Here is a 112,831-nt window from a genome sequence, read left to right on the forward strand (position 1 = left end):
CGAGAGAGAGAGAGAGAAAGAGACAGAGGGAAATTTATTCTGTAATGTGAAGTCATTGTGATGTGATTGTGATGAGAGCAAACAGAGTTCAGCCCTAAAGCGGCTCAATTATGAACACAGCACCGTTAAAGAAAAACTGGAGAAACACACACACACACACACACACTTCCCTCCCTGACTTTGCCCTTCCTTTCTTTCTGCTCCACTTCCTCGGAGAAGTGAAAGCCAAAGTCGTTGGCTTTCACAACACAAACACACACACACTGCAAAAGCCTGCTAAACATCCATGCATCATAGCAGTGAATGTGGGAAGTTGCCTGTTAGATTTCGGAGTAAAAATATACAACAAAATTCATTTGCAGCCAAATCATTGTCATAATAATTCATTACAACTCATTATTATGTGATGCACTGCAGAGGGTAAAATCTATACATTTTCTTCATACACTGAAATAAATAAATATGTCTTCATAAGGGCTGTGCTATATCATCTGTTTACCCACAAAATCACTAAAATTAGGGTTGGAAATATTAATTCTCAGTCCAAAACTGACTTATTGTCAGGAAAATAACCAGCAATAAGGACGTTAGAAGATATTTTCTGCTTTAAAGTGAGATTAAAATGTAAAGATGTTCGGAAAAGTGAGGTTAAGAGAAGAAGTTATTGATTATGTAAGTGCCAACACAGCACAAAGATGTGCATATATATATATATATTTGTATTGTATTTTATTTCTCCTGTAATCCGGTGCACGGTTTATCAGCTTAAAAACACTCCATCATATGACCGCTTTATCTGCAGTTACATAACTGCTGACACACAGCCAGGAGCCAGTGTGACACATCTGCCAGAAGATGGCAGCCTCGAGTTTAATAAATATATAAACATGCCGTGAAGGAATATGTGTGTGTGTGTTTTATGAGGGGAAGCTGAAAAAAAGATTCCCGGATTAGACCGTAAACAAAGCGCATGAGAGCGTCTGAGGGACAAATGACGGCGTGAAGGTGATGTGGTTCCTGCTGGAGGCAGACAGGACGGAGGAAGACACTTGAGACGCGGTTTGCTTTTGTGGGGCGTTGATGTTCAGACGGGAAACTGACAAGAGACCTGATCCAGCGGTGAGTACACACCTCTCCATCCTCCAACACTGCGCTGTGTTGTTCCGAGTTATTACCGTTATTTACTTACAAATACACGGGATGTTTACACCCTCCTTCCGCAGCGGGATTATAATCCTCTGGAAGGGATTATAAGAGGGGTGTCACGGGCAGATATAGGAAGTACAGATTGTTGATGGAATCAGAGCAGAAAACGCGATAAACTCCATAACCTACTTTAAACACGCGGCCGTCAGGATGCGCTGTTTTCTTAATCCGCTCTTATGTTACTGCGATGCGCAATAAAACACGCAAAACACTTGCGAAAACGTGATAATGACAAGTAAAACAAATATCGTTTACTAAGAGCGAGTGTTTGTGCACGAAGGCGTCGGAAACGTGCACGCGCACGCACGCTCGGCCACCCACTTGTGCGACATTTTTTTTTTAAATAAAGGTTTTATATTTATCACTATAGCAGTATCTGGAAGGGAGACAGCACCGGGTTTTCAGGGTTATATAATGTGTTTCTATAATAGTGCTTGTTTTATTACATTACATTTTAATTTTTTTCTGATTGTATTATATTTATTATTTATAAAAATATTCGCACAGTGCTCAGTTTTTTCAAAGCAGCTTTTTGTTGTAAAACAGTAAATGTTGGTTAATCTGCAAAAGTGTTTAGAATGAGATTATATTATTCAAACTAACTTAATTTATGCAAAGGTCAATTTATTTATAAATATGAAGATAACGCCACCAACTGGATAGATAAGCTCTTGCACACAGAGATCCACTAAAATTTAGGTCCCTTTTCAGGCACAATGTAGTCAAGATGTCATCACATTCTGCTATTGTACTGTTTGCTAAACCCTTTTGGAGTGACATCAACTTTTATTTATTATTTATTCTGAGGTTATTTCCCTCTCTAAACTAAACTAAGCTAAGATATTTCCTGGCTAATGAGGGAGATGTTATTCCATCTTTGCAAATGCACTTTCAAGTATCAGTATGCTAAAGCTTACCACCTCACCTTGTAAGACAGCAGGCTGTAAAAGCTATTCACAGATGCCATTACATGTTTCGCTACACTTCACCCAGATTTTCTTTATGTGGCCTTCCCTGCATCAGTTTCAATTTTATGCTACACACACAGTGAGTCAGTCTGTGCTGCTGGCGTTTGTACTTTGTGTCACATTCCATGTTGCAGGATCCACAGCATTCACATGACTGCTAACATGCTGCGTGAACACAAGCTTCACACGGCGTTCGTGCCCTCAGACCACTCAGGCTGAAAACGTTTTGTTTCATGAGGCGGAAATATATATATATATATATATATATATATATATATATATATATACACACTCAACCAGTGGGAAGATGGAGTCACACTTTTGTAACATATTAGAGGAGTTAATGTGTAAAATAAAATAAAATGATTTAAACAGGAGCACCACAACTGGGACTATCTCTGTAAATGAAAGTTTTTACCTGCATGCATTAGTGAGTTTGACCACTGTTAACTACTGAGTTTACATACTGTATGTGAATAGATTCCTACAACATGAATAGATTACTATAGTAGTACAAAAATGTGGCATATGATAGGTATAACGTTATAAAGCAACATTGCTTAGCTTTGGTTCAGCAGTGGCCTATATAGTCACACAAGGCTGTTATGAGATAACTGCAGTGGTAATTAGAAATAATTACATAATAACACCAAACCATCATTTCAATACAAACCAGCATTTTCTTTTGGCCACAGAAATTGTTGCATGTGCTTCAGCTGAATAAGATTATATATATTAGAGTTTGTACCATTCACCCTGTAGCAAAAAAAAAAAAAAGTTCTTCTCATCAATTTGAAGAACTTATGATCTTTTATTTTGTAAAACTCACCGCTGATTAAAGCCAATCTGAGATTTAGCCTAGTGCTTAGTCAGCTTCTTGTCTTTGTCCATACTGCTGATGCTATGCTAGCCTCAGTGGCTAAACAGTCAGTCAGTGTGGCATCACAAATATGCATACTGTCGCCTTCGACTACAAAAGACTTTTTGTTCAATTTTCTAACGGCATCTACAAATGTCAGAACTGCCCTCTTCTGCGTGTGCTGTGGCACAGAAGTTATGCCCATTCTTCTACTACACATTGAAGAATGAAGATATTTTCAACCCAAGACTCAGTCAGAATGAAGCACTCTGCCATGCTTCAGCTGGCAGTCATAGCCTCAACACTAAGACAGCCTATATAGTCAGTGGTAGACCTGCTATTACACCAGAAAGGCTGCCTTTTTTTGCATCCAACTGTTCCACTGTTTCATCTCTCTGGTTCTGCATGTATCAGACATATGTTATGTTCTTTTTGCACAGGTGAAAGAGAGCCTAAATCCTTCAAAGCCCTGCCTCCACAGACTGTGGTGGACTTTTAAAACCTTTCTGCTGTTGGCCACCCAGGAGAGGTGATGGAGGATTAAATCACATGCTCTGTCAAGACTGATCATTAACCCAACCTGTCCAGGCTGCATTCTCCAGTGCTGGAGGTGCCCTTCAATTTTTTTTTAGTCCAGGGACCTTACAGCTTCACAAACTGTCCCAAGTCATTTGCTTATCTCTCTTAGAAGGAAGCTTTCTGATAAAAGTCAGACGTAATTAATGTTTTTTCAGTAAGGGTTTGGAAAAGAGACCCAGCCACGGCCCACTGGAGGGTCTCAGAGGAGGTTTTGGGGAACTTGGAGGAGACGTTTGCAGCAGTGACAGAGGTGATGGGTAACAAAAGCACCAGCCTGCCTAAAGGTCCTGACAGTGAGAAGGAGCAAGGGGTGTTCATCAACAGTGCCACAGGTAAAAGACTTTTATCTTATTTTTGCACAAAACCACAAAGTGTTAAAGTGCAATCAGAGAATTCTGTGCAGTACAAGCTGAAATAGAGCTTATCAAACAAAATGCCTAACAAACATTAATTTATCCTTTTCACTCAACCGATGACTGACTTTAATGTTGTAGTACAGTGGTGACAGTACAGTAAGGACACACAATCTGCAGAGAACTGCTGATTGAAAGAGCTTATCATCCATCTGTGGACTGTGGTTTTCCCACAGACTGTTACACTGTGCAGGAAAGACACCAGAGCTTAAGATGATCAGGACGATACTAAGCTGTAAGGAAGCCACAGGACAGTACTGTTAGAGATGTTTGCAATGTACGACTACACAATTGGTGTTGATAAGCTGTGTTATATAAGAACACCATACAGCTACACCTAATAGTGACTAATTGTCACAGGCGAGGGGGATTCACAGGCTGTCACTGATGGCAACCTGCTGAGGTTTGTCAGCTGGCTTTAGCGTGCACAGTGTCCTCTGGGGATGACACTCTCTCCCACAAACAGTGACAGACACTCATTTCCTGCAACTCGCAACTAAACTCAAGTCTTATCCCAAGCATAAACCAGGCCTTCAATCAACTCCGGTTTAATCATTAACAGAGGCTGACTCTTCTCAGAACAAGCACACATACACACGCCAAGTGTTGTGGCAATACCTGCTGCAGTACATGTTTTTGTAAGCAGGTTAACTGAACTGTTTATTTCCACAACTTAGAGGAGAACACAGTTCTAAGCTTTCAAGCAACACATACACGCAACTGCCTGTTTCTGGGATGTTTCTAGTATTTGCGAGAACAAAGGAAACTGATGAAAGAGAGTCACAAAATATGATTAATTTCAAACATACATGTTAGTCTTTGCTCAAATATATAGTGTTGGAGTGACACAGCTGTAATATGTGCCAAGTTAAGGGGTCGAGGGTTCCTTCAGCTAGCCACAGCTTGGCTAGTTGTGTTCTAAAAGGTTTTTCTCTTTATTCTGATATTACATGAATGTATAGTAAATCCTTGACACAAGTCAAAATGTAAATATTTTGGATCCTTTATCCTCCATGATAGAAACTAGTCTTTCAAACAGGAGATTATAACATAACATTCTGCTCTCTAATGATTTAATAGTGTACATTCTGTAACACATTTACTCCTGAGAGCACAGCAGCTGTGATGCTCTGATCAGAATTTAAACACCAAGGACGCTACAGATGACTGAAAATGATTCATGAACATTAGGTATATGTCACTCCAGTGTTTGTGTTGTATGTTTCTAGGAAGTGTCTCCAGAGATGGACCACAGAGCCCCAGCCCAGAGCTGCTGGCTTCTCTACAGTCCCTGGAAGAAAACAGCGACTACACACTGCTGCCACACTCCCTGCACCAGGTGTGTGTCTGTTTTTGTGTGTGTAATGAGGTTTTGTTTCTCTCTCTCTATTCCACGGGGAATAATGTCTTTATTTAGTCTGATAGCGAAGTCTTTTGTGTGGGTGTCTTTGCATCAGCATATGTTTGTGTGTTTCTGCGTGCTTGCATTTACACTGAGTGCCTTCTGTGCGCCCTAAATCCCATTTTTCTGTGTTAGAAGAGACAAATATATAACAGAGCCTGTGTCTTGTCTCAGAATAGCCTCAAAATAGCCTCAAAATGTCAGCTGTCTCAAAATGTGTAAAAACCATTTGCAGTATAGAGAACATCATGTTCTGCTGTGCTGGATTTGAACTGCAACTCCAGCCGTCCCCCCTGCCTCGGATCACAATTATACTGTTCAACAGACATGCTAATTAGTAGCGTGATAATTACAGTTTGGGTCAGGGTTTGTATTCAGTTTAAAAGGCTTAGTGGTTTTACCCTAACCATGCAATAATTCATAGCTTGCAATTTCCTACCAACACTTACAATATGATCCATTTGTCTCAGCGCATTGAAGAGCATTTAGTTTACTTTGCAATGCTGCCAACTGCAGCAATCATGGAACAAAGGGAAGCTGTTTTACTTCAAATACTAAGACAGGAAAGGAGAGGCAGTGCAGCGCTGCCAGAGGCGTCCTTTTAAAAAAAGTGGATTTATGATGTAAATCTAGTATAATTACAAGGAGTTTCTGTGGTGACGCTGCATGCATTATAACTGTGCTTGACCCCACTCGTTGGTAGGAACCTGCTCAGTGTCCTATTGTTTCCATATTTGGTCATGCCTGCTAGCACCTGCTATTTCAATACACAGGTGTTTCAGGTCAACGCGTTTTTAGAGAAAAGTAAGGAATTCACTAAAAAGGTCTTTTTGCTTCTCGTTGAATTAGAACTTTCAGTGTTCATATCCTCTGTGTTTCAAAAGGCTACACTGAGTCTACCATAATGCAACATGTTTCAGTAGTGTCTGGTTAAGTGTGGTATGATTGATGGAAGAAACAGAAGTTCATGTGTTGTTTTCATACATCAGCTGACTGAGTTAACGTGCCAGATGTTGCTGAAAAAGATGCAACTGCAAGCAGTGAACTTCAGTGTGTGAAGGGTGGATTTTCTAAATACTAAGCAACAGATTCAGGACATTTGCCTACTCCAGTATTTAATACTTTCCTTAATACATTTGCACACTTATTATGAATATTTCTGTTACTTTTAAGAATATTATTCTTAAAACAAAACGTTTCTCATGCATTAAAAAGCAAGATCGTTTTCCATTTCCCATATTTACTACATTAACTTGTCTGCTGGTGGTGGACATAAGGTTGAAAACATCAAAATGGGGAAAACGGGCCCACAGAGTCATGTTAATCCAGACCATAAGTAGGTTCATGTGACTTTGTGTCTCTGGTTCCTGGTATGACGCCACCATGTGATTCTCATCTTTGAAGGGATTTGGTTAATTTCACACAAAAACATCTACATTTTTTGGAACAGTCTACTTACCGTAGTGCCTTATTTTTATGCATTTATACTGTTTTGATGCTTTAATAGGTTAATAAAAGTGAAATACTGCCATATTACTTGTGATGAGTGAATCAACACATTGCACTTTACACCATGTTTAATCAATTATTCTGGTTTTTTTTTTTAGATTGCAGAGACCTACTTGCTTAAAGAGGACTGTATCCTTGAAGTGCACCATGACCTCATGTGTTTGAATGCATTGTGACATCTGCCCATATCTATGTGATAAGAAAAATATGATGTATGAGTTTATAGTGCAAGAGCTTGCATCTCATTTGGCTACAAAAGAAGTTTACCTCTGGCAAAGGTCATCCAGGATTTATGTATTTATAAGTTGCTGTTTCCAGGGCCTGGGAGGGAAAACACTTGAACATTTCTGAGGATAATCTCATCTAAAAGTGTTAGCTTGTATGATGTAAGATGTTAAAGCTTGGACCAGGTGTCTGCCACTCTGTCACCAACATCTTTGTCTCATTGTTGTTGTTGCCTCTCAGCCACTGGGTGTTCCCTGTGCTTTGGCTCAAAGCCCTAAGGGCTTGTAGTTGTAGTTTCCTCTGGCCTTGTTTGTGCTGTTGCCATGGCAACATCAGTGGACCTGTCTTGTACCAAGAAGCATGGTGTGTTTATGTGTTTATGAGGAGAAAGACACAGAGACAGGGAGAATCCTCTGTGTGTAGGAAAACAAGATTTGTGAGAGGACAGAAAGAGAAAGTCTGTTGTAGCTGGAACTAGAAGGCAACAAAAAGTCACAGAGTCACAGATTAGCCCACAGTTATCAGAATCTACATATTAAAATCCAGCGTTTTTTGTCCAGACCAATTCAGTTTTGCATGTAAAAAATGAATTATAACAAACAAATGTTGGTTGTTATATAGTTTTTGTCTATACTGCCTTTAACATGACATTTTATCTATCCTACTTTTTCTTTTGTTCTTTAAATCCTGTAGGGAAATGTGCAGGAAAGGGAGCTTTATCGGCAGAAATAGACTAACTGAAAGCTTTCTCAGCTTAGATTGAGTAGAGAGACTTCTTTGTTCTTTTACAGTGAAGTCGTGGTCACTGTATGATCCCCTATATGCTTGGAAAGGGAGGGTTGCAGGAGAGGTATTCAGCTGGTTGCAGATTTTGTGACTAGACACTACTACATCCTATAAACTGGTTCTTTAGTCATAGCTGTGTTGATGAACTAAAAGTTAAATCAAATGATTTCTGGATTATTTTTTATTAAAAGCTCCAGCTATCCTGCTGCACAGAGATTTGTAATATTGTATACTCTCTTTAACGGGTGATGCTAACAGACCAGTGGGCCATCCAGTTCCTGCAGCTAGAGAAACTCTATCATGAACGTCTGCTCTTGAACCTCGCCGACTTGCAGGAGCGCTGGGGTACTAAACCTCTTTCTCTCCTATTTCAAATGTATTGTCAACAAGTGATTAAAAGCTCTACACGTTTGATTCTGTGAGTTTGTGCTTTAATTTTCTGTGTGTCTGTGCTCCACATGTGTTCCCAGAGGACCAGTGGAAAGAGAAGAAAGGCACCGAGAGTGGTTTGCCTGAGGAGACAGACAATATCAGCCAGAAATACATGGAGACACTGAGCCGGATCTGCAGAACACACATCAGGTATACAACACAATCTCTTCCCTTACATTTAACACACACACTTTGTAAAATTGCAACTGTTTCTTAAGCCACAGCTGAGGTACCGGAAGCAGAAACTGAAACAACTCTCAGTATCTCGAGCAAATTCCTCTCATGCCATCTGCATTTCCTCCAATTACTGTCATCACTCTCAGACAGAAACCGTTTAATGTAACTTAAATTTTACTTCAAGTGTACTCTGCTGCTTTTTCCTTCTTTTATGAAGGCACACTGGGGTTGCCATCCAGGTCAATGCATTGATAATTCATGAGGCTACACATAGGAATATATATGGAAATCAATACTTCTGACAGGGCAGAAAATAGTCCCGCAGGATAGTAATTTCCGCTAGAGACAGAAAAATACTGCAGGCATGCATGCCAGACACCGTGTCCCTCCTATGATTTGACTCTTGGTATGTTGCCTGCAGTTATCCAGTATGTCTGCATGATGAATGTTAACCTTACCATCAGCTTTGTCTGATCTGCCTCTGCCTCACCATGACCTTCTTTTCCTCTGTCATGTCTTTTCTTTGGGATCTCTCAGACCATCCATCAGTGTGGATCAGGTAAGACACACCATGTATTCCATGTTCATATTTTTTAAACTTTGTCCATGTGATATATTGTTCATTACTTGGCTTCAACAGAACAACTTGAATGCAGTGCTAAAAGACCTTCAGACCAAGAGTGAGACACTACAAGCCTGCCATGACAAAGGTAAACTCAGTAAGTGTCTATAAATAGAACCATACTAAAAGCTCTATAAGGCTGCGTTTAGGCAAAGGCAACCGCTAACTGCATGCTAACCTGTTCACCACCCTGATCTACCTTCCCTGAAACTCTACAGTTAAGGACGCTTTTTATGAAGGTGTAGTGATTTCCTGTCTGCTTCACATTCTGTCATGTCACCCAGCAACCATAACTGCTTGACAAACACTTACATTAAAAATGTTTAACTCCACAGCCAGCGGTAACTGCTACAGCTTGTATCCATCTTTTAGGTTGCCTTAGAAACAGAGAACAAGCCCCTTATCTTAAAATACAGCTTTTAAAGGATGCATCTTCTGAACTGAGCAGCACACAGCCCATGTTTATTTAATATTCATTCCAACTTTCACTAAAACTTCCTCCTTATTCCAGCCAAAAAGCCTGAAACAATCCAGTGGCATGCAGAAGAAGAGCAAAGCATGAAGTCAGAGCTTCCCTCAGCACAGACAGGCCAGGAGGAGGAGGAGGAGGAAAGAGCACAACAAGAGACATATGAAGAAGGACAGGAAGTAGAAGAGGAGGAGGAACAGTGTGAGGAGACACCAGAGGAGGAGGAGGTGAAGGTGGAGTGGCCAACAGGAGTACCTCAGGCCTCAGACAAGGACCTGGCCAAACTGTCCACCAAAGAGGGGGTAAGAATCCACTTTGGTTTGGTAGAGTTTGTAAACTACAGAACCACTTCCATATGCAGTATAGTGATATAAAGTATCTGTTTCTATGCCTGGGTCTCTTCTCATCTTTCCTTCCTGTCTTCTTTCCTTTATCATTTTCCACTCATCTATCATCTTCTGCATGTAAATATCCTCCCTCCTTCCTTCCTTCCTTCCTTCAATCACCTCTGTTTTTACTGTCTACTTACACTACAGCTTACAGTCCATCATCCTGACCAGCTCTTTGTCTTTACTGAGGCACACCCATGAATAATACTTGTAGTTCCTCCATGAGATCATCATCAATTTTTCTAAGTTCAGAAACCTCCACCCACGTTCACAGGGGTGGCCGCACACTCGGGATGTCGCCCCTGCCAAACGTGCTATGATGTCTTTAAACAGTGAGAAAAGTGGGGCTGGTTCCTCCTATAGGTGGAGATGAAATCAGAGCTAGTCCAAACAAGCACTACAGGCTGAAGGCCTTGCATTGATAGGCTCAGGATCATGGCTGTTATGTAATCCAGTGGAGGGTTGACTGGGTGGGACTCCTTTTCTTTGCCAATGCTGTATAACATTTCACAAGGAGGTTACTTACAACACTGTGACTTACACTTTCTCCTAACAACTTTATAACTTTTGAAAAATAAAGAGACTACACAAGCTCACTGCTTACCGGGCGTGACCCGCTGCAGAAAACTGAGCGGCAGCATGAGTTTACAGTCCGTATAATAGATCACTGTCGACAGTGCGAGATGTGAAAAGGCTACGCTTTGTCCTTTCAAAAGCCCCAGAAAGAGTTCTGAGAGCACAACATGGCAATAAAAATATCTGAAAGACATGTTCTTCTCTGAATGAGTCATGTTTTATGATGCTTTGTGGCTGTTTTGGTTGGTTCTGTTGGTTCATTTCAAAGTGGTAGGGTCATGTTCTGTCACAGCCCTGGTTTACATTTAGATTTTTTTAAATGGCAATAGCATAGTAACAAATATATCTTCATGTTGCAGAATAAAAATACAGTAGATTAATGCTATATATACCCAAGATGGTACATATGGTGGGTAATATGTCTTACCAAACACTTACCAAATACAACACGATGATTTTGGTACCAGTGTTTTCATCAGTGAGAGCTCCAACAAGATGCTGTAGTAAACAAAAGGCCTGAGTTCTCATGGTTGTTGTCTCTGTGCCTCCTTCAGAACTCCTCCCCAGATGGTCTGGTCTCCATTCTGAAGAGGAGGAGAGCATCACTTGACGGGCTGCCTCCACCAAGCAATCCTGCTACTAAACAGAACTCCAAGCGTAAAGTTCGCTTCAGCGAGCCAGAGGACGGCATTGAACAGGGTACAGTGTAAAAAGCTGTCAAATGATCTGCCAAAGCATTTTGGCACCATAACCATACCTTCTGTCTGTTTCTGACTTGTAGATGAGGTAGGTGGAGACTCCTGCTTAATCCTGCTGCTGCTGTGTCTGGTTACTGTGGTGATCAGCATAGGAGGGACTGCGCTTTACTGCACCCTGGTGGACACTTACTCCAACATCTGCACCGACTTCACCCACAACGTTGACTTCTATGTCATGACTGTACGGAGGTTCTTTGAAGGGCTCGGAGTCATGGTGCCCCAACAGACATAGACCTTGTCACCTGTAGATTCAGACAAGAGCTGCTTCAGACCTGCAATAGACACAATCTGCAGTTCAGAGACAACATGATGGACATGTAATCATTAAAATAATGCTGTCGTCAGAGCTTCTGCAGAGACTGGACTTGTGTCTGTGAACAGCTTGCATCATATGTCTCACTAAGACTTATGCATAGATTAGATGGACATATAATAAATAAATATAAATGGGTGCTCAAAGCCACACCAAACAGTAAAAAAACACCAAACAGTAAGGAAGTACTACTTTCACTACTGTCTGTGTGGATGTTACCGCACAAGAGTACTCACAATTCTCGGCTACATTTATATTAAAACAGAAGTTGATCTGTTTAGTACAGTTTAAATCACAGTTGTAGCAATTGTAGATAAAGAGATCTTATTTGTTTCAGAAGCGTTTTCTTGTTAAGCAGTTTTAATTTGACAGAGAGGAGCTGACATTAGAATCAACAGGATCATGTGTGTGTGATACTTTTTTAGAACTATCAATGGGCACATTTTTTTTTACATCTTAATTTTAAGAGTGATTCCAAATGCAGACAAGCCTTTAGATTCCTTTTACTGAAAAGGGTTAATATCATAACTGCATGTTTACCTCAGTACAGGTGGTCAGTCTTAACATTCCTCTCATAATTTTATATGACCAATTCAAACAGAAGCATTATGAACTGTATGGACATATATACAAACTTATGTGTAAATTCAGGATTGTGGCTCACAGTATAAAATTATCAAGCCCACCACTTTACAATGTAGTTATCATGGTTATCAGTATGCAATACAGTAATTTAATAGCCAACTCAGGCATTGACCCCGTGTTTATACTTTTGGTGCTCATCCTTACATGTTACACTAAATGTCAGGATATGAGATTCAATCAAATTATTTTAAAAAAAACAAGCATGACATTCAAAAGCAGAGCCTTATAGAACAGTTATGTTACCTTGCTGGTTCAAGTAACACTACAATAAATACTACATCTTTTTGAAAATGAGAAAATAAAATTTGACCAGCACGTTTCTTGATCCTTTTCCTTTTACTAAACGTTTGTCCTCCCTCTCCTTCTAACCTCCAGATGTTTGCAAAGTGACGAATGTTACCTCTATTGTCGATGTGGATATTGTTTACCAACAAGTGTTGCATAATGCAAACCACCTGTTATATGTTTCAATATGACTGTGTCCATGAGGGAATACAAAAACTATTAAATAAGGAACATACAGCATTGTGTTTTCTTTTTTAAGGCTTGCCCTTATGTGAAACAGTGTGGTTAAAAGTATTGGTATATTGGTTTAATGAAATTGAATACTTCAATATATCCTGTCCACAAATGCCCTTAGTGTAATTCTTAACATTCACCACAAGAAGTCACTGTGCACCACAAAATTTAAATGCATTTTATCCATCATGCTGCACCAGTGGTTAGAAGATACTATGTATAAACAGAGATAAACCTTCTGTTTGTAGTGTATGAGTCTGACCCAACCACATTGTCTATCCGTCATATTTCAAATTTAACAGATTATCCTCCAGCCAGCTCCTTTTATACTCATGAAGACCCCAACAAACCTCAAAATGGTTGTTTTCCACCTGCCAAAAATAATTAAGGCCTCTACAGAGTGTCTCAGTGGTTATTTCTGCCTCAAAATCACTTGAAGTCATTTTTGTCAGTGATATTTAACAGATTATCCTCCAACCAGCCCATCTGTACCTGCTGACATACATTTAAAGGGTCAATACACCTCGTAAACTACACTTTCCACCTGCCAAAAAGTCCTCTACAGAGTGCCCGAGTGGTTATTTCTCCAAGTAGTTTTGAGGCAGAAATAAGAGCCCTGGCCCACTGTGGGAGCAACAATCACCTTTTGGCAGATGAAAAATACAAATAACACAATAACCACATGATCAAATCTTATCAATAACAGCCTCTTTTGCAGAAAAATATAAACATCCTCGGAAACCATACAAAAGCCTACGAGCATGACAACCTGCAACCTTTGGACACTAGACAAGTAACTTGTCTGCCGCAGAAGCGGAATGTTGATGGAGCGCAGTACAGACTTAGAAATGGTTGCATTTCCTCGCTCGTTCTGAGCAGCTTCATTAATGTGAGAATCACGTTAGCTTAGCTAGCTAGCATGGCTAGCAAGGACTCAATAAATCACATTATCTATAGCAATGCTGAATCTCCTGTACAAACACGAAAAAAATAAAACTTTGCAAAAGTTGATTTATCAACTAACATCCTACACGTTCTACTCAAGGCTGAAATCACAGCAAAAGCATTATAAAAATAATATTTAACTTACCAAATAGATTCTATTTGAATCCACCAACGGTCTTCAGGACACAGCGTAAGTGTAGAGAAAAGCTGATAAACTTACAAACAACAACAACAACAACAACAACAAAAAACACTGACTTTAACTATTTACTCAAAACGCCGAGCTTTCTTCCAACTTCCTCCAAACAGCCCGTCAATGATTCGAGAACACACCTGTCAATCAATGCAACGACGCCGCCCCTTCATTTACCAACGTTTGAGTCTTAATATCTTTTTATTCATAAAATTATTTTCACCACCAGGACCCCGTTAAGAAAAGAAATATGTTTCCAATGCGATTTTCGAATGGCGTCAATATAAGTCAGCGGCTTTGTTGGAGCCAGTTTTGCGCTTTAATCCACTTCCGCATTAGCTTCTTTTCCAGTGGTTGCATTTTGGCTGCTAATTAATCTGTCAACGGATTAATACAACACTACAAAGTGTTCATTTATCATTATACGTCCGTTACGTCTGTCTCTTAGCCAATCAACGACGAGAGCCGGATCTTACGTTGCCAGGCGGGACCTTAAACTCAACGTAAACAACAATGGCGGCCATAACGCCCACCAGACCGTACCACATCATTATTTTCGGTGCCACAGGCTTCACGGGGCAATTTGTTGTGGAGGAGGTCGCTCGTTGTGCCGCTGAGAGCACCGACAGTTTCTCTCTGAAATGGGCCGTGGCTGGGAGAAGCAGGCAGCGTCTGGAAGAAGTGATGAAACGAGCCGCGGGCAGGCTGTGTATGTGTTTGAGAGGGTGTACTGGAGTTAAACAGAGACAAGAGTGTTTGCTGTCAAATGTCAGGCTGGACTTTACTGCCGCAGGATACACGAGTTACTTAACGGAGGGAGAAGCAGCAGTTCGTGTAGCTGTGGTTTGTGGGTGGTTTTGTGGCAAGAAGTGAACAACATCGAAGATGACCTCTGAATACAAGTTATACTTGCCCACTAGCTATTTTTGGAAGTGGACAGGGCAGATCATTGAGCAGTGTGGGCCACAGTACAGTAGGTCTTAAATACAGAGAAAGGGTCTTATTTATGATGCCGTGTATAAGTGCTAAGGCAATACATAGAATACATTATGTGATATTTTATTGTCATCATCACTCCCTTAAAATCTGTGTAATTCAATTCAATTTAGTTCAATTCAAAACACCATTTGTCCCCAAGGGCATGACAGTAGCTTAAAAGACACAATCAATAGGCACAGTCAGACACAAAGAAGACATTCACTACAAAATTCTCAAATAAAACCATTATTTATAAATACTTTATAAAGTGCTTCAGTTATAATGTGCATTTTGTAAAACCTTCTAAAATTTCTACCTCTAAAAATATATATATATATATATATATATATATATATATATCATAAATATATATCTTAAATTAGCTAATATTGCTTAAGCAGATCACATAACTAATGTGTTCTGTATATAAGACCTGTCCACCTTATAAATTAAGATCATTTTTCATTTTCAGCGATGCCCGAGTTGAGCACAGACATTGAAGTCATTGTTGCTGATGTGTCCATTGAGGAATCACTGGCCATCATGTGCCAACAAGGTGTGGTGATTCTCAATTGTGTGGGTCCAGTAAGTACATTAATCCAGAGTTAGTCAGCAGATGGCAATTAACACAGATGTTTTTGACCAGATTTCTTCTTCTTTCTCTCAGTACAGGTTTCATGGTGAACCTGTTGTCAAAGCTTGCATAGAAAATGGAGCTCACTATGTAGATATCTGCGGGGAGCCTCAGGTAGGAGGACTTTAGTTAGACGTCAGTTTGTGTTAATAAATGTGTACAGCACACTGTGTATTTCCATCTGTAATGCATTACATGCATATAGAATAATAAGCCATGGTTTTTATGTGCACGTTTGTGTGAACAGTTCCTGGAGCGTATGCAGCTGCAGTATCACACCAAGGCTTTGGACAGAGGAGTGTATGTGATTGGGAGCTGTGGATTTGACTCCATCCCAGCAGACCTTGGTATGCTCTACACTCAGAAGCAGTTCAAAGGTGGGGAAACAAAAAAAAAAACACTCAACTCAAAATAACAAAATATGTCATATTTATTTTCATGTGTTTGTCTCTGTGGTTGGACTCAGGCGTTTGAATATATGTGCATCTAATTTCAGGAACTCTGACAGGTGTTGAGAGTTTCCTGAACATAAGCAGCGGGACTGAGGTAGATGTTACATTCACATCTTCACTTATTTATCTAGTAAACACAGTTGAACCATGTTGTTGAATTAGGATTTTGGATTTTACTAGTAAAGTACTAGTAAAATTCCCTCCCCCCAAAAAAACAGACAAATGACAAGTATCAAGCAGAAAAACAGTCTGAATGTGACACTAAACGATTGAATAAAATGCTCCTGGAGAGACAAAATATAATGTCAAGAGACAACCACCTGTGATTGATCCACTTCAATCTGTCAATCAGAAAAAATAAGTTGTTTATTTAAATGTAAAATAAAACCTCTTTTGAGGATATATTGAGGCAATGGGCTCCCCTCAGTAGTACAGTATTGTAACAGTAGCAGTATTGATCATGCTTTCTCCCCTTGCAGGGGTCATGTGGTCATGATGCCACTTGGCAGTCAGCTGTGTACGGCTTTGCAGACAGCGGATCTCTCCGCCAGCTGAGGAAGAAGTTTGGCCATAATCCGCTTCCTGTGGTGGGTGCCAGAATCAGAAAGAGGTGAGACTATTACTGAGCAATTACTGTCTGGCTAAAACACTTAAGTCTGAGTAGTGGCATTTTATGGGAATGTGGAGCTTGGCAGCAGTAAGCCAAGAAAAAAGGTAGGGGATGTTTCCTCAGCTCTCTACAGAGAGGGATTTCCCATTGAAATCAGTATCATTTTTCTTACACTTGGCCTACATTTCATTAGTGTAAAATGAAAAGCTGGAATGCCTCTCGAAATACAGCTGCTTTTCTTTAAGGTGGCGCCATTTGAGCAGTTAAAGAGAAGTTGCCCTTTCACTGAGGGAGATTTTCTATGGCAGATATAGTCTCATTAGTAGAAATATTTTTGTCCAGGTTAGGCGTGTAAAGGTTGCAGGAGGACGACTCATTTGCAATTGTAATGTTTTATCAGGTGAGCAGAAAAGACTACAAAGCTTCATTATCTTTTCATAAGGGAGCTGGCGGGATAAAGTCTGTTTAACGTCTGCTCTGGCTGACTCAGACGTTCGAGTTCTCCTCTGTGATTTCTGGAAAAATTTTCAGCACTGCAGTGAGTGTGTGAGACGACTTTCAACTAGTCAAGTTTACCCTCAGGGCATTGAAACATACCATACAAGTAAGAGACAGGGTCAGCTTTAAGTAACTGTGCAAAAAAAATCCAGCACAGAGGAAGCAACAAAGTTTCTGCAAGATGTCTGCGATTTGCAGACTATTACTGTCTAGCAGAGTGACTTACATTCAGTGTAATGCGATTTTATTGGAACGTGGGGCCTGGCAGGGATGGAGAAAAAAGATTTAGTAGACTATCAATGGATGAAATGAGCTCGAGTACTGCCGTGCTGAGGCTGTAAGTGCTGATAGAGCTGGGGAGTAGAGACTACTTTAAGTAATAAGTGCATATATTTGTGTGTGTTTGTCCAGAGGTTTTGTGTTTTACAGCAAGGAGTTGGAGCAGTATGCCATCCCATTTATGGGCTCTGACCCCTCAGTAGTCAAGAGAACCCAACGCTTCCTTTATGAGGAGGAACAGCAGTCACCAGTAAGATTGTAACTCACAAAAACACAAGAAAAACACGGCGGTAACAGGCTATTACCAACTGGCAAACTTCTCTGTAGATCCATCACTTTAGCGGAATCCTGTCACATCATCACATTGTATTTGCAAGTTTGATGTATTGTTATGAGAAAAAAACATTGATTATAGCTGGTTTAAAGCCTGCGAGGGGTTGTGCAACTTGTGAAAGTAAGTAAGTGATGGAGGGCTTTCTGTAACGATGAATCACTGTGAGGTAATCGAGTTTAAAATTTGCCAGCTAATGTTCGCAAACTGCTGATCCACTGCCACTTTTGCACTTGTGCTGCCGATTAAATTTAATCTAAATTTTACCATTATACTGTAATTACTGTTCCTGTACCCTGAGAGGCTTCATACACAGGCTTCATTTAAGCCCCATAAAGGCCATTTTTTTTAGAACAGGGCTTTACTATGGAAATTGAGCTAAATGAAAATATGTCATGTGAACCAGTTTAGCTGTAATTCTGTGTTACAGTGATTTGTTGACCTGACTGCTGTAGGTCGCATACAAATCCACAAATTAGATCTGCATCCACTTTTGTCCTCATCCTATAAGCTAATTTGAATTTCAGCATGCTTTCCAACCCTGTAGACAGCGTAACTAGACTGTACAGCATTTCTGTGTAATCAGTCATTTGGCTGTAAATAACAGGACATGCTTCAAAATGTCTTTCCGAGTGCGCCTCCAGACCAAAAAAGATTGAGAACCTCTAATATCTCTGTACAATCACTGTCTCTCAGGAAAACCGCTTAGTACGCTGTGTTAAACGACACAGAGGTTCGATATTTAATATTAAGAGCAAATTATCCTCCCCCTCGTTTTGACTGCGTGGCATCTCTGCACGCTGGAAAGCAAAAAGCATTTTCCCAGGCTGTACCTGCTGTAACTAGGTCAGCCATTTCAGCAGCTGTCACTGTTTTGATCACAGCCAGAGACACGGGCCTTAATGAAACTATCTCATTATGTTGTTTAGCCCGCCATCGACTAGCTGAGGGTGAAATATGATGAGTCATCTGTAGTGATTCATCACTTTCTTCCCCACATGCTCATTATTCGCTTTGACATCTCATCCTTTTCTCCGACTCTCTTTTCCCTGATTCAATCTCGATTCTTCTCACCTTTTTCTTTTATCTTTCCATCGCTTCTCTTTCATCGTTCATCCCCTCCTATGTCCCTCCCCCTTTACTCTCAATGCGCCACTCTGCCTTCATCTTTCATTCCCCCCCCTCACTTGCACTTGTTATCTGCATCATCTCATCTTTTTCCCCTCCCTGTCACCTTTAATTTCCTCTTTTTATTATCCACACACTCCCCTGCTTCCTGACTGCGTCCACAGGTCCAGTATAATGCCTATGTCGGGGTCGGTGGCTTGTTCTCAGTAGTGAAGCTCTTCTGTGGCGGCCTGCTCTTCTGGTTCATGGTGAAATTCAGCCTGGGCCGAAAACTTCTCACTACGGTAGCTGCTGTATCTTATTAATCTACCAACAATGATTTGAGACAGCACAAGATTTGAGATTCAGTGCATTTAAAAATGATGGTAAATGTCATAGTTATAAGAAAGTCGGTTTGTGTACACTTACACGCTAAATGGCTTATTATAAGCTACTAATATTATGATTAGTGTGTTATTGTATGTATAACAGGCTTTTTGTTTTTGTCCAAAGTTTCCATCCATCTTCTCCTTTGGATTGTTCACCAAGGCTGGTCCAACCATGAAGCAGGTAACACAAATACACATGTGTATAGTGTTATAGTGTTTTCCTTTTTTAGCACAGAGAGTCTGTGCTAAAAAAGGAGCCTGATCAGTTTCTTCTTGTAGTGGCTGCCCTGCCTATTCTTTATTTAGCATGTGACACACCTTAAATTTAAGCTAAAAAATAAATGAAGTAAGTATAAACATGATATAATATATAAGTATTGGAGACAGGCTGATAAAGACCATGGAAGCAGTTACTCACATCTGTACCATGTTTCACTGTAGCTGCATAGATCAGAGTTTAGAAGTGGACAGACAAGATTTGCCAGAATTGAAATGGTGATGACAGCTGTGAGGATGTTTGTATTTGTTGGAAGACTGATCGACTCTTAATTTCACCCCCTCTGTCCTGATAGATTAGCCGTTATGTAGCTATGTATATGTACGTACTACAAAACATTGGACAATGGCTGTTGTTCATCAAGTCAGTCATGTTTGTATAAAATATTTGTGTCACTTGTCTCTCAACATTCACTCTTCTCTCTTGCTCTCAGATAGAGGACACCGCTTTTACTTTAACATTTCTTGGGGAGGGCTACTCAGAGGGGACAGAACCCTCACAGGGGCCACCCAACACCAAGATCTGTACTCAGGTTGTAGGAGCAGGTGAGTCTGCTGCCGTGTGCTAACAAAACTGACTAAAACAGGAGGAAGCAGTGCCTTTGTTTCCAACGAATGTTTCCTCTTATGACAGAGCCTGGTTATGTGGCCACCGTTACTGCGATGGTACAAGCAGCTGTAACCGTGCTGGACGAACTGCACTCGCTCCCCAGGAGGTTAGTCGAAGACTTTTTTAAAACTTTGCCTCTGTCCCTAACAGGAAGTTTGAGCTGCCCTTCAGTCACATCTAACTGCTCAAGTGTCCACCCATCTTCATCTTCCTGACCCTGTTATGTCTGTTATTGAACAGGGGAGGGGTTTACACTCCAGGAGCTGCTTTCTATAAAACCAGTCTGATCGACCGCCTCCACAACCACAGCATCAAGTTCTCAGTCAGAAGCTACCAGTAACCCATTAACAGAAGCTGCTGTAAAGGTCACAGCAGCATGCTGCACTGTGTTGTGACGGATATCCACCAGAGATGCTGCTCAACCTTTCATCCAGTCAACATGACTGTGAAACCCCTGAACCCTACGTTTGTTGTTTTGTCTGTTTGTTGCTTTAATCACTGATTAACACTCAAGACTCTTAATTTGCATATTTGTTTCCAGTTAAAAATACTATACTATAATAAATAGAAACAATACAACATCAAAGCAGGTTTACAGTCTCAGCTGATAAAGAGAATAATATATTTATTATTAATACCTTGTAATGCCTTTGTGTTCTTGTGTCACACTCTCGAAACAGTATTGTATTGTTCACACTGGCTTACCGTCACGCTGTCATGGCTGGGACACCTGAAGAGAGTAAAACCATTGTTAATGTTGTTAGTATTACCAGTGATTTTCTACAGTGGGGCTAGACTGGAATTGTGTTTTTGTTTTCCCTACAGCCAGCAGACATTTTGAATTGGTGTGCAGTGCACCAGTGAAAAAGCAATATAAGGACCTAGAAACAATCTTATACCAGACTGGAATGAAGTTAATGTAAATGTTTGTATCACCACTGCTTTTAATGGTATAACATAATATAATTCAAGGGTAAGAAAATAATGGACCATCTCTAAATAAACCAGAAAGAAGCCAAACAGTTTAATAATAAACATCATTATGCTTACACATGGAAAAAAAATGCAGTTTTTAGATTATGATCATTTCCTTACACCTAACCCTTTTCTACCACCAGGTGTCAGTGTTTCCTCTGGCTCTCATTCTTAACAAATATTTACATGGCAAAGCCCAACATGACAGCAGAGGTCATTTCATGCCTTTGAGGATGCAGAGCTGGTGCTCTGCCTTTATTAAAAGACTGCGGATGCACAACCAAAATCATGAGAAACGGGGACATGGTCACAAGAAGGTCGTGGTGGTGCTGGGGTAGCGGGCATCTCAGATCTATGAATAGCATATCAAGGTTTAAAAGAGCTGCCGGCTTTATAATACTTGTTCTCCTTATTGGGTCCTCTATCTGTATCTCTCTCGCTCTCTCTGCCTCCCTTCCCCGTCTGTCACCATCACTCCAACAAATACCACAGATGTACTCACACATACAAACACAGAAAGCCGGTTGTAGCTCTGACGGTGTGCAGTAAAAACACAGACTGCTGACAGAAAATGTCAGGTGGCCTTTGTGTTGTAAAGCTCAGTGTGATGAGAAGCTGTTGGAGGAAGGATGGGTGGGTGGGGTGGCATCTTCTGCCCTGCATTAGGATACAAGAATGAGTGGGAGAGAGAGAGAGAGAGACAGAGTGCAGAGACAGGGGAGAGATTGCAGTGGTTTCCCTTTGCGTAACAGCGAGCAGCCCCACCCCTCTCCACTGCCCCTGCATGTCTCCAGTCCGCCATTGTGGCTGTGCAGATATTCATGTCATGTCCCTCACCTCAGCCAGCTCCTCTCCCTTTGAGGCTCTCTCCCCAACTAATGATCTGCCTACACTCTCAAATTTGTTTAACTGGCATGACGGACATTAAATTAAGCTTACTGTACAAGTGCTGTCACTGATTGGCCGTCGCCACAGCTGTCCTATTTAATAGACCATTTTCATAGCACTTATTTATAAAATGATTTAGAAAAAAATGTAACAAATTATCAGCTCAACAAAAAAAATCATGGAGTCTGTGGAAGAACTAAAGGAAGGTTTCTCATTTTTCAGCTGAAAGATTACAGTCATGACAGTCATGAAGGTTCTGCGCTAATAAAAGTTGCACCAGTCTGTCACCACAGCGTTGATAAATAAATCTATGCAAATAAACAGTACTAAAAGAAGCAAAAGCAGCATGTTAGATGAAATAAAGATGTATTTTTGAGGATTTAAGTGAAGAAATACGGAGTAAAAGAACAATATTAACTCGGCAGTGAATTAGAATAAAAAGCTGGCATCAGTTGTACCCAAGGAGGTCTGTTATTTCCTCATGTTACTGACCTGAAGTAAAGTTGTGGAAAGCTACATTTACCAAACTACAGTGCATAAACACTATTTTAAGCTAAAGTCTTATATCATCCAATCACAGTGTCTAATTAGCACAAGCTACATTTTCCTATGTGTTTTATAGCAGTGTGTTTACAATGCTTTATTGTTACTTAAGCCAGTAAGAGAGTACTCTTATTAGTTTGCACAGCAAAAACTGTACTTAAGGTGCTGGTGGTTAAACACAGAGGATCCATCAGTCCATTCCAAGGATTTATTTAAGCAGCAGACATAATCGTGGTTACAAATAAAATTGGTGTTTAAAACCTTCTACGACACTCAATAAATAAATGATATTAAATGTGCATGTCCACTCACATGTTCCTTTGTTCTCTGAGGGTTAAAGGGAGAAAAAGCTTTGCAGGCCAAAGGGGGTGTGATTATAAAAGCTTCTCTGGGCGTGTCCAGAGAGGGCAGAGCAGGTGTTCACAGGTGATCAGTCACTTGTGATTTAATATTGTTGTTACAGATTAAAAATAAATAAATAATCCAGACCTGCTGTTATTAGTGTTGTTTTTATATTATATTGATAGCAAAAAATCAGATCAGATCAGTACTTTTGTTTTGCTGCCTCTATCAGCAGCCGGCTGTTTCACAGTGTTTCACAGTGTTTCCTCTGTGCCTGGTTGTCTGTCTCTTGTTGTTTTCCTGCCTCTCTCCAGTGGGATGTTGTTTGCACATGTTCACATAACACAGCTATGCTGTAGCGTTTCACATTACCCACCTATAAGTCCCTCTGCTCACTCCCACTCGGCTTCTCGCCTTCCGTAAATGCAGACGCAGGCAGATCGTTTTGCTTCCATTCTCTGACCTCTGACCCTCCGCACTGCATAAATCTGACCTCCATACTGGACCTCTTCAGGCTCTAGTGTCCTACCCTATATATGCCATATACTATCTGATGTTTAAAATAAAATTACTCTGCACGAATTTAGTTTCAGTCATTAACAAGTTGAATTTTCACAATCTGTTTCGGATTTGGGCCATTGGACACTCTCAAGGGGGCAATGAAAAGATATATATAAGCTAAGATTTTGTTTAAAGATGCAATTTTTCCTCAGTAATATCAGTGCAGTTAATGTGTGTGAGGTCACATGTGCATATCTGTTCCCCCTCCATTTCTGAGTGCGTGTGTAGCAAAAGGTTGTTTCTCTGCAGGCTTTGTTTGCTGACTCTAACAAAACTGCACCCTCAGACAGAGAGAGAGAGAGAGGCTGCAGACAGCACAGAGAGGAGGCAGGAGAGTTAACAGTAGGGATTTGAGGACAGAGTGGAAAAGACGTGCTGATTTTATACTTTTTTTTTTTTTTTAAACAAAGTGACGGGGCTGGAGATATTGCTGAAGGGAAATAGGGGCTGTGGAAGGAAGTGCAGAATGACAGATGAGACAGTGAGGGATGCTGCTGCAGCTCAGGGGAGCGCCTGCAGACAGATACAGTATGTGCATCCTTAGGTTTTAATGACCTGAAGTCGCCTTCAGGTCGGAACAGCCAGACTGCCAAATGAACACCATAAGAGTCAACCGTCTAACCACATGTGTGTTATATTTTAATTCTGTGACAGAGAATGTTAATATCATTTAACTGGTGAAGACAATACTGGAGCTTCTCTTCTCATCAACAATGCACCAAATATTAAGGGAAAGGCGTCACAAACTCACTCCCATGCTGCGGCCCCTCTCAGACCTATGGACCGTTTTAATGTCTTTGAGCTCATTGTGTTTGTTTTACATCTTTAGTTACTGATCTGGATACATGTAGTGTCTCATCAGTGTAAACGAGCTGCACTTGAGCCGGAAAGCCACAGCAGTTGCTCGTTAAGAGGCCACAATCAAGGGTTAATGTAAGAATCAAACAACTGTTAAAGGGAGATTACAAGATGGCTGTCCCTGTGTACACCCAGTATAATCCCAGTCTACAGCTAGCTATTCCTTTGAGTACTCAGGTGAAGGCTAAAAGCTGGGCTACATATGACACTTCTCTCCTAATTAATGGAGGTTCAGCCTACACTGCTGCTATTAGAACAGACGGATATGTGCCTCCTATTACAGCATAGTTTTGGCAAGAAGTGTCCCGTGCTGACAGTGTATGTCATCATGTTTTTCAGAAGGAGGCTGACACACACAGCCCATGTAACTCCAATCAGCAACATAACCAGTGAGGCCAGGGCAATACAACGTGATGAGGCAGAATGTCGTTGTTGCTCCAGAAGCAGAACAATCCACAGTGTTGCAGTAATATCCTCCTTTGTCCTTCAAGGGCATTTTTGTTATCCTGCTGAATAATAGATGAACCACAGAAACAGAGAGAGAGAGAGTTAGAGAGAGAGAGAGAGAGAGTCCTTTGGCGACTGAGCAGTATTGCAATACTTGCTTTAATACTTGTTTTTCAGAATTTTCTCTGCTGTTCCAAAACTCTTCTGTTTCATATGAAACAAAAGGATTTGGCCTAATGCAGATTTTTCATCCCACAACAACAACTGTGTCCGATATCTTCAGAATCCGGAGAAAATGTGTGATTTGTTGTGGTTTTAATTACTATACCATCATTTATTGGTGTCTTTCATCTAATAAGAGCAGAAATCCATCCATCCATCTTCTGAACCCTGCTTTGTCCTGCAGTGCAGGGTCACGGGAGGGCTGGAGCCTGTCCCAGCTAACTACGGACGCAAGGCAGGGTACAGTCTAGACAGTCCATCACAGGGCAACACACATGGAAAAACAACCATTCACACTCACACACACACATCTACGGGCAATTGACCTAACAAGCACGTCTTTAGAATGTGGGAGGAAGCCAGAGTAGCTGGAGAAAAAACCCACACAGACACAGGGAGGACGTGCAAACTCCACACAGAAAGGCCCCCGTCAGACTCGACTTCGCTGTGAGGCTACAGTTTTAACCACTGCACCGCCATCCTTAGAAGAGATATAATCAGTTAAATGTGTAACTCACACACTCTGTGCCATCTAGAGAAAGGTCGGGATGTTGTTCTCTCTGTAGGCTAAATGTTTGTGATGTCACTAAGTTTTCTTAGTGTTGCAGCCTCCAGCTGTCGGCCTTGTTGGCAGTTCACAGTATGGGCAGTTTATTTCTGCTGTAATATGGAGCATTTTAATACGGAGGTCTATGGGATTGACCCAGATTTGGAGCCAGCCTCTAGTGGCCATTCAAGGAACTGCTTATACTTTACCTTTAACATGTGTACAAGATGTGAAATAAGCAATAAAAACACCTATTTGACATAATATTATCTCAATATAACTATGATATGACATGATATGAAAGCAGCTCTACCTCTCTTATCACACTGTAGGTCACATTCATCCTGAAGAGCAGCCTGCTCCATGAATTAAAGACCATTATCAAAGCCCCGCTCAGCCATTCTTCAGCTTAATATCAGCCTAATTAATCATAATGATTCACCTAAATTTAATTGATCACATGAAATGGGTGATGAGCTGCCACTTTTTACAATATTTGGTTTTAATTAACTTACATTTAAATGTTAATTTGTTTGCATTTCAACACAAAAATAATGAATTAATGAGCAAATCAAATCATGTGCACTAATGACTTATGTTGTGTTCACAAATCTCTCTTAAAGAAAGAGAGACAGGAGATGTTCTACTGGAACTTATTTTACCTTCAGCAGCTCCTTCTTCTCTTCTTCAGCCCCACTGTCTGTCCGTCCTTCTTTGTTTGAGACTCTTGTGGATTTGCAGGCAATTCATTTTAGTTTTTTTTTAAATACCAACAATCTTCTTACAGTATTTATGTTTTCATCAATACACATTAATGCCTCTAAAAGGGAAGAAGTCGATTTCTTATTTACCATCATTATGTGTAGAACTAGATTGGAACTTCTCCTTTTATTTAATCCCAGGGATTAGGCTAACAAGTCAACCAACATGAGATGTATTGAGTCTCCTCCAAAAAACCCAAATGACCAAAAGGCAAAATATGTCTGTTAGCATCGTCACAGGTACTCACAGAAAAGTGTGAATCAGTCATCCCTAACCTGTGACTGCTGCAGATTAAATGTTATATAAATGCTTCAGTCTGTGTGAAAATAAAGAACCAGTTTTTGATAATATTGTGTAATTTTGTCATATTTAATCTTTTACTGTGCTCATTTTTTTCTTACAAACGTATTTTAAGATTGTATTGAAGATCAAATCCTTTCTATCTTGTTCACTGTCAGTGTATTTATCGCGACTTCTAACATTGTAACTGTGGCTTGTTTAGAGAAAACAGGGACATTGGTCGGACTGTCGACACACTAACGCTTACAGTGAGTGGTGTTCTCTGGAAAATGTCACCCTGGACTTTAGAGATAAGAGACACGAAAGCCTCTGAGCAATAAAGACAGACACGGGCGAGACTAGGGTTTATTACTTTTAATCAATTCAGCTAGCTACAAAATGTCCACCACTTCACACACTGACAGGATACAGAGAGGGAGTCTTTAATATTACATGCGTTGAGGACATCAATCTCACAGTTTAACCTATTGTGTCATTCAGGTTTAGGTATTTAATCACCTTACTCTAACTACTCCACATTTTGGCGATTTGGTGTGCATAGCTCTAAAGTACAGAAGCAACAAAAAAACCCTTTGTATGTATTTTTTTGTGTTTCAGAGTATAGTTATCGTTGTTATTCAATATTATTATTATTTTTTTACCAATAACAAACCACACGGGGAGAATAAACTTACAGATACAGTCTTCTTATAAAAGTAAGGTCTCTCAGAAATATGCGTCTTTGCTTTACATTGCAAATGTTTATTTTTATTTTTTTTCAGAGCATCCAAAACCTATGTTACAGTACACAACCAGTCCTCATCTTTCATCACAGAGTCAACATCTTCATCACTGAACTGCATAATCATTTAGAAAACAGGTCTTTTTTTTGTTGTTTTTTGTTTTTGCAATACAACCCCCAAGTCCTCGTAAATGTGTTGTTTTTTTTTCAACTTCGTCTTCCACTTCTTTTTTGATCCCTTTTTGCATTATTGTACAACGAGATGGTCACAGTCGGTAAATATATCGAGACAGAAAGAGTGGCACTATTGCAAACTTGCAGGAGTATGGAACGATCAACTGTGTCCTAATACTGAGCATGCGTTTTTGTCAATTTGCTACTGCCGTGTTATCATTTATTTATTTATTTATTTTTTTATATATATTTTTCAGACAGGTTTTATTTATAAGACTAAAATCTACCATTTGTCATGCAGAGAACGCACAATTCACATCACTTGGAATGCAATGTCTAATACAGCTACAGAGAGAGTCTAGTTGCACATTGTCTAAACAGTAACTCAATATGATTGCAATGAAGGAAAAATGTACCAACAACTGCCTTTTTGATTGTAAGTGCTCTTTGCTATCCCGTTCAAACTGCTGCTTAGTTAAACTTTGCTCATGTTTTTTTTTTGTTTTTTTTTTTTTTTTACATCAGTCGTCTCCCTTTTTCCCGTCGTGGCAACACCAAAATAAGGAGCATGACAGTAGCCTAAATGGAATGACACAGATTTACTAAGACGATACTGAGATACTGAAAAGGAAAAAGAATCAAAACAAACAGCTTGTATAGCATTCCTATTATATACTTGTCATCCAGAGCAGTGTAGTTTTATATATATATATATATATATATATATATTATATATGATATATAGTAATATATGATATATATACATATATATATATATATATATATATATATATATATATTGATAAAGAGAATAAAAACTTCACAGGTGAGCTAGAGAGCCATCAAGTCAGCACTATATACAACCTTTGGAAAGAATGATATACGGAGTATAAGAAATCATCTTTTTACGAGGACAATCATCTTGAAAAAGCTCGACAGACAACACACAGAACAACATTTACAATGGGGAGGGGAGGTGATATGTGCATGTGTGCAAACCTAGAAGGTCAATACCATGATGAAAAGCATGTCAGCGCCTGTTGTTGATGTGGGACGCTGAGACGATCGCGCTGCTCTGGGATCAGGGCGTTTAGCCACTGCCCAGCATCTTTGTGGCGCGCTGGTTGGCCTCATCAATCCTGGTCTTGTTGGAATCAGCCTGGAGAAGGGAAAGAAGAAGAAGAGGTTTTTATTGTACTGGAGGCATCCATCAGTTATAGGATCTGTGGGAGTTTGTGATCTCCTGAATCTCAAGACAAACCAGCTGTCTTGCAAGATAGAGTCAAAGAGCAGCCAAAAGTAAGATATAATGGTATCAGCTGCAGGTCTTCAGGCCCAAAAAAGCATTATTTTAGAGCTTTTACTTTGAAAGTGATATGTATGATGTAAGGACTGGGCTGCTACGCTGTGATATTATATATCATTGGTATGCAAAGGTACAGGATTCCTCAATCTTATGTGCGTAATGTACAACAAATTCATACCTTCTCCATGATCCTGTCGATCTGGCGGTTCTGGGTGTCGATCTCGTTGCCCATATCCAGGGCCATGTGGCGCAGGTTACCGATGATGCCACCCACCTGCTCCAGGTTCTCATCCATCTCATTTTCCCGGGCATCGTCTGTTACCCTAAAAACACAAAAAGGTCACAAGGTGAAGACACTGCAGAGTCTGCATGTACAGCAGGTCACCCGCACGCAGCACAGGTCGCCATCTGTGATGCTCTCTCATCCAGATTTCACCTCTGATCCAACACGGAGCTGAGTGCTCAACTCCGGCCTGACATCTGGTCTCGGCAAGAATGCTTTGCAATGCAGCTCTTAGTACTTTCTTTGTGATTTTTGAATCTTTAATGCAGATTTTACGTGTTTATGTGTTGGTCTGCACAGACTGTGGTTATACCTGATGCAGAAGTATGAATCCAATTCAGCTTATGGAATCAAAACAGCCTAAATCAACTAACATATAGCAAAGAGGCAGAGCGTAGCACACATATATAGCTACATAGGACACAAAGGAACATCCTGTGGTTAATAAACTAGATGTATTGAACCAATTATTAGTGGAAATTTACAAAATAAAAAAAGTTTACATTACAGTTTGGTGCTACTTTTATATCTGCATACATTGTTTGGCATAACAGTTACAAAAATCTAGGTCTGTCTGATGTTCCTATATATTTATGTATGTGTGGCCTCCACTCATTGTACCAACCTTATGGTTATCATATAAACCAGATATGTACCACCATCACAGGGGTGCTTACACACCTTTGTCTTCATCCATGTTGTTTAAGCTTTAGGTGTGGTAGTGAACTGAAGCTCCCCTCCCTCCTACCTGCGGATAAAGCCTCCGCTGATGGCCATCTGTTCGCGCTCGTCCACCACGCGGGCGGGCTGGCTGGCCACCACCCCATCCTGGTTGTTCCCCCAGGCCTTGCTGGCTCCGCTCTTCATCCTGGCAGCAGCCACGGAGGAGGACGGGGAGGAGAGACAGTTACTCAGACAGCTCGGACTGAGGGATTCATCATTTTACCTCAAACAGGCTGGCCTCCCATTAGTCAAGTCTACAAAGAAAGCCTTGGATTTGAGGAACTGCAACAGCATGTGTATATGATCAGCTTACACAAAGGTGTTAATTGGTTTCATGCATCCAGCACATAAATATATGGTGGGGACTAAGACTAAGTCAAGCAAAGCATAGCAGGCATGGACTGGTTGGTAGATTGGGTTTAGTAGGTACAGGCTCATTCTGCTGCAGTGTGTGTGATGTTATATCTTTTAGGTATATAACATACTGTTCAGAATCAGGCAAGTATGCTAAGTCACACTTCATATCATCTAGACATGCACTTTAATAGCTGCAACACTTAAGAGTGACTCAGTAAGAATACCTTGTCTTTTTACTTTGTTTTTTTAAACCAATGTACTTCTGTTGTCAGCCCACCCCACTCCCACAGTTAAGTGTCCCAGTGTGACAGAAAACAGAGAAGAGACAAGCTTTTGGCAGACACACAACATAGAGTGTACAGGACTGTCACATTGTTAGGAGGACGACGACGATTAATGCGGAGAACAAACTGCCAAAAGACAAAAGGAAACAAAACAAAACAAGAAACTAGAGGGAGTCATTAGAGAGTGACACCATGTTTAACTTCTGTAACCCAACCCACCCCCCCCACCCCCCACCCCCCCACTGGCATCATGTTTCACCACTTTCCTCCCATGTTCTGAGTTCTGGGGTTGTCAGGTAGCGGATGAGTGAAGATAAGGATTTTAAACTGATGATCAAGTCTGTGTCTCTGTTGAGAGCAGAAAGCGGACCGACAAATACAGCTGCACAAACATCATACACAGTCGCAGCTCGGCTGCACGGCTCTAAAAAAAAAAAAAGTCACCTCACTCTGCCTGTCAAACCTCACACCATCAGGTGCAGCATCTGTTCTGGCACACAACTGTCACAGACAGGCTGGGGAAGGTAGCAGAGTATTTTTGATTTCTTTAGATATTGTTTTATCTCTATTTACAGAATATGGCACTTTTATATTTACATATCTAAGCATTTCTCTTTCCATGTTATCAGTTGCTGAGTTGTGTTGTTTGTTAACTGTGGAGTGCTGTGTGAGTGTATTCTAGCTGTATCAGTGCTGGTGATGGCTCAGCCTCCCACACTGCTTTTATTAATAGAAATGGACTGAGGCAAAACTTCACTTAGCTCCCTGTCCCTGCTGACACACACACACACACACACACACACAAACACACTACCCCTGTCTGAGTCCTTTCACTTTGTATCTATTGTCTTCCTTCTCATAAAGGATATAATGCACATCTCTAATCAGCTTAGCGTTGATTGAACTGAGATGATCTGATTAGATTTTATGGTAAAACTGAACTTATCCTCTGTAATTCATTCCTTAAGTCACCTGAGCTATCCACCAATCACTGTCACTCAGAGGGCCAAAATAAGAAGGCATTAAGCAGCGAAAAAATCTGGTGTCAGCTTGTTCTGACAGACGACCAGCATGCTGAGGGGATTAAGACGTAGACTGAGCAGCAATGCTGGAAAAAAAATCCACCGCATTTGTCTTTCTAGCATCCTTCTACGTGTGCATCCAGATTGAGTCGACTTCCCAGCAGGCTATCATGGCACTATCAGCTGTAGCTGACCTACATGTGAGCGAGTTCCCCACGGGAGAGGGGGGTTTAGCGAACAGCAATGTTGAACAGCCAGTGAAGGATAAAGGCTAATTTAGCACAGCGCTCTGCAGGAGAGGCGGCACTGCAGAGAAACTGCAGCGGTACCAGATGGGGGGAAAAAAAAAACAAGGCAGGAGCGGAGCCGGATTATTTGCACAGAGCCATGTGAAGTCCAGGGTACCATAAAGTACTGTACATGCACAGAGGCATGATGTACCCATTCTACAACATCAAACATGACTTGATCCCTGAAAGCGTTTCACTGCGCATGTGTCCTAACCCAGTTTTCAGCTCCCAGCAGCCCCCTCCTGTTTCTCTCTCCTTTGCTTTGAAAGTGTCATACTGTCATTTTGTTTCTTTCTGTAGAGCGTTCGCTGCTTTTTCTTCCAGCATTTGACAGTTTTGCAGCCCAGCATAGCTTAACTCTTCACTTTTAACACCATTCTTTCATCTTTTCTCTGTTCTCATGTAGAAAGGACCGCGCTTCTGTTCGCTTGTGTACGCATTGCAGCCAATACATTCACAAAAATGTGACTGTAACTACCTTATTATTATCATATAAAGTATTCTTGCTAGCGCTTTTTAGTGTATTATTCTTGAGGGAAACGTATCTGTTGTAAGCTTTAAACTGCCTTTGTAATTTTCAAATATAAGAGAAATATTGTGTTACTTTTGTGTTTTCTAAAACCTTCCCCATTTAGTTGAGTTGCAAATGTTCACCAGTGTAGGCTAATTGGCACATAAAATAATTTGTTCATCATCACCATCATCATCATCATCATCAAAATCATCACCATCTACATTATTAACATCAGCATCATGATCTTAGCATCATCATGTGTAGCATTGCCATTATGGGTTGCATCGTCATGCATGCATGAGCATTCAGAGGATCATGCTCGCCAGTCATTCCATGTCATTGGCGCTCAGTGGTTTTAAAAAAATGGCGGTGGAAAGGGAGACAGGGTGTTTAGAGGGAAACAAAAAGGTCTTGTTGCCTGCAAAAAGGTGAGGGTCTACTGGATGTTAGAGCGGTGTGGTGGTGGTAGAGGTCATGCAGATGAGGAGAAGTGTCAAACAGTCCTGGACCAGGCTGGCCAAAGGCATTTTGGAACCAAGATCACTAAAGTTACAGCTGGTGTCAAAACATTAAAATGATCTGAGTGCCAAGATGCTTCGGGAGCCCCAGCCCTGCTCTTTTGGTCTGAATGTGTGTTCTTGCTGCTGGGAAGGCCAATAGTTGCTGTGAGATCATTGTAGAAGTCCCCACCCCTCCACCCTGCATCAATACATAAAGAATAATACTCCTCAGGTGGAAGTGATACAAAAGCGGTAGGACTTTTGCAATGGCTTCACCTGCATGTAGATATCATTACAAAGGTGTATGGAGGAGTGGAAGCTTAGAGAATAGGGCACTTGGAGAAGGGCACTTGGTAGAAGGGCGTTAAGAGAGGCACTTATTGATGAACCATGGCCTTGGCTGAGTGGGGGAGAGCTTATAGTATGTGGAGGACTGGACTTTTAGAGGTTTGTGAGAGTTGGGTCTAACAAGTCTTTGCACCGGTGTCTTGACTGAATGAAGAAATACAAAATAATCTGAAAGTGAGACTTTTAATTATACGGTTGTACTTTGATAGCATGTACAACTGGGACTATGGGATGCTTGTTGGTCAGTGTTTGGCCAATCCAGTGGAGAGGATGCCATAAGAACCCAAGGCTGCTGCATGTGCCCGCATGTGTTGTGTCATTTGGCCTTAAAGTTGAACTGAAATTGAGAATCACAGTTGCTAAAAATTGGTAAATCAGGTCATCAGATTACTAATCCATGCAGTTATAACCCAGAATGCTACCATACTAATCCATTTATAGCCCATACAATGTCCCATCCCTCTTCCAAGAATGCTAGCCCTGCTTGCTAACTCAGAATGCTAACCCATGCATGCTACCCTTTAACCATGTCTTTGTTTGCTTCTCCAGCAGCGTTTCCTTTCACTACCGTGTTTGCTAACCTGATTGCTAAATCTGTTCACTGCTACACTGTTTCTACTTAATCATCCAAAATGATTTTCAGATTTCAGTTCGACTTTACTGTGTGTGAACGGGGCAGAGTTTAAAATATGTCATGTCCACTTGTGTCCACCCTGGATGGATGACAGGTTTAAGGCCCAGAGTCAGTGTTTATTTTGAGCTGGAGCAGAGCGGACTATTGGCTGATGGCCATCATGATGTCACTTCTACCTCGGTTACTTTTGTTTTCTTATATATTTTGTCTCATTTTTTTTTTCAATGGCAGGCAGGCAGGCAGGCAAGCAGCACCTACTTGTTACATGGACAGGAGCAAAGACCACAGAATTTCCCTAGATCGTTCAAATTCTTTTCTGCATCCTTCATGTCCTTATTGATTTGGTCCATTCCCTCCTCGATGCGCTCCAGTTGCTCTGATTAAACACAAGTCATTTATCCCCCACAGAACGAAGCACGAGGAGAGAGAGAGAGAGAGAGAGGGAAGAGAGGAGAGGAAGAGAGAGAGGACAAAGGAGAGAAGACAACAACTTCAGACACTCACTATGACGAAAGAAAGTTAAACAAAAAAGTCAAAAAAAAAAAAAGAGGAAAAACTGGACGCCACCACATATGTAAAGAACCTTTGGGGCACATTGTCAGTACCTACTTGTTACATGGACATATGAAAAGCCCACAGCATTTCCCTAAATCTTTTAAATTTTTCTCGGCTTCCTTCATGTCTTGGTTGATATGGTTCATGCCATCTTCAACACGATCGAGTTGCTCTGGTCAGGACAAAGGGATGACAGTAGTGGAATGAATTTCATTGACTGATTGACAGAAATATGAGTTATGATGAGCAGCAACTGAGTCGTCTGTGTGTGTGTGTGTGTGCAGCTGAGTGTCAGGGTGTGAGCATCGATCTGGTGGGGGGAAAAATACAATTATGTGCACTTAAGGAATTTTTGGCTCAAAAAGCCTAAAAGAGTGATGTGACTTCACAGCCTATTCAGTGAGTCGGTTGAAAGCCGAAATCTTCCAACTTTGGTGTTCAAGGAACAACATTTCTGGAAATTTGATTGAATGAACAGTTAAAAAAAAACACACTCTCAGATATGATGCCACAGCTAGCAGCCAGTTAGCTTAGCTTAGTATTAAAAACAAAACAGCTAGCTTGGCTCAGTGGAAAAGGAACGGAACATATACCTTCCAATTTGGCTTAGCTTAACTTTGACAGCTTTATGACACCAACATAAATAAATCCTCTTCTACAGTTCTGCCTGTCAGTTTTACATTTAAAGGTACGATAGGAGATTTCATTCTGATGCACTTTTTGTTAAATTAGTGTAACTTCTCTTTACAATCCGATAGCAACCGATTAGTTCGGCAGGTTCGCATTAAAACAAAGAATATGAATCATCCGTGGAAGCTATAAAATGCTAACTCTCATCCTGCTGTCACTCTCATCCTGCTCTGCGCGCACTAGAGAGGTACGTGCATGATGGCCGAAGTCACAGACCGCAGCTCGTCTTCAGGTAATGTGCGTCCATGTGATTGGGAGTCGTAGATTCGGAGTGAGCTCCGAGAGAAAGGGGCGTGTGTTTACTTTCGAAATCTGGCTGACTCTCACTGAGTTTTCAAAATCTCCTACCCTACATTTAAAAACATAGAAATATGTGTCTTTACTGGGAGGTGGTTGATAGATTTTTTTATGCAATGATTTTCTCAAACTCTTTATTTATTGGCACCTTAAGTAGCCTTTGTTGCATGATATGTGACAAAACACTGTAATAGCCCAATATTAAAACACTATTATTATAACATTAGAGTGGTATTAATCTTCTTATCTAACTTTGGCTGGTCTATTATTAATGCATGTGAAGCTACTCTTCGTTGCTGTGCATTAATGTAAAATATAGTATTAGAATGAATCACATTTTATTTTACATAGGTATGAGAAGCCACAGAAAATGGCTCTCATAGGCTGATCACAGTGCATGGTGGACATATTTTGCTTCCACCATGAACCAAATGCTTCTAAACCCTGCCGGTGTTGCTTGGTCTGGTTTATTGAACATGTTCCGTGTGGCTGGAAGGATTTTTAGGTGGGACTGGATCCTGTTTTTCTGAGCGTCAGAGCCTTTGTCATGCCGATGTGTTGGATGGTGGTGTGGGCCGTTCCGCGGCATTGTTTGTGATTAAGGGAAATACAGTGCAGGCAGAGTGTGAAGCGGTGGTGCACGGTTATATATGGAGTGAATTCAGAAACTAGTTCACTGACTTTTTTTTCTGTATTTGTAAAATCCCTGGTTGCCATGCATTTATGTTAATATATTCAACCAATAAAGGAGCTCATGTCGAGTTAGTGTAATTACGGTGAAGTGGGTTACGGCATGCTTTCTTTATTACAACGATGGTCAGGGAGAAATGTTTACTGGCTGAAAGCTATTTGTTTCTCCAGTATAAAGTACTGTAGAGATATGGGGCCTGCCTGGACAAAAGTCAATAACGAGGGGTCAGAGGTCAGCTCAGGCTTACAGCCATGTGTGTGTCCACCCAGCCGTTTCAATTGGTTTTTGGTGTAGTGATCCTGCAGGTGCAGGAGGACAGTGCTGAGGACACTTGGGATAAAGAGGATAAATGGAAGGTCGGAGGAAGGACAGAGCTTTCATCCCCATGAGTGAGCAGCCATGTCGGTGCAATTAAGGCTCCGGCTCCCCTCTTAAAGAAACGAGGAATTAGTTTAAATGCCTTTAAGCCAGTAGGAGAGCTGAAGGGCTGCGTCCTCCCTGGAGCCATTTGGAGTGGCTTTTACTAGGCACAGTTTATTGTGTTCTCTGTGAGCAAATTTTAGAATCACAATCCGAATCAGAGGTCCTTTAATCATCCCCACAGGGAACATACTGCATCTAACCAGGAATTGTACAAATCAGAATATGGATCAGACAAGTGGTTGAATATTTTGTCATTACCAGCTAAATCGATCGTTTTTCCTTCTCCTGACTGTCAGCAGGGTGGAGGCGCCTGGTCTACTGTTCTCAGACCTATTGAAAACTCCTACAATAAGGGGGCTACACAGTAATAATTTGAGAACCAACCATTAACCAGAACAGTGTAATAGAGTGTGTCCAGGTTTTTCTTCAGTTATAACAGATCTGAGAACAGCCGAGGAGCTGCACTGCCACCAGCTGCCACACCAACAGACTCCATTTCTGACCAATAAATAGAGCTGTTGAGCTGTGAGGTGGTTTTGGCACTGCGGTGGTTGGCATTAAATATTCTTTATAGGATTTGTTCATGTTTTTTTTTTGGCACTTTTGAGATAAAAAGCTGCTAGCAAATTGAAAGCAGTTAAGCAAACGAAAAAGGAAGAGAAAAAAAATGTTAGCTAAAGAAAACACAAAAGTTAACAACAGAAGCTGAAAGAAAGAAAACACCCCCGAAGTTAAACTTGCATCCTTCATGAATAAAAGAATAAAACCATGCATTAAAATCAAGGGCTGAATTAGAACTTATTACTTTAAAGAAATCAGGAAATAAAATGCATTTAAATGAAAACAAGCGACTGCATATGAAACAATTCATTCAATACCAAAACATTAACTTTGCTACATGGCTAATTTATTATAATGTCATAGTACCAACAGTTATTACTTCTATATGTTGTGTCTACAAACATGCCACATCTCCCCTCTTGTGGACTTACCTCCCTGCTCATCCAGCATAACCAAAGTCCTGATGCCAGCATCTTTGCTCTATTCCCCCAAAGACAGCCAGGTGGGAAGGTGGTTTGGGATCAGCGGGGTGGGGGTGGATAAAAGGAAATAGAAGGTCAATAATGAGGCTAGATCTACAGGCTAGAACTAAAAGTGGGCACAATGGAAAACACCTACCCTTGCTACAGTATGTATACAAATTAAAAAAGAAAACAAATACCATGTATTTTATCTGAGCTACCCTCAGAGTAAAGCTCTGAATGAACACAGAGGCTATTTTAATTTATCATCACCATGTCCTGGGATCATTTGTTGATGTTCCTGGTGGAACAAATTAGAATTTTTTTTGTGTTGCTCCCCCATCTTGAGCATGTTTTCTGGGATTGATTAGAAGAGGCAAAGGTCATTTGGTCAATACATATTATGCAGGAAACGTGGAAATAGCTCCCAGGAGAGTAACAATAATAACCCTGACCACAAACAAGAGCGCTCATTAAAATGCGAACACTGCCATTGTATTTCTTAGTGGCCGTTAATGTACAATCCCAACACTTCTGTAGCATATTGGAGGCTGCATTTACATCACGTGCTTCTGTTTCATTCTACCACATTTATCATGTAATTCTTCTAATAGTACTGGAACATCTGTCCAGCTGAGTCTGCAGGAGCATTCATCAGTAAAGCTATTAGGCAGTAATAGGCTTCACAGACTGTGTAGCTGCTAGAAAGAGTTTGAAATGGAACAGGGTAGCTACACCTGCTAGGTCTTACTAAGACGTGGCACCTGGCTCAGCCTGATAGGCATAAATAAGATTATGGTCTGCCACACACACACACACACACACACACACACACACACACACTCCAGGGATGCATATATATATATATAAATATATATATACACACACACTGCCACCACCCCCCTGCCTGCTCAGCAGTTTGGGAGGAAAGCCACATTGAAGGCGAGAAGGGAGCAATAGGAAGCAGGTGTATAAATTATTCTGTAATTCAGTAAGCCTCTGTCGAGTAAAATCCCAAAGTAGATGAAATGTGTCCCGGAGGAAACCCAGGAATAATCAACCATGATCCCATACAGGAGTGAGGACGCTTCAATGCAGCTTCCTTCATAAGTCGCACATAGTGATGAAGCTGGGCTGCAGCACTGCTGAATGTTTCATGTACGCTGTCTTTAGACTGATTTACTATCAAAATAAAATGTTATTTTTAACATTATTGTTAATTGTAGCTGCATGTTAGCTCCGTGTATTAACTCAATGCAGGAAATTAACCCAGGAGGAAGAGCTTACACACAATCACTTCAAAGATGTCTGTCTGGCCCACTTCCTCCATTTTCTCACCCAGTGATAGTTCCAGCAGTGCCTGGCTGTTGCTGCCACGATTTTTTTTTTTTTTGCATTTACTCTGTATCAGCCGCCTTCCTTCACTTTCTGCTTGCACTCCATCTTTCTGACAATCTATTACACTGAAGGAGCTGTAAACTTTCTCCTCCGTCTGCCCCTCCTCTGCAGTACAGTTGAAGGGTGGAGCTGCACTGTGAGACGTGTCGACTGATGATCAATATGACCTTGGGAGCTTCACCCCCCCCCCCAAACCCCACCCAGCTGCTTGTTCACTTCCTCCATACATCACCCCTCCCTTCCCTTTGTGCCCATTTGCTGTCGTGTTCACTCCCAGTTTAAATATTAAATGAGCATATTCACAGTGTTTATATGAAAGTGTATATTTTCTCTCACTGATGTCTCATTTCTCATAATGTGCTATTCACACCGCTGCTGTGTTGACGCATGGCTCAACGCCCGACATCCCTTAATGGATACAGATAAGAAGACTGCAACTGTAGATAACAGTTAAATGTTCAAATGTAATGTTTGACTGACTTCTAATCCTCCAGGTATCAGTGTGTGAAGCTAAATCACAGCTTTTTTAATTTGCTTTCTGTTCCATAAAGGTGCTGCTTCTTCTTCTCTTCGTCAGTAATCTTCCTTTTTAGTGCACACGTGTATAACAAAGAGCTTCTCACTGTCCTCTCTGTACTGGCACACATGCAGCTCTGCTCCTGTGAAACATTCTATTGTCTTTATCTAGGGTGCTTATTGCTACAGTGTTATGTTTATTGCGAGTAGCTCGGCGTCCTCTGTTGGAAAACGTGAACAACAGGGACATTGTGTGAAAAATTGTAAAGATGCGTCAAAAGAAATCCACACATAAGAATATGAACCTGTTCTTGGTGTGAGAGTTTCTTGCCTTCCCAAATTAAATCAATCAGATATAATGATTTTAATCTTCTTTGTCTCTGATTTATTACTATCATAAATGTTACGGGTGTCTCTTACCTCTTCCACCAGCTGCAGCATACGGCGGGTGCTCTCCAGTGACTGTAAAGAAACAAAACAAACACTCAGTTTTCATTTGAGATCAGAGGTCAACCTTTAAACACGTTCTGTCATCATTTGTGGGACTTTTTTTCTTGTTATGCATAAAAAAAATAACAAAAAAGAAAGCAACACACTCTCTACGTCATTCAATGAAGCATAAGTGAGCGTGCATCAACACAAAGTGGAGTCAATTTCTGCACTCAGCAGGACACAGTAGGGATCAATATCTAAATTTTATTGGCATGAGTGACTGTCTGCGCTGCCAGATTATAGGAAGTCGCAGTAACACATTTCTATGGCTTATACACACATATACAGCAGCTCTGCTAATGCATAAAAACAACCACATGATTGCACTCAGAGTAGGCTTTGAACCCTGTGTCCATCCCTTCCACTGACTGTAGGATGTCTATTATTAGCCTGTGTGGTGATACATATGTAACTGCACATTCCACTTCTCTCTCTAAGAAGTCTGAGGTTGCAGGGATGGCGCTCTCTGGTATCTTGTCCTTCTTACATAGACACAGCTTCGGCTCGCTGTGAGCTAATCGTCTGGAGTGGTGGGGGTTGTTGGATTGGGAGGCGGCGGTGGGGGTGGTTTGTTAAGCAACGAATTGTGGCACTGAGCAGCCATTTTTTGATGTAACTAGTCCTCTTTTCCTCCTCCTCTTCATCCCTTTCAACTCATCCGTCTCTGTTTAAATTCTTTCACACGTCTTTTTAACATATTTTCACCTAAAGTCAAACACTCCGACACTTTCCCTGATACTCACATATTTTTGTGTGAAATAACTATTATTATTATTATGAGACGTCTTTGTCTCTGCAGATCTGCCGCCATTTTGTGCATGCCGTATGTTCACATGCGTGTGTGTATTTAATATTCTGCTCAGCTGTGCCACTGTGAGTCATATGTGAAGCTGGAGGGGTGTGGGCTGATCTGCTCTGGGCCATGACGGAGACTTTCTCCCTCTCCCTCCCTCTCCCTGACTGATTGCTGATGAAACACACACACACAGATGAATTCCTCCACATAAACAGAAACACACAGTCAGTTTTGTACAGAACTTGCTCATGAGTTCATTTGGGTCACCGCTGACACACGCTCAGCATGTTATGTAAAATCAGATGCAGCTTTGCTCCTTCATCACCTGCACACACACATATATCCACGCAAACATTTAAAGTCATTTCTCACATACTGATGTCATATGTCTGTGTGTAACTGCGCCTGAATGAACGCTGGCAATCACAAGTCTGATAAGTGTGTGTGTGTGTTGTTCTCACCTCATCGGCCAGCTGGTCAGCGCGCTGCTGCATGTCTGACAGCTCATTGCGCATGTCTGCGTCATCTGCCATGGCTGCTGGATGTGGGGGGTGGAGAAGGTCTCCAACAGGGAAGAGAAGATCCTAGTGGGAATCCGGGGAGGGCTGTAAGATAGGGAAAAACGAAAGCTTTTAGTAACTGTGATATCAGGGAATGAACGAGTATCAGTATTCAAACCCACAGCATGCTGCATGATGCTGCATGAGGTAAATGGAGCAAAAGCAGCAACTAAATTAAAGTATTTATCACATAAACAGCCTTTTATCCTTATAGGTGATCAAAACCCACTACATGTGACAAATTTCATAACATAAGTCATGAAGTATCAGGTTTGGATTTGGTGTCCATACCCAACTCTCTGTTTATTGTTGCAGGTGGATAAAGAGGCTGCAGTTTTGTTTGGACTGACGTTTGCAGAGAAATCTTCAGACAGAGGGGCTTGACTGGGATTTTGGAGGATTAGCCACAGAGACACATAAGCAGCTTCTTAGCCCTGCAGGGATGATGCTTTCCCCCTGGTTTAGATCCTGAAAAGCTAATGAGTTGGACTTCTCCAGATGCATGATTACTAGAACAAGTTGTCATGTTTCAGATGAGTTAGAGATTATCAGTGGATATGTCGACAACACATCATCGCGAAGGAGCATCCATCCATTATTTAAACCCATTTAGGATTGTAATTCCTTCCCACAGTTTCCTGCAGTAGTGCTGCTACAGTGATGGAATGCACTGCCTTTAAATGCACATCCTCTGGGACATAAGAAGTCCACATGTGCAACAGCTTCATCGTGCTTCTAACTGAATTAAATGAAGGGAATACGACATCAGTGCCAGTGCCTCTGAGAATCAACACAAAACAGCAGCTTCAGAAGATGCTGGCTGATTGTTTCAGAGAGAAATGTTAATTCATGTTTAACGAATCTACGCATATGAAATCAATTTGGTATCTATCAGCTCATTTGTTTGGTGTTATGACTCATTCTCAGTGCTTAGCAATTTCCAGCCACAGCAGACACTACAAGGTCAACAACCACAGTGGAGGTCAGGAACTAAGTCAGAGCTGAAATTTTAAGAAATCTTAAAACGCCAAACAATTTCAGGTATTGGCCACTGCTCGGGTAAGGAATGAACATCTGTGAATTGTCAGATGGGTTTGCCCACTTTAAAGTGTCTCAGCCTGGTGACTGAGCGGGAGGTCTGGTTGCTGTTCTGCCTCAGAGGTCCTGCTGTACCCTCTCTGTCTGCTTCACCCACTTATGTGCCCGGATATGTTCATAACAACATCTGCTAGTTACACAGTTGCAACACACATGCAGAATATCTAGACAATATCACAAAGCACGTCCAGGTCTGAATCATTAAAGCGTCTCTAGGTGGAATATAGATCCATAATAAAGGTCTTGTATGTTTGTGTTTATGGCAGCTTTGATTTCTTACCCTCTCTCTCTGTTTCTGTCACTCGCCTGCATTGCTTCACATCAGTGTCAGCCATGTTGGGTTGCATAAACCAAGTGGTCAGTGCAGCGCAGTGCGTGATGTCTGAAACACTCTCCAGGATGACTTGTTGAAGGAATACTGGGCATCATCATTCGGCCTGTCTGGTTATATAACCAAGTTCAGGCGATTAAGTTTTACAGGCCATGCTGACCTTTCACTTAATGTCTCAATTATAAGCTCCCAGTTTTGCATCTTATCTGCTCTCTGCAGCTTCAGACTGGGAAAATGACTTTCTAAAGAATATATGAAGAGAAGACTGAGTTGTCTTAATGAAACATCTCATCAGAGGAGTGACTGATGGGGCGATTTCAGGATACAGCACATTTGCTGCTATTGTGCTACAGACCGTTATCCTTATTGTACAGTGATGGAACAGGTCGAGACAGTCTGACAAAGTGAGCTAAATGTCTTCAGAGATCGACCATTACAGGGATCAAACTGGTGACCTGTGAGCTGCAGAGTCTTTAACCAGAAGTCTGTCATCCATGAAATGCTTCCTCTCAGAGGACAACAACAAATTTGTCTGAAGATTCCCATTGGATTAAATGTTGGCCATCCCATCTGAGACGTACTTAATTTTTAATTACTCACTGGAAGTATTCTGGCTGTCAACAGTTTGGAGAGGATAGTAAACTCATAACTGGAAAAATACTGCTTTTTAAAAGGGGCTTCTTGTGCATAATTATCATAACATAATTACTGGAAAACAATGTTGTTTTGCATTTTTTTGTGATCTAATAGCTCTTTTGCTGCCAATATAAACCCGATGAGTATTCACTTAACTTTCCGCACACTGCAATATTTATCTGTGATTTTTTTTTTACAAATGCATGTAAGGCATTTTGCTTCATGTAATTAACAACAAGCACTTCATTTCCACCAAACATCTGCCACACAGATGGCTCCAAAGAGCCTCTTTCCATTTGGTAACACAGAATCAACAGCCACCACATCAATCTCCTCTGTTGATCTTCAAACAAATGAATCCACTTTTGTGTGTCTGGGTTAACACACACCTACACGTCCTCTGCCCCTGAGTTTCTGTCACCTTTTCATCATGTGAGGTTGACATCTATGCCGGGAAACAGTAAAAAAATGTGACCGTTTGACCTCAAGTAAACAGGATGCATTAAAAAAAGAAACATTCTCGGCTACAAGAAGATCTTATGCTGTCGTGGTATTATATGTAGGTATACACAGTCTTTACTACAGCCACCAAAGACTGTGGCAGAGTGAGAATTGCTGATTAGAAACACAATTTAATTTATGACCTCCACAAAGGTGCTGTAAAACATGATATATGACCTGGATAGCTGTCATCACAGGTTTCCAGGCAATTATTGGAGCTCTGCACATTTATCACTGGGATTTGAAATAATTGGTTGAGCAATAAAAAATGGCTAATTCTTGCGTTCATGTTCTGTACTACACTTTCTGCATCACAAAATAACCTCCATGAATTTTTTAAATAGTACGTTCATACTTCCAGCTCTCTGTCTTCTGCCCATCACTGTGTGTACTACCTTTGAAATGACACCATGGGAACACACACACACACAAGCATTTGAATGGAAGTCTATTTAAAAAAGTGTACTCTCTGTACCCTTTTTTTGCTTCAGTCATCTAATGGAAACAATAGCTCTTTGTTCCATGCACATACAGTTAGATGTGTGTCTCTTTTTGCACTAAGAGTGCGACTGTGTGTATTGGCTGCCATTTTGTTTTCTTTCTTGAGTCTGACTCTGATGTTCTGTCTCAGTCTCTGCGTCACACATTTTCTTCTTAATCTTTTAATGACGGATCTTTATGAGGAGTGTAAGTAATTCACAAAACATTAAATAATTAAGTGTGATTCATCTAGACATGAACTTGATTAACACACTGTTTATGCCACAGTAAGTGGATTCAAAGGTCATCGTCAGGGCCTGGTAGTTAACTAGTCATCCTGGCACAGTCAACAACTTAATTGTGAAGGTTACATCTTTTTTACGCGCTGTTGTTGCTCCTTAAAGAAGATTGTAGGAATAAAAGTATTACAGTGAAGAGGATTGTGTGTCTTTTGAAAACATAGCTTAATTGCTTTTGGCTTCACATGAAAAAGTTCAAGCAAAATTATATCTAATAAAGTAAAAATTCCAGCAGCCCTGGTGGGGCGTAAGGATTCTGTGCCTCACAAAGCCTCTTCTATCTACACTTAATTACAACAAAACTACAGCAAGCCTGAATAACATTAACATGTTAATATTACTCAATAAGACCAAGCGTCATTACAGCAGGAGCTCCGTCTCCACAGAGAGGCTACCATCAAGTGCTGAAGTGACGACTAAGCAGCTTGTGCTAGATTGAATGTCATGAATTATTGACCTTAGAAGTCCAAGACCCCATCACTTATTCATCTGGACCCACTATAACCATCTGCATCCCACAAACACATGGCTAAAGAGGAAGAGGAGGAGGAGGAGGATGATCACAGTGCAGGCCACCTATTTTTAGATGGAAGATAATAGTTAAGAAGTTCCAGGTGAAGTGTGAGGCTGATGGCACTCAGAGAGGATGTGAAAGATTTCTAGTTTCTGTTTCTGGTCTGAGGCTCCATACAGGTTCATCACTCTGGGAGACAAAAAGACATGGAACTTCTCATCATACATTCCAGCAAGCAAGATAATACTTCAAGGAAATACACTAAACACAGCTTTTGTACTCCACCACCTCTATTCTCAGATCTTAACTTGCTAGTTAGCACTGATAACAAATGCCTGTGCCCAAAACAGGAACCCAGAAGCCCACGGCCTGCTATCTGATCCCTGGAAGCTAACATTTGCCTGCTAAACATTTCAAACATGTTAAAGTTAAAATGCTGCTAAGTCAGCTATGGTGATTTTGGACTGAAAACACAAAGATTATGAATGTAAACTTGGGTTAGAAAAAGGGTCATCACTGTTGTCAAAGAGCTTACAGATGAACAATTAGTAAAGAAATTGTTCAGGATGTAGCACACTGGACTTAAACAGCTCACTGAAAAGAATATACCCCCTGCGATTTAAAGTAAGATCACGTTTACACACATGAAAATCCAATCTCCATGCAGACCGCACATCTATCAAGTGAATATATTGATTATTATAGTGAATAAAAAAGTGAAATTTGGTCAAGCAGCACACATTTTTCATAGAAATATGAGGAGGTTTGTATCGCGTGGACAATCAGACATGCTCTATACGACGTCTGTTATCACTATTTAACCACTGGGTGGGTTGGGACCCCACATACCATGTTCAAATCTAAAACATTCAGATATAATCTGTATCATAGTGTGCCAAAAGGCATGTTACATAACACACTGGTAAATTCTACACAAGACATTTTTCTATCCTTGCCCACAGAGGTTTACAAAGCCATGCATGGTAGAGGGTTGGAACAAGGCTGATAAAATTGTATTTAATTATTGCTACATGGTGACATTAGTATATAGTCATGTGAAAAACTGCTGTAGAGTTCCTCTATTATCATGCAGCACTGAAGTGAGGCATCTTATTTATTGTCTCCCGAAGGTGACGTTGCAGCTCCAGAGGCCAGATAGACGCAGTGTGAAGACAAGGGCACCTGGTGATTTAAGACTGACCCCCTCTATCTATCTCCCTATTGGTGCTGAGCTGCTCGGCTCCTTATCAGCCAGCTCCCTGGTCCTCAGAAACAAATGGCAGGCAGACAAGAGGGGACAATAGAAATGGTGCAGATTGAGGTGTTTTTAGCTTCGGTGTAAAGGTGAGGAGAGAGAATGTCTACAGCCTACACCCCACAGCCACATTTATAGCCATGTGAATATTACAGATGATGTTGTCACTGCTTGAGGGCCATAGATATAAGATCTGACAAGCAAAACATGACAGGGATACATGCTCATGGGTTTATGTTGGCAGCAACGCTGAAAAGATGAATCCAGATGTTCTGGCATTTGGTGGTGCAACATATGACCAACCACCCACCAAGCAATTTCTATACAGCCTGTTTTGAATTGGAAGCACAACCTCTATTTGTTTTACGATGCAATAAATGTCAGGGCAGCGTGATGTGAAGGCTCTGTGGGTGAAAAATATAGCAGATGTCTTCTTTTTAATATCTTCATGTTTGATGGAATCCCAGGCAAGGATGTTCAGGCAGGCAGCCGTAGAACACCTTTTTTTTTAAACCAATGCTGCAGCAGACCACCAAACTGCTATAACCCATCCATATGGATACATTTCATTACTCCTTCTGTCATGGCTGCTGGATTATAATAGCACATTTTCATCTCAAAAACTCCCCAAGAGAATTCTGATCAGGAACTGCATGAGGTTTTGTTCACAGTTCAACAAGACATAATCCCAGGTGTAAAATGACTCCCTACTTTCATCATGGTCACAGGCTACAGTAGCCACTCATGTAAAAGGAGGTTGAATATTTTAAAAATCGTGTTGTGTATATGCAATAAAAAGCAAGTCAATCATATTAAATTTACTTTTTTTGTTAAACAAATTGAGGGATTTTAATCCTAATCCTCTGCCAAAACTAAGCAAATTATTCATGTTAAATGGTTGAACTAAGTATCTAAGATGTCAACCAGGAATCTTTATATTACAATATTTTGTATTTATTACAATATATGCAGCTCCAGTGCTTGTCTGCCATAAATATCAGTAATACCGAGACACAATATATTTCAAGGCATTACATTGTCAATAGACATTAATGCCAGGAACACATACTAAGTCAGAACTGGCAGGTTTTAAATTCAGACTGACTCACAGGCTCATAAAAAACTGACTACAAAGTCCAGATGTATGATACATTATACAGCACACCATCATGTCCTATAATACACGCAGAGATGGTGACATCACACAGAATATTTATCTAGAAAAGCCCCATACATACCAGGCGGTTTGATTTTTATTAAAGCAGTGCAGAGGCTAATCTGTACCAACCGGTCAGCTGCACTGCAGCATCATAAATTACACAACCTCGCAAACACACAACACATAAAGTCCTCCGATCCTTCGGTGAACATCGTCTGCAGTCTTGTGTTTGCACAAGCCTGATCTGGTCATATTGTCCCTGCACCTGACCACACAATGCTGTGTAATGTAGAGCGCAGAGGGTGTATTCATGTTGACCCGAGCAGATTAATTGCTGACTTTATGCTTCACTGACACAGGAGTAAGATGTCTATACGTGCTTTTATTTTGAAAGTGAAACCTTAAGTGGTGGATGGTTTGCAATACGATGTTACAATAATACACGGTGCTAATGCTCTGGTGAAAAATAATATGTTCGAAGCTACAGATCAATGTGAAACTTATACACATGCACACATAAAAATATCAGCTTGCCATAGTAAAATCTGAAACCCACACATTACTCCTGATGTATATCTGTTGTCTCCACTACATATATATTTAATGGGAACAATTATCTGTGTAATACACATTTAGCCAATTTTAGTGCATGATTCATCCTGACAGACTCTCACTTTAACAATCACTGTTATTTTCTCTTTTTAAATCCCTCTCATTAATTGAAAGTATAAAACTGTATCCCTGTGAGAGCAGGAGAGAAGCCAGATGGCAAAAAATGATGACAGTGCCTGACAACGCAGTGGATCTGCCGCATAGATAATTGTCTGACAAATGTGGCGTTTAAAGGGTAAAATCTTTTTTTCCAGTTCCAGAAAATCTTCAAAAACGAAGAGATAATATTAACTTTCTGTAGCTGTCATATTTCTCCTGTGGTACAGTGAAAGGTAGGACAAACAAAGCTAAATTTAGTCATGCTTGCTGAACGAAGTAGTGAGAAGTACGTGGCAACCAGTCTCTGTTAATAAGACTCTATGTAACTGAAATAAAAACACATCACACATTATTTTAACAAAAATGTGATTATGTTACAGTTATTGGTTTTTCTGAGAAAAAAAAAAAACATTACTGCAGTCTCTCTCTCTTTATGCATCGCCTCAGCCTCAAGGCCTCGGAGCGGCCATTTTGTTTCTCTGTTTTTGTTTACATGCAGAGTGTCTCAGAGAAAGTGAGACGGTGTCCCGCAGGGCTTACTGGACAGTATGAAAAAAGTGCTGCCCTCAACCTGACTATCACTTAGCTTTTTCACTCTTGTGAAATTTTAAACAACACGGTCAGCTCGACTGACTCTGTCCACAGTAACACAACCAAACTCCCAGTACCTGGGAAGCTATACAATTATATCTAATGCGCCTAATATGTACACAGATTTAGAGTAAGAAATAATTTAGTGCTTTAGTATAGTGTTATAGGAACCACAAAATCATACAGTGTGGGATAAGTGAATGTTAAACAAACAGCTTATTAAAGGTTATTTATTAAGGGTTAAATGTTCTTTGATAATTATGATAAGCCTAGCCTCAACTGAAGTGTTAATTGAACAGAGAAGTCATGCTGAGTTCAATGCTCAGTCCAGGAAGCAAGGACAGTCTGAGACACTTGAGCCGTGTCTCCTGCGGCTGTGGACCGTGAATCCAAATCGTGCATGGGGAAAAACATGCAGCTAATATCCAAACCGCACCGTGACAGCAAGCGCAACAACAGTGGTAGGCTCCCAACACAGAGCACTTTAGATGCTGATGCTATAGGATCTTAAAAAAATGCTCTCAAGTGAAGAACTGCAGTAGCCTAAAAAGATCAATTTGTTCTTTCTCCAGGTCATGTTTCAGAGACATTCGTGACATGCACCTGACCTCGCTCGGTCATCGTTAAGAATAAAATGTGACGTTTACTCTTAAATCAAGTATCTTCAATGTGAAAACAGCAGCACCTGCTTCCTGTTTACAAATCCCACTGAGACTTAATAATGGGACCAAATCTTTCTGTTTAGATACATTAAAGCGTTTATGGAACGTTTTAATATTTGATTGATGACCGCTTAAACCTTTAGGCTGATAGCCTTTATAAAATAGGCTAGATAGAGAAATAAAGACCTGCATCAAAACACGCAATGCGCAGCCACCTGGCTCAGTATTCAGCAGCATCAGTCAGGGCCTGTGGTTCAATTTCATAAATATAGGCAGCCATTAAAGTGGCAACAACGATGGCCAGGGTGTTAAACAATCAGCGGGTGGTGACGGTGTTGTAAGCCACTATCTATCCTGAACCATTCACAGTGTGTGCAGTATAGGCTTGAGATCCCCTCCCACCACCAACATCCCCCCCCCACACCCTGTTTCTGTCTCTCTCCCTCTCTCTGCAGTCCAAACAGTGCAAGCCGCATAACATGATGTGGTATGGCGGTCATGGCAACCAGGGCATCCTCAGGGGCTTTACTACACTGTAGAATATGCTCTGCTGTCGTTATGAACACATACAGTCTCTGTACTATACAATCTGCCTTTTTTTAAAAACACGTATGACAAATGTAAGCCTAATCTCTAAGTGGCTATTGAAAAGATGCCCGGTGATGTGTCAGTTTAATCAACCCTTAAGTGACAGCATGTGTCAGTGACCATCGGCCTGCTGCCTATGCACCATATGGTAGCCTAATGTAAAATAATTCATGGTGCGTCAGACATCAACATCACTCCAGCACTGCCGCATCATCACACTTCAGGATAACCAACAGTCTATAAAGTATCTACTTCTGCATCACCAGGGTCCTTTATTCCTCGTGGTACAAAATAATCCACATATATTTACAATAGAGTTTCAATCTAGATTATGTATTGGACATTGCTGGACTGCATGTTTTTGAAAACAGGTCAGATTTGGCAGCACATTCCCTCCACAGCTTTACATGTAGTGTGCATGTAGCCCCAATGCATCAGCACACAGACGCATGACTCCCAGCTGCTACACACTCAGCGCCTGTGGAGTGCTCAGGTACCGATTTAGCTCGCAGCCATTGTAAGCCGTGCGTGCCTGATTGACAGACAGCGCTCATTGACAGTTTTGTGTGTCGCCACGGAGACGACTGGCTGGGAGAGATGGATGGAGAGTAGGGGGAGAGGAGGATGATGAGGTGGTGGTGGGGGGGTGTCATAGTGCGGGTTTCACCGCGGTCCTCCCCAGCGCTGTTTTCGCCTGAACACCCCCCTCCTCTCCCCTCTCTCGCCCACCTTCACAGCAGCGGGGTATTTTCGTGCTCCCTTCATGCCTTCGTCACGTAAATGTGACACAGATGTGGCTTGTGATGCAAAAAAAAAAACTACTGCGTACAAAGAAAAGGGAGCGTCGCATTCATAGAGCTGGATCATGCCCCCCCCCCTCCTCCTGTTTATGTCGGCTACCCTCCTCCCTCCAACTCCACCATGGCGCAGTTTACTATTACATGACATTCTCTCAGTCACGCTAAATCCACCGCAATCACCCTGGCTCCTCTTTTTTCAGATCGACATGGATTCTGCTTTTTATTCTCATTTGGCTGACATGAGTGCGACAGATCCATGATTCATGTCTCATCATATCGCTGCGACATCAGCAGCCTACCTGCTGCTTCTGAGGAGGAATATATGAGGCTCACTGATTTTGAAGAAACCCCCCCCCCTCTTCAAAATGGCTGGGCAAGACACGCATGGCTAAGACACAACCCCCGCATCCCCCCTTTAACGATGCGGTCTTTAGAGTCCGGATCGACCTGCTGAGGTTTTCTCAGTCTCACCTCCTTGGTGCGTGTTTCTTCTCTGGCGCTGTCCACGGTACTGAACCGCTGAAAACGCCCACATTGAATATGCGCATTTTAGCGCACCGCATCCATCCTCCCCGCTATCCACTGCGCGTTTGAGATTTATCACCCGGGAGGTCACGCATTGCCTTCCTCTCCACGTCCTTTGCTTTCTACAATAAATGCCGCACATTGTCCACTGCATCTACACACAGCCAAGTTCATACAATGGGCTCATTATCAGAAAACATCAAGCGTCCTCAAAATACCAAACATCTGCTGCTTCAATGCGCAAAAAACAAACCAGTTAAAGAAACGGTGAGAAAATTGAGTGTAAAAAGGGTCTCCAGTCTTACCTGTGCCTGTTATCGGTGCCCCGCAGTCAGTATGGTAGGAAATGTCTGCGTATATCAACAGCTAACCAACACCAGCCTCTCTCTCTCTCTCTCTCTCTCTCTTTATGACTGGGATGCTGCAAAGGCACTGCGCGTCGGCTGGTTCCTCCTCACTTCTTCTTCAATGGGGGGAAAGCAGTGCAGCTCTAGTCAAAGATGGCGGACACTTTTGACGTCAGCAGCAGCTTTTAATAGATATCTGTCAGCAAGAGAGAGAGAGAGAGAGAGAGAGAGAGAGAGAGACTTGAAAAAGTCTTTGTTATATTGGCCAGCTGCATGGAGGGCAGCTCAACAACTGAATATTTAACATGAGTTGTGTGTTTCACATCACATCAATCCCTTGTTAGCTACAGATTCAACAGATCAGCTCTCTTTATATATAGGCCTTCTACTTCTTTATCCATACCATCTCCACTGTGAATATTTTTGGAGCCTAGACTATGGCAAACATATACAACCTTACTGCATTCCAGTGCCACATACTTCCACATACTGCCAGTGTTTATATAGTCTGTCCTACTCAGTGTCAGTGCGATATAAATATAAAGCTTCACTATCATTTTAAATTATGGTAATCTGATTTGTCAGATGTTTCCCAGCAGCATGAATACTCATGCTTCACTGGTTGGTCTGTGGTAACCTAACATGAACTATCTGTGGGCAAAGTGGGCCATTGCTCTGGGACTCCAGAGCCAAGAAGCTTTGTTTTATCCCTGACCTGTATAACAATCTAGACCTTTATTACTACAGATGATAATACACACACATTCTTCAGGCTTCTGATTTTACTACAGTAACACATGGATTGATTTTTTATCAGCACCAAAAGATCAATCTGGGCACAATAGTAACCATTGTGTTAATAGTTTACTTGTGTACAATGTGGATAAAATTAAACCGCATGCTCATCTAATGCAGCTGTAGTCCAACCCCCGTGACCTTGAGGACTTTTTGTTGTTTGTTTGTTTGTTGTTGTTGCTGTTGGCACCCAGCTGCATGCAGTAGCTACTTTGCTGTATCATCAACATCACAAAAGGGACATCACAGTGTTACAGGATGTAATTTAACCATTCTATAAGGTTGGTAATATTTGGTTATTATTAGCAAAGCCTATAGATAGGGTTCCTGTTTATTTGTAGTCATATACCAAAGGTAACTTATATTACCACATAAGATTCACAACTGTGGCACCCAGTAGGAACAACATTATCTCAAAATCAAGAGTAACAGACAAGGGTGGGAACTACAGTATAAATGATGACATTCTGACTAATACATCATCAGCTTTGGTCCTCTCAGGAATTATTTTTTGGAATACCTTTAAGGCTTTGCTTATTTAGGGTAAATAAAACATTAAACATCAAACATGAATAAAAACATACTAAGGTCCAGATTAAAACACACATTAAGAATTAATAATTTCCAAAAGCATAGCCTGCATTGCAATGAAAATGTACATTGTGAATAGCTCCAAAAAGGATATTTTACTTAGGTTGGTGTCATATAACCAATTGTCTCACATGTGGCCAAAAAACACGTGTTCCAACACATGTCATTTATCATGTTTTCTCTGTCACTTACACAGAAGAAAAAGACTTCTGACATTGTGTAGAAGCAGGTTGGGGTGCGTGTCAATCACGTGTTTTCCTCCAGCCCCAAGCACATAGAAACAATAAGTAGATAACAATAAGATATGACACTTTCATGTACATAATATATATTCACTCTGTAGTGCTAAACTACACCATTCTGGTTTGTTTCTGATCAATTGAGATTGATGTTTTCCCAGCACCTCCAAACTGAATCGTCTGTGGACTCTGCAGCGTGGGAATGTTGCCCCTTCTCCCTTCCTCCAACCGCTGCTTCTGCTTGGCACTGTAACAAATGTGTCTTCAATTGCTCTGAAGCGAACCTGTCTCCTAAATTAATGATAATGATAACTCCGCATGAAAAATCCATTTGGAGAGGAGAGCCAGAGGAGAAAGAAATGGAGTGTGTGTATGTATGTGTGTGTGTGTGTGTGTGCATAGTGACTACATGAATGTCTGTGGAGAGAAGTGTGGAAGGCGAAGAGAATGAATCCACAGCTTCTCCATTCATTCCCTCTCTTCTAAAACAATATTACAGGAGTATTACAAACCAAATTAGGGATTGATGGAAGTGGAGGATTGTGGCTCTGTTTTTATAGAAGAACTGTGTGAGATCAGGTGCTTCCTAGCTGAGGTCTAGGGAACCCACATGTAGGTTGTAAAATCAATGACATATTTAAAAGTAGGTGCATTAGAGCATGGCTGTGTAGGGGTTAAAAGGATCTATTAGTAGAAATTGAACTGCTGTGTTTGAGGTTGCTTATGATGAGGCCTTCCACAAAGTCTGGCATGTTGCACCGCCATGTTTCTACAATGCATTGTTGCACTGTTTGCAGTATCAATGCTAGTGCTAAGTTTAGCAGATATACTGTTTCCCATGTACCCATCTCCAGCATTTGTGCTATTTAGCACTATATACAGTGACCTCAGCAGGTGATAGTTGCAGTGCTTGGTCATAATTAGTTAATTTTCCTACAATCTGACATTAGACATAATGGAGCACAGCACCTATGACTGTTTTAATGCAGATAAGTGTTTACATGTAGTAGTGGAGGAGTACGCTCATGTCATAGCAGAAGGGAACCACACTGTACGGTCATTTCCTTGAAGAAACCAGTATCAGGAACAGTGTGCATATCTACAAACTATGACTGGATTAATCAAGGCCTATGTTGATCCCACTGCACAGGGCAGGAGATTGGCATTTCTGGGGAAACCTCGTTATCTCAATGAAACATTTATTCGTTTGCTTTTTTGATTTTTCCTGAACCTAGCTTCTACTAAACCCTTATAATATTCTGATAAGAACTCAGCAAGTTTATTCAAATAATCACAGATTCAGACTTTTTATTTAAACTTGGAATTATATTGAATATTTTGTGACTATTATTTTTATTTGGACAGGGTTATCAGCTTTTTCAACCAGGTATTGTCAGCTTATTTCCAGAAACACCCCTCTGGCACTTTTGCTGCTTATTTTACACGTGATGTCTTGACAGTGCAGGAAAAGAATGCACTGTCATTGAGACAATGAAGTGTTTCACACATCGTTTCCTTTAGTGTTATTTGCCGTTTCACTCATTAAAGCTGCTGTTTTTACTTTTTTGCAGAGATTAAAGAGAATGTCTAACTTTTCAGAAGAGCCCTTTGAAGTCAAGAGTGGTATTTGCAGGGATGTGTGTGTGTGTGTGTGTGTGAGGTGTTGGGGGAACTCAGGGGATGGAGAGCTTGGCTTCAGCAGTGCTTCGTCTCACGGTCAAAGAGCAAAACACAGCAGTGAAGGAGAAGATTAGCTGCAGCATTATCAACTCTGTAGCAGACAAGCTTGCACACTCTGATCTCTCTCCTCCTCTCTGACTGATTTCATTCTTAATTAAACTTCACAGGAAAGGTGGGAGCCTAGATGAACTGAGGGAGGAGAAGTGGGTGGGCGGTGGGTTGTGAAAGAGTGACAAGGCGAAAAAAAGACAATAGGCATGAACTAAAAACAGCATAAAGAGGTGTGAAAGATCCCCAAAAGACACGATCGACAGAAGAGACAGAAGTGTGAAAGAGGAGATGAGGAGAGAATGGAACACACTAAGTGAGGAAAAGGGTCTGTGTGCATATACACACATATATATCATGTGTTTGTGTGTGTGAAGAGAAAGAGGGCAGGATGAGAGATGAAGCCAGGCAGAGTTGTTCAGTGTGGGGGAGGGTGCTGCAGTAGCAGCAGCAGGCTTGCTGTGACTCAGCACTAAAATCTGCCTCTCTCTCTCTCTCTCTCTCTCTCAAATATCAGTGCTTAGTCACTGTAGCAAACACACTATTAGTCCTTTTCTTCATCAGTCTTTGGAAAGCGTGTCACGACAGTGCATTTCATGATTTGACTGTGCAAGGTTTAATCTGTGCTTCTATGGGTTCCACCATATAAAGCAGCAGTGAGCCTTTTTTTGGTGGTTTAGGGTATATCCAGGGCCGGCCCAAGGTATATGCGAAATATGCGGTCGCTTAGGGCCCCCAAGAGCACCACCAAATGTCCATGACAAAATATATATATTGTATTTTAAAAAAAAAACATTGATTAATACAAACGGGATGATATTACACATTCAGTAGCGTGTACTACACACAGTGCAGCCTATAGGATGATGAAGCATGGGCTGGTGGTATGAAATTTTGCTTAGGGCCCCATAAAGGCTTGGGCCGGCCCTGGGTATATCTCACAGCTACTTTTCGTTCAAGAGGCTGGCCATCATATCAGCCATGACAGGACATTATTGTATTATCTCTGCTTAAAGAATCTAAACACCCAATGCTTTCAGAAATAGAATTTTTTGCAATAATGTATAGGTCTATCAAGTCTCAGATTGTGAACTCCTGCATAAGCACCTTAGCTCCACCATAGTCAGATTAAATGGGAGAATCAATAATCGCAATAGCCTGACGCGCAGAGGTCAAAGGGTGATGTCACAGAACAGAAGATGTGTCTGTCTTTATCTAATGAATATTCATTGTGCCTAACTGCCAAAACATTCTTTACATGAAATGGACAGGTTGAGTAATTACAGTACTTTCACTGGTATGGAGGGATGACATGGAGGAATGGTCCCTGTGGGTTTCTTTCCATATGAATATAACATTGGCTTTTTATTACTAGGTGTGAGCTGAATGGTATAGAAAGTAGAAGCTGCAGTAAAAATATATAAAGCATTAACATTTTAACTGAATGAGCACTGCTCATCTTAGCATGCTGTTGAGCAGCTCCAGCTCAGCGCCCCCTTCGTTACAGTTCTGTGTTTTAATTTCCACTGCATTCACCTGGGGGCCCGTTGTGTTGTTTAGTCTTTACAGAGGCGCTGAACTGTGAGCAAATGCACATCAACAGAGACGTGCATGAGGAATAGCTTTCAGGCTCCTCCTGCTCGCTTGGGAGAGTGATATTCAATCTGGCAATAGAGGTATTGATAGATCGGGAGTGAGTGGCGACATTGATAAGTGTGGGACTGAAGGTCTTGTATCCGATGGTGAGGATGGTTGTCAGAGAGAGAATCGATCTGCATCGACCCGCTGCTCTACACCTCACTGGCCTCTTTTTTTCTCCTTATTTCTATCCTTGGCTTTTCTATTTTCTTTCTTTTGTTTGCTCCTTTACTTTCCTCTGCTATGTGTTCATCTCCTCTTTGGTTGCATCCCTTCCGTCCAGTCTAATCTGCCATCCCTCAGTCTACAGGCTTTGGTTGGATTGTGTAGAGAGCAGAGCAGAACAAGAGAGAGCAGAAAATAAAACACAGCACATGATGCAACATAAGGTTATGTAAGTTATCGAGTATACCCCGATTTAATACTACGCAATGTCCACACATGCTGGCTAGTGTCCCATAGAGTAACATAAGGTAAGGTAATGTAACATAATGTAACTTAACAACAGAACCGAAAGCAAAGGACGAAAAGCAAACAAAAACAGAAGAGAAGTGGCGGGGGTGCAGTGGCCCAGAATCTAACACCCCCCCTGGCTAGCTCACAGGAAGTGGCACATTACTGCCAACTGAAGTCAAAACGTGGGTACTCTTAGTCTCCCATATGTGCATATGTGCGTATATAAAACATGTAAAGTTCTGTGTGAACGTTTGAACAGCTGATGATAAAATGCCCGGTGAGCAGAGAAATGCAATGAGCTTTATGTCAGGAAAAAGAAAGACAGTATAATATGAGTTTATGGCGAATAGAGACAAATGAAAATGATAAAAAAAGATTCATTCTTACATCTCTCAGCCAGAAGAGCAAGACAATAAATTCTACAATTCTTACTGTCTATTCTCAGTTACTTGGATTAATAATGTTCACAGCACTTAAATGTGCATGACAACAAGCAGTGGAAAGCAAATATAAAGAAGACAAAGGATGCCGCACTGAAAAAGCCAGAAATGAACAAGTATTTACATTCTGCTGTCAAACTAAACCAATGTAAACAAATAGATTTACACTGTCATGTCTGCAGTGTGAATATTCGAATGGTTGTTTTGTTTGTTAGCCGGCAGTCCTGCTTTCATAACCTGAGCTTCAAACACTTAAGGATGGAAGAAAGGACTGAAAGGAACGTATAAACAACTGTAGTATTAGTATTTTTATTTTAGTCCCCAGTTAAGAGCCATAATAGGTTTTGTCTTTACTGTGAAAAGAAAGAATTAAGGGCATTTAGGTGGACATGCTAATTATAGCTCCTTTGCTGACGCACGTCTATTCAAGCAAAACTCAAAAATTACTTAGTCATTGTTCACTAAAAAAAAAAAATATAAATAGATGACCAGTCACTGAGCTTCATGCTGCGTACCACTGACTGTGATTAGGTTCTGTAGTCCTGTGATTCTGCTATTCTGATGTAGGGTTTTCAGGAGCACATTTATAAAGTTGCATGCACCTTTTAGACACTGGGTTTCTAAAGGTAAAATGGAAACTTTAGACATGACACAGCAGGAAAAATCTGCAAATATTTCTGGATCGATCCTTGCATACCACTGCCTTTACTCTCCTCCAGCTCCCCCACCATCTTACCACCCTCGTTCCTCCTGTCTCTTCTCACCATGCAATACCAACCCCACCCCAGCACTCCTCCTCTGTGCCTCTCCGTTCCTCTTCATCATGTAAGGCACCCCCAGGGTACGGATCAACACTCCTTTCCCTGAGCTCCCCTTCCCCTTTAATCTCAGTCTCCTGCCTGATCCTTCTCCTCCTCCTCTCCCCTTCTTGACAACTCCCCTTTCATCCTCCTCCCATCCCTCTGTATCATCAATGCGTCAGGCATTTCCCAGTATTTGTGTGTGTGTAAGGTCAGCAAAGTCAGGGTCCTGCTGTGGCCAATCACATCTTCTGTATTAATGATACCATGTTCACACATGTCTGTTGGTGTTGTGTAATTCCCCCAATGGATCATTCACTAAGCTCTGTCTTTGTGGTAGTGTGTGTGTGTTTGTGTGTATTGAACTAATCATCTGCGATGTGCATGCAAATATTTCACCTCAGCAGATCAAAAACTAGCTCCCAGTGTCTTGCACCTGCCTGTTGCTATGGAAACTGGGTATCCTCTGTGCGTCACCTGTGCCCATGTTTGGTCTGGTTTCCTGCTCCTTTCTATCAGCTTCCCTCTCTCTCTCTCTCTCATCTCGTTTACTCTCTCTCTCTGTCTCTCTGTAGTCCAAACCATGCACACTGAAAGAGAAACACAAACCACAGACCTTAAGTCTCTTAACTAAATGAAATATCATTATTTACACAAGCTGTTCACTAAGCACAGTTCATGCTCTACACACAACCACAAACGCATCACATGAACAGAGAAGGAGGAGAATGCGAATAACAGCCTGCTACTCTAAGATGCTTAGAATGAAGCAAAGCTTTCATCAACAGTTATGTGTGATTTAAAATGTCTTGTTCTGTTTAAATCAGCATTACCCAGGAACAGGCTTTATAAGTGCTCCTATCTTTTGTTAGTATATCAGATGTAATATCCCCTAAGCTACTGTCCTTTGACAAGTGTTTCTCCAACAACATGCTCCTTTGTGTCTTTAAAAAACAGTGTGGTCTCATATTACGGTACTATGGCCGACACTGTAAACAGTATTTAATGTGGATCGTCATATCTGGCTAATTCCCAGCATGCCAGAGTCGGTGCCATTCCACCCATCTACTGCACAAACTGCCTTGCAGACAATCTCTAGAAGTTTTGTGCAATTGTGCTAAGTTACTATTTGGCAAACGCTGATACAGCTAATAAGTAAAAAGTGTAGGTCTTGGCTAGCTGTGTACATAGTCTGTACACTGGGAGACAACCTTTCCCAAGGTTGCCAGAATAGTTTAGGACAGCAAGGCGCCAAGTATCAGAGAGCACTGTCCTGCTTAGAGGAGGAGCAGGATAGGGGCAGAGTCAGGCAAAAGCAGACAGATGAGACTTCAGTTAGAATGACAGTAGGAAAAGAGAAAGAAGGATGAGGTCTATCACATAAGTGGGGCAAGATGAAAAGCCTCTGCTGCAGTGAAACAACCCCAGACCAGCCTGAACCTCCTCCCCTTTCTCCTCTCTCCTCCTCATCGATTCACTGGTGCAGCAGCAGCATAACAAAACTCCTTCAGCTATGCAGTGGCATTGGGGGGGGGGAAACACCTTTTTTTGTCTTTCACTACACTCACATCCCCCTAAACCCAACCCCTGCCCTCCTCTAGCTTTAACCTGTCCTATATAAAAAGCCTCTTTTTACCTGACACCTTACCTCTGTTGTTTGATTAGTTCAAGATCAAACTATTAGCAAGACACCTACACACAAATACAATTTCCACCTGCCACTGTGTCTGGCATAGAACACACAGTGTTCCCCTTTCCTGACCTAACATAACCCCCCTGCAGATCCTGTTTTCCAGTCACCTCACTCTCTCCCCTTTGGTGCTCACTTTGACTCCCCTTCATCCTCCACTGCTGCTATAGAACAAAGCTTCACCTACTTTGCCTTGTTCTCCACCCTGCAGCCTGTTTCTCTTGTACATGATACCATCAGGAACATATGAATATTCAGGAATGTGTGGTGTCGTGTTTTTCTTGGCATCCTTTGCACTTCTGGCTAAACTGAAACTACAGCAGTGGATGCATCATTACCATGCAGAGAGAGAGGGTACAGTAAGTCATATGCAGAGCTTTAAGGGAAATATGCAAATGAGAAACATAATCATAAGTGACAAAGAGTCTTTTGATTCCTCATTAGGCTCCGTGATATTTTTAAAGATCAATGCATTGCAAGGGGAAAGTATTTTTCTCCAAAACAAAGCATCCATAGTTAGATTAATGAAGACTCTCTGGAGTATGATCACTGGTGTTATTCTGTAAGGTGCAAGGTGCAGTCATGTCTTGATGCCTGAGTTGCAAAAGGCTTCAAAAAGTTTCTCTGTCTTCTTGTCACCCTTTTACATAACATGCGCCTGTATTATTTATGCCTACAATTCCTTACATAACATTCATATTTAACGACTACGTTTCCTGGGTGAAGTCTGATTAAAATGTCTCTCTCTCTTGCACTGGAATCCAACCAGTGCTGAGCAATTGGCCACTGAGGAGACCTTAATCAGAAGGGAGTGTATGTGTAGAAATGTGTGTGAGAGAGTGTGATGGAGAGAAAGAGAGAGACTGAGCCCAGCTCTTCTTTCCTTTTCTTGTCTTTTTTTTCCAAAGGACTGAAGGAGACAGTTTGGGGAGGGTGCAGATGACACTGCAGTATAAACCACAGCCAATTCAAAGACATGACAGCAACTTTAAACTATAAGGCATGAATATATATATATATGTTATATTTCAGCACATTACACACACACATTTTATAAAACGATACTTATATAATACTCAAACATATTAGATATATCATAAACACATCTCTGGTCTCTACTGTATGTGCCATCAGCTGGCAGTTGTAAATATAATTTGTTACTGAACAGGGGATAACAATTTCATTTAAATTTAATGATGCATCCCTGAGGTAGTAACGACCTTAAGTAGCACCACGGACTTGTTTTAGGGCGCTGCACCCATGAAATCACATGATTTTCCACAGTGTATGCCATCGAAACAACAAAGTAGTAAAGTGGAAACACAGAAGGAAGTAAAATGCCTCCTGGTCCAATACGTCCAAGAGAGTATACTGACAAATCCAGAGACTCATTCCGACATTGTCGGAAAGTTCTACATTTGTTTGCTGGTCTATAAAAAAAAAACCCTCAACTTTGTGCTTGTCAAAATGAGCAACAAGAGCAAAAGAAACAGGATGTTCCTATCCAAAGTCAAATATTGTATTGATTAACTGTGCTCTTTTCTTCAGTAGATTATATATCATCTTGTGTTTTTTTCCATAAAAGCCATTTCCTACTAGCTGTGCATCAACATCTGATTTGTGTTTGTGATGCTTTATTCCAATGGCACTCGTCTGGCTCTCATGATCATTGCCAGTCAGCCTTCTTTGGACAGATGAAAGCTCTATTCCTACAACAGAAATTTTAAGAGTTTTATGATGCTCTTTCTGGGGTGTGTATCAAAAACATACTAAGGTTTATATGATCCTGGAGGATTCCGTTATTGTCTATAGTAATTGATATAAACTGAAATGTATTTACTGAACCTATTGAAATCCATATTTTTTAAACTGGGGAAGTTGGGTCAGTAAAATGCTGCAGCTGTAATCTATTCTATGAGATATTTATTATATCAACTTTTGGTCTCTTTCCCAGGAATTGGCTCTGTTTATGTGAGCCAAGATCCAGTCTTTGAGTTTACCACCCAGCATTATTGGTCTCACTGTGAAATTCAAATCAATATCCTCATAATAAAAGTTCCAGGCTTGCAGCAAATTGGAATCTATAGCTTAGAAAGCTAAAGAGATCTATGGCACCGGCAGCGCTGCACTAATGAATGATGAATCACAGGCATGCTGAAATATTTAACCCCCTCAGTAAACCTGCACAGATAATAAACATGCAAAGACAAACATGTGCTTACACACAGTACAGTCAGACAAGTGCGAAACATGACTCCCTTCATCAATAATGGATGGTAAACCAGGATGTGCACAATGCTGCCATTGTTTCTCCACACACAGCATTTCTATAGTGCTACTGTGTTTACAGTTATTAGCTTAGCATAAAACTTACTGAGGATCCTTAATCAAAACATGAATCATAAATTTGTTATCTAGCTGTCTGAGGCTTGAGCTTCTGTATTTTTTGGACACGTGTTGTATAGAAGTCGCTATCTCAGTCGTATCTGCAGGCTTGAAAGCACAACAGAAAGTGCATCTGTGTGTTTTCCATTGTATGTATGATGTCCAGAGTCTGTGTGTGTATGCTTCTGTGACTTCAGTATGCAATCATTAGATTATATGCATGTGTGAACACATCTGCGTCTGTCTTCTACTTAAGTAGTGCTATGATAGATAATCATAATACCATATTATAACGTGGTAAACAGCTATAATATATTGTTTGTGTGTGTGTGTGTGTGTGTCCCAGAGGGGTGTTTTAGGAAGTGAAGGGGTTGGAGTGCTGAGTAAGCGGTGCAGGGCCAGAGCTGGGAGACTGCAGTGCCACTGGCTGCAATACACACTGATTTGAGCTCAGACTGATACTCAGCAGAGAGGAGGAAGAGGAGGAGGAGGAGGAAGAGGAGGAAGGAAGAAGAAGAAACAGCTTTTAAACTGTAGAAAATACTCTTGGACTTGTAATACTTATATTCAGTTACTCTCTCTCACACACACACACACTCACCCACACTGTTTTCCTTGTGTGATACGCATCAGAGTCAGTGTGACATGCATAAATATACACTATTCTCAACCTATGTGCATTTAATAACACCCTGTATCCTGAAGAGGCATTCTTACATGTAAAAGCAGTCACACGTTTTAAACAGACACATGCTCAAATACACACAAAATACACCCAAACACACACACCCACAGAACACATACTGCATGACCATATAAGCCCGAGCCCACGCCCTGACAGACACACTGCGTCACGGCCAACAATCAGAGCCAGCAGCCTTGTTTACTCCCTCTAACCTGTGTGCCACTGATTGTGCTAGAAAAGCCCTCATCTTCTCCTCCCACCCACTCCCCCGCTTTCCCTCTCATTCCTCTGCCGTGCTCCCTCCCCATCTTCTGAGTCACCCTCCGCTGCTCTCGCTCTCTATCCTCTCTCCTCATGTCCTTTTCCCTTTCCTCACCATCAGCCCTCTGCTTCTCTCATCTCTCAAGTCTCTTTCAGGGATGTTTTTACCTCCCCATTCAATGTCTCACTTTCTGTTTGTTCTCTGTGTATCCTCCATAGCTGTGCCTTTGTCTGACTCCTCTCTCTTTCCCTCTCTTTCATCCATTGCCTCTTTCTCTGCACATCCTTGTCATCAATAGTATTGTGACTATGTATATTTAAACAATCCCTGCTCTGAATTATGCACCTCAAAGCCGCCTCCCCACCCCCATCCCCTCTATGCCTGTATATTTGATTATATAACTGTGTCCCCATGGACCTTGAAGACACTGCAATCTAATTTTATCTGGTGATGGTGGAGGTGATGAGGGAGAATGCCTCAATGCGACGTTTAGTGCAGAAAATGATGTCTGTTTTGATGATTTCTGATATGCACATTAGGAACTGAAATATAATCCAAACACTGTTCATGTCCAGAATAACGAAGGTAATCAAAAAAAAAAAGGTGGCGGTACATTCTAGAGCATTCATATGGATTTTGTAAACTGTTAATTCAAAGAGATCTGAGAGACTAATGTGAGAACAGTTAACACACATGGCTGCCATTTTGATGTCTTTCTGTGGTAAAAACACAAGAGCACCCTCCAAGTTTTCTGTCCTCCTTGCTTAATAATAACCAAATCCCTGCTTTGCTAATATTGTCAAACAGTGCCACATGCAGGTGAAACTAGTGAACTGCAGCTAGTTAGAGGGCATACATTGCACTGCCAGGCTAGCAGTGTGATGTTACGCAGTCTGTTCCAGCAACATGGAGGACAACCAGCAGTAAAACCAAATACCACAGCATGAAGGAGGCAGGAGGCCAATTACAGGCTAACTACCAGAATGTATAACTAGCCTGAGTATCTGGCTCAGTCATTTTAATGGATAAATGTGTGCACTGAAGAGCTTTGGAAGGAAAGAATGACCTCTGTCCTTTCCTTTCTCTGGGTTTGTCTTGCCACGGCTAAGAGACTCTCCACATCTCTAACTGCAGCTCCAAGACACTGCAGGGTTGAAAATATGTTATCTGCTGTACGATGTACTAAAATGATTTGCCTTTGGAATATGCCCACCTTATGTACTTATTTCATTAGATAAGTTAATGAAGATTCTCAGTCATCCAGGTCATAATACGTAGAGAAGATTGAAGCAAGGCGTCCAGGGGGGAAACATTGTTTATATGTGGTTGCAGACCTCAGTGGGTGGGTCTGGGTAAAACTTACAAACAATATAGCAAGTGCTATTGTTTGTAAGTTTTACCCAGACCCACTAAAGTGCTATTGTTTGTAAGTTTTACCCAGACCCACCCACTGAGGTCTGCAACCAAATATAAACCATGTTTCCCCACCTAACAGTTAGGACTGATGAAGCTGCTTGGATGAGCAGCGAAACGTCTTTAAGAAAACTCTCCAGTCCAGACACCTTGCTTCAGTCTTCTCTATGTTCATTAGGTAAGATACATTCAGAGCACCAGACTAAGAGCAGAAAAAGTAGAGTAGCCATAAATTCTGTATTTATGTAGAAAATATTTATATGCAGTATATGTTTCAGCGTTTTTTTTTCTTTGTTTGACTCATCAAGTATCACAAACTGCCAAGTCCCTGCCATGGATATGAAAAGTGTGTACTGTTTAACTGAATTAATTATTTACATTCATATTGTATTGTATGGCTTTGGATTAATAATAAACTAACTACAGACTACTGTATATGTAATAAGACTAAAAAATGGGTCCGTAGGATATAACTGTTCCAGATATGGTGATGACTCCAAAATGTCTGTGTGTCACTCTCTGCCTAACCTTCTTCCAGTCTAGTCTGTGGTGGTTTTTGTTAGTTCCAATATCTTCTTCTGGAGATCGTAGCTAACAGGCATCAGGAAGTCGTCTAAGTCCACCCCTAGGGATAAGGGTTCCTTCCGTCTCTCGATCTTTGACATAAGCTGGCTGGTGGTGGGTGGATATCCCCAAACCTGAGGCAGAAAGACAAGTCACTTAAACTCCTTGCGACAGCAAAATATTTACAGCTAACAAGTAAGCTGAAGCATTACGTAAAGATTTATTAAACTGTACGTTCTATGCATGCTTTTGGAACATGGTAGTTATGGTGTATTCTCCAGGGCATGGCAAGAATAACAGAGACAAAGCTGAGCAAGTAGCAAGCTGATGCTTCATTGCTGCAGGCGATAGACGATGGTGATGAGACTTACCGTTTTTGGCACAAAGGCGATGCCCACAGTCTTAGTTTTCCCTGCAGTTATCTTGGTGTTTTCCAGGATGACGCTGGTTAAATCTTGAATCCTTCCTGTTGCAGTAGATGTCTCTGCGTGCACTGCACCATCAGAAGCAACAGCCTGGAGTGAACAGCAACATTATTATTGCAAATTATTTCCAGATATTATCCAATACTTTTCTCCAATTATAATTCAAAGAGAGGGTGAGCAAGTGCCAGATTCCAGACAGAAAGGTAGCCAATACTTACTTACTGAATAAAAGTCTAGACTTTCATGTAAAAAATTGAGGTAAAAGTTAAAAAACTGTACATAAAAAAAAGCTATAATTACACAGGTGTGTGGTTGTGACACTGGATGTTACTTTGCCTGTCTGTCGATGTAGCTCCTCCTATGTTTACATCTTCATTGACTTGCCGCTCTTGTGACTGTTTTGCTTGTAGGTGCTACCAGGATGAGCTGCTACTGAAGGTCCTGTGCATCTCAAGTTGTAATGGTGTAGTCCTAGCTTCAACTGCCTTAAATGCTCAGTGCTTGTTTGGGCCATTCCATTTCAGCCTGGGACCTATACACGTTTTTTTTGTTGTTGTTATCAAATGCAGTACATCATTCAAATGTTGGGGTCAATGCATTAGTCTCCATGTTGCACCCTCTAACTTATCTTATGCATGTAATTTCAAATCTTTCCATAATGCAGTCAATTTGTTTGACAATGCAAAGTAAATGACCACAGTGCAGGCTCCTCATTAGAATGAGACACTTGTTTAGCCAAACCAGCTAGCAGATAGGGCACTCTGCCCATGTAACACTGAATAAAGACTGATAGGAAAACAGGAAACCTGTGAAGCCAACATATTTTAATGTTTGTTTAGAGCTGGTGAAAGGTTTTAGTGGAGTTCCTAAGATACCTTCGCCTTGGCAGGTTTAGGCTTTTGAGCTTTGTCCCCTTTTCCCTTTGCCGTGTTCTTAGGTTCGGGCAGAGAATCCATTTTGTCTTGGACCAACTCCATTACTTTATAGTCTGCAAAATCTCTAGCAACATCAAGGCAATTTTGTCCTGCAGTGATAAAAACACAGTCACTCAAGAAATAGCAGAAATAACCGTTGTAAAGTGCATTTGTTGGTAACTTTGGCTCAATGGCTAGTTAGTACCTTTCTTGTTTTCTGCTCTCACACTGGCACCCGCCTTGATGAGGTAATCTACGCAAATGGGTTGAGAGCTCTCAATGGCCCTCATGAGTGGTGTGCCTCCACCGAGTCCCCGGGCATCTATGGCTGCCCCAGCATTTATTAGAAGTTCCATAATTTCCACTTGCCCTGCATAAGCTGCATGGTGGAGAGGCCTCCAGAAAAACTGGTCACAGGAATTCACATCAGCCCTGTCAGAGTGAAAAAGTATCATTTTCAAAATTACAGCATATTTGCATTTAAATTAGAATCAGTATAAAAGTATTTAAGTTAAACTCTGCATTACATGTAATGTATAGTATTCAAATCCACACTTCAAAAAACAACAGAAGCTTTCTCACCCCTTGCTTATGAGATACTGAGCAACCTCATAGTTGCCACTAGAACAGGCCACCATCAGCGGTGTCTTGTAAAACTGATCTTGAACATCCACAGAAACACCCTGATTAAAAGCGAGGTCCAGAGATTCTATATCTCCGCTCTTCACGCAGTAGTTGATGTTGATGTAAACCTTCTCTGGCTTGTTTATGTACCATCCTGAGTCATTCATTATGGGATGGTCTGGTGGGCGATCTCGGTCAAATCGGTTAATGTCCAGGCAATCACTGTAGGTCTCAATCATAAAGTGGGGCGGGCCTCCGTCTGGTCGCCGAGGCATGAGCTCTTGTGTCAGAGTGCAAATGGGCATGGGGAGGACAAATTTTCTCTTCTTACCTCCTTTTTTGCCCTTTGGCCCTTTTTTCTGTTTAGGCATGTAGGAGGAGAGGAGGAACGGCTTTTTGATGTACTTGACACCTTTGATGAAATCATTAATGTTGATACATGGTTGTTTTTGCTTGTCATGTGCTAATATAACACTCTGGAGCTGGTCCGGTTCAACTGGAGCATTTAGCTGCTCTAACACAGAAATAAACATCTCTGCGGTAACGGTGTCTGAATTGTCTCCAAAGGCTTTCCGTAATTCAGTCTCATACTCATAAGACCAGTCGTGGAGGGTCAGCGCCCAGAGGTCTGACATGAGGCCGCCGTCGCCTTTCCCCGGTGGCTTCTCTGCTTTCCGCAGCTCCTTGACTGCTGCTTTGTGTCCAGCGTCTTTGGCAATTTGACGTGGTAGCAAACCATCCTGGTTCTTCAGTTTAGGATTACAACCTGAGCACAGAGCACACTTAATTTCAAAAAATATAAACATATGATAGAATTACCTAATTTAATTTTAGACTGTGTTTGCAGCTGCATGTGCTTGAGTTTTATTTCATTTCCTGACCGAGTGTACGACAACAATGGTATAAGCTTGCAATTTTCAAACACAAAAGGAGCCGTGTTGATCTTATAACAGCAAGCTTAAGGCATAAAAACAGAGCTGTCTGAGTCTCACCAATCAATGAAGCTAAAATTCACTGAAATAACATCAGTATTGTGGTGTGGTATATGTTCTCTCACAGTACCTCTTTGTGCCAGGAACTTGCAGCAGTTAGCATTGCCTGTGGCAGCAGCATAGTGTAAGGTGGTGCAGCTATCAAGGCTAATCACAGCCATGTCTGCAGAGTATGCAGATAGCAGCTGAATTATCTGCACAATTTAAGAAAAACAAAAAAGAACACATTACAGGATTAGAACTTGCATTACAAAGTCGGCTGACAATGAAATTAGCCTAATCAAATTAGTGGTCAAACTATGCTAATATATCTTCCGCTTTCATTACTTCAATTCAAACAAATATCTTAATGTACTGTAAAAGTGAGGTTGTGAGTTTGGGCAGCTACTACACCTCAAAATGGCTGCCCATGGCAGCATAGTGTGCTGCAGTGAGACGCTTTTCGTCCAGAGCATTTGGGTTTCCGCCCTTCCTGAGAATAGCTCTAACAAGCTCTACAGAGCCTGCCTTGGCTGCTTCCATTAACGCTGTAACACATGTAGTCTAAGCAGGGAGAAGAAGAGTGTTCATCACATTATGTTTGTGTACTCACATTTACTTCGTCTCTGTCATGTTATTTTGTCTTTACCTGATTTGTTGCATTAGGGTCCGCCCCACCGTCTAGCAAGATGAGACACAGCGGGGTGCAATCCTCGGCTTTTGCACACAGTAGCTGGAAGACATGAATCCCCTGTGTTGACACGTTGTTGGCATCTGCCTGGTGGTTCAGTGCCACCTGCAGGCAGTTGACATGGCTCTTGGTAGGATACATACAGTAGAACAGCACACCTGAGGCCCGGGATACAAAGATACAAAGAAAAAGGCAATGACTTGAGTGACTGAAGCCAACAGATTACGCCATATAATCAATATAAGTCTGTGGTCTGTGTTTAATCCCTTGTTTCCTGCCTTTCACAGCTGTCGATTGATCAAAAGGCAACAAAATCCTCTAAAGCAGAACTACTTATATGTAAAATATGTATTTTAGACAGATCAAAGTATTTCATGCATAGGAAAAAAACAGGAGATATGATATTCTATACTGAATTTAAACAGGATAAATAAGCTCACTCTGGTTCTAATATTTTACATGTTAAGCCAGGAAATCTGAAGCTGGCTAGAGATGGTTGGCAACCAAGGTCCATTTATGCATACATTTTTGCATACATTTTTATACTTATCCAGGAAATTTTTGCTGCAATTTTTTTCTTAATGTTCTGCTTATACTTCACATCACTCAATAAAACAAGCCAGCATAAACACATTCTGATTTGCATGCTGTCAAAAACGTTTAGAGCCACTTCAGTTGATATAATGAGGAAAGGTCAGATTCAGTGTGAACGCTCAGATTACTCCCCACCTACAAACTTGTGTCACAAACTTGCTCGTATAACCACTGGGCAACCATCTTTGAAATTACAGCAAGCGTACAACCACTGAAACTCAACCTCCTGCCGGACAAGAGCTGGCTGTGAGTACTGAGACTAAGCCGAACAAGTCCTTGGGGAGAGCTTGGTGATATCAGATTACTGAGTGTGTTTCATGAGAGAGGATCACCATTAGGAGTTGATCTGTAATTAGATGTGTCTGTGGGGCCTGACACAAAAAAGGCAGTTGCACATACAACAAGCAGAACAGACCCCATGCTACCTGCTTTCTCTTTTCCTCTCTGGGTCACTCACTGTACAAAAGAGGCCAGTTACAATAACACACAATGCAATTGGGGTAATTATGTCAATTGGAATGAAAGAATCCTGATCAAGACTTTCAGGCTCTCTGATTGGAGTTGTCTGGGATACCGCCTCCTCATCAATTTCTAAACAGAAGTGCCATGCATTTTCATGAGATGAAAGACAAGGCAAGGCATTCAGCTAGTCTAACTTGAGATGGAAAACGCCTCTATTTGGGACATCAACACTCCAAGCTCAAATGAGAATACATTAGTCGGAACGAAGATCTTCCATTACGTCTAGTTCTGTAACCTAAATCCAGATGCTTACCCTGGCCATCAGCATCCTGGAGCCTCAGGTCAGCTTCGTTTTGGGCCAAAAGAGTCATAATGGCATAACTGCCCAGCTCAGCAGCTAACATAACTGGGGTGCGTCCTTTCTTGTCCTGGATGTTGGGATGTGCTCCCAGTGAGAGAAGGAAGCTGACAAGATCTGTGAAGGAACATGGAGAAATGAGACAGGGTTGTTGTGAATTTGTATTCGTTTGTAGGCTACTTGTGTGTATAATCTAGCAGAGCAAGATGGAGGCACATCACCATGATTGTTGGCTGAGACCGCTACATGAAGCACCCCTTTGCCGTCCTGTGGCTCAGTGAAATTGATGAGGTTTTCTACCCCAAGTTTGACCAACTTCTCTATTTGCGCCTTGTCCCTCTGAAGGACCCACTGCAGCAGGCGGTAGATCTGAAGGACCTCCAGGCGGCTTTGTGCCTCTTTAAAGGTCATTTTTTGGTCACAGAACGGCTGATGGGGGGAAAAAAAGAAGAAAACAGTTAGTGTTGCTAACTTAAATGCTGACAGATACCACTTAATGAGTAAGTTAATGAGGAAACCTGATCTGTATGGGTGTGTTGTTGTGTTGTTGATGGAGCCATACTCCAATGACGACACTTGTAAGTATCTAAATTTGACTTCTAGTGGTTTAATTGTGTGCTGTGACTGCACACAATTAGGTTGAAACCCTTTAAACTGCAGCTTCATGTCATAAATAAATCATTTTCAAGAGTATCAACGAACAAAGTGACGTCGGTTACATTATTTGTAGCATTTAGCTAACTTGCTCTTTCAGTGCTACCTCAACTTGTTTACCAATAACAGCAATAAAACATAACAACGTCGTAAAGAAAATTACAAATTAGTACAAATGAATGATAACAAACATTTCATCACGACACCCACCTGCTAAAGGGCTAAAAAAAAAAACTCCGGTGTTCCGGTGTGGTGCGAAAAACTGATTTCCGTCGCGAGAGCGCGCACGGAGCCGAGCGTCTGTAGCTGGCGTGAAGCAAAGAAAGTACTTCTTACTTCAAACCCAATATCAGCACTTTATCTTTGCATAAATGTATCTGGAAATATGTGAAAGACATCCCACAATCTCTCCTAATAATAATAAAATGTTGGCAGGCATCCAATCATGTATTGCGGATTGATAAATAGGCTACGAGAAGTAATTGTTCGCCCGCTGTGTGCGCGTTCCCGCGACAGAGGGATGCATTTTTTATACAGGCACGCAAAACTCGCCATAAAAGTGCAGCTTGCACTTTTGAGATGCTCGGTTAGTTATTATTGTTGTCATGCACAGTTTCAAACCCCGTCATGGCAGTTCGTCAACTTTCTATTAGCACGTTTCCCAGTATTCTCTGTGAACGTTATCAACAGGAGATAACACAAGTATCACCAGACAACATAATCACCAGTTACACCGGAACACCGGGTTTCCTTGTTTAGCATGCGGTCGTTACCGGTCGTGTATAAAACCGTTAACAGTTCTGGCTCATTCGGTGTCCACATTACCTGCAAACACTCGCGGAGAACACAGCCTCGCCTTCACTGTCCCAACCTTCTGGAACAGGCTCTTACTTCAACTTTAAAGCACTACTTTTCACTGACTGTAAAGCCTGGGAGGACAAACAAAGTCAGCTCCATGGCAACAGAATGCTGCGTTCAGGTGCCCGCTGATGAGCTCGGTAAATAACCGCAGCGAAGTAAAATGTAACATTAAAACACACCGTATCCAGTATACTTCAAAAGTAACTGAAAAATAAACCAAACAATACAATGAATTAACTATCAAACAAATAAAAATCACAGTCTACACATCTTGATAATTAGCTCGAACTAATCTGTGCCTACACACTTTCACAGCGTTCAGATAAAATAATTGCCCATTAAATAAAGTATCTTTATTTCCCTACTTGTTAAGCATCTTACGTAGCCATGGTAGTGTTACTGGTTCTGTGCCCTTGACAAACAGTACAAAGATCTGCTTACACAGTATAAATGATTGCGTGAGCTACAGTGGAGGGACAGCTACTGAGAGCTGAGGCGTTTATAATGAAACCTATAATTCACATTGATAAGTAATGAATGGGCAAAGAATGGAAGACAAGTGATACTCCTTAAAGAGGCCCTTAAGCAGTATATCCCTTAAAGTGCCCCTTTGGTTACAATCCTGAACACAAGGTGTCACTGCAGTGCAACATTAGAAATAAGCCTTTCCTCTGTCTCCTTCAAGCTAAAATTAGCCTGTTGAAGTCAAGACAAAGAGATGAAGGGTGTTAAGCAGGAGCCAGAAACAAAAGTCAACCCAGCTGTGTGTATTTGTGAAGGCCAAAAAGCTGCCAGGTTAAATAAGTGGAGTCCAAAGCAGGCTGAACAGTGTGTAAAACTGCCATGCACTGGCTCATTTAATCAAAGAACCAAAAGTAGGACTGTTGACATGAGTTATTTAAAACTGGGTATCTGTATCTGAGGCACACATGTGGCAAAAACATATACAAAAAAACATATACAGTACCTGCCCGGCAATGTGAAAGTGGTAAAAAAAAAATCTTTTAAAGGCACATCTGCTTGAAAATATTTACAATCTGATGAGGTTACACAATACATAGACTTGTATAAAATGACGTTCCCACACGAGAAAAAAATATGCACTGTAAAAAAGTAACGTGAAAAATGGCAAAAAAATTCCACTTTATAATATCTAACTATCATGCTCACTTCCAACTGACGTGTGTGTGTGTGCACAGAAATAAAGATAAATACATAGTTCCATGGTTTGTTATTGTTGCATAAAAATTCCATTGTAAGATGGACTGATAGTAACAAATCCATTACTGCTTGATCCACCACCAAATTTAGATGTCCCATATTAGGACATAGAAAAAAAAAGGCATTCTTCCCCCTGGCCATCCTCCTCCTCCTCCTCCTCCTTTCCTCCCCTTGTGTTTCTGGGCACAGCTAATGTCCTAAAATGGTCTCATTGTTTTGCTCTCTCTGTATGATTTATAAAATCCTGCGGTTTTTCGACTGAACTGTCAGTGACTTCATTTGTGCATTTCCTCCTATAGTGGTTTGGACTGTGTCCCCTCCGCCTACATCACTCTGCCCCCACCCCCCACCTCCAACACAATTGGCATTCAGTGTCGTGTTTCTGGGAATTTTGTTTGTGGTCAGAATGAAACTGTGAGTAATAAGTAAACTCACAGGAGAGTGTGTAATAACATCCAAATATTTGATATACTGTGGGTGGACAACACACAAAAACAATAAACCCACAGACTTTTATTTATCATCATTTTAACCAGAACGTTCATAGTGAAACCTGAAGGCTGTGTCGTTCCAATCAGTAAAGAATTCAAGGTTATCGTCTGCCATGAAAATGTCATGTTTTAAAAGAATCCTGCAGTGGCTCCATTTTGAAGAAACACACATGAACACACATAAAACACAATGACTCTTTCCTTAAAGCTGTGAAACACAAAACAGATTGTTGTGGTTGTATGTTTTTTTACCATTCTTAGCACATAAAGTAAAATATAATGTATCTTTCTCCATGCTTGAATGGATCCAGTCCGGTTCTGTTTAGAGGCTCTGTCTCCAGAGTCCATCAGACAAAAAAAAGCTCCTTGACACAGATTAAGACTAAAGACTAAAGTGTCTCGTACAGCAGCATCCCGCTGAAGATGGTCAAAGGTTCAGAGGAGTAGGCCAGCTTGCCAGTCACAAGGTCGATGCAGACCGTGTCCCCTGCCTCCATGGGCAGGATGATGTTGAAGACAGCCAGAGCTCCAGGAATGTGTTTGGCCTCTGCCATGGGCTTCTCCAGGCCTTCAGGCTGATATCCAGCTGAGTCCACTCGGGCCACACCAGTGTTGGATTTGGACAGCACAGCCTCGATCTTCATGTTTTTGTGGCCTGTCAGGATGCCACTGAAGAAGTACTTCCCTCTCACAGGAGCTGTGAAATAACCTGAAGCAGGAAAGCAAGCAGGGATGAGGATGCTGATGCTAGCATTTACTGTTCAACTGCACAATGAAGGCCAGATTCAAGACATAATTTAATTCATAGCTACAAAACCCACCTGTTTTGGGATTATAAACATTATTTTCATTGACAAGAACATCATTGAACACTATGGTTCCTGAGCTTCTCATCGGGCGCGTGAGTGCAGCAGAGAAAGAAAGGCGTGGCACATGAGCATCGGAGCCTGCAGGACCTGATGACAGCACACAAACAGGGAGCGTAAGTTAGCACGATTTACAGATCAAAGAGCAATGAGTGCTTTCTTCTGCTTTTTAGTAAGATCAACACATACCCTGTTCACCTCTGAGACCTGAAAGGGAGATGAAAGATAAAAACAAGCAGTTAATAATTCAACCACACTGTTTATTTTTGTTCTTATCACACTGTATCTGTGCCAGATGTGAGAAGAGAAAGATTAAATATACAACTTGTAAATTTTCAGGAAGGTTTGTTGTTTTTACCTGGTGGTCCCAGCTTGCCATCTCTGCCTGGAGATCCTGTCCTCCCTAGGGGCCCTACAGGACCAGGGGGCCCATTCTCGCCTCGCTCTCCTTGCAGCCCTGGAGGACCAGGTGGACCTAAAGCACAAGAATGTCAGGTGAGAAAGCACAGCTGGGAAATCCTCTTCATCCCAGGATTGGATCAACTCACTCAACTTCTACCTTAGACTGACTTTTAAGTGAATTCTTTTGGACATGACAGCCTGGATTCTTTCTCTGATCTATTTTCTTCCTCATCCTGAATACCCCTCCCCTTCAACTCCCATGCCCCCCTGCCCTCTGTGACTCACCCCTGAAATCTTGTTTTGTGAAAACATGGAACTGCTTCACCAAGTCCACCACTGACGAGTTCAGTCTGTGTATCTTAGAGTGGACATTCTCCAGCTGGACGTTCTGGATGTTGTCGATAACACCTCCTTGAGACGTCACAGTGACATTGAGCCCATTAACGCAGCTCCACAGCCCAGACACATGTCTGTTCAGACCCTCCTTGATCCTTTCCAGGCTGTCCGAAAAGGAGTCAAAGCGTCCGCATACTCCCTCCAGCTTAGAGAGCCTTCGGTCCAGGCCGTCGCTCGCCCGCCGACAATCTCCCACCTCCGTCACATAGTTGCTCCTTATTATTTCAATGTCTTTGCCCAGATTGTCGAACTGAATCTTCGAATCATCGATGTGCTCCGTCAGCTCTTTCTGCAAGTGGTTCACCTTGAAGTGAACGTAGAAACATGTTAATGTGTGTATTTTGGATGGCGTTCCTTTCACAACGTTCTAATATAAATACACTTTTTTTTCAATTTATTTTCCTACGTTATCTTATACACACAAAAATATGTAAGCATATTATCTGTGTCATGTCTGTCAGGACAACTCAAATATTTGTAATATGCTCAAATATTTTCATAACTACAATAATATTATGTGAATACACCACTGCCAAGATAGCTACTCGGCTTATTTAAGTAGCATAGGGTTGTTTTTACAGTATATAAAGAAATGCAGTGTTTCAACATGTACAACATGCTGTGTAAATCATCAGTTTAATTACCAATCATACAACATAACTCAAGTGAATCCCAGACCTGGGCTCAGGCCATACAATAAAAGTCTCAAAACATTCAGTAACAACAACAAGAGGTGGAAAATCAGGCTCACCCTGAACTTTGGGTGGTTTCCTGAAAATATACTCTCTCCCTCCTAGAAAAGGCTTTAGTTGGATGTATGGATTTCTTCTAATGTTGCCATAAGCTTGACATACTTGTTTCTAGTGAGATATCTGAGCAGCTGTCACCTTTTTCATATTTTGCACAAGTATTATATCGGATACAAAGATAACTTTCCCATTAACAGCCAGCAGAATGCTTTTGTTTTTGCATACAGGCTACAGTAGGATAGCTACACTGGTAACCATAACCATAAGATGTTAGCATCTCCTTTACACAAAGCTGATGAGATTTCCTTTTTAGCTTTCAGAGAGTATGAGTTCTGCAATCTTCACAAATCAGTATAAATTTTAAGATTTTTGAAGCCTAAATATGATCCCAAGAGGAATTTATACGCTATGGTTAAACAAACTAGCACTGTCACATGATTATGACATCACCATCATCATGAATGATACAAATACCTTGAAGTTTGTAGTCATATTTATCACTATTCACTTGATAACAACTGCCTTTTGATGCGTAAAGTAGAAAAGTAAGTTTTTTCATGATGAGGAAACTCATTTCTTTAGCTGCAACCACCCAAAATATCAAAAAAAAATATAGGTCACTTAGATCAGGAAAAGTGATATGTCAACATTTTTAATGTTTTCTAGTAAGCATTTTTGTTACCCCCATTAGCATGTTAGCATGTTGACAGACTAAACAAACATGGTGTGAATGTTAGTTTGTGGACATTACCTCAAAGTATAAAGCCCATGTTTGGTCATCACCTTACCTCAGAGATGAGGTCCTCCCTGGTGTTGGTCAGCTTGTCTCCATGTGACTGCACGGTCCTTCCCAGGCCCTTCAGAGTGTCATTGATGGAGTTAAAAGTAAACATAACCCCTGCCAGCTCTCCTTGGATAGACTTCAAATCCTGTCCTAATTTTCCACTGTGACCGTCTAAACGTCTCTTTATGTCATTAATGTTGGTTCTGCACTGTCCGGTGCATTCCTCCACCTCCTCTCTGAGTCTGCCCACCTCCTCCTGGAGGTTGGAGCAAACCTGAGAGCATACAGATTCCCCGGAGTCGACTTTCCTCCGCAGATCTGTCAGCTCTGTCTGGCACCTGCTGAGGCCGGTCATGGTGGAGTTGGTAAGTAATCGCAGGTCCTGCTCGATGCTGCTGCAAATTGAACAGTCCTCAAAATCCCGGCCCAACGTTTCAACCTCTGTGACAATCCGGTTGAAGTTCTCACCGTTCTCCCCTGTCACAGTTTTTATCTTTTTGACATCATTTGCTAAGTCAATCACCCTGTCAATCAGGGAGTCTCCTGAGACAGACAAATCATTCAGTTTGGTGTTGAACTTCTGGATCTCTTCTTCGTTGCCCAAAACCCTCCACTGTAAGGTTTTCACAGTGTCATCAGTCGACTGGTCCTTTCTGTTTCGCCCGCAGGTCTCGTTGCACATGTTGGTAGTTGATGTTAGCCTCCTGTCAAAGAAAACTGTAGTGTTCTCCAGTTGGCTTAAACGTCGACTATGGTCTGTCACTGTGTCTCCAAGAACAGCCACGTCCATCTCTATTTTCCCGATCCTGTAGGTGTGGTCATCCAGCTGACTGAAGACCGTGTTACGCAGCTGGGTGAAATCTCTCTGGACAGAGTCTTTCAGATTATTTCCAGTGTTTGTACACCTCTGTTCTGTCTTCCTCACTGTGTTGTTCACCCTTTTCTCCACCTCTCTCAGCCTGCTGTTCAACCGGTCCTCTGTTACTTTTCCTTTACCTCCACCTGTCCCAGCAAGTTCCTTATCCAGCCGCCCTTTAATGACGTCGCACTTGTTTGCAGTTGTGGTGACTCGGACCTCAACGCCGGACATCCTCTTTTCCAGCTCAGTGACTGTGTTGCAGCAGGACTGGGAGCGCTCAGTGTCTCTGCGGGTGTTCTCCAAGCTTTGCCTCAAGTGATGGTCCAGGGAGCTGACCACCTTCTCCAGCGCTGTGATTCTCTCCCTGTCCTCCTGCTGCTGGCGCCTCAGGTCCTCCACTCCAGCCTGAAGAAAAAAGAGCATTAATAAAGAATTACGGCTGTAAACTTGTAGATCATCAAGATTAAAGTCATGTGTTTATTAGGTAAAGGCCAGCTGTTGGTGTATCTCTTAAAAAAATCAAAGAAGCACATGGTTTAGGTACTAGCGTGTTATCATAATCCAGCTGCCCTTTAGCGTGAATACTGGTCATGTGGAAGACTTTGTGGTGACCTCCAAGAAAACCACCCACAGATTTTGAAGACCTGACATGTCAGGGAAGGGTAAAATAAAAGTTTATTGTATTTGTCTTGGATGAGACACAATAGCATTGCTACTTTTAAGACCTATTTGCTGAGTGGTGCCAGTAAGGATCCCATTTTGAAGGTATTTACAATACACAGCGTCTCTTCATCAGGTTCAGGCAGCCACCAGCAGAATTAAAAACACAACAAATACCTGTGGGTAACAGGGGGTGGGGTGGTGTTGTGGTGGGTCGGGGAGTGGAGGCTTTTTATGCATCTGAGCCTGGGGGCCCATGATTGCACTTGAACATACGGAAAATAAAAACTTAATTTAAACAAATAAAATCTGTTTTATGTTCAATAATCGAACCATTGAATCCTCCCACACAGCTGGAAAACTTCAGCTGCCTTGTTGCCATTTTCCTTTTTAATCGCTCACTCCCTGCTTGATTATGGACTTTGTTGTCATAACATTTTTTAGTTTTATTATTTCTTTGCAGTGGTTTATGTTGGAGTGCTGCTTTTTGTATTATAGTCTACATGTGGCCATTATTCTTTACTGCTTCAGGCAGCAGAAATCACTTACAGAGCCCCACAGGGAAATATGCACGACAATTTAACAGCTAAACAATCCCGACGTTTTTCGATTCTGCTCAAAAATGACTGTAACAAATCATGAATGTTCTTCCCATCTTAAGCTGATGATTACACACACTGAGAGCTTCACCTGGCAGGCGGAGCAGGACAGAGACACCCTCCTCTCCAGCTCTGTCAGGATCTCCTCCTTCAGCGTGTTCAGCTGGCCCCCCCTGTCTCCTCCACCCTTTGCCACTCCATCCAGTTCATTGCCTCCTCCGTTCACCAAGTGGTTGTTGATGTTAAGCAGGGTCTGATCATGAACCTAAACAACCAAACACTCACATCAATAACTAGGATCTGTGCTGTGTTTACATTTGCAAACATATCAGTAGAGTACCTGTGTCCGGTTGTAGAGGTGGTCCAGCTTGGTCTGGATGCTGTTGATGGTTTCCTTCATGTGTGGCTGGGCTGAATCAGCAGGAATAATTGCTCCACTCAGCCCGGACCTGAACGTTTGTGGAGTCAATAGGAGCATAGCTTTAGTCCAGATTTAGACACTTGTGCTTATGCAACCATTAAAGGACCAGTGTGGATAATATAGCACCATCTAGTGGCGAGGTTGCAGACTTGGTGCCAGTGGCTATTCTATCAAAGTGATGTCATTATCTACCAAAATCATCTTCTATATAACAGCTAAATATTGTTGTTACTTCCCTATTATGCCAGCGTTTGACTTGTGTTTTCCAAGGCTAATGCAGAAAGATGGATCAATGCCCCCTAGAGGAAAAGAAGGGCTCATTCTCAGCTAAAAAACAAATTGCTATACTTTATTCATTAATATGAATAAAGTACATTTCTACTCCCAGCTCCCCCCTCAGACTCTTCCTTTTAATTGGTATATATTTACAATATTATCCTATTAAGCTCTCGTTTACATATACAGAAAGGAAGCCTATTTAATGTCTTCCTTTCTGTATATTTGAATAAACAGGAGTAGCCTCCTCTCAATAAACTGACCTCCTGCAGTAAACAGTATTAAACAGGATATGACATTCAGTCCTGGATGCTTCCTGAATATCCTTAAACAGGATTTCAGTGTGCAGGTGAATGCACTCCACGGAATAAAACAGGCAGTTGATGAATTGAAAACAACGTCTGCTTACACCCTCTGGTTTATGCCATGAATGGTTGTCTGCATGTTGTGGAGGTTTTTGGTCAGATCACGGATGGTCTCCTCCAGCTGTCTGATCTTCTCTGTGTCGCCTGGGTAAAAAGAAAAAAAAACAGATGACTTTCTTTTCTTACAGGGAAAGGTCCAAATTAACTCCAGTATTGTCAGTTATGTTTGACCGATTTAGAAGATTGAACTCAACATACATAATAAAACTTTAAACTTGCATAACGTTAGGTTGAAAAGGTTCAAGACCATATAAGTATTCCCACAGTGGTCATGATCATGCAGTAATTGCTAAATGACCATTAGCAAGTTTTGCTACCGTACCTCCTCCACCTCCTCTCTGTCCGCCGTCTGTGTTGTAGCCTGTCTGCGTGACGTGCTGCCCTCCGTTGACCTGAGTGTCAGGCCCATTATGGCAGTCTTCTCCTGAGTAACCGTGGCAACACTTCCACTCCATTTCCGTCACCATCTTGTAAGCGACCTTATACCTTGGCCTCCTGTATGTCCGGTAGCTGTGAATAAAACAGAAATTTGTCAAACATCACCATCCGTGTGTTCCAATGTGTTGATGCATGGACTTGCCACTTATTTGTTTTACCACATGGTTCTTTGGAAGCCAGTTTCTGCTGTCCACCTTACTTAGGGCAATCTTGTGTTAAATATTAGGTGGCCCCAAAGGCAAATCATTTTAGCCACAAACCCCTTTAAATCTCTCATAAAGGCAGAAAACTCCTAAACTGGGGCCCCTTTAAACAACCCCGTGACATTGTCACTAGAAAGGGCCTCATTTAAGGGGGTGTACATAAACAACCCATGAGCCACCATCTGATATTTATAGCTAGAGGGGCCCACACTGCTATTTCATAATGTGAGTTCTGTGAGTTCATATCAGATGCTATACTGTAATCAGTACACATGTAGGCTTTATACCAGCAGCGTCATTATCTGGATGTTAGCATTTAGCTCAAACTGCTTCGTACAGTGTGTTAGCCGTGTTGATTTTTGTGGTGTTGTGTTGCGTTCCAGACCATGACATCAGATTTTAAATCTGTACTACGATCCAAGTCAGTGACCTTCAATGTTTCCTGTATTCCCCATTGACTACCACAATCTTCATATTGATGTGCATGGGGTCATTAGATGTCAGGAAGCTGTTGCATATCATCTCCTGATAATAGATGGGATCATGAGAGCTATGTAAACTTTAAATGTTATGCCTATCCCATTTTCCAAAGAAATCAGCTGCATTTAACCAGCACTAAATCTCCGATTCCTCTGGACTGTTTTATTTGGAATGATCTGCCCCTGTTTAATCGTTAATGTGTCATTCATATGTGCGACTGAAAAGGCTCCCAGTTACAGTAATAGTGCAATAAATAGACCAGAATTGGCCAAAGGTCTTTATAAACATATAAAGCAGCATCACAGGCATGTTAAAAAAGCCCTGACTGTGAGAGTTCAGCAGGTTTTTCACCTCTATGCCAATCCACAAACATCAGTATTGCAGAGCCTTCTCTGTGCCATAAAAAAGAATTCATCTTCCAGCTTCCTGCACTGTGATCATGAGAAAATAAGCTCCACTCAAAGAAAAAACAGAAGAAGACAAGGGCTTGGAGAAATGGAGGTTAGTGTTAGAGAGTCATAGAAAGTAAGAAAAAGAGATTGTTTTTGTCGGGATAGGAGACTAGATTGTGGTGCCTGGCTTCATTCTTAGCATATCCCAGGTTTATGCTGAGACCCCTGCCAGGCATGGGGATCAAGCAGCCGAACCAGGGTCAAACAACACAGGGAAATCTTCCAAAGAGCAAAAAACATCAGCAGAGTTTGATTAATGCTTGCTTGCAAGAACAGCGTCTGCATTTGGAAAAATAATTTGGTCAATTCCATCTTTAGAAAATTTGCTCCAATATTTGCAACACTAGAAATTCCCAGGTCTACTATACACTAAAAGGGGGCATCATCTAAGACTCTGAGACCAGCACTTTATCACTGAGATTAACCAGTCATCCTGAGCTGTAATCATGTCTTGCTGTGATGTTCTGGCTACAACCAGACACCTTCCTGAGCAGACTGCTGAAACTCAGGAGACAGAAAATGAAAATCGCTGAGTGAAAATTGCAGACAGGAAGAAAGGGAGAGACGACAGATGAGGAGAGGATAAAAAAAAAGACTTCTGTGGATCAGAGGACAGGAAGTTACATCAGTAAGATTGAATACAGATCACAATCCTGGGGCAGAGATGCTAAAATTACAGGAGATGAGAAGAAGAATATACTCACGCCACTCGAGGACACTGGCCCCAGGTACAGCGCTGGTAGTCTGGTTTGATGTATGTCTCCACCCCATCCTCCATCACACAGCTAACAGTGCGTGTCACCACATAAGCACACCAGTTCCTATGAAATCACGCAAACACACACACACAAGCAGGATATGACAAATGGATAACTGTGTGCTGATGTGGAGTCAGGCGTTGACACAAACACAGCAGCCCTCACATGTACAGCCTGGTTCTCTTCTTAGTTTCCACCCAATAAAAAAAAGAGGAAAGAGTTTGAAAAATAATCCTTAAAAAATCTGGTCTCTTGTTCATTGTGAGGCTCCACTGAGTTTGCAGATCAATATCTCAAACCCTGGACTCCATTATTATTCTGTGCAACACTCATGAGAAATCGGTGCAAATGTCAGATCAGTTCAGGATAACACGATTTAACAATGGTTGCCATTGTGTTGCCTCTCTGACCAGTATACACACATATGACACACACAGACACACATTTCCTTGTACTGTTTATACTGTATATATCTTTGTGAACCATTGGTTAGATTTATTCTACGCTCAATGTAATAATAATAACTCGCCTACCTCGTTATACCTAGATATCTTCTCAACACAAGTTCTGAGATGCAGATGAAAGATAGAATTCAGCTGTCATTCGACACAAAATGTGATTTATTTTGCTAAAAGACCCTGCGTGGGTTCAGGGAAAGTTAAATTGATTTCACTGTTTATATTCCTTATTTATAACATAAACGTTGGCTTTTTATTTACTGGAAATAGGCAGTTTCAGTTAGCAGCCCAAAGTGAAAATGACTATATAATACAATAAATTTAGAATGTGTATGAGCACATTTACTTGCTTGCTAATAAAGGCTTCTTTTCTATTGCTTTCACACAGGTCTGTTTTTTGGTGTTATAGTAAGTCACCAACAAACAAGGCAGCATTGATCTTATCTAAAGTTAGGTTTAAGGTATAGTTGTTTGATTCCTACACATACATTTGTTCTAAAATATATCAGATGAGGTGAAGATAGAAGAAGTATTCATACAAAGCAGGGGCAGAAACAGCCAGACTCCCACAGTCTGCAGGCTCCTCAGTTTGTCCTCATGCCTCTGACCTCATGTCTCCTGTAACCCTGAGAGCTCTTGATAACGACTGCAGATAGATTTGAGACACAGATGTCCTTCAGTCACTTTCTATCATCATTTTCATATTACCCAGAATCCCCATCCACTGCTATTACCCTTGTGGTTATTACGGCCAATTAGTGTCAGTCTCAGCCTCGTCTGAGGTAAGCTACGAAGGGTTTACTGATAAAAGTTGGAGCATACAAGGAGTTCCTTTATGCTGGAAAGTCAATCGGCAGCTCTCTGTCCTCATGTCTGTCAAACTGTCTCTTTTTTTCTGTCCCTCTGTCCTCATGTCTGTCACTCCTTCTCTCTCTTCCTACATGTTTCCTCTGTGAAACTCCGTTTTTAATCTTCTCAAGGCATTTTTTCTCACACCTGCTTCTCTCCCTGCCCACCTCCCCCTCTTTATTATCTTCATGTCATCTCCTGTCCTCTGTCCCTTACTCTGATCACACCTCTTCCCTCTATTCAAAGACCACAGTTTTTCCCTTCATTCCAGCGGCTGTCTCACTGACATGAAGACTTTATCATGTTTTCATTCTAACCCCCTACTTATGGCCTGATCTAACTGTGGGAAGAGGAGCGCACACACACACACACACACACACACACACATAGTTTTGGATTTAATGAAATTCAGTTTGAAGATATATTAAAAATATAGCAGTTATTACAGCACGTACATATTACAATGCAACCCTAAAGTCATCAAGAAATGTTCAATTTGTTGTTTTTTGATGTCGCTGCAAGAGAGTTCTTTGACCTTTGACATCAAATTCTAATCAATTCATTCCATTCATTCTACAGCAGAGTAAGACCTACAGTGTATACTTCATTATACTTTATCCCCAAAAAGGAGAGTATAGTTATAATTTTCAGACTATGCGGTGCTTCCGGTGCCAATATAAGATTCATAATCATCCCAGCTTTATGAGAAAAGCACAGAAATATGAAAATCAGGCCTTGAGCAGAAACTTTTCACCATGTCTAGCTTATTTGGTACATTCACAGTATATCATGTTGCTGTCTGCTGATTTGCAGTCAGCTCAGCCTGGAATCAACACCAGACTCAGCATAAGTGAATGTCATTTGGCTGAAATCAGCCAGTGTGCTCATTCTTAGCATTTCCACAGATCTGCAGTTCATCACAGAGATCCATGTTAGTTTGTATTACACTCTGTGGTTTATTATGCTCTGTTTAATGTCTTTATCAGAACTTCATAGCTCTGATTATTCAGAGCAAAACTCTGCCATCGTACATCTGTCATCAAACACAGCTCCTTGTGTGCTTCCAAAGTCTTGTGGTTCATCACAGCAGCTCCTTACTGCTATGTGAGGGTTATCTTATTCTGTGTAATGTGACTCAACATTTACATCAGACCAGCACAGAAGAATTAGGTCTTAACATTTCAGTCTCCCACTAGTTCCGCTGTGTCTGTGTCACAGTGACTCTGATCTATGATCTTGACTCTGTCACAGACCACAGATAAAGCATAACGCTGGCGGCGCTCACACTCTGTCGTCTCTGATGGATAACAGAAGCTGTGTCTCATATAGATAAATAAATCTTACCATCTCTCATGTTTTCACTAGTGAGCAGACACAGATGTGTTCATGTACACACACATTTACATACAGTATATGCACTGTGTGCACTGCCACTGTGTGCACTGCCATCATCACACTTTCCACCCTTCCATCCATCATGGGAGAAGTCACTGCGGGGCAACACTTGACAGAAGTCTTTATATTTGTGGGCGGATGAGAGTCAAACTGAACAAGTGTGTGTTGTGTTTCATGAAAAAAAGAGCATTTGTTTATGTTTGTTCCAGCACACGTTCCCGCAGGCACGTTCTCTGAAGCATGGGTCGACACCTTCAAAACATTTCAGCTCCAAATCCACGGGCCTTTTCTTCTCCCTCCCTCTCTCTCCCTCCCTCTCTCTCCCTTTCTCTCTAATCAGTGTGAAGTTAAGCATTCCAGCAGTAATCCAATGAAGTCCCATTAATCAGAATGGCCGCAGAGAAATCGCTCAGATGAAAGTCCACTAATAAGGCTTGGCAACTTTTCCATAAGAGTAAAATACAATTACAATGCACACACACACACACACTTTTATACAGAGAGACACACAGACATGCATTCATAGGTTCCCACACACAGCCAGACAAGGACATCCACATAGACACGTAGACACATAGCTTCATGAAGTGACTTCAATTAAACTGTACAATCCCAGTTCACCAGTTCACAGCATAACTGGCTGTTTTATGAATGAATGAGAAAGAGAACAAGCATGGCTGTGTGCATGTCGCCTTTCAATGGGGTATTCAGGGGCCAATCTCAGTTTATTCCCCTTATATCAGCACCACAGGAAAACACATTTACAGGATGGATCCTGCACACATTACTGAATGTTTAGAACAACAATATGTTTGTCAGAAAAACGACAAATGCAAAACTATAGTACAATGCATAATTTAGGCCTCAAAACAAAAACTACTAGCACAATGATCAACACAGATTAGTGTGTGTGGCTGCAACACAGCAGGAGAAACAGTTAACCAAAGTGGATCTGGCAAACCAACCATAGTGGAAATGTGGTGGAAGCATGTTTTTAATGCCATGTTGTGGTTTTAACGAGTGGGAGGACTTTTAAGAATGAGGACTAACTAACTGACTCTGTGGTCTAGTTACTGTATATAACATGATGTACTGTACAAGACATGTAGAACATGTCATAGTGTTACATCAGTTTAAAATGATCATATAGTTCCAGGCATACTTAATGTTTATTTTTAAAACGCGGAACAAAAACAACCTCTCATCCAGACAAATATTTTGGCATCATTCCATTCTTCATGTAGGGATGATAACACTGCTGCACCCTGGAATTGTCACAAATAACTAAAATAACTTGAACCTCCTCCAAACGGACTGTGGCGGATTAGGAAAGGATTTTATGCCCTTTCACTTTCTTCTGAAGTAAAATAAATAACATTTCTAAGGGCCTCTTGGGACACTTGGTGAGAACATAGAAAAAATGTTTTCACGGTTTATATATTAGTGTGAATGTACCTTTAATGCTCCACTGTTTTAACTATAGGTAGTTGCTAAGGCTGTGTGTTGTTGATAGAGTTAACTGGGGTGTTTAAAGCTGCCTTTAAGTCTGCAAACAAAACAACAAGTCATGGGCTGTAAAACCAAAACAATGAGCTGAAAGGCGTTAAAATACTCAGTAAAGTTAATTGGAGCCACAAAGAGCCTCAAAGTTAGATTTTAAACTTTCACATTCCACACACAGCTATATTGGCTGGGAACCTACAACAACCTACAAAATAAATTTATATTAAATATATACTAATAAATGTGTGTCCCACTATGGCCAATTATTCTTCGGGGAAACATTCATTTCATTTGTGCTATTTAAATCAGATTTTTTTTGTCTTTTTATTGACGGACATTTCACTTTATTCCTTCCTCTCTACTATTCACTTATACACACTTACATGCTTGTTAATTTAACAAATCTTGTCTGTCTCCAAACAGAAAAACATGCAGCCCATGTCTTTCTTGCTCCTCTGCCAGACACCATGCAGTGAAAACTCCCATTGTGCACATCTTATTTTTATTTGCAGACCTATAACTCAGCATGAGTGGAACTCTTGCACCTGTCTGAACATCCCTTTATTCCCCAATAAGTTTCACCTCGTTATAAAACAGCAGACAGGACACCTCACAGCCAAGCAGGAAGTTGCGGTCGGACAACTCAACCTACACAATACCAGCTTCATTTTTACTCTATACACCATCTCTGCGTGACTCCCGGAGAGAAGAATTGTGGGTAAAAGCTGAAATATTCCCTGACAAAGGTGACATAGAGACTAAGTGGGAGGAAGAAGGAAAAAAGAGAGGGCTGAGGTTAAATACTTTAACAAAGAAATCACTTGGCGACGCCTTTTGTTGAGGGATCTTTCATTCGGCCTTAAGGGAAAGGTTAGACAGCTATCTGAAAGGGTGGATGGAAAAGGGGCGTGTCTTATTGTTTGAACTGTGACCCAGAGGTCAAGAACCCCTGCAACGTCCTTGTAAAGGTATACCCCTGTACACACACCGAAAGCCTGTCACACACGACAACATACACACTCGAGTGCACTCACTCATGGCTGAGTGATCACGCCCCTGACAGACAAACGTACAGAGAGGCAGACACACACATTCCTCCGGGCTCTCTACCCTGTCTTTAAATGCACTTTTACTAACACACATACCATTTTCCCCCTTTGGACTCGATCCAGCATCAAGGGACAGCATGGCTGTGTAAACTTCTCTCTGATTGTTTAGCCTGACGGTCACCAAGATATACGGACAGCGCCCATGATACTGCCATTTGCTTTAGTAATACTGCTCAGATACGTCAGAGTTTGGAGGTCTGCAGGTTTTTTTTTTATGGCTCACTTGAATTTTACCCATTTATGGAGGCGTGTGTGTGATATATAAGTCTGCTCAAAGCCTTAAAAAATCCCAGCTGCTTAAAATAGCACACATTAGCAGCTAGATAAACTTAACTAGCTGCTGTGAAGTACAAATGTCTTGTCGTGTCTTTGACCTAAAAGGGGGGGGGGTTATAGTTTCAACTGTTCAGCTGTGAGGGATGTGATGAGTGCCGGGAAGCGATCCAAGCCACTATAATGTTCTGTACATTTATCTTAACAGAGCCCTCCTAAATGCGATGCATGCTGGAAACTATGGTAATTAGGTAACAATAGCCATGTCTGGAAAGCATCCCTGTTCCCACATTTGCATTACCATATGTAAAGAGACTTTTTTTTAATTGAGCTAATTAAGAGAAAGCAAAAAAAAAAAAAATCGCATGCGGATAAAGTGAACTTGGATGCATTCCAAGGTTTGGTCAAGAAGAGGACAATCCTGTTACAGTCTAATTGCCTGGTGACAGTGGAGTATGTTTTGGCCCAGTGTAACCTATGCAACCAAGGGTTTGCACAATATTTACAGTGCATTGAGGTTACGATGCCAATATGGCACTTTCTGCATCTGTGAGATGGTGCTTTTTATGTAAATTCCACTAATAAAGGCTGAACATGAACCTCTGTGTGGTTTAACAGTGTCCAAGCAACCACTAAGGCCCCGACAGCACATGTGAAGGAAAACTGTGACCAACCTGAAAGAGAGGTGCAATAACATGCGGCTTTATGCTAAACCATCCTTAGAATGCTAACATGCTTGACAGGTTTAATATTTGCCATATTCACCATCTTGGTTCAGCATGTTAGCCTGATCATATTTGCTAACACTAAACACATTAGCTGTTGATATATGATTACAAATTAATACATGGTGGCGGTGCCCTCAATGTTTGTGATGAATTTCACGGCATTCCTCCTGAGACGTTCACAAATCCAGACCACAAATTTTCACCTCCACGGTGGTCCTATAGAGGAATGAAATCCTTCAGTCTGGTTTAACTGGCGGACATTACCATCCACAGAGCCAAAAGCTGGAGCTGACATCAGCCAGCGCTATTACTCCTGGCTCTGTATTAGGATAATTAACACCTTGTAAGATGTTCTTTCAGCCAATAATTTCAAATCAAAGAGTCTAAATCTGGCTATGGGGAACTTAATATCTGTTTTATGTCTTGATGCAGTGGTTAGATATAAACATTTCCCTTTTGATGGATACCAAGCAAATGTCCAGGGATTCATGTTATAATCCTGAGCAACCACAAAAGAGGGCTGCATGCACACAACCTCCCTCTGCTGAACTGGAGCCACTGAGGTCGATTAAGCTGCTCAGAGGCAATTATTAAGAGGACCTAAATTACAGACAGTTGTTGCCTTCCCATGCCCAGACTGCCAAACTCTGCAGCACTCTCAAGACTCATTCCTGTCTGTGAGACGCTGCTACAACATTTTCCAAAATGTATTTCAACAACATGAACATGTAAGAGACACACCCCTTAAATTCAAGATGGCCGCTCTGCACATCAACACTAATTAGAGCTGTAGTACTTGGAATGGGGTCAATTTGTGTGTGAAGACATTCCCAGCTCTGATTTCCAATGTATACAAGTTACATTAGTGCCACTGGTCCTGTGTGTGTGCAGGGAGAGGGACATCCATGACAGTGAAAGGGGAAGGAAGCGAGAAGAGTGCACCCTGGGTAATTTTTCCTTGTGATCTTTAAATGCTGGTGCCAAATAGCATAAGAACAAAGATATCCTTGTCCTATGACGAAGTGAGATTATATCTTTGGGTCAAGCCACAAGAATGAGACAAATACACAAGTAAACAGTGACTCATGCAGGTTTAAAGTGACTGTATGTGTTGCATAAAAGAATGCAGTATTATAACCTGCTGGTGTATGACTTTACCCCAACACCTGGAAGAGTGGGATGTGTTGAGCACCTGACTGCTTTTAAAAGAACTTTAAGTATGATAAATGAAAGAGAGAGAGACAGTGACACCTCTTCTCTATCTGCTCCGTGCTACCCTCCAGTGGTGATCCATAGCTTTGTCCATCAAACTGTCAATGAGCCAAAACAGTTCAGCAGTCCACCTGCGTCTACCCTCAAACACGCCGCTTCTTTCCTCTTCCATCGTCACTATCTGGATGTTGAAGTGCAGCTCTGACTCTCTGGCAGGAGATATGTCAGACAGTTCTGGATCCTCCTGATCCCCCACATAAGACCCCTGCTGGATGTCTTCAGTTCATTCAGCTGCCTTTACCGCTTTTGGAATACTTCACACATCTGTCAAAACAGATCAATTGAGTTCAAACAGATGTCAGAGGGGCAAACCACATCGCCACAGGCCAGTGCATTCTTCTCCCTGATGTGTCACCCTCTGTTTGTGTGTGTGTGTGTGTATGTTCCAAGACAGCAATGCTGAATCCTTCATAGCCTACTAGTTTCAGCAGGGGGAAGGCATTTAAAATCAAAGTCCCCCCTCCCTCCTTCCTCTCGTCGGTCTGCCTCCTCACTTGTTGTGTTGCTCCTCCCTGTCTTTTCTCACTCTTTCATCCTCTCTTGTCATGCCTGCACGCTTGCTCTCACTCCAGATCTTCTGATTTTTTTCTTGTCTTGCCTCGATGATCAAACCCAGTCAGATAATCAATTTTCAACTTTTGACGTCTTATCTCTCACTTCCCCTCATCAATCTCCTGTTTCTTCATCACTTGTCCTGTGTCCCTCTCTCCTCCTGCCTCCTGCAATCTGTGGTTCACAGTAGCCAACACTAACACAGCGGCCATATCTCATCACTCAGGGAGCCGCAGCAGCAGCAGCAGACGGTGCTGTGATGTGGAGAGAAACCTGATAGAAGCATATACCGCAGTAGTTCAACTCACAGAAGCTTGGCCCGCCTCACACACACACACACACACACGCGCTAAGTGCAAACACATGCAGGCAGGCACACAGACCCATACCACATGCGAGAGATATGTCCCTCATTTAGGTTCTGTTGTGGCCCCGTTTATTCGCACACATGTCCATACACCTACACAATCCATCATCCAAATTGCCCAAACTCCCTGTTTTGATACAAGCACACAAACAAATTATACACACACACACACACACACACACACACACACTCTGACGTCTGCCCATTAAGGTGAGGGGGTCATTCACACACGGGCCCCACAGACAGGAGATCAATTACATGCTAATAACACACTATGGAACTGAAAGAGCACAACAAAAACATACACGTATTGGCTCACTGACAGTAATAACAGCTTGATGAAGATTTACAGGTGACTGTTAATCACTATGATCCAAATGATTTTCTTACTGTTCCATAAAATAGGGGAAATGGCAGGAGCTCCAACACTGATCCAAGGTTGGTGGTGTAGGTGTGTGAATGATGGGAAAGATTGTAGCGTTTGGGCATCATTCATAACATAATGTTTACAAATTACACTTTTTTTTCCACTCTTGTGGACTAATAGTGTCTAAAGTTCACCATCTCTGCAACTAGTCACTCCCCACAGAGCCTCTACTCGAGCACAAGGTGCTTTTAGGCAGGGCGATAAATTTCCCTGCAGCACGGCTGACACTGAGGGTGCTTTTAAAGATCCTGGGCCTCCTCAAATTTTTCACTTGGGGCTCTGGAACAGTAAATATCTGTAATACCTATAAGCCCCATCCAGCTCTGGGCCCCTCTGAATCATCCTCCCATTCACTCACCCACTCACCCATCAATCCCTCTTCTGGGCCCCTACTGAGTAAGAGACCTAATCACTAATCAGACATTTCCTGTGAAAGTGAGAATTTAGCCCATGTGTACTTCTAAAAGGGCCACAGTCCCTAATATTGAGCTGGTTTCATGTCCCACCCGGCAATATTATTCAATGAATAAAAGGTTATATTTGATTTAAAATATAAATAATCAAATATTGTGAATTATAAATCCTAGAATCCAGCCTGACAGTTTCAGAAGTTTGTGTCACGACTTTAAGAGACACTCATTTTTACAGAGAAATGCACCAAGCAGGTGAAGCCAGCAATTATTGTATTAAGGTATAAAATCAATACATTCTTTCATAAATAGAGCTGCTATCCCTGATTCCCACTTTTTGTACTCTTTGAATTACATCTCTTCTGTTTTTCATGTTCATAAACAACTGGAACTGGAACGATCCAAATGTTTACGCACCATATTTACGCATGAGTAGTTCCATTAACGTCGAGCTTACCTGTGCCTGCTCGCCGCTCTCTGCCCCGTCTGAATACTGGACTCCGCATATCCAAGACCCGAACAAACTCGCGATAACAAGAAGGCGAGTAGGTAAACAAATAAAGTCTCCATCATTAAGTCCGGCGCGGTTCAAAATGTAATTTAGTTTCTCCAAGTACAGAAGTCCACGCGGTTATCTTCAGTGACGTGGTGTCGGTAAATGACGGCGTAGAGTCATGACTTCACCGAGTGAGAAAGTCCCGTAGAGTCCAGTCAAGTGCATTTCAAAACGCTAAACTGCGATGGAGCTGGAGTCTGCAGCTGAAGAGCGGAGTAACAAGAGGAAAGTTTCCTGTCAGAGCTCCAGGAGCCGTCATGCCAGCGCGCTCTCTCTCTCTCCCTCTCTCTCTCTCTCTCTCTCTCTCTCCCTCCCTCTCCACTAAGTTTTTCCCCTCTGTTCAAATGCTCAATACATTCAACTGAAACCCCTTGATTGGCAGTGAACCTTATTTCCAAACCTGTCTAAGTAATTTTACATCAAAGTAAGAAAAACATTGAACTCCTCATGTGTTAAGTTCACCAGCAGGTGGAGGTTTTTTTTTATATACTAAAGAACACACAGAAGAAGCTTTAAAAAATGAACTATTGTTAGAAATGTTTTGGTTCTGTGGTATGGGAAGATAATCCTTTACTGCTACAGCAAAGCCTTTTACTTAAGAAGAAATTAAAAAATAATATTTGTATTGTCAGAATATTTCCAAGTCTTTATTCCATTAAATCTAAAAACACATTAAGGAGCTCTAATAGAAAATAAATAGCCCGGGCTGCATGTTGGAATTGCCTCTGTTAGCTTAAGCCACTGAATTTTCACATTTCCTTACATTCTCAGGGTTAAATATGATCATCGGGAAACCTTTGCTAGTGAGACACCTGTGGCATGTGATCCTCTTTCTTTATAATCTTAATGTAATCTGCTCCGTTTTGATCAGTGTAACAGATTCCAATCTGAGGACGACATCTAACAGCACAACACACACACAGACCAGCACGTAGTAGCAACTTCTTATCCTCTGGATAAGGAGGCTGTTCACAAGGTGTGATTGATGCTGTTGTGCTCACAGAGTCAAGGGAGAGTCTGACACGGTGCCACGATTTATGCTGCACTTCATTTCCTCCTTCCTGCTATTATCTGTTTCCCAATTTAACATACATGCCAAAAAAAAAAGGTTAAAATAGACGGCTGCAGCCTCAGCAGTTCTGCCGTCAGTTTTAATCTCAGGTCATTCCACTTTTCATTGTCTAGTGTATTGAATAACATTTAGAAACATTTCCTGGGCTCAAGTTTTTGGTCCTCTGTGGTTCAAAAAGGAAACAGAAACACTGACCGGGTCACGTCTCTCAGCCTTGAACCCCTTCTTCTTCCTCATGATGAACGTTTGTGAGAATCTTAGTAGGAGGGTGTTTTCTTCTCCTCAACTTTCTTTGTTCCAGCAGGTTATTTTTAAGTTTTTTTTATGTTGTGCATCTCCTCCTTCTGCTCCCACAGAGGAATGCCCAGCTCAGCAATCCTCCCATCAGGTCCACTAATGGGATCAGTTCTCCCAGCTGCTGAGTCACAGGCTGAGCAACTCCCCGCTGAGAGCAGAGCCAGGCACACCAAGGATGGGAGGATGACACACATAACAGAAACATACACACAGTTACCTATATGCATGATGCTAAACAGATAAACTCTTGTATTTATCCACAGTATCCATGCTAAACTATCCATGCATTAAGCCACTGCCAAACAATAGTGACAGGTGACCTCTGTTTGGTGAGGAGAGGCTCACTGTACTTCTACGGAACAGTCTCATGGCTCATTAAATGCAGCTGCAGGCTGTAACATGGTTACTGTAGCTTTCAAATGATGTGTGGCTGGTGTAAGATGCAGGCCAGGCTCCGGCGTAAAGTGATAAGACTGAGGACAAACGAGAGGCCTCACCAAACATGTGATAGACGACACAAACCAGATATACGAAGAATCTGAACCATAACAGAGGGTTAACAGAAAGGAAAGGGCGAGGAGCGGACTTCATCGTGTTAGAATGTACAAATCATTGCCCACATCCTCTCTTTGTTAACCATAAATCCGAAGAAAGCAGTTAATCTGGACAGATACACATCGACGCAGGCACACCCCGTCACATCTCAGCCAAATTCTTCCTAAAATTACTTCCTTCTCTGCAGCCAAATGATCTCAAGATTAATCAGTATCAGTCATAGAATCTTGAAGAGCAGCATAAGCCCGGGTGTTATTAGGAGACAGGTGTCACCTTCAGCCAGGTGTTAGCTGTGGAAATCATCTGAACAATAACTCTAAATCCTCTGAATTGTTTCATAGCACAGCTTTTGTTACTCACACACATCTGGCCGGTCGCCTGAAGACCGTACATACACTCTCACACTTTGTGACAACCAACATGACAACATTCAACCTTACCATGTGTTTAAATTCTGATTCCCAACCACAAGTGGAAAACAATATGGAGGTGAAAGCTGCATCACTGATGTAGCACTCAACAGTCCAGAGGATGGACACAAATCTAGATGACGGTTCGCTGGAGCCATCCACAGACCTTGTAACACAGATTTTTGCGACTTTACTGTACAATGGCTGATTCATATATATGTGAAAGGTTCAGGTCAGTGTGCAAGAAACAAAATAGTCTCCATTATGATTATGTGACTCAAATAATGGGCTGAGAGTCAGATCACAATAACAATAGTGGTCAAACGAATTTGATTAAAAGTAATGTAACAGTAGTGGTCCATCCTCCCTCCTCCATTCAGTCTTTCGACCAATCACCTGTCACGTTGGGATTCACAGATAACCAACCTGTTTATGTTCGGTTACTAGCTGTTGAACAGAAAATTAAAGGTAGGGTAGGAGATTTCATTCTGATGCACTTTTTGTTAAATTAGTGTAACTTCTCTTTACAATCCGATAGCAACCGATTAGTTTGGCGGTTTCGCTTTAAAACGAAGAATATTAATCATCTGTGGAAGCTATAAAAGGCTAAAAACATCAGCCAACCCTACGAGGCGCACCTGCGCAGAGTAGTGGCTGGTTGTCACTCTCTTCCTGCTCTGCGCTCACCAGAGAGGTACGTGCATGATGGCCGAAGTCACAGACTGGTTGGGAGGCGTGGCTTTGGGCTAAGCTCCGAGAGAAAGGGGCGTGTGTTTACTTTTAAGATCTGGCTGACTCTCACTGAGTTTTCAAAATCTTCTTGACAATGGTGAATGTTTATGAGTGACCTGGCCTTTAGTCTGTATTGTGTTTATTGCAGCAAACAAGTAAGTTGAAAAAGTATACTGTCCCACAATCTTAGTTGTAACTAAACACCAAGTGACATTAGATGATGTCATGTACTGGATCACCAAAGGCATGGTGGTTAAATTCTATCATGATCCTGATCTTTGCAGTCGTTGTTAGGACTTTCCATGTGAAACCACAACTCAGCCTCATTGTGGTGCTTAAGGAAAACTCAGGGGATGTAATTTGGTTTCCTCCTCTGAGCACCACGAGTGTCTGAGCCATGTATTTTTCAAATACTTGACCTCAGACTTACAAAATCCTTCATGTCTGCCAGGCTCTGCTCAGGTCCCCAAGTCGTCATGATAACGTTTAAGACACACAAGAGCCCGTGTTCAGAGGGAGCTCCATACATTTTGACAGTGTGACGGGCCATTTCACATTTTATGTGCTGCAGGGTAAATCTTGCTGATGAGTGTCTTCTGCTCTCACAGTTTGCTTCATTTCACTGGAATCTCTGGTGCTTTCATGGGTTTATGTGGTTGTGAGGCTTCCTTTGAAAAATGCATTTCTTTCCTTTCCTGTGGCTTTCGATTAATTGCATCTTTCTTTAGAGAGCCAGCATGAACCGGCGTGCACTTGGATCGACTCTTTGAGCTGTATGGTGTTCGCTAGGCTGGGCCACTGGACTCTTGACCAAAGCCCTTGGGAAGATTAACATTCCTGGAGGGGGGGGGGGGGGGGCACTGTATCTCTGCCTTTATAAATAGGCAAGATTAGGCCATACACAACAAAACAAACAACGAGGCTCTCTGTTGTAGCAACATACAATGTGTTGATGAGGGCACCATTCATCTAAACAATTAGTATACAAGGCCATGTGAAAAATATGTATTCTTGGCTTCTCTGTGGTTTCATTGTACCCCGATCCTTTTAATCTACTCCCACTGCTTCCTCGGAGTCTTTATCTTGACTTTGTGTGTGTGTGGTGTTTGACCGGCGCATGTTTCCGATGCTTTGCGGCTGCCATGTTGACATTCTTGGAGGCTTGGCCTGCATTTCACATTTGTGCAGGTCAGGGTGTTTTGTTTGCCTTAACTATTATGGGAGACCCCCAGTTGTTATTTCGCACTTTGGAGGAACCTTTAAAATGCCTCTGCTGGGGTGGTATGCTCCGCTGCACTGAAAAGCCCGGAGCCTCGGGGGAGGTGGCTTTGGAGTGTATTTCTGTCAGGCTTCAGTCAAGCTCTGCACTTTCAAGGCTCCCATACAAGACAGCCTACGGGTCACACTGCTGTTGTGTGTGTGTGTGTGTGTGTGTGTGTGTGTGTGTGTGTGTGTGTGTGCTGCAAACACAGTGTAATCTTGAGCAAACTCATGTTTCTTTACACACAAAGTTACCTCATGTTTTCTAGACTTTACACACAGAGCAGGAGCCACTGCTTCTGAAGCATATCTCCAACTCCTCCAGCAAAAGTCAACTTACTTTAAAGCTCTTGTCAGACAAAGACAAATAAAGCATAAAATAAAACGAGCCTTGTTTTGACTGCATAGCTGCTTTCAGCATTCATCATCAGAGTTACTATCAAAAGCCGTAGGAAACAATTAGCAATGGTCTGTTCACATTCCAAAGAAGGTAACGTAAATACACATTCAATCTTACTGTGACCTCACTTCACAAAACACAAGTTCAGTAGCCTTTGTTGGGAGAAATTTAAACCTCGGGGCTTCACCTCAGTGTTGCCACAGCATTATTGTTCATGATGAGAGGCTGACATCCCAGCAGTATTTCAATGCAATTATTCTCAAGCTGATTTATGCCACTACAGCTATAATAAAAAGATGAACGTTTCATCACTTTTATCCTGTTGATTTTTAACAGTGGTGGTCGGATATCTCTGGTTACACTTGGCCAATAAAACACTTTCCCTATTAGACAGCCAGCATTTACACAACACAACAGCAGTTAGTGTGTTTCTAACAACAATTTGAATGTGTTGTTTTTCAAAGAAAATAAAATTCTAAAAGGTAGGGTAGGAGATTTTGAAAACTCAGTGAGAGTCAGCCAGATTTTGAAAGTAAACACACGCCCCTTTCTCTCGGATCTCACCCCGAAGCCATGCCTTCAAATCACGTGCATTACCTGAAGACGAGCTGCGGTCTGTGACTTCGGCCATCATGCACGTACCTCTCTGGTGAGCGCAGAGCAGGAAGAGAGTGACAACCAGCCAATACTCCATGCAGGGTCCACCTGGAGGATTGGCTGATGTTTGTAGCGTTTTATAGCTTCCACAGATGATTAATATTCTTCGTTTTAAAGCGAAACTGCCGAACTAATCGGTTGCTATCGGATTGGAAGAGAAGCTACACTAATTTAACAAAAAGTGCATTGAAATCTGTGCAATGAAATCTCCTACCCTACCTTTAACATGAGACTGTGAGTTCATCATCCCACTGACAGCTGAGAAAAGCTTTGCAGCTTCATCTAACCCCTCACCCTGTTCTTTTTTTTTGCCAAATCCAACCCACAATAAAAAAAATTCACTTAACATCAGGTGAAAACAACACAGCTCGTGGTGTCAGGGAGACTCAAACCCCACCCTGCCTCCTAACACTCTTCAGTCTGCATGGTGTTTATTGCAGCAGACAAGTAAGTTGAAAAAGTATACTGTCCCACAATCTTAGTTGTAACTAAACACCAAGTGACATTAGATGTACTGGATCACCAAAGGCATGGTGGCCAAATTCTATCATGGTCTTTGTTAGGACTTTCCAGCCTCATTGTGGCGCTTAAGGAAAACAACACAGCTAGTGGTGTCAGGGAGACTCAAACCCCACCCTGCCTCCTAACACAGACTTTTTTTATGACTGAATAAGTCCCATGATTGGATGATATTGGATAATCAATCAGCATAAACTTAACCATGTTTATGCAGATCTATTATTAGCGCACATGTGGTGTTTTTTTGTGTGTGGACATGTGGTTCTTCTGTTGAGTATTATCCAAGCCCCACTGCTCTCTACTACTGACGGCTGCATTCCACCTTCCACACATGCTGGTTCACTGCCATGGCCTACTGGGGCACCTAATGGAACGGATCCATCACTGATAACAGTTTGTGTGGCTACGCTTCGAAAATCAAATGTCTGCCATAAAACATTTTAAAATAGGGCTGTTTGCCATGTGTGCTGTGTTGCAGTGCAGCCAGTATATCTTCCTTAAAGATATAGTGTTGGACTTTTTATGTTTTAACAAATTTCTGAGACATTTAAGCCAAAAACAGTTCATACAGTGGTCAAGGACTGATTTTCTTCCCCTGTTACAGGACAATAATTTGTCATTTAGATGGAGTAAATGTAATGGTTACGTAGAACATTTTACAAAGCATATCCAAGGAGCAGAGAGGCGACATCTGTCTGTCCTCAGCATGCTCAAACAAGGAAAAGCCACATCAGTTGTTATCGGTGTTAGTCACAGCTATTGTTTTGAGAAAATAGGCAACTGTCATTTCTCTCAGACTAATGAAAGATCACAACCTTTGGTGTGATGGATGTGCGTATAATCAAAGTGACAAATTTGTCTTGGTCAATCTTTAGCGTCCAACAGTCCCACTGTCTCAAGGTCTGGGGAGAGGTTTGCACGTATGTGTTCTCTCACTGCCAGGAAGGAGAGATAAAGGTTCCACGGCATGTTTTTTTTTTGCAGCCTTTCCTCTCCACAGCAGCTAACATGTGTTTTATTTGTTCTTGTGGGTTAACCTGAACGCATTTCTTTTGCTTGTGTCATGGCTGAAAACAGCCCCATGAGAACAGTGAAGAATGAAGCAAAGCTTAACTAACTTGCAGCCCATAAAAACTAAAACCAAAAAGCTTAATAAAGCTGCTTAGACTGCAGAGTTGGATGAAGGTTCTCTGTGTTTATCACTGGCAGGCCAAAACCTTCTAAACAGTATGCAAATACCAACGACAGCAGCTTTAAGACGGCCCATGTGCTATCACATTAAAATCAGATAGCGTCCAACACTAACACGGGCACGTTTCCGTTTATTTTCCCGAGATAATGTCCCATCACTATCACTATGTGGAAATAAATAGGCAGACTTAGGTCTTGGCCCCTATGATAGCTATGCTGCTCTTTTCAAAACCGATGTCCCAGTGATGCCGGGTGGGGCGCAGGGGAAACAATTTCTCTGTCATTATAGTCATTACCCCCGGCCCTTATCATCACGGATGTTTGTGTAAGAAGTCCTGCATTAACACAGCGCTTGTGAGGATGAGGATGGTGTTATCCCTGCTCAGGATGTCGATGTGATGAATCGGTCCAGAGTCACACTTGAGCTGAATTACGTGTTCATTCATTCAGTCACTACACTTCTCCACAAATCATGTGTGTGTGTGTCTCCTATTGTCCTCACTTATGAGAAGACAGGACATTATTGGGGGAAAGATGCCGTGCAATGGAAAATAGATGGATGCAAGCTACCAATTTACTCCACTTGCCCATATAAAAGCAGGGATTATCTACAAAGGAATGACTCCCAGTCCATTGTGGTTTTACTATGTGATGTCTTTTTGTCCTTTTGTAAGCTACTTAATAGCTGCCAATGATGGCACCCTGTGTGAATGACGGGATGCCTTTTGCTGTGATTCCCTTGTTGTCATACAAGATTAAACTGACCTCCTGTGTGGGCTTTGTTGAGGAGGTTGAGCTCATAAAACAAACCACTTGGGAGTTGCAGCAGGATGTTTATGGGGATGTGAGGTAGAATGAATTAGGAACCGCAGGGGTTTAAGCACCAAGGAGCCCTCGCCATATATATACACACACACACACACACACACACACACACACACTCATATACACACACACACCATCCATACAACACATGTAGAGACTGCAGAAACAAGGTGAAACCACAGCCAAGCTAAAACCTCAGCAGCACCACCTCTTTATATTCAGTGAAATAACCTTAACAAGCGCTGTTTAATTTCACTGCACCACAAAAGTCATTTTTCTCACAGTATCTGCAGGGAGAGGCCAGATGTGAAGGTTTTGCACAGGATGAACAGACAGGAAAAGAAAAAAAGGAAGAGGTCATTAATTCAGTGTCCATCCGGAAAGATTTAACCCTGAAGTCCTGCATTGTAACACACACACACACACACACAAAAGCTGAAAACACTCCAACACAAATAAAAACAACAGATTTTCACAGTTTTTCAATTTATGAGTGTTTTACTTTCTGCCTAATGTTTGCCATGTGTCTGCAGCACATGCACGTGTTTTTGCAGTAGCTGCGTTGTTGCCGTCCCATGGGAAAAAACATAAGCGGTTCTCCTGTTTGAAACTTTGTAGTATTTATTATCTGCACTCTGCTTAGCTCGGCCATTCTGCAGCAGCCTGATGTGAACTTTAACTCTGAGACTGGTACTCCTGGGAAAACACCACTCTGGACGGAGTTAGATTTTGACACAGTAACAGCTTGTTCTGACATTTGCGCCGTGTGCTCTACTCTTGTGCTTTGTGCTGGTAGATGAAGGTCATGAGCAGGAGGGAGGAAAAAACAGGTGAAGACTTGATATTCCACATCACACAGGACATACATAGTGCCTGTTCCCAAACCAGATGATGAGCATCTGTAGTGCAGAAGAGTCTTTGAGCAACAGAAGTGACCCCTGAATGGCCTTAGGCCATGGCCAGGTCAGGCCATGCTCACTCCAAATAAAAGAACATTTTCTGTTGTTGTAGCTGCGCGCCATGGTTACCACAAAGTCAGACTTTCACAGCACAGAATTCAATAATATTATTATAATATCTGTAGAAACGAGATGTCCAGAGGAGAGAACATTCTAATGGTTTTTAACAACACCACTCAGAATACTGTGAGATGTTATTTGATTGCAGGTTCCACTGTTATCCAACACATCAGACATCATCTTGTGCTGCAGATGAAGCCACTTTCTAGCTAGCTTGTTCACTATAGCTCACTATATATGGACCTATATAGTGTGTTATATAGTGTTATATAGTTCTCCATTCTTTAGTGCTGTCAGAATGTACAGTGAGAAATCTTTTGCGACAGCAATGATGATGATGTATATTGACGGCAGAAGTTTTCCCAGTAAGTTCACTATATGGTTCTCTACATTGAACTCCCCATAAGGGGAGTAGAGAGCGAGTGATTTTGGACACAGCCAAGTCTTTATTTTCTCCATTTCATGATGGGTCAGAGGATGATTAAAGGTCTAAATGTGGCATAATATTAGTATTTCACTGCCTGTGATTTTTGAAAAAATATCAAATATAAAAATATATCTAAAAATAACAAAATCCAGGTTTTAGGCGTCCATAAATAATAAAGTGGATTTTAAGTAAAACTTCCTTGAACTTTTGTCCGTCACTGTGAAATTTATATAACAGAGTCAAACACTCTGTTATACCAACATTTAATATTAATAAAATGTCCCAGCTATTTTTAACAGCAGCATATTGCAACACTATTACGTGCATTGTTATCTCTTCTCTTTCTGAAGCTAATGACTTTAACCCATCTGTGATTCCCTCTGTATCCAGCTCCTGAGACATTCACACAGTGATACCAGCTAGGTCAGGAAAAAACCTCACAGGAAGCCACATGTTTCCAGAAGCAACAACTGTGGTCTGTGCGGGATAATTAAAGGAATACGTCAGAGTATTGATAGTTATTATGGCTACGGTAGTTAAGAAAATAGAGAGAGAAAGAAAATAAAAAGGAAAAATATAAACAAGATAATGTTATAAGCTCTAATATGCAGGAGTCATGTGTCAGCACTCCACAGAGATGATCGGCTTACAAAAGACATGAGCGAGGTGAATTAATCCGGCCTGATCCCATTTTAAAATGTCAAAATTTAATACTGAACCGATCCTGAAACTCCGGCCTTGTTTTCAGACTCCCTACAAGGGAATGTCTAGCTTTGAGAATTTAGGGTCTTCTGGGGCCAAACTTGTGCTTGACTGCACTCAGTCCAACCTGACTGCTCAACTGATTCCCTCAAGTACAAGAAAGAAAGCCAGGCTGCAGCAGCAGGAGCTTTAATGAGAGTTACAAAAAAAAGTGAAAGACTTGAGTGAAGAAAGCTCTCTTTTGTAGTGGTGTGTTTAAATGCACTGCCTCTCTCTCCCTCTGTGCATGCTTGTGTTTGTATGAGCGCCTCATCTTATAAAGCACCACCGCCGCCCGTCGCCTCCAGCTGCAGGTTGAGCTGCAGAGGCAGCGGTGTAACAGTGAAACCTCATCCAAAGCAAACAGTACGCTAACTCTGTTTCACTTTGGATTCCTGCTACTTGGAATTTTTGTTTTCTAAAAGGTGCTCTTTGTCCCCGCTGACGTGTATTGATCTGGCGAGACGCGTGGGAGTCCACCCGCACTTAAAACTGGCCCAGGAGGCCTGTTTAGCTGAAACAGATACAGGCAGCTGAATATGCACACTGATGATCAGCAGCAGCGTTGGTTATTGCTCCCCACGCCTCCTCCTCCTCTACTTTCCTTCCTGTGAACTAAGGGAAACAAGCCAAAGTTTTCAAATTGCTACTATTGCCTGAGCCTCCAATTGCAACATCTTATTTTTACTTTCCCAGCTCCGCCCTGCTGTTGAGTGAGCTAAATAAAAACAATTTTACTTATGAGAATCATAAGCACCACTCTGGAATTCCCTAAAACTAGTAGTAAGGCCAACCCAATGGTTTTTTCCCCCCCTCTCATGCCTCCACCTAAATGGTAAGAGTAGAGGTGATTCCAGCCCACACATGCCAGCATACAAAGCCGGGCATTCATACGTTCGGCCACCGTCCTTGACGCCCACAGCTCTGACAGCATATAGGAGGCAGCAGCCAACAGGATGGAGAGAAATGTAGGACTGATATTTCATGGAAAGGAAAAACACGAAGAATGAATAGTCCACTCAACAGGTTTTAGGCATTGAATTCTGAAGGAGCACTGTTTGAGGACAGAACACAGCAGTGTTTCCCAACCCAGCACTGTTAATTATGAAGAAAAGCAAAGGTGTAACTGCTGCCGCTACAGTACATCCCATGGAAGAAGAAAGTTATTTATGAGGAAGAAAAAAAAAACTGTGTAAGAGCTGTTTTTAGCTTTTAGCTCCCACTCCCAAAGCTGTGAAAGGTTGGAGGCCACATCTGTCACACACACATACACAACCACTGGTTCTGAACTGAATGCTTGACCAGATCGCTCCTAAATAAGTCGTACTGTTTCTCACACACACGCACACAGTATAGTGTACAATCGTGTAAATCTTCAGTGGTTCAGGTACTCTTCACACTCTATTTTCTATTTAGACACAAAATCTTCAAGCTTAGGTTTGAAAAAAACGTCATGGTTTGGGTCTGTTGCTATGGTTACAATGGTTACTTCCTGTCCCTTTTACAGTTTGATTCACTGATTCACTGACTGTAAATAAGAGTCTTATTACTTCTATACCTGCCTAGTCCAATCAGATCGACGTTCTTGCTGACAACTGACGGCAAAATACCGCCTTTGGCTTTCAGACCCTGACTGACCATTGCATCGCTTGAAGTCCTTTTCTCTTTGCATCCTTGTATCTCTTTATTTCTCTAATCCACACATATAAACTGTGTTTGCACTGAAATGTTGCTGTTTTGTAATCATTCTGTGGCCTGTCCTTAGGACTTGACCTGAATATTCCTTTAATGAGAGTGCCAGGGGCTTTGACCATGACTGCAGCTCTGTGTGTGGGAGGGCTACCTTGACCTCAGCAGCAAAACAAGAGACATGCAGGGCTCAGTGATCTGTGAACAAGATCTGGTTTTATCTCTGAGAACTGGCAGACACACAGTGGTGGACTGTTCTCATGCCATGACATGACATCACCACATCACACACACAAACACCAGATACATTTCAAATATATTGGTTTAATAAGGTTCAAGAGAAAGAGTAAAAGTAGCTCAGTGGTTTTTAAAACACTGTAAACTCTTTCCACTGCGGATTTATCGATGCACCATTGCCGTGTCCCCTCTTGTCCTTAATTGTAGTTCTTCTATTATCTTTATGCTTCAGTGGGTTGTGGGGTCAGCACCTCCTTCCACAGGCCTGATGTTATGGTGAAACATTCCTTTGACATGACCTTATTTCGTTTTCTTTTTTAATTTCACACTGCTCTTTGGGAATCTCCCCTTTCACAGGCAGCAGCAGCAGCAGCTGATGAACATCTGCCAAGGTTGTGGCTCTGGATTTTCTGTGTGTGTGTGTGTGTGTGTACAGTAATGTATGAATCTGTGAGGGGAAGATGGGCCTCTGGTTGTACTGTACAGAAACTTGGGAATCATCTTTGTGTTGCTATTTTATCACCATGATGAGGAATAAATGATCAAACATATGAGCAGTGTAATATCAGTTACAGAAACACTGTTATGGGCTCCGGGGGCCTCATTTACTGTGCCCATGCTGACGAGCACCAGGTGGCCAACCAGTGACTGTCAAGCTAACTAATGGAATCCAGCTAGCTTGTTTACTTGACCTTGGTCATGACCTACAGAGAGACTGTTTAAAGAGAAATTTAACCAGCACAGAGCATTTTTAACTCACTGCCTCCGCTGCTGATTCAAAAACTCATGGTTTTTAGCTTCTATTTTTATAATATAATTAATGCTGAATTGAGCCCAGAAAGCAGTGGTCTCACTTAATTTGCTAATGAAGCTCTCAAGATGCAGCTAAAGGCTCCTAGAGGGATTTTTCAGAGGCGAACTGCTTGATTGTTTATCTTAGTCAATTAACCTTTGTCATAACTAAATGCTATTACATCACTGCATACCTTTGTATAAAGCTACTGTGTGGTTTGCAGTATATGCATAAAGACTGTATTTACATACATATTCAAAGAGTTTTACACTACTTCACCTTTAACACATGCATATTCACACACCAATGGTGCAACCACAGAGCACCTATAGGGTTAAGTGTCTTGCTCAAGGACACATCAGCATGCAACAAGAACAGGGAACAGAAGCAGTGGGTTAGTGGGCACAGTTCACTTCAGTTCAATCTAGGCACACAGAAAACCAGAGCCTGACTGACATATGTTGTTTGTTAGCTACAGATGTTATGTTTAAGCAGTTTGGGAGAAGGAGGGGCCAAATGCAGACAACTTAAAGGAGAGCTTTATTCATATAAAGCAAACCCTTTACAAAAGCTTCACAAAGCCAGAAAGTGAACACAAAAACAGCCCAAAACAACATTTAACCATGAGATCAAACATCACAACTGAAAACCAACCAGAAACGAAGACCATGGTAAAACACCAGGGATGCAGGGAACGCTGGAAACAAGAAGCACATGGAGCAAACAGACATCTGAGGAAGACAAAGGGAGGCAGGAGAGACGCAGGTGAGAAACATTAGTGCGGGGAAGGCAAGAGGAAGTAAAACAGGCACACAGGGAAACAGGAATTTTAAAATAAAACAGAAACCCTCAGGAAAAGCAACACCTAAGAAATGAAACGATGACTAAATCGAAACTAGGACAAACTGAAACGGAGCTTTTAAAATGCAACTGAATCCCAGAAATCAGACAAAAACAAACCAACTAAAGCAACCGTCATGACCACAGAACAGGGTTTGAACAGCTGAAAACGACAGCAAGGACAGTCTGAATGTTTCAAAGTGTGAGGTGCTCCTAACCTGAGTCTCACCAGAGAGCTGTAGGGAAGGTGGAGGCTAGTAAAACAAAAAAAACTGTAAACAATGGAGTGATTTTAAAACGTACAGAAGAGTCTGTGCTGAGCAGCAAATGAGTAAAGATGCACAATAACATGAATTCCAGTCACAGCAAAGTTACTGAGTCATTTAGTTCTGTACCACGAGCCATGGGAGCTGCATGAGAGGATTTTGGAGGTGAGCCACAGATAATTTTCATTTCTATGGGGAGGCTCACTGTCACACATTTTTATAAACCCATCTAAACCAACTGCAGCTGTAAAACCAAAAACATCAGCTAAAAGCAGAGCTGCTCAGATATTCTGTCAAGATACACTGAGGGGCTCTGTGAGTGCTGCTGCGATTTATTTTCTCATCTCAGCATCATTCTTTATGTTATCACTCTGTCTGTGCATGACTGTCACTGCCACTTGTGCCAAAACATTTCAACCATCCCTTCATACATTTGAAGAACAGATACCTGCAGCCAGGACCTCAGAAACCATCAGCTGTGATGTCCCATGCTGCATTTGTCATTATGTTATGTCTACATTTCGTCCTTCATAACAAGTCTCTGATGTTACAGCTGTGGGTGATTTTACTCATTTAGAAACTGACACTTTTTTTGGGCCGTCAGACTGTCATTGTGTTTGTCTTTACAAGGTCAGTCAGAGGGTCTTTGGCAGTGGACCACAGCTTGGTTTACATCCAGATGACTTTGACTCATGTCGTAATCACAGCTGGGAAGTTGTGGAGGAGGACAGCGCTGGTTGATGTTTCAGGTGATGGCTGACAAGACACACAGAGATAAGATCTGTATTGTAGATAGTAATGATTGGAAGTCAGAAGGCATTATAGGAAAACATAATCTGAGAAGGCATGTTACTGGCCTGTACTTAGAAATAGACAGATATTTTAAAACACTCAAATTTTAACTGTTTTATCTGGAGCCTCTCATAATCTAAGGCATCTTTTGGGGAACTTGCCTGGCTTTAAGCTATGCACTTGCGCCACAGGTCTAATCACTGGATGAGTAACCGTTAGTGCCTTTTATGTGAGTATTTTCCAGCAGACATTGAAGGGACTTGTTAACTGCTATTCCTCAGCAGCTTCCTGTATTTCCTCATCAGTGATTTGTTGATCTGATTACTGGACAGACAGTGACTCACCGGTGGAGTCATCCAATCACCTGCTGTGTTTTCTTTTCAGAGCGCCAGTGCTTCAGACGCAGGTGGGTCTGTGCAACAAAGCACTTCACTGTCAAGAGATTCAGCCAACAGTTCAATGTTTAATCACACATTCAACACAACATGACATTTAAAGGGACACTCTCTCACTGAATGAGAAGGGGAAAGAGTCAGAAGAAGATGGAATGTCTCTTTGATGTCATTGGATATATTAAAAACATGAACTCTTCACCATTCATACACAAACACACCCACTTATATCTATCTATCTATCTATGGCTTAAAAACAGATTAGGATGCCTTAAAATGGATTAAAGTGTGGTAACAACACAGCACAGTAGTACTGAAGCTCTTGAGGTGTTTTTTTTAAATGGAAACTATGGCCTAAAAAGGAACTCAATCAATGGTCTTTATAGGAAAACATGGATGGAAAGAATTGTACGGTAATATGGTTCCAAATTATAAAATTGCAGACAATAGAAGTTAAAGTTTACCTAGAAAATATTAAATTCAAGCAGCATCTTTCCTGTGCAGTCAGGCCATTTAATTGCTGGGCTGCAGCATTAGTTGTGTCTCCCCTGCTGCGCTGAGAAGAGGAGCCCTGCTGGTCTGGGATCAGAAGCTGGAAGATGTTGGCCGAGAAGGTCAGCCGCAACAGCGTGAGGCTGTCACGTACACTTAGCCCCGAGACTAAATGGAAGAAGACAGAAGTTAATTTACCACACACGCAAACTTAACAGTAGCATTACAAAGCCTAGCTGGAGGTAATAGACCTGGCAGACACTGTAGCACACTTCAAACACACACAAGTTTCACACTTGGCCCTTCCAAACCTTTCCTCAATAAAACCCCAGTGTTAGGAGCACACTCCCAGTAGTGCAGTATAATCATTCCACACTTCCTCTGAGCTGCCATGGTGACAGTTTGAAAAACAGCCATATTCCTGTTTGGGGGGGTAACAGTCAGTCGATAGTTATGGTGGCTGTCACCTAAAAACCTTGAGTCCACAGTAAGTCCGTTTGTCTTTAGCTGCCAGATGTTGTTCAGCAAAGTGTAAATAAAGATGGACGAATCTTCTGTGATGTCACCCATAGTCCACTGAAGGTACTTCTTATGGGTGGCTTAGCCCTTAAATATGAAGCTGAAGTGGGCGCGGTGTAAACAGAATAGATGGCAAACATCTTTACTTTTGCTGCCGTCAATGGGAATCACCTCAAGACACCCTCAAGTGGTCCTCATGAGGAACTGCAGTAGTATCCAGTGTAATTACTGCCTCTGCAATGGGGGTGCAGACTGCATGGTGATGTCACTAGTGAAGTTTTACACAGATTCTGTAGGAGAATGTCAGCCCACACAATTGGCTCTGGCATCATAGCATTCCATGAAAATCCACTGAAATCTAAAACTGTCATCCCTAATGTCTGCATGATATACATCATAATGGCATTTTAATCTTTTATTTATCTTACATTATCTGCATCATGTTAGCAGACACTCCTCATCTTTTTGTTGCAATAAATCAATATAAAACTGTCAGTAGTGTTTCATATCTTATCTCTGGTCTTACGTTATACTCGCGCACACACACACACTGTGCTGTCCAAAGTGCTGCTCCCGTACTAATTGATTGTTCTCTTGAATCCTTTAACTGCCTGTTGAAAGGAGGCAGCCGGTCAAAATGAAATTATCAGCCTTTAAAAACAAAAGCAGTGAGGCGGACAAGACAAGCTTTGGCAAAGCTGCTGCTGCTGTGTGTTTTTTTAAGGTGATTCAAACCAGACTTGAGCCTAAAAGCAATTGACAATATTTTTTTCTTCTGAGAGACAAAAAACATTAAAAAACAGAACCAGATGGGAAGCACTTCAGATCATATCAGGTACATTATTAGTCATTCTATTTTTAACTGCATCCTGGAATGGTTGCTAAGCAGCATAATTCTAGTTAGTAATTACACAAAAACGGCCTCAAGATACCATAAAGTCTTACTGAAACTCTAGACATATATCTGAGGCGCCAGTTCAAAGGAGTAAACAGGCCTCCTCACGTTTGCCCTTTTCCCCCAACACGTGTCCTACTCAGAGGGGGTGGACATTAGTTGAGGGTATCAATCCATCCATCCCTCATCCATTTATTCATCTGTATCTGTTCGGCCAGTGCTCCCAGCCGCTCAGCTCCCAGCAGCCCTCCTGCACTGAGCAGCAGTGTCACAGTCTTACATGCATGTCGGAGCGGTGTATTTTATGTTGCCCTCTGCCCCCTGCAGGCCCTGCTGCTGTGATTTAGAGCAAAAAGAGAAAAGAGAGGCAAGAGCGGGGAGACCCTGGGTGGAGGAATGCCTCCACCCTGCCTGCTTTTAAACAGTGCCACTAGGGAAACACTAGCTAGGGCCTTAAAAAAAGGTAAGAGGTATTCTCATTGTCCTTGTTGAAATAGCGTTGGGTAAAATACACATAAAAACAGCTTGACCAAATAATAAATTATATTTTTTGTCTACCTGGCAGATTTAAGTCCAGAATTTGCCTGCATTTTTGCTCCATTTTGATCTCCTCCACCACCTCCAGTTGCTGGGCATTGAACATCATCTGTTGTTGATTTCAAAATATTGATAAGTGCGTCATACTTTTAGTTGCAAAGCTGACACTGACTACCAAAACTTACTCCTGACTGAGTCCATCTAAGAAAACACTATGATGGAACACTTAAAGAATGCAGTGGATCTCCAGATCTACAAGCGCCCCCTTTAAAGCAGGTGATAAATGGGAACCAGTTCTTCAAGGTGTAAGGTGATCAAAGGCGTGGCAGAAGTCTGGCCTTGGTTTATGAGTGTGTTGGTCAGCCAACAGGCCTCCAGATCAGAGGAGGGAATTCACTTTTCCACAACCACACATCTGTGTTTGCCCCTGTTGAATGGGCTGAACTAATGCACAGCGGTCTGTTCGGACTTCTTCGCCTGATTCCTCTGACCTGTAATCCTGTCCCATTTTTTCTTCCCTGTTATTTCTGACACACTAAATTGCTTTTCCTGTCCTCATATAATATCATCACTGTCCCAAAAGAAACTATTCACAACAGATGACAGAAATTTATGTTTTGCTCTATACTTGGGACAGGAAACATTTTCTACTCAGAGAGGATCATGTAACGGGAACACACATTTTCTCCTGTGGGTACACAGTTTATTTGTGTATATGTCCTTATGTGCACAATTCAATCAAGTTAATCCATGGAAACAAATAAGATAAAAGGTCCCTGACATGAAACAATAGCTGATATGTTTTTGTACCCTGACTCTGTAGGTTGACATGTTCCATTTTGCCATTAACTATACTGTATAAACACAATTAATGCAAACCACATGGCTGGAGCGCAATAATAATTAAAAACAAAAAAGTTTAGACCATGCATGAAAGGCAGTAGGTGTTGATTTTGGCAGACAGAATGACGGCGATTTCTACAGAATTGGTTAATTGACGGAAATATGTCTAAAAATAAAATACAGACTGACAGAGGATCAGTTTCTGAGGCTCAAGTGTAATTGTTAGGCAGAAAATGCAAAAGGAGCTCAAACACTGGAACTGTTTATGTTGTATTCAAATTCCCGGCATTCCCTGCTAGGCCACTTCAGAACATAGCAACATTTTTAGCACAGAATCACATTAATGGCCACATGCCCGACTGAAAAAGTCTGTGAGATACAACCCGAGAGGGCACTGACAGCAAAACAGGCACTTCAAAGACAACTGTTCTCACATATATCAAAACTGTTTTGAAAAAAAAAAGTTTTGTGTTGAATATCTGTTCCTGCAGATACAACAAAGCCTAGAAAGCAAGCAGCCATACCATTATGACCACTGACAAGTCCTGTAAATAACACTATCGATGGGTGGGATACACTGTATCAGTCAGCAAGTGAACATTCTGATGTCTCAGAAGCAGGAAAAATAGCCAAATATGACAAGGACCAGATTGTGATGTGTCAGAGCCGCAGCTCGCGTGGCTGTTTAAGAGTCCACGATGCAGGTGGGATTGTAACAGAAACATGTCAACACACACTCAGTCCAACACAGTTGCATGTTGCATAGGGCTGTGTGGCTACAAACCAGCCAGGGCAGACAAGATGTCATAACGCTGTAGATGCTGTCGAAACACCTTTAAAATCTTTGAAAATAGATATTGACTTTTTTCCTCTGTAGGTATTTGCGCCTGGAAATGCTTCAATAGGGCCTCTTTCAGGGGAAGAAAGAAAGATAGCTTTTTTCACTTTTCAGCAGCTCAGTATGTGGGATTTGATACTGAATGGGAGGTGCCTGCTTTGGTGGTGAAGACAAGAAAGAGGCAAATTTTAATCTGTCCATTCTGTTCTGTGTTCTGATGTTATTACCTTTGATAATCTTGCCAGCTGCTAGCAATGGTGCTATAATATGACAGCTTGCTACAACAGGTTCTTCTGAGCTTTTCTGCTGACAGCTGTCTGTTTCCGTTGGCAGGAACATTAAGAGCAACAGGGCTGAACCAAAACATTAAAGCGGAGAGTATCGAATGTAAACAATGAGCTAAAAGACACTAAATTCTCCTTAAAGCTGCAGTTAACTACAGTCATATGGTGAACTGTTGTCAGTGCGTCACTGTGTCTGTATTTCACGACAGACACAGCAGAGCCACAGTGGAAAAAAATGGATTAAAGCAGCATTGAAATTCATCAAATACAGTAATAATAGATTTTATAATAAATCCTTTTATCATGTTCATGTTTAGAGACAGATGAGGTTCATCACTTTTTAACAGCTACATTAGCAGGAGGTCAACAGTAGCTGAAAATTGGAGGGTCAATTTTGTTAAATGAACCTTAACAGTAGCTCCAAAAACAGATGCTCAGGCTCATGAACAAAAGACCGGCTGCATCCCCTGGAGAAAAAGTTAAACCTATTTCCCCAGAAGGGTCAAAGGTCTAAATGGTGTGACCCTGACTCTTTTGTTTGTTCAGTGGCTCACCACCTGGATCTGTTTCTAATTGTGACTGCTAAAATATGCCTTTGTTACTGTATGCGGGGGCTGAAGCCATTTATTAAACAGGTGGGCAGAGGCAAGCCGACAGTCTGTTTGATGGTCGGAGCCAAAGCAGAGCAGCATGTGTGCATAAGTGATATAAATATCACTCCATGTCACTTGTGTTTCTCTTTTTCTCCCTCTTTTTTTTTGTTTAACGGCCTCTCTCTCTCTCTCTCTCTTGTTGTTTGTAGGTCACTCGTCCTGATCAATTGTCTCTTGCCAGAAGAACAGAGAACAAAGATAAGCTTCACAGACTCAGTGGGGAGCTGTCAATCCTCCGATTAGCCTCATTGATTAGCCTACAATACACATTCAGCTATCTTAAATAAATAGCAGCACCTCCTTGTGTTGAATGCTCTTAAAATAACAGGTCAGTTAGCAAGAATCAAAAG

At 41.6% G+C, this 112,831-nt stretch overlaps 5 protein-coding genes across 14 annotated transcripts; 2 read left to right on the forward strand and 3 right to left on the reverse strand.

Annotated features, from left to right (window-relative positions):
* The first annotated feature begins 924 nt into the window (after positions 1-924).
* On the forward strand, positions 925-11,721 carry cnstb (consortin, connexin sorting protein b). 3 transcript variants are annotated; one of them, XM_028397810.1, is made up of 12 exons: positions 925-1,119; positions 3,474-3,643; positions 3,768-3,944; positions 5,255-5,364; positions 7,035-7,065; positions 8,206-8,292; positions 8,418-8,529; positions 9,094-9,115; positions 9,197-9,275; positions 9,690-9,949; positions 11,167-11,311; positions 11,394-11,721. In XM_028397810.1, exons 3-12 carry the CDS (start codon positions 3,866-3,868, stop codon positions 11,600-11,602), a joined length of 1,134 nt encoding a protein of 377 aa, XP_028253611.1. In that variant the 5' UTR covers positions 925-1,119; positions 3,474-3,643; positions 3,768-3,865; the 3' UTR covers positions 11,603-11,721. The 3 variants fall into 3 exon arrangements, with proteins under 3 accessions (XP_028253611.1, XP_028253610.1, XP_028253612.1); XM_028397809.1 differs by having other exon boundaries at positions 3,474-3,944; XM_028397811.1 differs by having other exon boundaries at positions 3,474-3,944; positions 9,197-9,266.
* Positions 11,722-14,478: 2,757 nt separating this feature from the next.
* LOC114429184 (saccharopine dehydrogenase-like oxidoreductase) lies at positions 14,479-20,908 on the forward strand. Its single transcript, XM_028398082.1, has 12 exons — positions 14,479-14,694; positions 15,436-15,548; positions 15,631-15,711; positions 15,845-15,974; positions 16,094-16,143; positions 16,529-16,659; positions 17,569-17,686; positions 19,060-19,179; positions 19,388-19,444; positions 19,974-20,085; positions 20,174-20,255; positions 20,390-20,908. The coding sequence occupies exons 1-12, from the start codon at positions 14,499-14,501 to the stop codon at positions 20,487-20,489; spliced, it is 1,290 nt and encodes a 429-aa protein (XP_028253883.1). The 5' UTR covers positions 14,479-14,498; the 3' UTR covers positions 20,490-20,908.
* Positions 20,909-27,344: 6,436 nt separating this feature from the next.
* Positions 27,345-51,810, reverse strand: snap25a (synaptosome associated protein 25a). The gene is made up of 8 exons (XM_028398118.1): positions 51,646-51,810; positions 41,092-41,235; positions 39,763-39,804; positions 37,399-37,447; positions 34,009-34,126; positions 29,827-29,946; positions 28,974-29,118; positions 27,345-28,648 (listed from the first exon to the last, which is right to left on the reverse strand). The coding sequence occupies exons 2-8, from the start codon at positions 41,161-41,163 to the stop codon at positions 28,580-28,582; spliced, it is 615 nt and encodes a 204-aa protein (XP_028253919.1). The 5' UTR covers positions 41,164-41,235; positions 51,646-51,810; the 3' UTR covers positions 27,345-28,579.
* Positions 51,779-73,008, reverse strand: ankef1a (ankyrin repeat and EF-hand domain containing 1a). 7 transcript variants are annotated; one of them, XM_028398114.1, is made up of 13 exons: positions 72,293-72,580; positions 71,892-71,995; positions 70,634-70,841; positions 70,368-70,529; positions 68,957-69,156; positions 68,722-68,871; positions 68,399-68,522; positions 67,295-68,102; positions 66,918-67,144; positions 66,674-66,822; positions 65,745-65,888; positions 65,338-65,507; positions 51,779-51,883 (listed from the first exon to the last, which is right to left on the reverse strand). In XM_028398114.1, the coding sequence occupies exons 3-12, from the start codon at positions 70,821-70,823 to the stop codon at positions 65,349-65,351; spliced, it is 2,313 nt and encodes a 770-aa protein (XP_028253915.1). In that variant the 5' UTR covers positions 70,824-70,841; positions 71,892-71,995; positions 72,293-72,580; the 3' UTR covers positions 51,779-51,883; positions 65,338-65,348. The 7 variants fall into 7 exon arrangements, 6 of the variants coding, with proteins under 6 accessions (XP_028253915.1, XP_028253916.1, XP_028253914.1 ...); XM_028398115.1 differs by lacking the exon at positions 51,779-51,883 and adding an exon at positions 58,467-58,964; XM_028398113.1 differs by lacking the exons at positions 51,779-51,883; positions 72,293-72,580 and adding an exon at positions 72,895-72,969 and having other exon boundaries at positions 65,115-65,507.
* Positions 72,754-92,599, reverse strand: emilin1a (elastin microfibril interfacer 1a). Of its 2 annotated transcripts, none has more exons than XM_028398111.1 (12): positions 92,208-92,599; positions 82,354-82,470; positions 80,399-80,586; positions 80,061-80,160; positions 79,295-79,403; positions 79,046-79,219; positions 76,841-78,100; positions 75,193-75,607; positions 74,864-74,980; positions 74,695-74,712; positions 74,461-74,595; positions 72,754-74,348 (listed from the first exon to the last, which is right to left on the reverse strand). In XM_028398111.1, exons 1-12 carry the CDS (start codon positions 92,321-92,323, stop codon positions 74,029-74,031), a joined length of 3,069 nt encoding a protein of 1,022 aa, XP_028253912.1. In that variant the 5' UTR covers positions 92,324-92,599; the 3' UTR covers positions 72,754-74,028. The 2 variants fall into 2 exon arrangements, 1 of the variants encoding a protein (XP_028253912.1); XR_003669630.1 differs by having other exon boundaries at positions 74,208-74,348; positions 74,695-74,722; positions 74,863-74,980.
* Between the last annotated feature and the right edge of the window lie 20,232 nt (positions 92,600-112,831).

Source organism: Parambassis ranga, chromosome 24 (assembly GCF_900634625.1).
Source record: "Parambassis ranga chromosome 24, fParRan2.1, whole genome shotgun sequence".
In the NCBI taxonomy this organism is placed as follows: Eukaryota; Metazoa; Chordata; class Actinopteri; family Ambassidae; genus Parambassis; species Parambassis ranga.

What these genes read in the sequence shown, in the direction of transcription:
- cnstb (XM_028397809.1), top strand. Translation starts at nt 3,866, where the DNA reads ATGGGTAACAAAAGCACCAGCCTGCCTAAAGGTCCTGACAGTGAGAAG. An exon ending in GTTCATCAACAGTGCCACAG is followed by an intron (nt 3,945 to 5,254) that starts GTAAAAGACTTT and finishes GTATGTTTCTAG; the next exon opens with GAAGTGTCTCCAGAGATGGA. An exon ending in CTACTTGCTTAAAGAGGACT is followed by an intron (nt 7,066 to 8,205) that starts GTATCCTTGAAG and finishes TGATGCTAACAG; the next exon opens with ACCAGTGGGCCATCCAGTTC.
- snap25a (XM_028398118.1), bottom strand. Translation starts at nt 41,163, where the DNA reads ATGGCAGATGACGCAGACATGCGCAATGAGCTGTCAGACATGCAGCAG. An exon ending in CTGACCAGCTGGCCGATGAG is followed by an intron (nt 39,805 to 41,091) that starts GTGAGAACAACA and finishes GTTTCTTTACAG; the next exon opens with TCACTGGAGAGCACCCGCCG. An exon ending in TGCTCCTGTCCATGTAACAA is followed by an intron (nt 29,947 to 34,008) that starts GTAGGTGCTGCT and finishes GGCTGCTGCCAG; the next exon opens with GATGAAGAGCGGAGCCAGCA.
- LOC114429184 (XM_028398082.1), top strand. Translation starts at nt 14,499, where the DNA reads ATGGCGGCCATAACGCCCACCAGACCGTACCACATCATTATTTTCGGT. An exon ending in ACGAGCCGCGGGCAGGCTGT is followed by an intron (nt 14,695 to 15,435) that starts GTATGTGTTTGA and finishes TTTCATTTTCAG; the next exon opens with CGATGCCCGAGTTGAGCACA. An exon ending in GCCGAAAACTTCTCACTACG is followed by an intron (nt 19,180 to 19,387) that starts GTAGCTGCTGTA and finishes TTTTGTCCAAAG; the next exon opens with TTTCCATCCATCTTCTCCTT.
- emilin1a (XM_028398111.1), bottom strand. Translation starts at nt 92,323, where the DNA reads ATGATGGAGACTTTATTTGTTTACCTACTCGCCTTCTTGTTATCGCGA. An exon ending in AGAGCGGCGAGCAGGCACAG is followed by an intron (nt 82,471 to 92,207) that starts GTAAGCTCGACG and finishes GTGATTTCATAG; the next exon opens with GAACTGGTGTGCTTATGTGG. An exon ending in ACCTCTACAACCGGACACAG is followed by an intron (nt 79,220 to 79,294) that starts GTACTCTACTGA and finishes TTGGTTGTTTAG; the next exon opens with GTTCATGATCAGACCCTGCT.
- ankef1a (XM_028398114.1), bottom strand. Translation starts at nt 70,823, where the DNA reads ATGACCTTTAAAGAGGCACAAAGCCGCCTGGAGGTCCTTCAGATCTAC. An exon ending in GGTCTCAGCCAACAATCATG is followed by an intron (nt 70,530 to 70,633) that starts GTGATGTGCCTC and finishes GTTCCTTCACAG; the next exon opens with ATCTTGTCAGCTTCCTTCTC. An exon ending in TCGCCTTTGTGCCAAAAACG is followed by an intron (nt 65,508 to 65,744) that starts GTAAGTCTCATC and finishes TTTCTGCCTCAG; the next exon opens with GTTTGGGGATATCCACCCAC.